Source organism: Anopheles cruzii, chromosome 3, assembly GCF_943734635.1.
Source record: "Anopheles cruzii chromosome 3, idAnoCruzAS_RS32_06, whole genome shotgun sequence".
Lineage (NCBI taxonomy): Eukaryota > Metazoa > Arthropoda > Insecta > Diptera > Culicidae > Anopheles > Anopheles cruzii.
In genome coordinates this window covers 41,282,277-41,420,305 of record NC_069145.1, presented here as the reverse complement: position 1 = coordinate 41,420,305, position 138,029 = coordinate 41,282,277, and the positions used below count along the sequence as shown (strand labels likewise).

The 138,029-nt window shown below is 49.3% G+C and overlaps 14 protein-coding genes across 18 annotated transcripts; 5 read left to right on the top strand and 9 right to left on the bottom strand.

Moving 5' to 3' along the window:
• Nucleotides 1–5,165: 5,165 nt before the first annotated feature.
• On the bottom strand, nucleotides 5,166–15,455 carry LOC128270411 (probable sodium/potassium/calcium exchanger CG1090). The gene is made up of 4 exons (XM_053007811.1): nucleotides 15,432–15,455; nucleotides 6,795–7,362; nucleotides 5,252–6,718; nucleotides 5,166–5,176 (listed from the first exon to the last, which is right to left on the bottom strand). Exons 2-4 carry the CDS (start codon nucleotides 7,312–7,314, stop codon nucleotides 5,166–5,168), a joined length of 1,998 nt encoding a protein of 665 aa, XP_052863771.1. The 5' UTR covers nucleotides 7,315–7,362; nucleotides 15,432–15,455.
• A 12,799-nt stretch (nucleotides 15,456–28,254) lies between these two features.
• Nucleotides 28,255–29,186, top strand: LOC128273852 (zinc finger protein 358). The gene is made up of 2 exons (XM_053011908.1): nucleotides 28,255–28,831; nucleotides 28,906–29,186. Exons 1-2 carry the CDS (start codon nucleotides 28,255–28,257, stop codon nucleotides 29,184–29,186), a joined length of 858 nt encoding a protein of 285 aa, XP_052867868.1.
• Nucleotides 29,187–40,366: 11,180 nt separating this feature from the next.
• Nucleotides 40,367–42,965, bottom strand: LOC128271711 (aprataxin and PNK-like factor). Of its 2 annotated transcripts, XM_053009329.1 has the most exons (4): nucleotides 42,763–42,965; nucleotides 41,824–42,688; nucleotides 41,258–41,525; nucleotides 40,367–41,135 (listed from the first exon to the last, which is right to left on the bottom strand). In XM_053009329.1, exons 1-3 carry the CDS (start codon nucleotides 42,853–42,855, stop codon nucleotides 41,296–41,298), a joined length of 1,188 nt encoding a protein of 395 aa, XP_052865289.1. In that variant the 5' UTR covers nucleotides 42,856–42,965; the 3' UTR covers nucleotides 40,367–41,135; nucleotides 41,258–41,295. The 2 variants fall into 2 exon arrangements, with proteins under 2 accessions (XP_052865289.1, XP_052865290.1); XM_053009330.1 differs by lacking the exon at nucleotides 40,367–41,135 and having other exon boundaries at nucleotides 41,386–41,539.
• Nucleotides 42,966–43,155: 190 nt separating this feature from the next.
• LOC128275556 (uncharacterized) lies at nucleotides 43,156–45,240 on the top strand. Its single transcript, XM_053014100.1, has 2 exons — nucleotides 43,156–43,560; nucleotides 43,634–45,240. The coding sequence occupies exons 1-2, from the start codon at nucleotides 43,528–43,530 to the stop codon at nucleotides 44,660–44,662; spliced, it is 1,062 nt and encodes a 353-aa protein (XP_052870060.1). The 5' UTR covers nucleotides 43,156–43,527; the 3' UTR covers nucleotides 44,663–45,240.
• LOC128275555 (guanine nucleotide-binding protein-like 3 homolog) lies at nucleotides 45,240–47,300 on the bottom strand. Its single transcript, XM_053014099.1, has 2 exons — nucleotides 47,208–47,300; nucleotides 45,240–47,146 (listed from the first exon to the last, which is right to left on the bottom strand). The coding sequence occupies exons 1-2, from the start codon at nucleotides 47,227–47,229 to the stop codon at nucleotides 45,327–45,329; spliced, it is 1,842 nt and encodes a 613-aa protein (XP_052870059.1). The 5' UTR covers nucleotides 47,230–47,300; the 3' UTR covers nucleotides 45,240–45,326.
• Nucleotides 47,301–47,685: 385 nt separating this feature from the next.
• Nucleotides 47,686–49,299, top strand: LOC128272646 (4-hydroxybenzoate polyprenyltransferase, mitochondrial). Its single transcript, XM_053010488.1, has 2 exons — nucleotides 47,686–48,932; nucleotides 49,010–49,299. Exons 1-2 carry the CDS (start codon nucleotides 47,832–47,834, stop codon nucleotides 49,235–49,237), a joined length of 1,329 nt encoding a protein of 442 aa, XP_052866448.1. The 5' UTR covers nucleotides 47,686–47,831; the 3' UTR covers nucleotides 49,238–49,299.
• Nucleotides 49,300–51,634: 2,335 nt separating this feature from the next.
• LOC128272050 (dedicator of cytokinesis protein 3) lies at nucleotides 51,635–110,361 on the top strand. Of its 2 annotated transcripts, XM_053009773.1 has the most exons (11): nucleotides 51,635–51,671; nucleotides 57,916–58,157; nucleotides 58,306–58,454; nucleotides 91,796–91,916; nucleotides 92,004–94,835; nucleotides 105,126–105,235; nucleotides 105,666–105,683; nucleotides 105,816–106,188; nucleotides 106,260–106,481; nucleotides 106,557–106,951; nucleotides 107,016–110,361. In XM_053009773.1, the coding sequence occupies exons 1-11, from the start codon at nucleotides 51,635–51,637 to the stop codon at nucleotides 108,703–108,705; spliced, it is 6,189 nt and encodes a 2,062-aa protein (XP_052865733.1). In that variant the 3' UTR covers nucleotides 108,706–110,361. The 2 variants fall into 2 exon arrangements, with proteins under 2 accessions (XP_052865733.1, XP_052865732.1); XM_053009772.1 differs by lacking the exon at nucleotides 105,666–105,683.
• LOC128272053 (innexin inx3) lies at nucleotides 58,740–69,288 on the bottom strand. Of its 2 annotated transcripts, XM_053009777.1 has the most exons (6): nucleotides 68,949–69,288; nucleotides 61,922–62,562; nucleotides 61,740–61,856; nucleotides 61,544–61,668; nucleotides 61,150–61,478; nucleotides 58,740–60,574 (listed from the first exon to the last, which is right to left on the bottom strand). In XM_053009777.1, the coding sequence occupies exons 2-6, from the start codon at nucleotides 62,507–62,509 to the stop codon at nucleotides 60,534–60,536; spliced, it is 1,200 nt and encodes a 399-aa protein (XP_052865737.1). In that variant the 5' UTR covers nucleotides 62,510–62,562; nucleotides 68,949–69,288; the 3' UTR covers nucleotides 58,740–60,533. The 2 variants fall into 2 exon arrangements, with proteins under 2 accessions (XP_052865737.1, XP_052865738.1); XM_053009778.1 differs by having other exon boundaries at nucleotides 58,740–61,478.
• On the bottom strand, nucleotides 95,100–96,754 carry LOC128272052 (pre-mRNA-splicing factor RBM22). The gene is made up of 3 exons (XM_053009776.1): nucleotides 96,541–96,754; nucleotides 96,421–96,474; nucleotides 95,100–96,341 (listed from the first exon to the last, which is right to left on the bottom strand). The coding sequence occupies exons 1-3, from the start codon at nucleotides 96,592–96,594 to the stop codon at nucleotides 95,124–95,126; spliced, it is 1,326 nt and encodes a 441-aa protein (XP_052865736.1). The 5' UTR covers nucleotides 96,595–96,754; the 3' UTR covers nucleotides 95,100–95,123.
• On the bottom strand, nucleotides 98,205–101,939 carry LOC128272051 (transmembrane and coiled-coil domains protein 2). Of its 2 annotated transcripts, XM_053009775.1 has the most exons (3): nucleotides 101,295–101,818; nucleotides 100,777–101,045; nucleotides 98,205–100,659 (listed from the first exon to the last, which is right to left on the bottom strand). In XM_053009775.1, the coding sequence occupies exons 1-3, from the start codon at nucleotides 101,784–101,786 to the stop codon at nucleotides 99,912–99,914; spliced, it is 1,509 nt and encodes a 502-aa protein (XP_052865735.1). In that variant the 5' UTR covers nucleotides 101,787–101,818; the 3' UTR covers nucleotides 98,205–99,911. The 2 variants fall into 2 exon arrangements, with proteins under 2 accessions (XP_052865735.1, XP_052865734.1); XM_053009774.1 differs by having other exon boundaries at nucleotides 98,205–101,939.
• A 4,493-nt stretch (nucleotides 110,362–114,854) lies between the features above and the next one.
• Nucleotides 114,855–115,507, top strand: LOC128272054 (partner of bursicon). Its single transcript, XM_053009780.1, has 2 exons — nucleotides 114,855–115,016; nucleotides 115,082–115,507. Exons 1-2 carry the CDS (start codon nucleotides 114,875–114,877, stop codon nucleotides 115,375–115,377), a joined length of 438 nt encoding a protein of 145 aa, XP_052865740.1. The 5' UTR covers nucleotides 114,855–114,874; the 3' UTR covers nucleotides 115,378–115,507.
• A 215-nt stretch (nucleotides 115,508–115,722) lies between these two features.
• LOC128270410 (uncharacterized) lies at nucleotides 115,723–123,859 on the bottom strand. Its single transcript, XM_053007809.1, has 4 exons — nucleotides 123,744–123,859; nucleotides 119,877–120,427; nucleotides 118,964–119,803; nucleotides 115,723–118,595 (listed from the first exon to the last, which is right to left on the bottom strand). The coding sequence occupies exons 1-4, from the start codon at nucleotides 123,791–123,793 to the stop codon at nucleotides 115,723–115,725; spliced, it is 4,314 nt and encodes a 1,437-aa protein (XP_052863769.1). The 5' UTR covers nucleotides 123,794–123,859.
• A 1,198-nt stretch (nucleotides 123,860–125,057) lies between these two features.
• LOC128270409 (TATA box-binding protein-associated factor RNA polymerase I subunit B) lies at nucleotides 125,058–127,681 on the bottom strand. The gene is made up of 3 exons (XM_053007808.1): nucleotides 127,302–127,681; nucleotides 125,269–127,234; nucleotides 125,058–125,087 (listed from the first exon to the last, which is right to left on the bottom strand). The coding sequence occupies exons 1-3, from the start codon at nucleotides 127,679–127,681 to the stop codon at nucleotides 125,058–125,060; spliced, it is 2,376 nt and encodes a 791-aa protein (XP_052863768.1).
• Nucleotides 127,682–128,054: 373 nt separating this feature from the next.
• On the bottom strand, nucleotides 128,055–129,977 carry LOC128270408 (nitric oxide-associated protein 1). The gene is made up of 2 exons (XM_053007807.1): nucleotides 129,549–129,977; nucleotides 128,055–129,476 (listed from the first exon to the last, which is right to left on the bottom strand). Exons 1-2 carry the CDS (start codon nucleotides 129,975–129,977, stop codon nucleotides 128,055–128,057), a joined length of 1,851 nt encoding a protein of 616 aa, XP_052863767.1.
• Between the last annotated feature and the right edge of the window lie 8,052 nt (nucleotides 129,978–138,029).

Here is a 138,029-nt window from a genome sequence, read left to right as displayed (position 1 = left end):
TAGCAATTGCTTCCACCAACAAAGTACCATTAAATTATTTAAAGTTCAACTACAAGGACAGACAATATCCCAAATGTGATCCAATCGAACCGACTTCAGCTAGGAAAAATTGGCTCTTCGACTATCTAGTCCGTGGAATCGCGGTTATAAACGTCCGCGTAAAACTATTCCCAATGTGCGTGAGAGCAAGAAGCGGACGGCTATGGACGAGCCCCCAGGAGAGAATTGTATGACGTCATATAAGTCCAACTGGAATGCGAATGGATCGAATAAGATTATCGCTCAAGGACTAAACAGGGATCAGCCCGTAACTAAGCGGTAAATAGAACGAAAACACGAATGGTTCAAATTTTCAAAACAGAATCACGGGCTAATTTAATGATTGAGAACATAATATTTATTTTTGTGTTGTAAAGCATGTATAATAAAGAATAAAATATTGAATGGAAAGTGGTATCGTTACTTGTTGCCTGAACTCGAACCTTACCTTTGTTTATGTTGTATGTGGTGATATTTTTCCCAAGCCAAACAAGTAAAAATAGGTCCGTTTTATCATTACATTTTTATTTAACTTTGTCAACAATTAACATCTCATAGCATGAGCAGTTTGTTTTGGTTTTAAATTTCTCTTGGTTTTATATTATGCGTCCTCTTTTATTCTTTGATACCTATTTTCCTTAAACTTTTAGCCTTTCGACGCGTTTGCCCCTTGCTCTCTGTCGCTTATCTCGGTTTGTCACGTAATCTCTGTTTTGTCGTCATTCCACTCAAACGCACCGCATGATGGAAATATTTTTATGTTTTAATTTTTCTTACACATGAATTAGCCAATGATCTGTGGGTCTGTGGATCTCTGCGGCCGGGCCGTTTTGCGCCTGGTTTCATAATTATTCCCCACTGTCGTCGATAGTAATGTACAACATCCGGTTTGTTTGCCTACACTTTCGCGCGCGTGGTTGGTTCGTTTTTTTGTGGTATCTTTACTTACGGGTTGTGGTACTAATTTGTTCATTTTCCTTGTTTAATGTATTAGATAATGCGTTGTGCCGGTAAGGCGTGCGTGGATACTTTTGGGATGATGTTCTCACACAAATTGGCTTATGTCGGTTTTGCGGTGTGTGCTGACAAGGAGAAGGGTGTGTATGATGATGGTGATTGTTGTACAGTCATTATTACACGGGTCTTTCCTAGTTTCGAGCAGAATCTCCGAGCAACATAATTTGTTGTGCGCGAAACTTTTTATGTGATCATCCCTCACCGCCCCGTTCCGAAAATTTTAAGTTATGTCCTTCTTGCCGCACAAAAATACTGTTGCCATTTGTAAGGAAAACGCCCTTTCTGACGATACATCGTTTTGCTTCAGCCAGACACCGGCGTTGTTTTTAATGCTGGCGGGTTCGCCTATATCCACGAGGAAATCCTTTCCCAGGAACCGATTGTAACATTAAAAGTAGCTTAACAGAACAGGTACAAATGCTCGCAGTCACGTAGCCTCAATAAAATGAGTAAGACCTAACAAAAGTTAGCAAACTATTACCTTGGAAGCCTACCCGAACAATGGAGCTGAAATGAGGATGCTTCGCGGTTATGGATCCAACAATACGGCAAGATAGGAGCGCAGTAGATAGTAGCAGAGCTGTTGGTATCTGTCTTTTGCGTCCCAGACGGATGATCTTTGGTCCAGTCGACGGCATCGGTAGCCATTGCAATGCTTCAAGGTTCCTTCCGTAGGGTTGTCCAGGATGCAACATCCAACCATGCCATAGTGACAGCCATCCACAATCTGAACCGTTCCGTGGTTGTATGGAAGAGTATACGGCTCGGGAGCTAACATTTGTTTGGTGTTTGTTTGCACGTTTAAAATCTATCTGAGCTTGTTGGCGCGTACAAGGCTAATTGTCACCGGGTTATTAACTCCTTCCTAATACTTCTTCTAATGGCTTCCGCACGTGTCACGTTTGATTTTGTGTTTTCGTTGATTGTTATAAAGTAAAACCGCCTCCGCAACATGCACTACGGTGCATTGGTGTGTGGGTGTGTGTGCTTTACTACGATGGCCTTCGAAGGTGCACGGGGGGACCACGTGTGGCCCCGCCTGTGTAGGCCCACTTTGTCTGGTTAGTTCTAATTCAGGACGATTCGCTCTAACTCTCCATTTTCTGCTTTTGGTGCCGCTTTCGTCGTGCCTTTAGTATGAATCTTTCTTTCTGCTTTCTGGCTGTGGTGTGTCTTGGAAGGCATCGGGCCATCGCAATTCGATCTACAAACGCAGCCAAAGGAGAGGGAGGCTGCCCCGATCGAAGACCTAACCGTCTGGTGAATTGATGGCGGAGTATGGGCGTCTTTTTGAGCGCCAAATCCTCCGACATCAACGACACTATCGCCATCGCCCTATACACCGCCGGCCGGCCGTGATTGTGTGCTGCAACGGTGTGCATCTAACTGCATCTACAAGATAGCCCCCCCGGGTGAGTGGTGAAGTAAAACGCACTTCCTGTGCCTCTATGTGCTGCGAACGACCTACTGGTGCGAAAGGTAATAAAACAAACAACCCAACAACGGGAGCAAGCATAGGAAAGTAACAAAACAAAGAAGAAACGCAAGGGCGGGGCTTTCTGCTATTCCCCTATTTTCGTCCTCGTTCCGAAAGGACCTTTAACACGCGCGGTATATTCTTTCTCACCTCGCCCTCGTGGTAAACACGCTTAGTTTGTTTTGTGGTGAGTTTTGCGGTGAGAACGGACGAAACGCTCTATTTTTTCACCGCGTTCGAGTTATCAGTTCAGAGACCTTTCTTCGTCTGGTGAAGTTTCGCACGCTTCGCTTCTGAAGCTTCTTAATTGATCTAAATTACAGTTAATTGTACAGTACGCAGTACGGTTCGCGGGGCTAGCTGCTCAACAAGTCGGACTGCATTACGGACTAGCGACATCAACGGAACGTTAGCGATGTCTGTGACACGAGTGGAAAGCGGAAACACCTCACAGGTAATTTAGGAACAGCGAATATGACCACATTGGAAGGTTTGTTGTTTGTCGAGAGAATTTAAAAACTATACAAAAAAAAGTTGTTCCACAAAAACGGAAAACCATGCGGTACAATTAGCCAACGGTTTTCTTTTCGTTTGCTAAATGGATGCTTTGCGTACGGTTCCCTCCCAAAAACCTACACCACGCGTTGGTACTAATAAGATTGAGTTGAGATACGAGAGCCGGTCGCCTAAACGCCTTTTCTCTGCCTTTATCCGGTGTGCGCTATATTTTGTAACGAATTGCGGAATAGTTTCGTTCACCATTCGGCCGCAGTCGGGCTTGTTATTACAGTTCTTAATGAGTATTTTAGCGTATAGAATTGTGGAGTGGATCGATGGGTATAACATGAAATCAAAGACCAACAGCAACAACAATGATAATGGCTTGGTTTCTATTTTGTCTATGCCTAATATATGTGTGTATATATATATATTCATACGGTAATACATCGCAGACTGCGGCAAATAGGCCATAAAGGGGCAGAAGAGTTGGGTTTTCGTTCGTCAGGGCATTGGGCTCCGCACCCTGGAATGTAAATAACTTTGCCGGTCGCAACTTATTGGTACTTTTCTTCTTGTTGTCCGGTACTCCGCACCTCCGACAGCTGTGTCGGCAGCGTGTCTTGCATCAGCCTTGCCAGCGCCACAGCAAAACGGAAGTAAGTACCACCGCTCTCCTGCTACCCGTGAACGTTAGGTGATCCTTGGCCCATTAAAACGAAGGAATGATACTGCCAATTTGACCTCCGTTTTTTCTCTCTCTTTCTCTCTCTCTCTCTCTCTCTCTCTCTCTCTCTCTCCCCCTCTCTCTCTGTCATTACGCTCGCGAATAAATAGATATATTGTCTCTAATACTTGTGGATTTAAAGAGTAGTTACTCGGATGAAGCACCGGCTAAACCGGTGCGAGGTCAGCCGAGCATTGTTATATGGGATGTAATAGGTGTGGAACATGCCGTGCCCGCGCCGAAGTCCGCCAAGAAAGCCTGCCACAGGCAATTTCAACGCACGCGTGGCGCGCACCTTGCTTGTCGTAACCTTGGTTAATGGCGGTCAGGAATTGCGCGCGAAAGATTGTAATGGTTGCTGTTTTGTCGTTTTTACATTGTTTTCTGCCCTCCCTACAGTCGATCGCAACACGGACACGGACGATTATATGTTGGATGGGCAGGGGCGGGGTGGAAGGGTTGCTGTGTATGTACACGCCACACGCTACGGATTTTGACGGAGATCCGCACCGGATATTGCTGGATTTTCTTCTGACCTATCCCCCCCGGGACGGTGCTTGGGAATGGTTATTTTAAGCAGTAGAAAGGTGCTAAAGCTGAACGGCCTCATGTGTTTAGCGAACGTTTTCGTGAGGGATCTGTTTAGGTACCGCGTTTAAGTTGTTCCATTAACCTGCACACAGCACGATCGATGGGAGAGATTCTGTCCAACACACAACAATTGGAGCGAACTTGGCTTGTCTGATTTTGCATCGACTTCTGTCGGTTTTTTACACATTCCACGTAGACCTTAGATCTGTTTCGGGGTGCCAACCAATTTCCTCTCATTTCCAATCAACCGCTCCAGAACAGTGTCCGTGCTTAGGCCATGGCCCCCAGGTACCTTTCAGGTGCACTGAAGCTACGGATCAACCGAGACTGAACTAATACGTCGGCTTCCGCAAAACATGAACGCAAAAATTGGGTGAAAACTAGGAAAACGAAACTGAACTCTCTGGCGGCCGCTGTAGTGGTCGGTTTACTACTAGCAAACGCTAACTACCCGCACTCGCGGCACTACTGACTAATTTCGTAACACATGAACATGAACTCAGGTAACTCAGGAAAACTAAAGCGGACTGGGTGCACTTTACATTCCGATCCTCCCTCGGAGTCGGTTCCGGAGGCGAAAGATCCGAAGACATACCTGTCTGGGGTACCGCTTTACAGCGCGTCCGACTCGCGCTGTCTAATGCTAAAATATGAGGAAAGAACAACGTAGTATGACGGCGAGAAGACGCTTGGCTGAACATGAGGGAGAAAAAATGGAAAAGTGGACGACGGCGTTCGGCGGAGGAAGCAGATTGGCTCGAAACGCATGTCGGGCGCGGTGTAACGTGGTTGACAGTCGTCGCCGCTGGTACCGCTTTAGTAGATGCCTGCATGGAGTACGAAGAAACAGAGTGGGAACTGTCAAACAAAACGCCACGAGTGTGCGAAGTTTGGACACTTACTTGGACACTCGGGCGGGTTGAGCTGCCCGAAGAAGTTCAGCTCGTAGAGCGACGCGACGGTGATGAAGAGCAGGTACCAGAACATCAGCACGATCCCAAGGCGCTTGTCCAGCTTCCAGCCGTTCAGGTGCGTGGCGAACAGCAGGAACAGCACGGTTGAGAGGAGGGACAGCGTCGAGTAGGTGAGCCCCTTCGAGATGACGTTGACGTGCGAGCCGGGCGCGATGATGGCGGTCTGGATGAACCAGGGCAGCCCGAGGCAGATCAGAATATCGAACACGTTCGACCCGACGGCGTTCGAGACGGCCATATCGCCGTAGCCCTCCTTGATCACCGCGATGGAACTAAGCGCGTCCGGGACGGACACACCGGCGGCCACGAACGTTAGTCCCATGACGGTATCAGGGATGCCGAGGGTCGAACCGATGATAGTTATCATCCAAACCATAAAGTACGAGTAGAACGAGATCCACACCATGGAGATGAGAAACGTGAACGGGTACCAGTTCTTGTACTTCTCCGTCTTGCAGTCCGGCATCGTGAGCCGGGCCGTGTAGTGGATCGGGTAGACGATCGCCCAGGACACCTGCGCCAGCACGCCCCCGTCGACCGGCTTCTCGAGCGGATTGTGCGAGTCCTGCGGTCGCGGTTCCTTCGGTTTGTAGTAGTCCTCACCGCTGGCAGGTCCGCCGGCGGCGGCGGCCGCTACCACCGTCGCCTGCTGCTGGACCGCCGGCTGGCTGGCTTTCTGGCCATCCTGGCCGTACTGATCCTCGTACGCGTAGTTCTGCTGGCCGGTGCCACTGTTCCACGCGTCGTTCAAGTTTCCCCCGGTGTTGCCGGCCGCCATCGTGGGCGCTGCCGTCTGCTCACCCCAGGCCGCGTTCGGGTCCCAGCTGGCGTTGGGATCCATGTACGCCGCGTAACCCTGGTCAACCTGGGCCGGTGGCTGCTCTACGGCCGCGGCCTGCTGATCGGTGTTGGCTGCTGGCTGCTGGCCCCCCTGCGTGTAGGTCGTCTCGGGCAGGTTCTTGTAGGTGACCAGGGCCGACTGTTCCTCCTTGGTCGGCAGCTTGATCGGCAGGTTCCAGGTGTGGGCCCACTTCTCCAGCGGCGTGTTGAAGTGTAGCGCCACACAGTACACCACGTAAAACAGCATCATGACGAGGGCCTCCGGCCAGGAGATGACGTCGTTAAAGATGACGATCAGCATCACCAGGATCGAGATAGTGTAGAAGGTACAGTCCCGCACCAGTGGCCACCAGTTGAGCTGGAGCACCGTGCCCGAGCTGAGGGCGCACACCGATATCACGAACATAATGTTGAACACGGCCGACCCGATCACGCCGCTAATGCCGATGTCATCCTTCGCGAAGAACACTCCGATCACGACGGTGGCCAGCTCGGGTGCCGAACTGCCGGCGGCCATAAACGTGGCGCCCGCCACATCCGGCGATAGCTTCAGCTCTGCAAAGTGTAGACGTGAGGAGAGAAGTACCGAAATCAGTACCCGTCAGTCCATCAGGTCAGTTCCCGTACGTACCTTCACAGATTCTATCTAAACTCGACACGAAGTAGTCGTCGCAGACGATGGCGAGCCCGAGGAACGTGAAGATCGCCACCAGCACGTGCAGGATCAGGCCGCCGTGCTTGCGCACGTTCGGGCCCATCAGCGGTTCCGGAAACTGCTCAATCGCCGGCGGCGTGCAGTTCTCGCGCTTCGGCCGCCAGGTCGGGTGCGTGTGGTGCTTGTGCGGCCGCCCCGTCGGCACCGATTCCTCCGTCGGCCCAGCCGACTCCTCCGCCGTCGACGCCGTCGTGTCTTCGTCCGTGTCGGCCGACGAGGAGGTGGCGGAGAAGAAGGCCGGATTTGGGGAAACGTCGGGCAGGTCGAGCGCAGCCAGGTCAGCCGCACCGCCGCCTCCCGCCGACTGCTCGTCGCTGCCACCGATCGACGCGGAGTACGCGTGGAAGCTAGAGTACACCAGAAACACTATGCCCATGTGCCAGTAGCGTCCTCGCCGGCGGCCCAGGCCAACCCCGGGTCTGGCGATGGCCATCATCGTGTCGTGTGAGCAAATCGGTTCTTCCGGCCCTGTAGCCTAACGACGCTGGGGAATAAAGGGAGACGATCATCAAATCAACATCAGCGTGACGTCTAGTGGTCCACTTGGTCCGCTTATCGTGCGTGTGCGTTTGTGTGTGCGCGCGAATTGTCTAACAAAGTGGCAGCAACAACCCACCCTCCGGCAAACACCTCTTGTGGGTGGCGAGGAAGAAAACGCATTAATATCGCCACCCGGACGACGCCGACGAACCAGAGACCAGAGAGACCTGGGGCTCCTGGGGCATTCGACGCAAGGCACTCGAGCTGATTTCATTAAAAGCATTGAATAAACGCAGCGTCGCCGTTCCTGGCGATAGTTCACCGGCAGTCGAGTCGGAGGCCACAGCTTCCTCCTATCGCGCTGGTTCCACCGTTCGTTCGGCACGATAAAACCATAAAAATAAGGAAAAACGCTTAACGCACGGGAGAGGTTGAGGCGAAAAAATGAGGCCCCCAACAGCGAGCTCGCGGAAAAGCTGGGACTGGTTTGGATGAGCATGCGGAAAAATGGAACGATAAACGCTGACAGCAACCAGGAGACAGAGAGCGAGAGAGAGAGAGAGAGAGGCGGGTTTGTCGATAGATTGCACATTTGTTGGGATTTGTTTGCGCCAGAGCGAGCGTTGAGTGGGCAATGATTGTAATCGCCCGGAATTCCATCTCTGAAGGACTCAAGGGCCGTCGTCCCGATTGACAGCGAGGACCCATTTAGATGCTGTGGATGAAAAGCTGTAGACAGGCATAGGGAGAGCATCGCAGCGCGAAAGTAATGGATTCCAGGCGACCACCTCCGAGCGCGTTGCAAACGGACATCCTGCAGCGTCCACTGTAGGGCTCGCGCGGCTCATCGCACTACCAGGCCACTGTTTAAAATGTGAAAACTTGCAATTGGACCAATTTATGAATGTTTACAAAAATGTGCATCGAAACTTGTCTGGTAACTGATGTAACATTATAACAGGTAACATGATTAGAAGGTTTGTTTTTTTAGAAACATTTGATTTCCGAAAGTTGCTTCATTTAGTTTTCGTTTCCTAATTTAATATGCATTTCACAATCTTCTAATGGGGATTATGCAAGTTTTTCAATTGCATTTCTCAGACAAGCGGAACAGTTTGAACATAATAAATTCATTATATTCAAATACTTCGTCTTACTGTAGAAATCAGTGGTTAAAGTAGTTGAAGCCAGTATTATTCAAGTAAAACTTTCAGGCGCGAAGACGTTATGGTAGTCTGGAATACAAGGATGACGACTAACATTCCGTTTGATTTCATACGGATCCAGTTTCGAGAGTGCGAGTGTCTTTCGCAATTCAAATCAACAAATGGCTATCACCTTGAAAATCTATGCCTCTCACATTACGCCGTAAATGCATTATGAATGTGGGACTTTTACTGATCAGAGCATAGATATATGGTCGTATTTGTCGTCAACATATCTACCCACCATTTTATAGGATTTCAACAGATTTATGATTTTCCAGCCTGCAAAATGTATAAATAGATAGGGACTTTTAAAATATACTTTTATGAGGCATTTAGGCAGATAACAAAGGTAAAGCCTTTTAGATCTATACGAGACGATTACAATATAAGACAACGCCGCCTAGCGAGCACGTCTTTGAGAACAAGAACGAAGATAACATCGACATTGACATCGTTAGGGAACGATGCGATAAAGAATATAACTTGTTACTTTAGTTGCATGTCACAAGCAAAGAAGGGCCACGATTTGTGGCAGTCTGGCAACGTTGAAGGCGAACACTCTTAAGACGAAACTACGAAAATGGTACGAACAATGATACGTAAAGCCTAACAGTAGAGCGGAATAAAACGAGTAATCTTAAACTTTGTTTGTTAACCTGTTACTTCAGTAACCGAATCACGAGGTGTTTCGAAGGCTGATTTTATTATATTTCAGGAATGACAATTCTGGTATGACGTCATTTTACGTGAATCATCAATGTACTACTACCACTACTGTGAAAAATGTGAAAAACTCTCCTTCAAACCAGTGGAGAAGTTTCTGCGAAAGACCGCTCCACAGAGCGCTGGAAGTAAGGCAACTCAAAGTAGGCACAGGGCCCAAAAATAAATGCCATGCCGACGGCCCTTCCCCAACTCACTGCTCCCCAGTCTCGGTTAATGCAAGTCCCCGATAATCTGGGCACAAAATGTGAATTATAATGAAACGTTCGAAAGTTTAATTACTTCAGCCATCATTTTTGTACCGCGGGCCAGGTGATAAAAGTCGGGGGTTCCGTCGAGTCTGTTGGAGAACTTTTTCTTCGTCATTTGCCTGCTCGCGGAAGAGAACGAAAATTGCATCCCTTGATCCGCGACCAGGTTTCATACCGCGAACATCCGCCGTTTGCACATCCGCTGACATTATTAGCTTCGCATCTCGCGTTTCGCTAACGAGGCACCACGAGACGTGGTGGAATCGCGTGTGACTGCACTTCGCATGATAAGACGCAGTACCTGGCTGGCTGCCGGGAACAAATCAGGAAGCACGGCTCCATAATTCACACAGGCAAAATTCCTCACCGAACGGCGCAGGGAACTCGATCCCTTCGAACCAATCAACAATCTCCTCAATTGAACGTTAGTCTACGTCTGCCCTTATCTGCTCGGCTCTCGGCTGCCGTTCAGATTCGCTTCACTTGAGGTAGTAATTTTTCCAATTACGCTTTCCCCGTCCCAAATGCCCCATTTTTAGGTCTGCCGCAGTGCCACTCTTCGTGGGATCCTGCCGTTACTTCAGCTAGTGGTAATTCTTGGGAAAAACTGCTGCTCGAAACGTTTTATCGCAGCCAGCCCCGGTGCACTTGCGGGCTGGGTGGCTTAGGACACGGCGACGACGACGATGAATGCAATCTTGCACATAGCCTTGCAGTTCCGTACCGCACCAAATCGCTACACGCCCACCTGTGGCGCTGGGCGCGCTCACTGCCAAGTGCTTCCAATTATCCTATGATGAATAATAAATCCTCATCAATGCATGATTCTATAGGCGAGGAATCCTTGCCGGTCGGTGGCGCGGATGGGCTACAGTAACCGGTTCGAATCGGCGTGCCCGGGACATGCCCATCACCGGCGTTGGACAGCGGATTGAATAATTGCTTTATTTGCTAGCCTTAAGTGTTCGCGTCGAGCTTCGATGCGAAGCTATTTTGAATTCAGCGAACGTACGCGAACGGAACGATTCCGGGGGGGGCTGAGAAAAATGACCGAGGCGGGCTGTGCTTTTCTTACTGATTTGTGTTTCTACTCCGGGGTGTACTGTTTCCGTTTCCGCTTCAATCGTCCGTTGGCGTTGGCACCGCATGTTCGCCTGTGACGCCTCATCGACCGATATGCAAATCGTGGTCTGAATGAGCAACGCGCGAGATTTTTCTTGGGCAAGATGGCCAACCGGCATCAACGGCGGGCCACTTCGACGACGACGGTGATGTGTACATTGTGATGCGAACTGGAGAAACACATTTCCCGTTTTTCACGTAGATGGCACGTTCCCTTTCGCCATCCCCAGAGAGCATCCGGACTCTGGCCGTAGAGTAGGTGTAATGAAATTGTTTTCCTCTCGCTTTCTGGTATCTGCCACTCCGGTCGGAGTCGGACTTTGAATCGCTCAACTGGAGCAACTACCGGCAGAGAGCGAGAAGCGACGCCAGCGATGGCTGCACTTAACTTCCACACGGCGGGTTGATTCGCCGGATTAACAAGATTAGATAGGCGAGGGTTTTATGAATATACATCACTTAATAAACATCATTGTTTTGCCCGCCGTTTGCCACGGGACTGTGAAACGTAAACTCAAAACACCCACCCAGACCCAGGGATTGCTGGGTCCGCTTGGCAGTGGCTTGCGGTGTGACACCGAAATTCAATTTGCTCTCCGTGTCTCCGGGAACGTCCCGAGAAAGTCCGGACTAGACCTGACTTTGAGTGTCGCAGTGTCCCACAAGGTATGGATCTAAGCTACCATCTGGACGTCGCAAGTCCTTCACCGTCTGGACAATGGTTCAATTTGAAATGCAAACAGCACCATGAACGGGGCTTGTGGAGCAGCAGGAGATTCCGATTGCGAAGATGCAGTTAAAGGGGTTCACCTATACGTCGGTTTCGGTTCTGTCCACCACGTTGACGTTGTTTTGGTTTGCAAATAAGCACCGTTTGGGCGTCGAGGTATTGGGAAAGTTTTCCGGAACCAACGGAGTGCCACTGTTGGCCACGTAATTTATGCCACTTCATTAGGAAACTTCCTCATTAATGCACGAACCCGTGCCTCCACTTGGTCCCAAAGGGTTCGCTGCTCTCTTGGACCCCAGGTACAACGCCCCAGGGGGGTTTTGAAGAGGTTCCCTTCTAGGTCGGAAAACTTCACGTGTGTGTACTCGTCGTGGAGTAAATTAAAGCCCGTCCAGTGTGGGCGATCGGGCACCGCGGGTTTGTAGTTCCACGAAATAGATGGCTCGCTACGGTTGTGGTTGCTATTTTGGTCGTACTACAGCGTCGCCCCCGGCGTCGCTGATCCTTCGGTTGCCCAAATCTGGCCCCAAAGCAGGAGACGTGCTATTATGTAACGAAAGCCATGCCTGGAGCCGAATGGCGACCCGCTTCGTGGCCAGTTCGTAGCTCCGCCGGTCCGATGCGATGCGCCCTGCGAGGGTAGTTTATCGATTTCTTCCACGCAAAGTGTCCAAAGTGTCGCCATGAAGCCGACAGACAGACGGCTAGCGTATGATACACGCGCCCATGCTCATGAGAGGAGACGGATCCACCACGGATGGTCCGAAATTTGTCCCCTGTGTGGTGGCTGTTTTTATTGTCTGGAGACTCGTTTGTCGTCAGCGATTCACGTGGAACGAAACCGGCCGAAGCAGGCAGCACCGAGTCAATGGTGGTCAATTGCAGCACTAATGGAAGGACGTCCGCTCGAACGGCCAACGAGTAGAACAAATGTAATCGGAAACCGCCGACTGCCGGACGGAAGTCAAGAAATCTTGACTGAACAACTTGACCTACTGGCTTATCCAAGGGGAGTCTAAGGACATTGGATTGTTGTCATGTTTATACCATCTCCTAATACCATTGTTTGTGAGCTTAATTATCTTCTCCATCAACAGATGGAGCACCAGAGCTTGAAATGAAATAGGGCTGAATTCTGATGAAACCTGATATAAGAAGTTGTTACTAATACTATGATTAGTAGTGTCGCTTTTTGCCTAATTGGTCTTCCAAGTATTCAACGATCAGTGCAGATTTTAATCGATTTTCAGACGAATAACGATATTTGATCCGAAAATCTACTTTGAGTGAAATTAAAGTCAGAATGAGGTTCCGCGAAAGCCGGCTAGTTACGTAAAAGTTCAGAGTTGGCACGACGTCGTGCCCCACGGTGGCAGCCAAATCGAGAGATTCAACCCGCGATAAAGTTTGTCATTAATCTCCGGTTTCCAGATAAATTTCCACATCGCGCTCACACCGTTCCGGAGCCGGAGCCATGGAGTAATTTGTGTTCCTTCGAGACCGGGTAATTTGTCCGTTCCAGGATTGCCGCTGTCCAGGCCCAAAACATCATGCTCATCAGAGCTCATCGGGTCATTTATCGGAGGAAACGCACCACCACCCACCAAACCAACCTCAACCTGCGGGCCGGAGACCGCTTAGAGAGTTGAAGAGGATTGCCGTGTGGAGGCTTCCGGGCAGCTCCGAGGTTACGGAAACGTAGCCTGTCGTGCCAGGCCGCGAACTATAACGTACATTTTGTGCTGTGTCGGCATGTCGGCCGACTAAGAACGACCGGAATCGGCCGGGAGCCTCAATGTGGAGCGAAATGGGAAAATGTCAATTCATTGAGGCAGATTGAGGCGGCCATGGAGAAGTCGGCATGTAGTCGGGGAGCGTCGCAAGTATCGATCGTGGATTGTGGGGAAAAAAAAGGGAAAAACAAAATGGAGTCCAGTAGAAACGTGGTTCCAGCGGACATCGGATGTTCTTTCAGGTCGGTGGCGGGGCTACTCGTTAAGGTGTTTTATTGCCCCGAGTCGCAGCAGCAGCAGCAGCAGGTTCAAAGACTCTCGTGCTTGCTGATCCTGATGGTGGTTGGTCCCTCATCAGCTGCATATGGCGCCCCAGCAGCCGACAGTTATTGGTCAGCGAGGCACACTGGGCGGCCGCAGCCCGCAGCTCATCGACGCCACCTGCTACGGCCGACGGTCGATTATCGATTCGGCTCCGGTATCCATTCGAAACGGACTCCGGAAGAGTTCGTGCCGGGCCATTACATTGGTCTCCGTGTTCCGGTGGCCGTCGTGTGCCAGTTCACGGCAACGCTAATGCTTCCATCACTACTCTTCTTATCGGTGACCGTACCACGTTCCGGGTGTTTATGATGTTTAACAAATTGTTAGGTGCTGCTTGACAATGTAACCTTCTTCTCGCCTACACACGCACGTAGTAGGCCTGAGCAGGCCCCTCTCCCAACTAGCGGACATGACACCACGACCGGTGTCGGGCGGTTGCACTTCGATTATCGATGAATTTTAATATCCCCTCAAGGGAGCGAGCACGGCCCAGCGGCGACCCAAAAGGCCATCCAGGCTCCAGTGTAGCGGAAAAACAACAGAATAAGCAGAGGGCGGAAAACGAAAACCGACGGCACGCTGACGTTCTCGCCGCGCTGAGATCCGACGACGGACGACGGAGCGTCGGAAAATGTCGGAAAAATCGTTATGAGCGCGCGTGACCTACAGTGCGAAACCGGACGCGAGCCAGCCGTGCGCCGAATGTTTCCACTCACTTTGCTTCTTCATACACACACACACACAAAGACACACTAACACCCACACCCACACACACACACGCTTTCCCGCGTCACGCGGTCGCAGCGGGATTCTCGTCGTTCGGTTTCATTCAAAAGTCCAACGCTCAGGGCGCTAGTCTTGCCAGAGCTCCGCAGTGCCGGTCCTACAGCAGTGCGGGGAGATGGCTCCAGGGATGGCACCTCTGACCTTTCACCCCGGTGGTCCGATTTTCGGAAAAGGTTTTCCCGTACGCGCGGTTTTTCCAGTCACGTCACGAACACGGCGGCACTCACTGCGGCGGCACTCGCGAGCCCTCGGGCCGAACACGCAGGCGACGGCCGTACGGCCTTTCGCTCGGCCTTTCGTCCTTTCAGAATTTTAAAGTAAAAAAGATAAAAAACGCCTACACACACACACACACACAGGAGGGAGCCACGCGAAGAGTTCTACCCAGAACATAGGATGCAGGATGCCCACGGGAAGAAAGGCAAAAAAGGGATTCAAAGGAAGGCGCTCTGCTCCGCACTGAAAGGAATTCCTCCGGAGGCACTGCCCCCGCGTGGGGCCGATTTTGCATTGATTTTCCTTGTTCCGAAAAACCACGTTTCGACGAACTGTTTGGAAAAAAGGGATGCGCTTTGTTCGGGGATGCAACCAAATTTTCGCTGGTAAGGTCGGGGGTCACCGGTGCACCATCTCCAGCCAGAACAGCCAAGGCTGCCGTTTGGTTGGGTGATGTAAGCGATTAGGTCGCGTGAGTGAACCTTCTGGATTGGCTTCAGGATCCGGAACCGTTTTCACCGGAAGTCGACGGTACAGGTCTGAAGTCTGCGCCTCACGAGCCGTGGATTGGTGAAACTTAATGTGCTTGCCCCGGTTCTTGCCGTCTCCACCGTGCCGTGGAGTTGCGTCAGGTTCCGGAAGTGAAAAGACGGACGGGCTGCACAGCGCCATGGTACTGTTAGGCCATTCCAGGCCAGTGACGTCCGAAAAGTAGGCGCATCACCAAGCGACAACTATGCGCTTCCTGTGCACTGGACAGTAGCTACATTAGCAACGACGTTTTCGTGGACCAATTTCTGCTTTTCTCATCCACAACTTTGGCCCTGTCCAATTCGGTTTTTCACAACCTACATCACACACACACACACACACACACACACACAGAGACACACAAGCACACGCATTCTGGGTACAGCTACCAAGTAAGCCTGCAGCACTCGGGCACATACTTCGATTGCCAGTAGCGGTCACCAGCCTACCTTGATTGCTTAGCTTTTCACCGCTTCACCGCGTCACCACTGTGGTTGTGGGCCTCTTTTAGGCTTCCGGACACGCTCCTGCACCCTCACTTTTCCTACACCTTCACTGCTGGGCAATCTGTGTGTCGTTTCGGTGGGTCGGCCGGCCCCGGACCTCGAGTATACGCCGCGTAACGAGTCACAAACGCTGCTGGACTACTGACGACCGAGAACCATCAGCAGCAGCAGCAGCCCCAAACGATGGGCTCGGGATTTTCTTCGGCTGGACCGGCGCACTCTGAACCCTGGGCCAGCCGTGGAGCTCTCTCTCTCTCTCTCTCTGTCTCTCGGTGTAGGACTCACGGGGAACACTCACGTGCATTATTGGAGATCCCGATCCGGCTCCCCAGTTCCCGGCTTATTCCACGGCAAACCGCCAGCCCAGCCGGACTTGGACCACGGGCTGCTCCAGGTGGCGCCGGTGTTGACCGTTACGGGATTAAGGCACCAGGCAGTCGGAAGGGCCCTTCTACACGTTCTAATCCTTCACGGCCAGAGTGCTCCTCCAGAACAGAATGGACTGGCCCCGTGGGGTAAGACTGTAAAACGACTCCTCGTGGGGCAGCACTTACATTCATCTGCCTTTATTGACTTCGTTATGTCCCCTCAGTGTAGTGTGCTGGAGAAGGATTTGCCGCTCGACGGCTTCGGCGAAGATGCACCTTTCCGGGAAATGGATCTCGGTGACACCTGTTGCGACGTCCGGGGCCGACTTCCGTCACAGGGCCGCAGCATCGACGAAGATTCTGACCCACCACTAAGCTGGACTAGTGGCTGTACATTGGCGCAAATTTCTGACGTCACCGATGGTCCCGTTCCCAGCCCCCGTTTTGATGTCTAGGGTGGTCCGGTCGTTGCTGTAGCAACCGCAAAACTCATCGTCTGCGCTTCGCAAATTGATTTCCTCTCTGGAGGGGCCGGACGTCCGGACTGTGTCCAGCTTTGCCGGGGAAGACACGCTCGTCCTGTGGGTCGCTCCGACGATCGCTTACGTCAGACAAAGTAGTTCAAAACAATGACGACCCCCTCCCGGTAAGAGGACATCCGTGTTTGTGGTTGCGAGGGGTGAGCCGAGCTGTGAAAAGGTTTTTCTACGAAGTCCGACAGAGTTTGTGGAAGCAAATTACAGCTCGTTGCTCTCATCTTCGACCCTGACCGGATGTGAGCGCGTCACATACGCGCAAAACCATTACCGCAGCACCGCGGGAGTGCACCGGAATGCCGAACAGCAGGGGCGCCTGCTGTTCCGATTGGCCCCGGCTGGAACTCCGAAACCACCCGCCGGTGGGAGAAATCCGTTTCGGACGGGAGCAATCTCCGGCACGACTTGATTTGTGCAAATTGTTTACCATTAATGGCTAAGCGACCGGGTACGAACCGAGCGTGATGGGTGAGTGAGGTTGTGGTGCGCCTTCCAGGACAATTGCGATGGGTCACTAGTGGTTTTCAACTTCACCGCACGATCTGTCCATGTCTCAAGCCCAAGCCGTGTTCAACACCTATTTCAATGCCAGCTTTTTACGGCAGCCTAATAGAGAAATTAGGAACCAGATTATAATAGGGATTGTTGGCTGCATCACTTTCGGGTCACTTCGAAGATCGAAGAGACCTTAGAGGAAGTACAAATTTCACTCGGTTAGTTGATTTGTTACAACGAGTTGTTTATAAGTTGATTTATAAAAACATACACTTCTTCGTGTGTGTATTTAAGCAAATGTTGACGTCTTTCAAGGTGTTTATCAGATGTTTCTATTACTAATACTTTGAACATCTCAGGACCCCAGAGAATTAGCAGTCATTTAAAGTCGAATTAGGCGAACTTTCTATTAGGCGTTGCGTGCCTTTTGAATGTTTTGCAGGTATTTTTTTCTAATTGCTTACTTCAAACATTCTCTTAATGTGTTGACAGCAGTTGATTTTTACGCTCTTCACGTCAAGTCAGTGTCCTTAATGAATTTCGCGCGCATTTCAAAATATTGATGTCTAGTTTTCAAGCTACTAACAATTTGGGTTAGTAAAAAACAATCCTTTGGTTTCCTTATTGTTTCAATGTCTTAAAGCAAACACAACTCTTGTTTTTTTTTCTTCTAAATATTGGATTACTTTGGTTGGTTTAATTTCTGAACCATTGACCAAGGGATGACCATTGATTGGGGATTGGTAAATTTATCTTTAGCGTTTTATTTTTATTAATCACCAAACAAACCAATTGTTTCAAAAACATTTTAAAAAAATCAAGTAAAACATCAACACGGTGTTCAATCAAGTACAATTAGCAGTTTTAATTGTGTTTTTGCGGTTGTCGTATTTTTTTCTACGCCATTCGAGTTCCTCGCCAATCCGGAATATGCCCTCAAAGAGATATGGCTTCTTTTTTTTTTAAACAACTCAAATTTGTTGCAAAAAGTACCACAAACCGACAAGTTATGATCGATCAGCGCACAAGACATCAGAAAGGGTTAGCCACCACTTTAAACCCCTTCCGAAGGATCAGTGGGACCCCTGTTTTCAGCTGCAGTTTAAAGTTAGTTTGTTGGGTGACGACGCTAATTAATTGAAGTAGAATCGATCAGATAAACGGGGCGCTAATTGAAGTTGGTCGCGAGTCTCGGAAAAGTCGGTTTCGCGACAACCGATCAGTCCAATCGATCTTGTCCGTAATTGTTGCAGATGGAGGAAAAGCGCTCCAGGAAAACTGTCGAAAAGTCGCGTCAGTGTGAAAGGGGGCATCTGACGAGACGGCCTGGTACGGTGCAATACGTGGTCGCCGAAGTGACGACAGGGTTCGCGCGGTGCAAATGAAAGAGGACCAAAGTGCATCCGAGCGGCTCTATTGAGCACCGATTCCTGGAGGGCGTCGATGACGCCCGAAACCATTCGCACTTTATTTAATTTCCGCCCATAACAACCTTTGTCGTCGGTCGCCATTTCTTTATGTGGCCACTCGAGAAAGCGGTGGCCGTGTGGCAGGCGAAGTGGTCCGGCCAACGCCAGACCCAAACGCGAGGCCCGAGTTGCGGAAGGATAACAGTAGCCTCTGACGGCTCAATTCCATCCTTTGACAGGAGGCCAAAGTCGGCCAAACGCCTGCCGGAGAACTATGGTTTGCGGCAGTTACCGCCCCGGCCCCGGCCCGTTGCTTTTGTCAGACTCCCGGCAACACCCTTCGAGGGCTCCTGTGTTGCGGTACCGCCCGGTGTCCTTTTTCGGTAAATTGCAAACGATCAGAGCGGCGGCCCGGCAAAAAGGTGAACTTAAACAAAACCGGGCGCAGCAAAGCGGCAGCTTTCGTTTGTTGTTCGCCCGGCATTCCCGGGCCTCCTGAAAGGATGGCCACCTCAAAAGGCCACAGAGGAAAAAGCCAACGTCATTTGGGTGCACCAAAGGATGGTGCAGAAATGCACAAAACCAGCCCATGCAGCCCGTCGGATGACTTTCGTGGATCGGTTCGAGCACCGATCGCTGCCGATCGCGGGAGTGCAAACAAATGTCGGAGGTGATGCCTTTATCTGACTGCTGTTTGTTTGCTACATGCCCATTAGCCAAAGAGGACACCGATTTCATGCCACGTTTCTAGCCGGGGGTGCTGGCTTTGATGTGGTTGCCGTTGACGAGGCCCTTGACATCAGTTGCCGAGCATGCGTTGTGTGCGAAAATGGTTAACAGGGATTCCTGCAGTTGCTACATTATTTTATCACCCCGGCACCACCGGAGTCAACCGCGGATATGAAGCATTTCCCAGCGTGACGGTGCTTCTGCTAGTTCATTATGTGCATTATCCTGCGTTCAGACTCAGCATAAGGTTAAGATTATCTGGGCACTACCTATCTATACCAGCAAGTTGAACACAAATTATTCTTTAAGATTCACATTTTAAATACATTTCAAAATAAAGTCAAAACAAAAGAAAGTCAAAAATAGAAAGGGGTGTTTGCTTAGCTTAGGAGCGAAATGTGAATTATTTAATTAACCGTTAATCTTTTTATAATTTTTTCGATGCAAAAGGTTTTCCTCTAAGACGAGGACAAAATATTATATGTCTTTCGTTTTGTTACGTTGAATTATGAATAAAAAAAATCCAATTAGCAATTTGCAATTCAATAGCATACTAGTAAAACTTTGATAGAACGTAAGATTAACATGATTATTAACTTATTATTAGTATTTCGTAACGGTTTAACCCATAATTTATTGGTTTGAGCGGTTTGGATTAGCTTATGATTTTTGCCAAGCAAAGTATTTTTAGGCGTTTCTTAGAAAGAACGATGTAATAGTTTGAAATTATAAAAAAGTGGCTGCAAAAAATAGTTCCATAATTGGAAACCACCTAATACTGAATCGAAATGCATTGATTGACGGAAAAAACATTAGCGAACTTCATGAGCTGTCCGACTACCATTCGTTTGGTTTTAGCAGATGTTTCTTGTCGGAAAATCTTGGAAAAGATTTTTGCAAAAAATAACCGAAGAAGTCATAAAGTTACTCGTAAAATTACGAAAGGTTATACATACTAATGTTAAAAACCTAGATCAAAAGACTGTTTTAAAACAAAATAAAACTTCCATCCAAACAGCGCGGACTGGGAATTCCAACTCTCTTGGTTAGGCCTTGTTATCCTAAAATCTTGTGTAATACAAAAATACGTGTTAACGTGTGAATGTGCTTTATCTGATTAACTTTCGTGTTTATTTCTCAATCTCATTCAGGACTACAGAGTGGTGTCTACAATCTAGAAAACGCCCATAAATTGAATCGACATGCCGTTTACTCGCAACCCTGAAACACTCCAGCAACATCGCACTTCTCAATATTCGACGGAGCTCATTCTGGGGCACGTATTATGCTAAACGCTATGCAAAACGCGAAAAGCAGTGGAGCTTAGAAAGCGAGCCCCGGACGCGAACGGTAAACGGATTATCGTTTTTGCAATCGTGCACTGCGCACTAACTGAGAAGCACGGTTCCGTTCCGACGGCAGGCAAATTTGGTCGGCTTTGGTTTTTGTCGTTAGTTGTGTGGCGTTCGTAACGCACGGCCAACCGCCCAACGGCGACGGAGCGTTGATAATGAGATTTTTCAATCAATTTAGCAACTTTGACGCGATTGGTGTGATTTTTAACATTAATCGCCGAAACATTAAACACAGCAATTGTGGTTGGAATGTACTTGAAGTAATGGATAGATAGATAGATAGATAGATAGATATGTTGGACCATTCCGTAAATGTTTACAAGCCCTCACAGATGTGCGTGATCTTGTCTCATCAAGATGAAACAAAACTCCTTTTGTCTTGCAAAATTCGGCTCGTGTCGCGTTGATTGTTAAAACAATCGATAGTGAATTAACCATTTCGCCAGATTTAGCAGTTCATGATGGACGATTCCTTTCCAATCTCACCTAAAATCCTGTTTGCCGCCGATCTATGATTTGATGTCGTTTGTGAACAGTCATCTGCCTTTGGTCATGAACATACGATTTCAATTTTAACAAATCTTTTAAAATAATTGAGAATTTGTGTTGTGCTTTTGTTTTAAATATTATCGTTTAAATAGTTTTGTGAACCCTTTCGAACTGAACCAAATTATAAAATAAATAGTTAATACATTTTTTACCCTTTTGCTCTCCATCCTTCGGAAGATGACACTCACTTGATGGCGGACATCCGTTCGCGGACGTGTTTCCCGGAATATCTCGCACAAATAGCCGCCAGTCAGTGTTTGTGAAGCCAACTTGCTTCCCGTTTACGTTACAATTTTTTGCTACGATCCTTGTTTGCTAACGGTCCACCCGGGGGCGTTGAAGCTAACGCCATCGCGGCATAGTTTGTTTGCGCAATTTCCAGCTCTCAACTCGAGTGGCCGCACTTGAGTTGATTTCATCAGATCGGGAAAGAAACATCCGACACCCGGGCGTAGTTTGATTCGTCTACTCCAGGCAGGGGCGCTATTCTATTCGTATTTGTAGAGGGACCAGCGTCACTGGACACAGTTCCTGGAAAGACCGGCCGGTTTAGCGTCCCTCTATAGTGGTCGGGGACGGAAGAAAAAGGTAAGATTTATTCCTCGTGCCAGACAGTGTGACGCTTGCAGTTTGCTGCCTCACTCTTGGTCCCTGACGCCGGGCATAGGTTCTTTCCTTTCCTACGCTGAGATAAATCCACGAAAGATGCATTTCCCGCTCTTGAACTGTGGTTTGGTAAAAGTCCCTCGTACCAAGCTACACTCGCCCGAGAGACAATGCTCAGACAGATGCGATTCCTTTTGGCTGGTGTCCTTTTTTTTGGCTTCTTGACTTTCCCGCACGATTGCGCCCGATCGTCTTTGTGGCTCTTGAACGGCCGTCGATCAGCCTCTTCAGACGCGACACGGAACCCTCCCGGCAACGGCAAATTGATCGGTTCGTCCTGGTAGATTTTAATTCCCGTCTTTCGGTCACATTCGTCGCATTTATTATCCCTAAACGGCACCAACAGGAGGTTGCGTTGCGTTTGCCTTGAGCAAAAGGACATCAAATGTCGTGTTCCTCAGTGGGGCAAGGCGTTGACGTGGCGTGGAAGACGAGCGAGCGAGCGAGTTTGTTCCGCCAGGACACGCCAGGATTGGGACGTTTGTTTTGCCGACACCTCGACCGACACGGCTTCGGCGGGCTACGATGGCGAAGGAATTGAGCTGTAGCGAGCAGTTGCATTCGCTCCGGATTGGCCACGGTTGGATCATGGGCCGCCCGAGGATCCTCGGGCCGAACCGAAGCGAAGCTAATGGACCGAAGACCTGGCTTTTGGTGAGTTAATTAACATGACATTGCCGCCCGTTAATCCGGCTAACTTCTCTGATCCTTGACCGACTGCTTCGATGTCCTTCGGCGAGTATGTAGCAGTCGCGTGACGTTCATTCATTGATCGTGTAGCCCTTGAAACCGGACCCCGGACCACCAACCAGAAAAAGGAACCTTAAAACCCAATCCCTAATCTGGACCGGGACCCAATCCGGTCGATGCGGAAAAGTGCAACGGTGGGTCGTGTTTCTTCTGCGAAGCTCGGTTACCCATTTCACACCTTCACTGCCGTCAGCACACCCGAACCGGTCCAATGATCCGGAATGGGATTATCCTTTCGGCAACCAAACAAAACCCGTAATCCGTCTGCCGCACGCGGAAAGGTGCGGGATGGTACTTGTGCAAAAATGAGACCAAACTCCAAACACACGCCACGGCACACCGCTGGGTCCCAATGTTCCGGCCGGTGCTTCGGCTCCGTTCAATTGGAAAAGTTTTGAAAGGAATTATGCTAATATTTGTTTTAATTAGGCCCCGTCTCCGGTGTGCCACCCGACCCGGTGTGGGGTAGCGTCTGCCGTCAGCAGGCTGAGGGTCTGCCAGCTGGAAGCGATTCAGTGACGGCCACCAAATCGCATGCTGATGAGCTCAATTAACGTGCGTCACGTGCGCTGACAGATTTAGGTTGTGGAATGTCGCCCGGTTCTGAGATGGTTAAGTTTTGATCTACATTCGTTGGCGGGAGCTTCTGAAACGGGACGGTCGGATGATGAAGGCCTGGGTTTCCGTTGCGTACGACGATTTCATTGCGTTCCTTTGCAGCCGATGTCGGTTTACTTGTTTTTGAAGAGGACTTTGCTTTGCAAATGGTCAACTGGACTGCGCTGGGCCTAATGAGCTTTTGAGCTGCACGTCCTTTCGTCGGAGATTCTTTTGCTTTAATTCTCAAGGACCGTTCGGAGTGCCACAAACCCGAGGCGATGAGTATTCACAACCCTCATGTCGAGCTGTAAGGTTTTTTGTGCTTCGTAAACAATTTTTGTTGTCAAAGCACTCATAATACAAGTACATCTACAGGTAACAGGCTTCAACAGTTTTTATTCTTTGCTACCTTTGAATTTCATTATTCTGACATTATTGTTCTAAAAATAAATGTGTTTGTTAAATCAACGATATTATCACAAATCCTTAATCAAAAAAGCATTACTATTGAAAATGACGGGACCTGGATAAGCATTTTATTCTTAAAATTCTCATCTCATATTTTCTAAGGCTTTCAGCGAATTAGGTTCGATATGTTAAAATTGCTATTTTCGCATATGGACCAAACATTATATTGTCAGAAAAGCTGCCTTATGTCTCAAATTTTTGGCTGTACGTTTTCGAAGGCAAACAAAATTTCAAGCCTTTTTGCAATTTATAAAATATCAAATATAATCGAAAATACCATAGACTTTCAAAAACCCCTAAAAAACTGATGAATAACTTTCCAGGAAATGCTGTCATAAATGATCTGCTTATGGTTCGGTTTTGGATCGGAGGAAATGGAAAGAATTCTATTGAAAATTTATTAATTTAATAATGCTAGGTTAAGTAATGGTAATATGGTTTCTCTGAGCATATTTCGCACATTGAAGAACTACTCGTTTTTACCCACTCATTATGGTCTTCGAGGCTAGGTTTGTTTTCTTCGATTACCTTTACGAGTTAGTAGTTTAGGAAGTTACACAAAATGTGCCCTTTTTATGCTTCCATGCATTAGTTACATCGTTTTTCTCCGGGGATCCTTTTTGATACATTTGTTGTTCGTTGCATGGACACATTCGTTAGGAGCATAGAAAACAAAAGTTATTTAAACTTGAATTAATTTGTTGTCTTCAAAATAATCAAATGCTAACGTAAAACAAAACAGTCAATAGTGATAATAATATTGCATGTAGTGAACTTGATTGAGGTTTGTATGTTTTGATCTTTAAAGCATAAGAAATGGTTACTCATCACTTTGCAATCTCACGCAAAATAAGATAGTCAAGTTAGACATACAAAACAATACGAAAGCACAAAAACTATTATATTTGGATTGAAAAAATTGAAAATAAAACAAAGAATTCGAAAGCGCACATCCGTGCGCAGTTCTCTTCCGCCGGGGAGGGAGATTGCGTCTATGCAAAATGGCTTTCGAAAATAATGGTCGCACTGTGCCGTCTCCCCCTGGCACATCGACCAATGTAAACGACTCCGCCATTTTGAGAAAAACGCACGCCAGTTGCGGCGTGCGAACTGGCCACCATTATTGTAGCATATCCTTCGTCACCCCTCGGTTTTAAGAGGTTCGCATCCCTGTCTGATGCCGGGGCAAACTGGGCAGGGGGGCCCACTGCCTTCGCCCAGAAAGCATTTGTCTACGGGGTTTCTTGTCAGCCCTCGAACAACCGCGCCGACCGTGGTGTCGATTAACGTTTGTCAATAAAAACCGCCGAACGCGAGCCAAACCGTCTCGAAGCGAGCGCTCACAGGAAAAAGGACATTTGTAGGCTTATAGTGAAATGTTGCAGCCACCGAACGCGGTCCTCCTGTGCGGATCGACTGCCCTTTTCGAAAATCATTGACCAACGGCCGTGCGCTGTGTGTTGGGAAACCCATTAATAGGCCGCAGCGTTCGCGCCTAAGGACACACCCGGCGATCCCGATGGCACCCGCCACAGACTCACCTTTGGTCGTCTTTCTTGGCGATCCCGCAAAGAAAGCCCTCCGCCACGAGTGATTAATTCTCGGAACGCAAGTCGGGACCGCTACCGCAGCTTGTGGCCGCGGCTAAACCACAAGGACAATGGCTTCAAGGATGCGGACCGGGACGCGGTCAAGGTGCGTACGCTTCGTCAAGTTGCCGCGCACGTTGACAGAGCACGGGATACGTTATTTATGGGGTGGTTTTTGGAGGCACTTTTCGATATTTCCGTCTGGCAGGGACGAGCATTAAAAAGAAACACCCGTTTGTCTCGTGCTAACACGTCGATCGTGACTATCGTGCACGCGCTCGTGACCCATTCGGACGGAAAGGTGCTAGCATTCGGCGGCCCGCGGTGTCTGCTGGCTCCTGTGGTCAACAAATATCGGACGTAAATTATGATTACAAAAAACGCCCTAATCGTGCTAGGACATTGTCCGGAAGCCTTTGTGATGCCGCTCTAAGGCTGGTGCCAGGGATAATCGTTTTACACGATAAAGGCCAAGCTAAACCGGTTCATGATCAGCTGCACCGAAAATGCATATTTTATCAACATGAAACTAGCAGCTACATCTGCACTAAGAATCGCGGTACATGAAAGGTTAGAAGCTTGTTTCGGGAGCTTGTAATGTTAAAGCTATTTATTTATAAAGCCAGCTATAAATAAAATACAAAATCATCTATTTCTCGAATCTCTAAAACACTTGAAAGTCGTATTTAACAATAATCATCATTTGTTTCAAATACAAAAAATAAGCAAAACAATCTTAGGACCCGTACGATCGTAATCATTCTTTATGTTTTACAAGTTGATGCCGTATCAGGGTTCAAATGGACATCCTGCGCGGCTCGGGGATGCAGGACATCAAAGTTCAAAAATGTATAAATACGTCCCGGTCCGTTGTTGGATTTGTCACTAAATTAGGTAGACTAAAGCATGTTACTGTGAACATTGCGGATAACCTTTGATCAACTGTTGTTTTCCATCAACTGTTATTTTTGATTATCCTTTAATCCTATGGCTCCTATTATGGCTCCTGATCCTTTAATCCTATGGCTCCTGATTATCCTATGGCTCTATAATTAGCACATTAAAATATCGAAAAATAAGTCAACAAAATAGGAGAAGATGGAAATGGAAATGGAATGTTGCCCCTATAAAAACAACAGAAGTATGTAAATGATCATATACTGAAGAAGAAATTACATAACCATAACATGATTTTAGATGAGAATTTACAGCGAAAAATTCTTTATATTCTAGATTTACCCACGTCCTTACGCGAACTTCTGATAACAGATCCTTCATAGAAAGTAGCTTATCATTGTACCATACATCCTGCCGGCACTAAAATGCTTCCCTCTTGCCAGATGTACGGTGGTTAGAGCAAAAAAAAGGTTAAATATGTGTGTGGTTAGAATTAAAAACATTTACAAGCCCCCTAGTGGACAACGCTACCCTGTTCTTGACATCACGATATGTTTGTAGTTATGAAAGAAATCCGTGCTAGCTGTTCCGAAGGGTGCCCAAAGATGCATGTTTGGCTCACCCGCGAACTTACTTGTGCAGTCGCAATCTCCTACATTCCTCCCGGCCTTACACAATTTGGCTCGACCGACGACCGATGTTGCGTGGCCGACGAATCTCTGCGCCGACGCGGTGCGCTATCGATCATTCGATTGCCGTTAAGCTGAAGTGTCCGCTATTGTGTCCGCCGCGTCAAAAAGGGGGAACAATAGAATCCCAGATCCAGAAATACGAGGAATCTGCTCGGCCCTAGGCACCGTAATTGGGCTTTCTAGGACCAAATCGGACCAACGCAAAAAAAAACGGAAAATGCACCCAAAACCGGGACTTGCGTCAAACAATGTGACGTCGGCGATTGGAATGATGCAGTTTTTTTTTGCTTCTTTTGCCCCGGTATGTCATTTTTGTGAAACGGATCAAAAAGTGATCCATTTTTCGGAAAGAGGAGCCAGCAACCAGAAACCAAGTGAAACCGCACTTTTGCGCACCGTCGAGAAATGAGCAATCGACCGCATTCTCCGACACCCTCTCCGGCTGTTCCTCTCTCTCTCTCTGTGCGCTATGCGCGGTCCTTCAGCTTGACGCGGTGACAAAGGACATCGGCGAAGGATCAACCGGGGTAAGGACAACGCAATAAAAACCACTAATAAATTTCGAATAGCCTGCCGGCCGGCCAGCCGGCCGAGGGCTCGATCGGACGACGGGTGTAAAGCGCGCGATCGCCGCAACAATGGACGCAGCGTGTCCTACGCAACAGCGGTCGATCCGTCAAAATTAGCCCAAGTGCCCAAGAGAGGCGGCTGTCCCCGGGCCGCTGGACCAACGGTTTCACTGACCGAGGGCACGCTCTTTGACAGTTCGCCGAAATTGATCGATCGCCCATATCTGGAGCACCTTAAGTCCATTATCTCAGACGAAGCGTGCCCGTGCCCTAGCATGGCCCCCCATATGACATGGTGGGCACCCGGGGAATGTAAATGAGCCGCCTCACGCTAGGCGGAAAGCGCACCCCACGTGGTTCTGCAAATTGATTTCTTTTGGCGCGACCGCCGGGAATTATCGGCGTGCGATAGGGCGGCGGATTACACACCAACCGGGAAACCGGGAACGGTGCGTGTTGCTCTTGAGAGTTGTGTGTGGAATCGGCGGAACCGAAAACATCGGAACCCCCCCACCCGCTCGAAGGACATGCCCGGTCCCGGAGACCGCCAGAAAGGGAGACCGAGCGAATGTATCGAGTGCGGATCGAGTGGAACAAGGAAGGGATGTAAAAAAAGGGCCAAATAAATGGGAGGAGGAACGATCCGGTCTGCAGCCGTGGTTGCCGTGGTTGCGCCGAAACGGAATAGCCCTCTTTTCGCACCCTCCTGGCAGGGAGGCTGGCTGTCGAGACCTGACTGGCGTGACCTGCCCCGTGCTTGCCGTGGCCCAATCGAAGTCCTCGGCGGCTGCCTCGGGAGCCCCGGGGTTGCCTCGACGTCTGTCTGTCTGGTCCGACCGCTCCGTGAAAGGGAACCCTTCGGAAAAAAGGAACAACAAAACGAGAAACCATCCCTTCTCGCACTGGTTCCGTCTCGCCCTTCGCACACAGCATCTCGCGTCTCCTTCCGCCGTCCGGTGTTGGTTCCTGGCAGGGTTTTCGATTAAATATGTCGATCCGCCGGCGAGGTTACCTCAGTCTGCGCACGGCACGCCAACCGGGAACACGCAGCAGAGTGGAGATTGTCCGTTGAAAACCAGTGCACCCAGAACAGAATGTCGACCAAAATGATTGCTCCGCCGCAAACCTACTCGCGCCTGTTCCGCCCGTGGGACGGCCGGGAACCGAAGCCGGAGCCGAGGGATCGTGCCGGGGATCCAGTGGACGGGGACGAGTCGTTCTGTGCCAGTGACAGTGACAGTGAGCAAAGTACGATCAAATCGGAACCGATGGATTACCCCAGCCCGGTGAAGTCGCGGGTCAAGAGCAGCCCAGGCGTAGACCCAACCTCGATGCAGTATCCTTCGCCGGATATTGCCACGTACTACCAGTACTACTACCACCAGCACCAGCAGCAGCAGCAACATCTTGGCGAACATCCGGCGGCGGCTCGTCAGCTGCACCCCGGGCCGACGGCCATCGGACCATTCGGGGCCGGCTGTCCGCCGCTCGATCCACTCGCCTTCACGTACGACCAGATGGAGCAGGAGTACCTGCGGGTGCTGAGCGAGGATGCGAAGGCGAAGCTGCTGGCCAGCCGTAAGCAGCGACCGAAGAAGTTCAAGTGTCCCCACTGTGACGTGGCGTTCTCCAACAACGGTCAGCTGAAGGGCCACGTCCGCATCCACACCGGTAGGTATCCAGGCGACTCATCCGACGAAAGTTGAAGTGATACTAATAACCGGCGTTGTGTCCACCCAAAATAGGGGAGCGCCCGTACAAGTGTGACGAGTCGAGCTGCGGCAAAACGTTCACCCGCAACGAGGAGCTGACGCGCCACAAGCGCATCCACAGCGGCATCCGGCCGTACGCCTGCCAGACGTGCGGGAAGAAGTTTGGCCGCCGGGATCACCTGAAGAAGCACACGAAGACGCACATGCCGCAGGAGCGGTACACCTACGCTCTGATGCCGGCGTCGGCCGCCGCTGCCGCCGCCGCCGCCGCCATGCTGATGCCAATGTACGCCACGCACGTCTTCGGGTACTGAGGCTCTGCCTGACCGTGCCTAACGCCGGGTTGCCCCCAGTGATCGTTCCGCAGGACCTCAAAAGACTGCGTTGGCGGCGTCGTGATAGAGAGCAATCGCCGCCCTTCACAGGGGTGTCGCATATTTTTAGAAGCAACATACAGTTTTGTACAGTAGTCTTTAGAGAGTTTTATAACATGTTTATACAATATTGATGAAAAAATACACCAAACAAACGTACAAAAGAGAACAATTGTGTTTCTATGGTTACGGTTTCGTGAGCGCATCCTTGTCCTTTCACGCACCCTTCCGAAAGGGATGTTTCGCAACATACCAGTGCCGTTTGTTGAATGAAAAATTACTATTCAGCTCATCCAAAAATAAACCCATCGAATCACCACGTCAAAGTTTGACCGCAACTCTAATACCGACGCAGCATCAGAGCTTCACTGTACTACTGTAAAGTGGCCAAAACGGAAGACCAGACACTAAGCACCGACCGAAACGAAAACATTTCCAGCTCTTGAAAGGATCGAAAGGAACTCTAGTGTCCTTGGTGGTGTTATCCGTGATCTAGATGCACTTTTTTATTTTTCGATTGTGGTTGGCCACACATCTGGACGATGTAACTGATGAACTGGTCATGTTTGGTTTCATCAATCATGATTCGCTTGGTCATCTTGAATCTTCTTAGAGCCTATGGTCCTAACAGTTTTATAGCTTGGAAGACCAACACTGAAATACGCGAGTGTGTTTTGGTCCCGTAACAATCTGACTAGTATCGGACGCCGAGAATTGATTCATTAGACGACATGGACACTGAATTTCCCGACTGTCATACCCGAAGGCTGTCACTAGATCATGACTGTTTTTACTACAGTCCTCAGGCAGCGCAAGGATACTGTATTTTGAAAATGTTTACTAACCATAGGGATGCTTCCTTCAACACTACAAGAACCGGTCCTCTACGCGTTGACTTAGGTGTTTAGATATTTGATTCCAAGTTTGGGATATTCTTTATTCTAAATTATTTAAGGATATTCATTTTGTAAAGGTTAAAATTTAAATAAAAATAATAAATATACCCCCATAGCTGTCTTTCGAGGTGTTGGGAGTAAAGAGAACTTACATGGTGCCATACCAGTCCAAAAAGATTTGGAGAGTTTGAAGGATCGACTTTTTCTAGTATTAATCACGAAGTGAAGTATATGAAGGAGCACTAGTCTTTTGATAAGACAATGTTCAAAATATCAATCTGCAAGGACGATTAACACGGATAAGTCATTCGACTTGGAAGTTCGATTTTTTCTTCTCCTTGTTTTTGGCGTCTTTTTCTGTACATGGTGTTCATGGTCTGCTCTAAATGAATTTTGCAACAATCCTGAACGTTTCTGCATACTAGGATTTGTTCCATAAACAAAATTAAGCTTTATTTTCTGCAAAACCTAGCCGAAATCAACATTTTATGAATGTTACTGATTGATATTCGAATCAAATGTTTGTCGTAGTTATAAATAATTTAAATTGAGAACTTTGGAGTTGGAACGTTTATGATCATTTTGTCGCTCACTATTGGGTCACATAAAAAGTCTCGAATTTTTTTGGCTGATTTTTTGGACAAACATATTTTTTAACTAACCATATTCGTGTATGATCTACTATGAATGAATTTTTTTTCCATGTAGGTTCATAATTCTACCGGAGAAGCTCTTTCTGGTTCTATCGGTGAAAAAGTTGGCCAAGGAATTTCCAGCGACACTTCGGTCGGATTATTTTTGACCGTTCAGAGAGTTTAACAGCGTCCGAACTAAGTAGTAGTCAGACGGTGAATGGTCCGAACTATATGGTGGATGCATCAAAACTTCACTAACCAAGTTCCATCCTTTGTTACGACTTATAAAAAATCTGTTTGTGATCTGACAATACCACTTCTTTCTTGTTGCAATATTGTGGACTCTTCTTTTCGATTGATTCTTTCAAACAAACGAATTGTCAGAAGGATTCTGTCCAATCCTACGCCAAACACAGAACAAACCCTTGTTTGACGTTCAGGATTTTTTATTAGGCCAATTACAAAGTCGCTGCGATCGCAAAGTATATGGAGTGTGCAGATTTCATCAAAGAAACACATTTCAAAGAAAACTTTCTTTGCCTTTCCATTACATTGGCCCTGCAAAAAAGCATTGTAAACGTTCTTGAGAAACCAATGATTTGCAAAAATGTAAAAAACCTAATCACTTTGACTGCACGAGAGCATAAAAGCAACGGAACAACAACGGATCGCCGATGGTTGCAAATGCGGATACCTTTATTATTCTTCCAACAGTGAAATGCAGTAGCGATCAATCGTTGCCACTGATGGCAGTGAAGACTCATTAGAACATAATTATGTCGCTTTTCTTGCATTCCTTGCCATCTTGCGTGGAAAATGCGTAAACGTACTCTCCCGGCGTGGCGTGGGGCGTAAAATTAGCGATTCAATGCTGACGGCTTGTTTAAGGTACCCGCAGGGCTCGGGCTGTCCTGTCCTAAAACTGAGATGAGATCTCAATTTTACTAACACTCACACACACAATCAGGAGAAAATGGCAAACGCTTGAGTGCGAAACCACACGGCCCAACAGCGAAGTGCTTTCCGAGGAATTTATGACTTTCACTGACTTCACGGGATTTCTGGTTGCGGATCAGCGTGACCAATGTGTGACCCCGGGGCCCATGTGGCTTTTCGCCGTTTCGCCGCGCGGCTACCTGTAACCGTGACGATGTCGTCGTAAAATAATCATCACTTCACCTCGTAGGCTTCGACAGCCGGACCAGCTCCGGTCGGCTCAGCAGGACCTGTCGAGTTGTGTCTTTGTTTGGGGCGACCGAAAAAAACGGACTTCTCGCAGACTATCGGGAGGATATCGAGAAACTGTAACCGAGCCTGGACATAAAAGAAACGGATCTTGCACGCCTTTTTATTATCATTCGGAATCCTATTATCCCATTTTGTAGCCGTTTTCTTCACTTTCTCTCTCTCTCTCTCTATCGCTCTGGACAAGGTTTCCAAGATCCAGCCTGGAGGTGGGAAAATATTAGGCTCTATTGCACGACTGCGAGTTGCTCGAAATGGAACGAAAAAAGCGAAAAGAGACAGATGGAGAGAGAGCCAGGCCAGCCAGGAACATATTGGTCTTGATCGGTAGTGGGCTGACAGCAAGTCACACCAGGGGATTCCCATCGAGAGGCAACCTTCATCCGATAGCTCTGTCCCTGCCTCGGACCCATGTGGATCACACTACCTCTCGCTCGCTCCTTGTCGTACCACCTACACTCGCTGTCAGTGAGCTAATCTGTTCGACTCCCGTAAACGTTGACTTTTATTTATGACCATTAATTCGGTTACTTATGAGTCCCGGGCACATTCCTAACCCACCGAGCGTCCGCCAGCGGGTGGACCGGGGACGGCTACTTACGTCTTGAAGTGGACCGAGGCGAGAGGCAGAAAGGAAAAATTTGTCCCTTCGGAAGGGTGTCTAGCGACGCACCCTCTGGTCCAGCTCTGAAGAGCATCACCAGAGCAGCGGGCGCACAGGTAGGACGTGGAGACACGTGGAGAAGGACCGAAAGGACTAAACAAAAAAAGGAAAGGTTGGCACCTCAACTTGTTCCAGCATCGGTTCCCGGTGTTGGTGGCCAGTGTCCGAACTTATGAATGAATGGGAGTTAAAAAATGAATAAGAACTTCGGACAACAAAAAGCCGAAAACGGTCAACCACGGGACAGAGGGGTGGCCCACTGAGACCCCGCTCAATGGCAGCATGAATGGGCACAGAAGAAAAGGACATGAAGACCCGGCCCAGACAGTGCGTCGTCGTCGGTACCGTGATGGTGTCTTCCAGGGTGGGCGGAAGCCCTGGGCCCGTGCGATAAATTTGTACACTTGCCACGGTGGACACAGCGGTCACGGTCTGGCCCGGGGACGAGATCGTGCGAAACCGTCGATCGATGTAGGTCAATCGACGGTCTCGGGGCAGATTATCATTTGAATCCTTCCATCCGTGCCGGAGAAAGGTACGTAGAACGGTTCGGTGCTATTACCCGAGGATACTCCGGCCAGAAAGCCTGGCCTGGCTTTCTTCTCCCAACGAGCGGAGCAGAGGTATTTCGGGAAAACTGATTCCGATTGACAAAATTCGAGTCAATCGAAGAGAGTTTGCGGTTTCATTCATCGCTCCTTCGATCCGATCGGGTCTATGGAGTCTGCAGAAGCAAGTCTGGGAACCTTCGGTTCATTCAGAGGGACACTGATCTCGATTTCGTTCGCACGCCTGGACCAATTAATGTTCTTCTTTTCTGATTCTTCACCTAGTCGTTCATTGTCGAAATTGAAGATGTATCGCGTGGGAGAACGTATGCCTTTGGGATGGTGATTTATTGGGAAAAATTGTGTCACCTTTCAGGCGACGGTTCTACGCCCTATGTAAGGCGCAGGTTTAGAAGATACGCTTAACGTGATTAGTGTAGGTTAGCTAATTGTTACCTCGTAACGCAGGACTTTTTAACCAAGCACCGAATATTCCAGCCAGCAATAGCGATGCGCTCATATAACTTAACTAACAACTCTATGAGGAAAGTTCTCAAGACCTTAGATCCTAAATTAACAACCATTTTTCTACTCTTCTGTCATGCCCATGGATAATTGATCACTGAGCAAGTGCATTATGTCGAGCATGAATAATTTAGTTGAACTTAGATTGGAAGATTTGGAAGTAACTTTTGTTACTTAGTAACACTTTACTTAAAACCGAGAAACATGTTACTAAGTAACTTAGTATGTTTCGCGGTTTCGTTATATTTTGGTTATTTTGGGCTGAATTGTATGATGCACTTTTCAGAAAGTGAAAAGTAATAGTCATTTTTGGCATAAACGATTAACCAATGAACATTCGCTTTGAAGCCATTAGCTGTAAGTCGACGTTTACTTTAATCGTTACACCAATTGTTTATCGCACTCGCGGCGCATTAGTACGGGGATTCAATCAGGCTCGGCCATTTTAAAATTGCCGTTTCAAGGCCAGAGATGTGACAGATTTTAATCGTAGCATATTGTGTCCCAATCACACTAAACGGCGGAATTTTCGATTGTAATTCCAATCATTGGCGAGATGGCTGTGCCGTTGACCACAAGCGTCGGGACGCATTCAAGGACGACGACGATGACAGCGTAAAAGAAACAATCGCGCTCGAGTAACGAGATATCAACCAACAACCAGCGCCGGGACCCAACGCTAAATTGTCTGTTAACGGCCACCGGTTGCCTTATCGCCCTTTGGCTACGGGGACTTCCGACGGGCCTTAACGGCCCGAAGGGGGCCATAACGAGGCTCGACCGTCAATCGGTGGTGGCGTCGGTGCCGAGGGGTTGTAAATTCAATTTAGCTGACGTGTTTTTTGTTCTTCCTCCTATTATTGTACCCCGGCCCGGCCGAGTGCCATCTTTAGTTCCCAGTTATCCCTTTTCCGCGTGTCACAAGCCCGCGGGACACGGCCCTTTCGACACAACGAGCGCATCCAAAACGCCCAATGGGTTCGCTGGGCCAACGGGAGGGCCATCGACAGTCGGCGGAAAAACCGAGCCGGCCCTCGCGTGAGGGTTCGAGCGTGGATAGGGTTGAGCGATGTAAGTGGAAAATATGCAGGACATTGCTGGCAATTGTAGCGACCGGCGTAATGGACCGGGGGCCTCCGATTGAATCTCCCATCGTTTAAGGGCGAGAAATGTGGAAGCCGCCCAAGACGATCGCGCAGTGTCTGCCGTGGCCATCGAGGGATGCTGCGCCCGTTGCTGTTCTGCCCTTCGGGGCTCTGCTATTGTTGCACCCCTCGGCAGTTCGTCCTGTCACACAAAACCCCCAGGAGCAGGAGCCACATACGCGCACGCCATTTTCCGCCGACAGTTGGTGCGACATCACGCAAACGGCCCACCACAAACACTCGTCGACGCTTCGTGGCTTCAGGTTACTAGCTCTCCGGCCGCGCTTGTCCCTCACGGTTTTCCCCTCGAGAATGTCCTTATCGGACGACCATGACTCCTGCGGTACCCTCGCGGCGGCACCTACTTCCGACGGTGCCAATATCTCGGTGCCTCTCTGTCGCTCTCCAGCAGCTTGTGATTCGATCTAATAAATAATAAGCAAATGTGGTGTTCACGATACGTGCCGGCGTGTGAGTGTGTGTAGGGCTAGAAGGGACAGCTACTCGGAGGAGGGAGTCGGCAATCGAGGGGTTCCGTGCGTGCGGTGTGTGGTTTGTCAGCGCACGGCGAAGGATGGCTGCGGAACCCAAAATGGCAGAGTTGCACTTATTCGCTCACCCGTTGTCGCAAATTGTCGCACGCACCGCAGGCCTAATGGACGTGATCGAGGAGTTGTGGTGCGGGTTTGACCACATCCGGGAAGGGGGACGCAGAAACCCCGATAGACCCGATAGACCCGATCGCCCCGATACGACGTTCGACGCGTTGGGATGGCCGGGGACCTATCTGCCGGCCCCGTGGGTAGAACACGCGTGGAAAAACAGCGTGGAAAGGCCAACAAATGGTTATGGAGGCCCTACCCGCGGAGGGGTTCGGCCTTCGAGAGGCGAATATTCAATTGGCCCGGCCCCGGCGGGGCGCACGCCGTTCCAAGATGATATATTGCGATTGTTGGATTTTCTAATCGTGTTATCCCCGCTTTATCCTCCTTTCAGCGGCGTGTGTATTTATCTTATTATATGTCCTTTTTTGTGTCCACAGATGATGGAATGACGCGTCCATAAAGTAGCGCGCCATCACTTACGTCAGACCGGAAACTGCACACCGCGTTTTGCATCGGGATCGCCCATCGTCGGGACACTTCCGAAGGCGGCAGTGCGTAAGGTCTCGTTGCATTGAATCGTGCGAGAAAATTTGACGCACACAGCAGATATGCAAACATTGAAAGTCTTTCACTGGAGAAAGTATCACGATATAAAACCAAATATACAAAATAATTTCGATAAATGGCACAATATGAAGCAATTTATCTAGCAAATTACTTATCTTTATTTATTTATCAATTTATCTTTTTTTTTAACTAAAATGATCTTTCAATTTTATGATTTATGCAATCTTGATTCCTTGTGGAACCAAAGTATGTTCTTTCCCTGGATTGATGCTGCTAGTTGGCTCAATTAGTTGATCAGTCACTTTCGATGATACTTTACTAAGATAGCGACAGTTCCTTCCGTTTCTGTTTAGTGCTCATTTCGTACCTTAACTAGCCTTTTATAAGTCAGCTTTTGTCATAACTACTCCAGTAAAACATCGCTCAGGCAAGTCTCCACTATAATTCCATCCATCCATCCAATATCTTTACGGAAACTGCTTTAAGACGTAATATTGTGCATCAAATACACTCTGCTATGAAAGAAAAATGGGACGAATAATAGTTAGATAGTGAAAGTCCAAGTGCGTTATCAGATTCGTTTTATATTTCTTTTTTTGCTTTATTCTAGAAACTTTTGCTCATAACATTAACATTTTTCTGAAAACATAATTTATTTATTAAATTTTGTATGATCACACGGTTGAATATTTAAGTAATGGCTATTCTGTGATAATCTTCATACTAGTCTGCAAAATACATCGATTTCTTTATGGACCGGAGAAGAGATAAATTTTCATAACTTTACCTTACATAACTTTACCATAAGCGTCACAAAACTGAAACTCTACTAAGACGTCGAATTTATTTTTACTGTAAATTTATTCCTGTTTTGTTTGACTTTTAATTAATTAATTAATTAGATTATCCTTAACTGAATTAGCTTTGTTTACATAATTTAAACCCTAGAACTGTATTTTTCAAACGAGCCTTTCTTTAATAAAACCAAAGCATTCGAGCAATCAAAGCATTTAGCAGAAATATAAAGAATCCAATAATTCACGGGTACTGGACTAATGGATTAATATTGACTTTTTCACTTGGAATTCATTTCTTCTCAAAAGCTGTGGTCGTAATGTATTGAAGGATTCGACGCATCTTTACAAATTTAACACATGAATGCACTCGCTAATATTGAGTTAACACGTTTTACGATGTAGAGGTTTTGTTACGAAAAGAAATAAAATAATCATAGTTTTCCTGCGCCACATTGCCCAGATCCAAAAACATATTCAATAGCGCTCCGCACAAACAGTTTAGCGAAAAGCCAAACCAACAGAACATACAAATCAATATCAAAATAATCGAAAGGACGAACGATGCACGACATCAAACACGGAACACGTGCGATGTTGTTTTGTAAGGATGCTGTTCCAGTGATACCGTCGGGTTACTTTCTCCCACTACAACGGGTGTTGCGATGCAGCAGACCTTCATCACAGCCGTATGACAAATTTTTCCCGTTCTGCGTCCTGGAGGGCCACCTGGTAGAATTTGAACGATTCGTTCGTTGTAGTATCAAACAAATAGAAAAAAAATTGATTGAAGTTGTCTTCACATCAGAAAGGACCACTCCTACTCAACCGGGGGGTTAACGTGGACTATCATCGAGGACTTTTCGACCCGCAATCGCAAGACGGGACGGGGTTTCGTGCTAGGGTCTGCTGATTGGTTCCACGAACCCACGCCATTATCAACGACACCGCGTAGGCACCGTGTGTCCTTTGCGCGCTGGTGTTACGTTTCAGAGAAATTAAAATCTTACAATAGCGCAAAATAGCTTTGTTAAAAGCCCTGCCGGTTCGCCCGTGCTGCACGAGGTCCGCAAAGTGATGCAATTAACGGTGGCGCAGTTGTTGGCAGAAGAAAGCACCGGGCCGTGTGGTTAGTTTCGCCCGAACTAAGACATCCCGGTCAATGGTGGAGTTGGGTTAAGGACAAAAACTAGGTGCCAGCACGCCACCCAAGCAGACAGCGCTTGGATAAACCATCTCGCCGCGGGCAGGACCCGATCCTGGCGAAGGCAGATAAGGATCATCCGGCTCTGTACGACGTTCCGTAACACGATCGATCTCCGGCCTCTTTGTGTCCAGTGCGTCTTCTTTTGTGCGTTCCCTCCACTGAGCGAACCGATCATAACAAACAAAAGTGATTGCTTTTTTGCGTGGGACACCAGAGCCAATCGAACGAACGCGATTGCAGTATAACACCGTTTTGATGAGGTAATTCAACGACAAAAGCGAGGGTGAAAGATTCCGTGCCAAAACCTCGGGCCAACATAAATTTGGCCCCAATGGAAAAGTGCCATAATTCTTGTCGATATCGAACACGGTTGATCTTTCTTTCTACGTTGATCTCTACTTTCACCTATTATTACATAGGTATGCAACGACGTTTACCTTTGGCCCTCTAAGGTACAGGGACTCTAGGTAAAAGGACAACTTGGTGGGACATCGAATGTACGAACTGTGCAGACACGGACAAGACGTATTCGGCATTGTTTTCGTCAGGTCGACCAAGTTTCGCAACTCTCTAGGGTCCCACCGCAGACTGCATGGCACCGTAAGCTCCGGCCATAAGCCCAGAAGGTTCCTGAGAAGAGCACAACCCGGGACGCGATGATGAAGAAGGATTTGATGTTTTAATTATCCACTAGGGCTAGGGCGAAGCAGTGAAAGACCACAGGCAAAGTAATGGTTAGAAAATTATGCCATAATTGATACGCTTCCGTCTGCGTAAATGATTCGTCGTTCGGAAACTTCGAAGAGCCCACCCTAGAGTCGTTTAAAGGCAGGACGAACAATGTCTTCCGGTCAGCTCAACGGCCAGGGCCCTATGCTCAAGGATAAACAAACACGGAAGGTGGCACCATTCTTCCGTCCAGTAAAATCCAGTTGCCCAACGGGGGGCTCTGTCAGAGCCTTGCGTTTGAACGGCGGAATGCCTTGGCATCGTCCTTTTTCGGCGTTCCACTCCTCTCCTCTGCGAAGGCTGACCTTTCTTATCCCTGGTGCTCTGGCTTACTTCCGCTCACCTTACTGTCAGCTGTGAGTCCAATTTGTGAGATTGGGCTTTTTTCTTCGTCACACAATTGATCTCACTTCCGTAGATGTGCGTAACCTCAATGTTTGTTGTACTGTTGTTGTGTCAAACACATCTCTTTCAGTGCCCATTCAATCATCGTTACCTTCGCAGCTTCCTATGGCGATTGTAGCCTCAACTGCTTGACTTATGCTGGAAGTAAAAAGGCAAGCAAATCATGTTAAATAGTTCCGCTTCGATTGCCTACTTCTTTTATGGCTTTTGTGGCCTTTTCCTTTTTCCGTACGTACAAGGTGGCCAAATTTCGTTCGCAACGCATCCTTCCGGCTTGATCGAGTTGGTCATAGTTATTTTTTTTTTGAGCCTTTTATCCATCACTCTGCGTCCTGTCGGAGCAAGTGACATTATTTGACGTTAATTTATCAAAATTAATAATAGAAACGATCCTTCAAGAAGTGCTCATTGAGTGGAAAATGCTATTTACCCAAGCTTTAGGTATTTAGGGGCTAACTTCTGCAGGTGTGGTCCTGTTATGGTGCCCATCCAGGTGGAAGATTTCCTGTTACAAACGGTGCTTCAACTAGCGCGCTTAATGAACAGTTCCAACGTTCTGCAAAAAGGATCATTCCCTCCTCACGGTGTATGTGATCAATGGCAATTTTATAGGCTTTCTGCTGCTTGAAAGTTATTGCAAAAGCTTGATGGTAAAAAGATGTTATTTTAAAGAGTATAACTCTAAAACGAATCTACTCTTAGAATCATTGACTAAATAAATAAGACCTATCGATTTGAGCGATTAACCGACTTCCATTATGGTAAATTATATCAAAAACTATTAGATCATAAGGCCCAAAATAAAATTACCAAAAACACTGGCGAAATACTCATATTTAGGTTAAATCGGTCGTGAAGAACTAGTGCCGTGTCCTCTTACAGTAGGGAAATTTCGATAGGAAGTGCAAAGGAAGTAGGTACGTTTAGGAAAAATACGGAGTCAATTTTGGGTCTGTAATTAGCACAATCGTTGACCAAAGGCTAGGCCTAGTTCAAATTCCATTTATTGGCGTTAATCGAAGTAATAAATAAGTGTAATGCAAAGTTGTGGCTCTCATTTCGCTTCTCAAATTTTGTTTGTTCAATGTGTATTGAACGGTGTATCGTCCACGGCTTAACCAATTAGAATGAGTAGTGCTTGTTTTATTTTGTCTTTAATCATTTTATTGCATATGTTTAATTTGAAATATAAACTTGTTGTAATTGTAGTCATTTACAATGTTTCAATAATGCATCACCGTTCACATAACCATAACGAATAAAGTAATTACATCAAAGAAACCCCACATGCATCAATTCGCGTCGAAATTCACGCTATCGAATCGAAATTATCATCGCTAATTGAAAAATCAACACTATCATTTGATAGCATTTATGTAAACTTCCTTCATCTCGTAAAAAACCATTAAGATATACAAAATTGGTATGATCTTCTTTTTATGTTGTAGGCAAAGGATAGCGGAGGCAGTAGATGAGGCGGAAAGAAAACGTTTTTATTGTTGAGCTCGTATTAACGAGTCAAAGATATAGAGATTCGATTTTCAATGTGAATGCTGTAACGCTTGCCTCATAGAGGTCACACCATTCTATACCTGGCGAATTGCCAGCGTCGAGCGGTCAACCTTCAGTCGCGGATCAGAGGCATCGAAGACGGTGAAAAATACGCGGAACAACGGGCAGCGTTGGTGTTGTTGGTTCGTAACTCGACGCGGTGCTGGCGCTTGAAGATGCCCAAATAGACGTTCGTTCTACAAAAACAATGCGCCGTAATGAGCGCCAAGCAATGGGGCTGGCTGGCCGATAAGGTCGAGATATTGAGACAGAGGCTCGGCAGCAGTCTATAGTTCAAACCAATTTCTTTCCAGTTCTGTGCTCTTCAATTTCTTTCCAATATGGATCAAAATTTGCTTATTACTGTATAAAACTGTGTAATATGAAAAAACAAAAATAAATGTAAATAAGAAAAAAGTTGGGTTGCTCTTTAAAGAACAAAACTAAAATGAAAACCGAACGATGACTTTGGGTGATCAAATAGAGATTCGTTACCTTTTTTTTTGTACTTTTGTAAACGCCTGCGATTTATTTCACTCCTCAACCGAGCTGATGTTACTGTTGGATTCCCAATCGTCACTGTCGCCATCGTCTCCAGATACTGGCATGTAATCGTCCGACGAGGAGCCACCGAAATCGAGCATTGATTCGTCCTCTTCCTCCTCATCAGACAATGGGCTGCCTCCAACCCCGAAATACGTTGCAGCAGTACGTTGCCGGTTAGTAGCTGTCGGATTCTGTGTAGTTCCCGGAGTGTTGGTACCTAAAAATATATATCTGTGCAGAACCAGAACAGACTATCTAGCAGTTTTTTTTAAGAATTACGTTTATTTGACAAACTACAAGGATTTTACATGTTGAATATGTTATACAAAAAATAGAATATGTTTTGAGTTGGTACTCATTCAAGGTTAGTAAATAAAAATCACTAATCCCACCAAACTACTGCATCAAAAAATCCTTGTATTTTTCAGGTAAAACTTTCTTTCTGTCCGAACGGCGATTAGGCGGACATTGCGATGAACTATTTACGTCATTTGTAACTACTGGAAGATACTTACTCGAATCGTAGTGTTGAAAGTCGACAAAATGCTGCGGGTTTCTTCTGTAACACCTGGCGCCATAGGGACAGAATGGTGCATCTGCCGGAGCCGGAGGAAAGTATGGTCTGCGATAGTCACGATCACCCGGATGTGCAAACTGGTCACGATGATCCCTGCCACCACGATAGCAACGTATACCAAATTCACACGATGGCCGCAGTGTGGATGTATCCGGTAGTGTAGGAAGTAGTTGGAAGATACCATCTTTAGAGTCAACCGCGGCATCAGGATCAGGTTTGACCGATCCCGCGGCTTCGGGATCGGGCTTGACAGATCCCGCAGCATCGGGATCAGGCTTTACGGATACCGTCGACGTAGGCGAAGCTGTTTCAGTTTTGATACTTTGTGGGCCACTATCGTTGGCGGCTACGGGTTCTGTTGTATCTGACGACGTTGAGGAACAAGGCAATTGATCCTCACTGTTTGCTCGATTCCGTTTGCTACTCCTGGCTTCCTCAGAGCTATTAGGAAGTTCATCGGGCTTGCGTTTGGTTGTCGAAGTTCGCATCCTTGTATCGTTGTTGTTCACCTCATCGCCGGACTGCGCTTGCAGAGGTTCCGCTGGTTGCGTGTTTTCCTCATTCATACCATCTTCCTTCGCTCTCACCTCGTACCAGAAGAACTTTTCTAGAAGCCCGAACTGGTCGCCCTCTTTCAACGAAACGCCTTCGTCTTTTGCCAGCTCCAACAGTTCGGCGCACTTGTTGCGACGGTAATATAAGTGATTGGTTTCATGCAGTGCTTTGATGAAAACCGTTCTTATCTCTCCCTCCTTAACAGATTTGATAAGACCGTGGTGACGCGAAACGTGTTTATCGTCGCACTATCAATCGAACGAGATAATAATACTTGGTAGAAAGCATGAAATTTCATGTACATACATGAATCAACGTTTACCTCAAAGAAAAGATGACGGCCAAAATGTTGATCATCTTCCGGCACAGCAATGGTCTTGCTGTGGGTGATATCGTAAAGAACAAGCTCAGCCATCTTCAGGTAGATTGTTGCACAATTCCCATAAACTAAACTGGTGAATTAGTTAATGCGATTTTCATTTTCGAAACTACGCCGCTTTCGTTCCCTCGGTCTTACTGTTTTGATTCAATGGCGCACTTTCAACTGTCAAATATCATAGGCAAATGTCAAAACCTTTGCTTTGACGTGAGTCATGCTTACTCATCGTACAAATAATTTGAAAATGGTTGAGAGACGATTATTTCATTTATTCGATAAAAATACATTTGTTCTGCACGACAGAATCGCTTGTAAACGTTAGAGCGGTGGGAAAGATAACGATTGTGCGTTCAAAAAAGTTAAACGGCTTGAATCTGTCGGCATAACCAGAATAGAAAACATCGACAACAAACATTTCTGTCAATCTGTTGTGTGTGGTCTACCATATGAATGTGTTTTAGTTTGGTGCCTTAAACAAATAAATGTTTTCATTGTTTGAAAATGTAGTGCAATGTTTTGTAATCATTAATTCCATGGCTAAACCGTGCAGTAACTTAACACATTGTGAGTTTTCTCCATCACGAGAGCATTCAGTTTTAGGGCAACCAAGCAGGCCGAATGAAAAGTATACCCGTAGAAGAAGATAAGGCACAACTTCGTGTAAATTTGTGTCATTTGTGCACTAAAAAGTCCAGCTTCTCAGACTAGATGGCTGATTCTCACTTGATTGAAAAGCTGAAGGTAGCGTGAAGATGGTTCCTTAAAAGATGTACTGAGTTTTAACACAGGGTTTCGCAACATTCTTTTCTTTCAGTTCGGTAAACGGTACATCCTGACGGATATCGTGCTTGTGCCGTTGTCGTTTGCCCCAAAACATACCGGTCCCGACACAGATTATTTACTGCCGGCACGAAATAAGTATCTTACGCGCGACATTTGGCAATCGTTCGTTTACCGGGAGTTGTACAATGTTTTCCGCAAGCACTTACCCCAACATGAGCGGGATAACGGCAAACGCCAGTATGAGGTGAACCGAGAGTACCGTGTCCGCTGTTCGGAACTCCCCTACCTGCAGATGAAGTACAAATTCCGAGACATACATTTTCGCGACGTGCTAAATACGCTGTTCAAGGAGGAGTTATCTGCTCTGCACGAGATCAGCATCTGCGTTGAGATTAGCGATCAAGGCCAAGCCCTTTTCAGCGAGTGTGATGACCGCAAACGCAAAAAGGCGATCAAGCGATTGGTAAAGGGAATCGATGGCCTAACTGCAGCACCAACCTGTGAAGCAAGCACACTAACGTCCGCCAACGTTGAGCGACACCCAAGGGTCGAGGAGTACTGCCCCGAACCGGTCAATCGAGGACGACAAAAGAATGCAGTGACACAGATCTCCGAGTACGTCCCAGTTACCTTGAATGGCCACCCACCAGGAACAAAGTGCACATACAAACCATCGAAAGGCACCGACACTGGGAAACTACAGTACTCCCGGGCTGAACCGGATCCGTACACACCAGATGCGGGAGAGCGGCCAATGAATGTGTCGTACACTCCTACCTCCAGACTTTTTGAACAGGAAAAACAAAAGCGGAACTCTGTACAGAAACCCAGAGGTGTGAGCAGCTTTTTTGGGTCCGAAAACGAGGAATATGAGCCCACCGGCCCGAGGACTGAAAAACCGATGGAAAGTGAGTGTCGACAGGATAGGTCTTCAGATAAAAATACCTTGCGCGATGAAGGGCGGACAGGTTCTAGCGGTTACAACTTACCCACGAAGAAAAGCTATGCAGTTGTTCACAAGCGGGAAGAGTCATCACGGAATGCCAAACAAAGAATCTGACATCTTTGAACGTTGAACAGATTGAAGAAAAACCTTCCACCTTCGAAATTGGAGGAAAAATTGCCATTGCCGGGAATTTCAAAATTGGTGTAGTCAAAAAAAGCCGAAAATCGGACATTGAGCAAGTACGGACTAAAAGGACGTAACCGAGCTTCAAGGAAAAAACAATCTAGCAAGCTGTGCTATTTCACCGATCTGGCGAACATGTTGAACATGAGCATTGCCCCATCTGCGTATGCGAATTTCGATACCGCAAATAGAAGCGCATGGCGTATAATATTCAACCTTTTATCCTCTCCCCGACTGATGGTGTAGGCGCTGCGTATTTTTACACAATGACACAAGTTTAATAGACATTTTGTGCCACTCAATCAAGCATCAGTAATATGTGTCAAACATAAATATTTTAGCACCAATTTACACGTTGGACCTCATCACGAGAAAATGCTTATCTTATCACGTATACCACAGTAAACTAAATATGTATTTATCTAAAGATAACACACAAAACATCACAGAAAATATATTACCTTTTTTAGTGCAATAAAGCAAAAGCTATTTATTTTACTTTGCTGCAAAAAATATGCTATTTTATTTGGATAATTCAAATAGAGTTAACACTTTTCCTTTGCCCATCCATAATGCGCACAACAAACATATGAGTTTACGACGCACCTTCCACTATCTCATCATTCATATCGTAATCATTATCAAAATCGTAATCCTCCTTCGCTTCCTTCGTCCCGGTAGCCGGTTGCTCTTGTTTGTTTTGTTGCTTCTTGCGCTTCTTCAACTGTTGCTTCAAGTTCCGGTTCGTTGTTTGATTTCCGTCAAGCTTGAACATCGGATCCTTCCGGAAGCGTTTCTCTTCTTCGGCGTAATCGTTCACCTTGCGCTTGCGGCTTCGACCATCGCCACTAGCTCCAGCCGTTCCATCGGCACGCTCAATGATGGTGCCTTCATTTGAGAGCATCTGTTCCAGCGCCCCGTTTCGATAGTCTTCCTTCGACAGGTGCATGTTCACCGATCCACCGGTATCGATCTCCATCGTTAGTATGTCCTCCTTTTTTATAAGCTGCGCATCCATATCATCGCTACCCTTCAATTTGAAGCTAGCTTCGTATTGATCGCTAAGCTCTGCGACAACGGCATCCAGCTGATCGAGATTGAACTCTGGGACACTGCTTGCGTCGGCAGGATTCACAAGCTGAGCATCCAGGTGCACCTCGGCGGTACTGTCCTCGGGCGGATGGGTACAGTATTTGATCTTACCACTGTTCCAGTCTTCAATCAGCGTGCGGGCAGCCTTTCGTACGTCCGGCACACCCTTCTTGGCTAGAGCCCCCATGCGGATGGCTTTCTTGGCGAGAAACTCATCGGTCGAATGGAATTCGCTCACATCGTACAGCTTGCAGAAGTACATCATCGTGCCTCGCTTCAGTATATCGTCGGCCAGGGGAAACGGATCGCCGATTTCCGTTACTTTTTGTGCGTTACGAAGGGCAAAGAAGCGGTTTTGGTCCTGTTCTTTCGGTCGTTGAAACACAATGCCCGGGCTGTCCAGCAGTTTGACGTGCGAATCGATCTGTACCTCCTGCATTTGCTTTGTAACACCTGGCTTGGCGCCTACCATGCAGGCACGCTTACGTTTCAATGAATTCACGAGTGAACTTTTGCCAACATTCGGGAGTCCGACCACGCCGACACGGATCGAAGTGCGAATATTGTCGCTGCGACAGTAGTTGGCGAGCAGCTCTTTCAGCAGATCGGCGCCGATGCAAGGTGAAGAGTCCAGGTTTTTCACCGATTTGAATTTTTTCTGGCCAATGTTAGCTTTTTGCGCTTGAGTCGTGGCCTTGAACGGAATGACTGGCCCAGAACGGCGCAGATACTTCATCCAACGTTCGAGATTGTCACGTGGCACCAGGTCGGCTTTGTTGAGTATCAGCACCAAGCGCTTTTGACCCGGTGCTTCGCGCACAATTTTGGCCACCTCCAAGCAGCGCGTTCCGAGAGGATCGCGAGCATCCACCACTTCTAGGATAACGTCAGCGGCATCGATAACTTTCTTGAACTCCTTGAAGTATGCTTTCAGAGACTGTTCTTTGCCCTGGGTGTTTACATTTGCGTACTGCTCTTCCTCCTGCGGCTGCTGGCTGTTGTCCTCACCGAATTGATCCGTGCGCTTTTCGGCCTCGGCCACCATCGATTGCAGCGTTTGTGAACGTAGCGCCTCATTACGCTGTTGTTTTTGAAGTTCCTTTTGTTGCAACCGTAGCTCCTCCTGCTTCTGCTTGTATTGCTCCACATCTTCCAGGATTTCCTTCTTGAATGGGCATATGTTCGGCACCTGAATCAGTTTCTGTTTTTTGCTCTTCAGTTTCGGCAGCTTTTTCGCCTCCTTGGCCCTCTTCCGCTTACTGTCGGCAATCTTCTTGATTACCTTGTAGCGGAGCGATGCCTTTTGGCGCTTCGAACTACGACCTGCAAGAGAACGCAATGTATCTTTGCATCCGAAATGGCAGCAAACACATCGAATACTCACATTTTAATGCCTTCAGAGCCATTTGGTTGCGTTGTTTATTCCTTTTCTGCGAAAGAAATTCCAGCGACACGAAACACGTTTTCCTCGTCCTCGTCGAGCCGTATGTTTTGACATTTGCACCACGAGGCGGCTTCGTGACTAAACCCTGCACACAGCATTCCAGAAACTGGCAGCATTTTTGCTGCATGGTACGCAGTGTTTAATTTACTTTTCAAAGTTTGCGGGAACTGTGTGGCTCAAACTCAACACCTGGAACGATGGTTTGATTGTTAATTCGAAGAAAAATGTTAAGTTAAAAAATGCGTTAGTAAGTTCATCGGCAAAAGCATCGCAGAAATGCTGTCAGTTTCGGGACCGCTGCTGTCAATGCGCGATTTCCGCAACTGTCAAACTGGCGCCGAAATTCGTGACAAGCGAATGTTGAATAATCAAGGCGCGCGTGTTATTCCCTGCGACTTTACTTTCGGTCAGCGTGACCAGCCGCTAAATAAATTGGATTTGGATGCACACTCCGGCCGGGCTATAATGTGAGAGGTAAAGTGTGGAACAACTTTGCCAACCAACTTCCATAGCGAGCACAACGGAGGATCGCCCGCACATAGCAGCACATTCATCCGGCACGCAATGATACGCGGGTTGGTGTCGAAGGGCAGTGTTGTGGCTCATCCTGGTTGGCTATGGAAAGACCAAACCACAATCCCCGTGACCATAGCGTATCTCAGACGATCGCCGTGTATACCATGGAATTGCCCCGCCAAATACACCAACGCGACCCGTTCGCCGGTATGGCCACTGGCCGAGCGAAGACAAAATCTAGCGACTTATAGCACCAGGCAAAAGCATGAGTACCGCCTGCAAACAATACCAAATACGGTCGGCATCCTCGGAGCCCGGGGTGTCGCAAGTGATAATAGTCGTAAGCGGGGAGTCGGCCGGCAAGACAATGCCAAGGATAGCAGCGGCAATGGTAGCTGGCGGCAGAAGGTTTCCCCATACGCACGGTTAATGCGTATCGATCGTCCGATCGGTTCATGGCTTCTGTTTTGGCCGTGTGGTTGGAGCATAGCATTGAGTGCTCCGGCGGGTTGCTGGCCCGATCCGTTGATGCTGGGCCTATTTGGCGTAGGAGCTTTCGTGATGCGCGGTGCCGGCTGTACCATCAACGACCTGTGGGATCGCGATATTGATGCCAAAGTTGAAAGGACGAAAAATCGACCACTGGTTGCGGGGGACATCTCACAGTTCGATGCGTTCGTGTTTCTGGCCGGCCAGCTCGGCGTTGGGCTAACGATTCTGCTGCAACTTAACTGGTACTCGATAGTACTCGGTGCTAGCTCGTTGGGTCTAGTCATCGTTTACCCGCTGATGAAGCGCATCACGTACTGGCCACAGTTGATGCTTGGAGCCACGTTCAATTGGGGTGCTCTGCTGGGCTGGAGCGCTACGCAAGGCTCGGTCGATTGGGCTGCCTGCTTGCCCCTGTACGCGGCCGGCGTGTGCTGGACAATCGTGTACGACACAATCTACGCACACCAGGACAAGGTGGACGATCTGCTGATAGGCATCAAATCGACGGCCCTGCGATTCGGGGACAGTACGAAGCTGTGGCTTAGCGGGTTTACGGTGGCGATGATGGCGAATTTGCTGGCCGCCGGACTAGTGTGCGATCAATCGTGGCCATATTATACCTCGTGCGGGCTAATTGCGGCCCATCTAACGCATCAGGTGAGTTTTTGAGTGTTTGACCACAATGCGTTCATCCGTAATTCCTAATCGGTATGTTGTTTCCCCCCGTTTTGTAGGTACACTCTCTAAACATCCATAATCCGACGGATTGTGCCTCGAAATTTATTTCCAACCACCAAGTGGGGTTGATCCTTTTCGTTGGCATCGTATTGGGCACGCTGTACAAAAGAAATGTTGACGAACGAACGAAGGGTTCCATTAGTAGCGGTAGTAGCAGCAGTAGCGGGCCCACCACCGGCCAATTGGGTGCAGCCGTCGCTGGGACGAGAAATATGGCGGTGTAGACATGCTGCAAGGTGTTCCTAGTTTTTTTTACTTTCTTCGTGTATTATGCTGTCGTTTTAAAGAACGCAATTAGAAGAAATGTACAGCAGTTGGTCCAAATTCGCTGCTCCATACGTCTCGTTAACTGTCCATCCGAAATACTTGCAGTACCGATTGAAGCGCCCTACGGCTCCAATGAGACGTGCACGCACGCACACATGCATATCGGAAAACGCACACAGATGGTTTGTATTTTTGTTCGTCCAATCTTTTTGTAAACAAACCGTGTCGCGACAGGCAGGATCATCCATTGTTGGACAGTCATATTCAGTGAGTACTAAGTCTCGTAAACCGTTGTAAAAATCAGTGCCAAAGAATTAAATCGATCTCGGCGCAGCATGGAAGCAATCCAGAACAACTCCGATTGTTTTGCACACACAATTTTGGCCGCAAGGGCGATTGGTCCCACTCGTCGTGTAGTAGTGTGAGTGCGAAGCGAAACGTCAAAAGTTAGGCCGCGAGCTGGTTTTGCCGAAGGGTTGTCAGTCGTTTCGGAACTTTCGAAACAAACAGGAGAAGTCGTTCATACGCGGACTAGCGAGCGCAGTCTCCGCGGCCTCACCTTTCGGTTTGAAGGGGCACAGTGTTTTGCTTTCTGTCCCACTCGGACCACCGTAGCGGCACCATAAGTACGTCGCAGCCGACGCACACACACACGCTTATCGCTGCACCGGGCGCGCGCGCGCTTACTTCACAAAGAGGAGCTCCAATTGACTCCGTTTAACAGGCTCACGGAATCGTGTAGTGGTTCAATTTGTCGCTGCTCAGGTGCCCGGGGGACTCCAGTGACAGTTTGCCTCCATCGCCAAGACTTCCGCCGTGTACCGGTCCGGCTCACGCACGGTGCAGGTTGTTGTGCTCTCGTAGTGATAGATTTCCGTGTGGCGCGCACAGTGTGGTTTCCGTGTGGCCAGTTTTATTCCCCTTGCGAGCCCGGTGCGTAGCGATTACGAAGCAGCAACCGGTCAGTCGGGACGTCGCCGCACCCGTTGGTCCCGGAGGAGCTGTGCCGAATACGCACGGCGGCGGCCCAAAAAGGTTGTTTGCGTGTGTGGTTGCGTGCGTGCGTTATTACTTCGTGAGCATTTTGTGGTGCGCCGTTCGGGTGGCCATTGTCACTGCTTCTGTGCCGCGTAGCAGGAGTTGTGCAAGTCAACAACGGATTTACCACCGCCGCCATCCAGCATCCAAGGCAACCGTGGTGTTATGAGGCAGTGTTTTATGTTTTCACTCCTTACCCAGAGGCAATTTGCAGTGGTCATTCCTTCCAGCGGGTTCCGTTCTGCTCCCTCGCTCTCTCTTTGCGTGGGAGAGTGACGAAGGCCGACTGATGTTGTGTAAAAAAGTGCAAAAAAGTTGCCAATTTGCAAATTTGGCGTGGCAATTAAAGGTTAACGTTGACCCGTGGATTCGTGGATTGGGCGCGTGTAACTCAACACACACACGCGCACGCCCGCACGCACGCAGTTTCCGCCTTCTGTGATGCAATTAGCAGACGTGAATTGAGCCTTCATCTGTTTTTGGGTGTGTTGTTGTCGAGAGCGCAAAATTTAAAGTCCTTCGTCTAGAGGATTGGTGTGTTTTTATTGATTTTTCTACGCGTTACTTTCGAAGCAAGAAAATTGGAGGTCGGTGGTGCAAGAGAGCTCTCTCTACCTCTCTCTCTCTCTCTCTACGGTGTGCGTTGGCCGGTCTCCGGTCCGTTACTCTTCATCTCATCTCCGAAAGCTGCGAGAACCGGCGAATCCGATGATACCATCGGTCGCGCAGAAAAGGCCCAGCGAAACCGTAGGAAATCTCGGTATCAACCCCTGCGGCAGTCCACAGCCCGGGAGAAAGTTTCTCCGGACACCGGAAGTGTTCGATTACACTCTTTTTTCCCGTCTACTTTCAGCTTGGTGTGTTGGTTTGTGTGCTCGATACTGAGCAGCAGCAGCAGGCAGTATAGTGCACCGTGAGTGGGACGCTGTAAGATGTAAAACGCTGCCCGCAGAGGGTGGCAAATTCCAATAGATAAGCAAACAAAAAACGGTGAAAAGGTGCGAAAACACGACCATCAAACAGTGTAGCATTGGCTAAAATGCAGTAAATACTGTGCTCTATGCGATGCTGGTGGTCCAAACGGGCCTCGTGGTGGTGGGAAGCAAGTGAATGAGAGCTTCGCACTTCCTGGTGTTCAGTGCCAACGTGTGAATCTCGATCATCTAGTCAAACAAAAGTGTCAACGTAAACGTATTGAATCTTCGGCTACTACCGCCTCAGTGAATCTCAGCCAAAAGTAGAGCGCAAACCTGTGTGTTCCGTTTTGCTGTATCAATCCGTCATTAGGAAATAGTTAATCCATTGAAAACCTCAACATGATTTGGTCACCTACAAGCAACAAGCACGGCGTTGGTAAGTGTCAACTTTAAGTGGTGAGAAAGTGGAAGGTGGTTTAAAGAATAAATTATGCATCTGGTTCATGGTCGAGATTTTTATTTCAAGGTTTGTTGTAGTTAAAAGGTTTGTTGTGTTTTTATTGACAACGCAAGCACTGAGTCATCGCTGGCACCGGCACTATCACTACTGAACTGCTGTCTAAAACCGTGATAACGCTAACGATGTCTAAACTTTGATAACGGCTGGAAGCTGTGCAGAAGAGCATTCCCGGTCCTGAGGGTTGAACAGTTAGCCAAGGCGGTTAACTGCAACGAAACGCTCACTTGCTGATTAGCCTACTAAGAGTGACGCTGGGAGTGAAAAAATGCCAATGTACCAAACAAATCTTTGAAGATAGTGAAGCCGGCTATCCTTCCTGCGAAAGAGTTTCTCGCGTTATCTTTTGGCACAATTCGTCGTTGCTAATCGAGCGTTGCAGTCTATATTTATAGTTCTTTCTTTGAGTTTTTCGGTAATGGCATTGCACTTGTAAACCGCACGAGCATTTCAAGTGTGTTGAACGAGGCGAGATCAACGGACAAAAACAGCCCTAACCGGCCGATGCTGATGGCAAGTTGAAGGGCAAATAATTGTGCTATCTGTCGTGGACAAAGTGCAGCCACCTAGCACCGACCACATGTCTTTATCATATTACGGGTAACGAGGAAGCTGTTACGCTGACGACGGATGGGCGATTGCGCGATGAGCGGTGCAATCATTTGAATCGCATCTTCTCCTCAACACCCCGCACAAAGAACCACGCTTAATGGATATGGTGCACATTCTATCGGATATCGGAATAAGAAGAAACAGGCGAAGTGTGCGATAATCGGTGGCGAGTGACGGCCCTGTGAAACGAAGAAATACTATGTTACGTTTCGTTCGCTATCCTCTAAACTTGCGATGAAATAAAAGAAAAACGCTCCAAACGGGAAGCGCCCGAGAAAGAGCAGCGAGCGCGCGGCATAATAAATTGTTTGAATTCGTAATTTGCATATGACGGATGCATCACACAACCACCATCCAGCCATCCTTTCGCCAGTGGACATAACCTTAAACCGTACATCGCCACCCTCTCTACGCCGTCTCTTGGCGTATAGGCGCGACAGTTTCGGTGTGCCACGTTATGCTTGGCCGTCCGCCGACGGGCGGAAACGGCTAGCGGGTGCGTGATATCCGGTGAACGATTCTTCGGCCGCATCCCATACTCGTAGAGAGGGATTGTTTTGACCGATGGTGGCACAATAAACACATTTACAACACTCTCCGATTCCGGAGATGCCCCATAGAGCCGCCCTTTAATGGCGTGATAGGTTGGTGAGTTTCATGGACGAATTTGGAACGCACGCGGAAGTGCTTTATTCAAACAAACTATTCGGGAAACATTTAGTTTTTCGCATGCAGAGTTTCATTATTTTTTATGTGACGTATACTGGGTTAAGCTTCGGTTTGTGGTTACATTTTGCTTTGAAGTCGATTTTAGTATAAGAAGGATTTGATTTGTTGAGAAGAGAACTGCAGATCATAAATACGGCCCGGTCCGTTCTTCTAAGATTAAAAAAAACTGCAGATTGGAGTCAAATATTTGTCGCTTCTACGTTTCACCACAACCTCACAGGACTAGAGCAGCCTTTCGTCGCGATCCGTTGCAATCAGTCGCTTGGGTGATCCATTGCTCGCTACGACACAACATTAAGTATTCCATGTCCGTCGCCGAGTGTAAAGTTGTAATTGATCGTAACGTTCGTTACGATCGGCTCCATTTACCAATACATGCAGTAACAATTATTGTTATACAACGTCGTTGCATAAACATCGTCAGCATCGAGCGTCGTCAGCGTAGGAAGGTCCCTGACATGCCATAAATGACGAAATTCATCTCCGTTTCGAAGGTTGAGAAAATCAGCTGAAAATTCTATTTCCAGTCGCACCCAACGACTGCGCCCCGGCTGCTGCATTAGCATGTTGCGGCTGCGTTGAACCTGTGCCGCCGGCATTTCCCCCCTTTTTCATCGCTTTCGCTTTCCGGCGCGGCCGCGTGAATGTGTGAAAAATTTGTACCAAGGTCAGCACGACGAGTTGGCTCCCGCGACGCGGGGCGAAGACGCATGGTGTCATTCAACCGTGCAGCCGGTCGGGTTCGAGCCATCCGGCGATTCCGGTTCCGATGCAGCGGGCGGGAACCACTTTGTATTGACGGCTGCCACCCATGACCTTCCCCCCGGTTGTTACCGGTTATGACATTTTGGCCGAAAGAAAATCCGAATCGCCCGAAAACACTGCCGCGGCGAGCGGGGATCAGGTCCCGTTGGTTTGCGTTGTTGTCTTTCTCGATTTGTCTCAACTTCCAGTTTACTGTTATTTCGTTTCCATTGGTTTGGTTCCATTCATGTTTTGCTTTGGAGTGGAATAAAAATTGAACCATTTTTATTCACAATGTTTGCTTCGATCGCAAGTCCATTTCTCACCCGAGAGTGCGTGAGTCGGTGAAACAGTCGGTACCGAAATTAACTTATGAATGAAAAATAAGCTTCTGGACGAGTCGAGTGGCCACCGATGGGGTGTGCTCTTGGAGCGGGTCCGTAATTTAATACCCTTCCCATCAGCAACCGTGCCACAGGATATCGATCAGTGCTCGGAGCTGCGTCCGTTGGCAACGAGCAACGACGAAAGGTTACGGACAGAAGAGGGAAGCGGGAAAACGATCCGTCAAGGTTGTACATGTTGGTGGTGTGCATGTTGGAGTCGGGTTCTTTCCACCGCATCGTCTGGCCACCGTCTGCCCGCCATGATGCCCTCGAACCCAGTTATTAGCGATCGCAGTCGTGGTGCGTTGATTTTTCACGGAAAAAAATTCTATTCTAAAAATAAGCTTCTCCGCATGGCGCGGACAACGGTGTGTCCGGTGGAACCTGTTGAAACCTTCACCATCGCAAATGCTAATTAATCAGATGGGATCATGAAGCGACTGCTGCCCTTCTGTAGCCGATTTGTAAACTGAACTGCTTCTGCCAGCTTTGCATACTTGTTTACTTGTCTAAACAGTTGTTACTGAATCATCCTTTTTGCATTCATTTATTTATGTATATATTTTAAATCACTTTGATCACGCAAATTGGCATGGTTCTTCAATCTGTGCGTAGGTCGCGTTTGCAGACCCCCGCCCGTGTAGGATAGTGATCGTCACTTATACACTCCATCCACGCAGTTGCGCCTCGCAAGAATCTGTCCCGTGTCTGCATATATTGTATGTTCCTTTTCTGCTTCCGTGCTGCATTGAAGCATTCTGATTTCAATGTTTCGCTTCTCGCCTAACACTGCATTCGGGCACGTTGCACATGTTGATTTACGGGGTTTACGAGCCCAAAAAGGGTCATGCTGGTGTTGGTGCAGCATAATTGAGCGCGACCAGTGACATTGTGTGGCCTTATGCTGTTATGTTGTGTCTACAAGGAGGGCCGCATAACTTTTGTGAGGGCTATCTGATTTCGTTTATCGAATAAACCTCTCGAGAATGTATTAATCGGTACTACAACCAAGGGATGTGGCGGATGCATAGCGGAACACGCGCACACGTTAACAACGTGCGCCGGGTGCCCTTCCGATCTCGAGACGGAACAGGAAGAAGCTCTCGCCTGCGTTGGGGTGCAATTTATCATTGCTCGAAATCGTCATTATTCACGTTTTTCGTTGTGTCATCATTTTTTAACGGCTCTCGGTTGTGTTCAAGCTCACGATCGTCACTCTTCCATCTTGAAGAACTCGCGTCGTCTCGCGCATGCCGTCAGTGGTGGCCCGGTACGCATCGGTCGCCGGTCGGTTGTGGGAAAACAATAAAAAACGGTATCCCCACGATGCAAGATGGATCGTATTCTTTTTCCTTTTCTTGCTGGCTGGTGCCGGATGGTTTCTACGTTTCTGCTCTAGATTGGGTCGGTCAGCAGTCGGCGGTGCAGCATGTGAATTATGGAGCCCCGACTTCCGGTTGGGAAGCGGCAGCTATTTGGCCCTCATGGTACACATGGCATATGGCACCGAAGTGTTCTTTAACAAGCCGTTGTTGCATCGCGCATTTTGTGCACCGATTTTGAATTGTGGACCTCTTTTTCGGGTGCTGAATATCAAATCACAGATATGGGTTTCGGATAGAGCCTTGTTGAGTGAAAAGGGAAATATTTAACGAGATTATTTTCAAACACCAAACACTGCTTCCTGCTGTTGTCGTAAGGCCAAACCGACTGCCGGTGCTGGGCAGGTCAGTTTTGATCGTGTTGTCGGCCGAATGGCGTTCGCTCGAATTTAGGCAATTAACTTAATTCATTCACACTTGAAGATGTCAGTCGGTCAAGCCTTTGTTACGGTCCTAGTCTACGAGGGTCAAAAACACAAACACCGATAATGTGTGGACGCAGACGCCAGAAGCTAAAACATTAAGTGGCCATTTAATGTAGGCCGGGAACTGGGGCCGGCAACTGACCGTAGGCCGATGGGTCAGCGATGTTATGCATCACCATTAGCGCAGTGTAGACCACTGGGGTGATAAAAAGTGACATCGGGAAGCACTGTGTTAGTGTCTCCACTCTGCCTGTGAAATGTAGCCACTTTTCGAGGGAACAAATTGAAAAATATTCTCCAATCGGCTACGGCGGCACTGCAACCGCGGACTGTCTTCCAGAACCCTTTCTAACTGCCGATGCCGGAGGATGCACATGTGTAGCGATAGTTTGGTTGGTTTGTTATGTATTTGTTACGCCCAAGGAAGTGGTAAGTGCCAGTACTCAGCAGCACACCAGACGGAATCCAAGCACGTTCAGGCACGACGTTCGTGTCGCGCCGAGATGTCGAGCGCAAACGGCAAGAATGCAGCCTGCGACTGCCGTGACTCACTGTGACGCTGGAAACTGTGCGAACCACATTGTTGAACCACAAACAAGGTTTTTTCCACCCGCAATTAGACAATGCTATGGTCAGAGAAATTACATTTGTTGACATAAAAGTGCAAGAACTGTAATAGATTCTGCATGGAATCAGCTTATGCTTCGAATGAATAAGCGAACTGCGTATACACGCTTTAAACTAACACATTTTGTGTTACCGTTCGATTCAAACCACGAGCCACTTAAACATGCCAATGACTTCTATTATTATTTTATACAAGAACAATCGCTTATGGGGTTCATGTTCCTGTCAAGTATGTGAGTTTACATGTGTCGATCGTTTAACTGAGACAACTATTGTCAGCCCAGCCTAACGATTAATAATTATTACCAACATTGGTCTTTTTTTTTAATTAATTTGTGCTTCTCTAGTTTTTTATTTGGCTATCGAGTCCTCTGATGGTTTCTATCTTAACTAGCTCTCATGGCTTCTGTTGGTTTGCTAGCATGTGTTGGACACGTGAGAATTTGTTTGCAATAATCTAGAAGCATTGAATTTCACTATACAATACTTTAACTGACTATACTTTTACGACTGACTGAGTGATATGATTCTCATTTTGAATTGTTGCACCACCAAGTTCCTCGCATGTTGCTCCGCTGTTCTACGGGATTTATTTGTGAATGGTTCGGATTCCGACTGCCGCCTGAAGAACTCGTACTCCGGCACAGTCTGAGTCCCTAGTGATGGCAGGTGTTTCTAGCGTGGTTTTACGTGGTAAACGGTTCACTTTTTTCCTGCTTGCCACGTCGTACACGTAAACCTGTTTCTAGGCCCTCCATCATGTGGAAGATATTCATTTTCCTCCGCCCAGACAATGGTTAGTTTTCAGCTCAATACATCAGCGAATGAGTAAGCTCCCCTTTTTTTCGTGGAACACAGTCCCACAAACCGCCATGTGCAGGGTGTTTTCAGCAGTTGTTTACAGACGTTTGCAGTTGGCCCGACCAACGGGCCAATGTGCTAATGGAAATTAGGTAACGTTGGGTCGGCAGAAAAGTGAATCGGTTTCAATTCGTCCCGGGGCAAGGCACTGGTTTCGGTCAACAAATCGACAGTGTCGTATAGATTTTGACCTTTTTAGTGTATATTTGCGACGTAATCGTTTGTTGAATGCATGAACGGTATTTCGGAGAGCGTCACTTGTAATCGGGATTGCTTTCTAACATTGCTCGGCATTTAATCACTATATCGTCTTTTAACAAACTATTTTTTGTAATTATCGAGAAATATCTTGTTTATGCAGATGTAAATATCCAACTCTTTAAATCTCCCTTACTAGCGATACACAACTGGCACGGAGACGTGATTCATGGGCTCGCGCTGGATGTGGGCGACTGTGTGGAAATACTCGAAGAGACCACGTACTGGTTCCGGGGCACCTGTCCGCGAAAGCCTCGCAAAGTGGGCCTCTTCCCGAAGTCCTACATCCATCTGAAGGACCTGTCCAAGGTGGACCCAGTGGTTGCAGAATGTACACTGGTGTTGCGAGAATGGTCCGAAATTTGGAAGCGATTGTTTGTGGTACGTATTATTGACACTATCGATTGTATGCAAATTCTCAAGGTGTTGGATGACGCGTAGCCGGACCTGCTGTGGGATGCCGCTTCCTACATTCGCGAATCTGATGTTGGTTTGGTTTTGTTTTTCGTTTGGCACATTCCCAACATAGGAACGGGAGGAATACAAATTCACCTCGCTGCGCAAGGTAATGCTGGCGTTGCTGGAAAGCCGACGGGAGCTGCTCAGCGCAACCCTCACCCAGGACCAAACGTATGAGCTGCAAATGAAAGTGATTTCGAAAATCGATTGGGGAAATCGGTAAGTCCAACGTCTCTCGTTTTATATTTCACTTACAATGTTTCCAGTGGTCGCAGTTGTCGATCCATTATTACTGTATTTTTCCAAAGTATCGCCCATGACGTAGCCCAATTTGAACCACCTTCCTAGAAACGAACCTTTCGCAAAGGAGCCAAACTCGCATTCGCTGCGCCTAACAGTATGCAAAAAGTGTACCCCTCTTGATGCACATGGATTCAAATGGAAAACGACCCACCTAAGACCAGAAAAGTGCTTCTCGTTTGAATAATTGGCGAACAAATCATGTACTCAAAATCTAGTCCTCATCTTTATTAGCTTTCTCTTAATCTTATCAATGTAATCACAATTAGAGAATGCATTACTCCCTTCCGCGTTTTGCTCCCGTGAGTTTTGTTTTGCGACACCCTTTTTCTGCTGCTCTTCAACACTTCAAACCGAGCCAAACGACGTTCGTCTTCGCAAGTTGGAGACATGCAGCTTCTCGGAAAATAGCATACTAACGACAAACGGCAGCTAGTTGTTTTTGTTGTCCACAGCACATCATTACACATTACACAGAAATTTGTCGATTGCTTCCATGTGTGCTAGAAACTACTTTGTAACTACTTTCCATCGTACGTTATTGCTCCGCGTTGAGTGTCCGGAGGCCCGTTGGAGGCCCGTACGTAAGTGCATTAGACTAAACTAAACCTAGTCGTTCAAAAGAGTTGCCGCGCTAGCCACTTGTATTTGTTAAAATTAAATTTACGAAAAAAATAATGGAAAGTTTGCCGTGAAATAACGCTTCCAACGCAGCGCGAGTGCATCTAGCGAGGAGTTTTGTTTTCGTATTTTCCGTCTCCCAACGTTGTGAGAAGATACACCGAGACAAAATTATATTTCTAACGTTTTGCCTACCATTAAAAGGAGGGTCCCTAAAGTTGAACATTTTACTTGGTTTCTCTAAGGCAGCTTGTTTTTTTATCGTACTTGGTTGTAAAATGAGATAGAAGGTGTCTAAAATCTAAGCCACGAGCCTGGTCTGTGAGGCCGGTTTTGTTGAGTGATTGCTGCTCTATGTTTTCTGCTCGATTCATTTCAATGATTGCAATCGTGTGTATCTACGTGACGTGTTATCGACGAACTGGAATGCATCCAACTGGGGCACAGTGTATCCCCTTGATGTGACCCAAATGAGTCCTTATTGTTCTGTGAGTTATGCTTCTCGTTGCTCATCAATTGAGAGTATCCGTTGCAATCTTGCCGCAAACTGTCTAATGGCAAACGGTGGTGTCGTGTGGAATAAAGTAGTCCTTTGCATTTGTTAATTTCTTTTTTTCTCTAGTCTTTATAACGTACTACTTCCGATTTAACCCTACTTCGAATCTTACTATCACGACAGGAGCCCATTTTACGAGAGGACACACTTTCTTATTAAAACACTTGCGCACAAGCTTCCTCTGCCGTTTCGAAAAATAATAAAAACATCTAAAAATTTGGACGATGCTCTCGAAAGTAGGTTTAAAAAAAAGGGAGATTAATAAAATACATATTGTTTTGTTGCACCAAACGAGAAGGAGGAACATTACAAAAAACACATGGTACAACACACACGGGGGACAGTCTTGTGGTTCTAATTTCTTTTCGCTATTTCTCACACGGAATATGGTGAGTGCACCGTGCATCCGCCATCTGGCACCACGTTCGAACACCGTCAAAATACGGTTCCGGTTCGCTATTTTCTCTCTGTCTCTCTTTAAGCCTAACACGATCATCCTTGTACGTTCACGGTTCATCGTTTTGATAATCTCCTACAGTTTTTTCTTGTTTCGTTTAGTTTCGATTCATTAAGGAGCTTCTAAAGTAGGGCCTTTTGCGGCTTAATTAACTGTTCGGGGCATTTCTGAATATTGTGTTAACGGGGGATGGTCAATCTTTTTCGCCACCATCACCCCTCCCGTGAATGGAACTCCCGTGCAACCCATCCCTGGGCTGGATAATGCTGTTTTCTCTGCTGTGTGTTTGTCTGATGTGCAGCCAATTGGTCGATTCATAATACCTGTGGCCCTACACTGCGCTCCGGGCCCGGGCCACTAACTCTTATGCTTCGTAGTCCTGGTGCATAACCTCTTTCTCCTTGTCTGTTTATGGATGCCGCCGTAGTCGTCGTTGCCGCCACCACCGCCGAGACCGATCGTGATCGCGAGTGTTGAACGAGCCAAAAATTGGAAACAAAACTTTTTGTTTAGTGGCGAGTATGGCGGAGGATGATGAAACCGAAATAGGGTGCGAAAAAAAACGGAAACCAAAACACGACCAGGAGGTTTTTTGGGGGGCTAAGGTACAATTTTGACTCTAAAAGGAATTCGTTGGCGCACAATCGACATCGGTGGCATCGGGTTTGTACCGCGCAAATTCTTTCTACTGTTTCTACTACATGCATTCTGGTTCTGGTTTAACTACAAAACTAAAGAGCTTTCGCGTGCATCCGTGTTCAGGTGTCGAAACGCCTAAGTCTACATACTTCTGGGGACATGCTACGAGTGTGTGTCGTGGTAGGTCTAGGTTTTTCGGGTGCCTTGGGTGGGAATCGTGGGAATCAAATTCCAGTCAGGGGTTCAAATATTGCAACTTGGATGAGGAAAGGCAGCAGAAGATTGCGATGCGCTCTTCCGCTAGTGCTGCCACGTTCTTCTCTAGGTTTCAGTTTCTTTACCGTATTTCTCGATCGCCGGGTACATCGGTGCCATTTCGAGGGTCGACGGTGCCGACGGTGTGTCGCCCGGCATCGGCTGCTCATCCAGCAGGCCCATGTAGGTGTGCAGCATTTCGCTGTACGACGTCACGTTGAGATTCTGGCCGAGCAGATGGATCATGAGGAAGTCGCCGATTTGAATGCGACGGATGAGGTTGCAAATGTCGGACGGTTTCGCACAGCGGAACCGACGCTTCAGAACGGCTTCCCGCGTCGTCGGCATCATCACGATGGCGGCCGAATAGATGATAGCCAACCCGGAGGCGACCGCCAGCACGATGAACCAGAACCTACAAAAGCAACCCGGTGAGAAACTCTTGGTAGAGTGGAATATTCGGCGCGACCAAACACCTACCACAGGAAGATGTAGATCTTTTCGTTGAGTATGTTCAACGCCAGCACGCAGAGCGCATCGTGCTTCTGGATGCTGCCCGACGAACCGTACTTGTGGAACGTACACTTGGTGACCCGTGGGAATATCTGTCGCGGAAAGAATGACGGGAAAGGTTAGCGTTACGGTCGCTCATTGTGTCGCCCTTTTTCCGACTCACCTCTATCATCGGATCGGATCGGTTTTCCTGATTCATGCCGGAGAACTTCAGCACATCGGAGCCGTAGGTCAGAAAGGCGCCGCCCAGGAACTTGTCGACGAAGAAGATGTTACCGACCTGTGGACAAACGGACCGAGGTTAGCGGCGGTTGCCCGAAGGATGCACGCACCCTTCTTACTTACCACGTTGATGAAGTTGAGCATTTCGCAGATGAAGTACCCGAACGAGTAGGTGTTGTGCGTGTTGATGCTATCGTACATGTACTGGGCCAACCGCTCGTGGCGGTCCTTTCGCTCGACCGGACTGGCGGCCGATACACCGCGCATACCCTCGGTGATCATGCGCATGCGACCCTCTTCCCAGTTCTTCCAGATCCAGTGGGGCACGTAGAACAGCAGCCCCTGGAAGAACAGCATGAACGGTACCCACTGGTAGTAGCTGTGGTAGGTACGCTCCTGGTTGTCGTTGCCGAGCCCGGAGTGTGCCACCTCGGTGCCGAGCTTGCGTCCATGCTGACCCGGCAGCGTGAACGTGTACGTGATCCAGCAGTACGTGTTGATCACGTGCCCCGGGACGGCACCATCGTTGATGCACGAGATCGGATCGCCAATCAGGTTGTTGGCCGTGACAATGATGCAGCAGGCGAACAAGATGGCGCTGGTTATGCGGTAGTGACACCGGAACACGATGTTATCGATGATCGCCTTATCGGCCAGGTAGCGCACCTTCACGAAGCCGGCAACGGCCGACACGAGCCCAAACACTGCCATTGCGTCGTCGTTCGGGTGCCGAGCCGCGAGTTACTACTGTCCGTTGATGTCAACTGTAAAAGAGACAAAAAGCGAGGCGCGCAATAAATTAGAACAATGTTCCACAATCAAATGATTGCTGGGGAGATACACGTGACCGCCTCTGTCCGCCTGTTTGGGGGAAGCGCTCTGGCGAGCGAGTGTTGTGGGGACAACAAAATCACAAGGAGCGCGGTGCGCTCCGCGCAAAATGCGCCACCTTCAATGTCAAATCCATTGTTTTTTTACAAGATCAATCTCGAACCAACCAACTAATCCACCAATCGCTAATCCAGCTTCATTAGGCGCACGCGGTAGCCAACAATAACTCGGGCGCGCGGTTGCCATTCCTGTCAAGTGTCGTCGTTTGACGCTCCACTGCGCGCAGGTGATGGCCACTCGGTCATAGGGGTCGCCCCCGACAGGGGGGTCTCGGTTTCGATTTCGATAAGTCTCGGCCACGGTGCTGGTTGCACTTTCGAAGCGCGCGTTAGCAGTGAACGTTGGTTACATGAGAACGCCCGGTTTACCGGGAGCTGAAACTGATTAAAAACCTGGTAGCCGCGAAAAGACCCGGGGCACCAAAAACCGCAACGTTCAGAAATACTATACCCCCGACCACGACGTGCCATGCGTTTGACGGTCGACCTCTTCGAAGTGGAAAGCGTTACTGCAAACTTACTGCAAAAAGGCCGCGTCGTTCCGTTCCAGGTTTCAAGTTTGCGTTTGCGTGGAACGGAAAGCGGCGTTCTAGGAACTCCGCGCTGCCACGAAACTGAACATGTGGTCCCCTTCTCGCTCGTTGGTGGCGAACAAAAAACCCTTTTAAGCAGCAAACCCAAAACACCCAATCGATCGTTCGATCGGAGGCGATCGGAGGCCGGCGGAGAAGATTACATCCGTTTCCGCCCAAGATCTTGTCTCGGGCGATGCGTTCTTCCAGTTCCCTTCCCATTCCTTCGCTAGGGTGGGAAACATGGAAAAAGGGAACCGTTTATGGCGCAACGTTTTATTATTGTTTACTTATTTCCTCCACAACGGCTTCACCGTCTTTTCGTGCATTGTTTGCCGTGAATTTGATTCATTTTACCGGCCTCCAAAAGCGATATATGGATCCGTCGGGCTCTACAACACACAGAGGTTCAGAGGATTCAGTTCTGTGGTGTTATAACACGTCGGGTAGTAACAACCCCTGAGGATGAATGGATGTTTGTGTTACTCGTTATGCCGCCACTCGGAATGGGTTCGACAAATATGCTCCAGTTCTGTGTCTGTGGGGAGTGTTTTCTTGTCGCTCATCAACGGCCGCTAAACTCTCGATTAGAGCCCACCTTAGGCGTTGTTTGCAGCACGCGGCACGAACTGCCAGATACTCCACGGTGTGTCTCGTTGATCTACTTTTTTTTTGGACCGAGTGTTAGACCGAGTCTGATAATTGTGCTCTCACGACGCCACGTTTCGCACATATTTTTTAAAAGCCATGTGTGCTCAACAAGGCCCACGGCTGAAAGTGACACCCGTGACACACTACGTCCCACCGACCGACGCCGACGCTGCTCAGATGACACTGTTTGCTCGGGAGCAGCAGAAAGCGAACCTCCCCGCGCGTTATGCTGTCCGCCGGCGCGCGAGACGCATGCAGTTTTTAGCGAGGTCCACGGAGGAAGTCATAAATTTGCGCCCGTTTATTTATGGCCATGCTAGCGAAATATAGAATCCAACCACCAGCAGCGTGACCGCGACCGCGGGGAGCCGGAGCTTATCATTTTTCCCAATGGTTTGTTTTCGTTAATTAGCCACCAGGTCATCGGTTTGGTTTATGGCGCCCCATACGTGACCAATTGTGGCCAGCACGTACCGTGAGAAGAATGCAATTACATCTACGGTGTGCCTTTTGTTACGACCGCGACTCGCCAACATTGGCTAGACGGAGCCGTAATTTGAGAAACTCGACTCGGCGTCTCGGGTAATTCACTCCGCCTGCTCTGAGAAGCTGCGGCCCACGTGTCGCGCACTTCCGAGCGGAAACCCACAACGGGGCGAGGAAACGAAACGAAGGTTTCCGGTCCATTTGAGAGCAAATCGTGTTACGGTCGCCTGGCTTGACGCGGTATCGCCTTTGGAAGCGAAGCTCTACTGATAACAGAGTCCAGAGAGCATAGCTTATGAAATATTTATGAGCATGCTTATGCTGCCGTTGTTGCTGTTGGAAGGCAAATATGATTTACATCTATCACTGGTGAGGAATGGTGATGAATTTTGATGGTCAGAAGGCACCTTCAAGTTCGCAAACGGTTAACCTTTCACACATTTAACTCGGGCCATTTACATCCTTCGTCTCGCGTCACCGCAATGCTGGACGGAAAAGGTTATCAGGAAAGTTATCAGGCAGGGCAGGGGACGTGGTAAGGACACAGAGTAAATGCTCTTTAGACTTGCAGTTAAGGTTCGAATGCTAGCGAATGTGAGCCTTTCACACTGTCGTACTGTAATATTGCATTATGGCTCATATTTAAGACAACCTGAAATTGGGTAAAGCTAACTGAATGAAGAAAGCAGGAACGCTGGAAACATGTTCAACTCATACCAACACCGAGCTATCGTTAAACACGATCGTTAAACATGACAATATGGCGACCATCGACCTCTATTACCGAGAGAACAGGGTCTTCTTCTGGAACCGCCGAAGACTCTGCAACATGCCTTCTGGGTTCTCTCTTTCTCTCTCCGGCGACTGAGTTTTACTTCATCTTTTAACCATTGTTACTTGCTTTGGGCCCGTCTTTATCGATCGTTCCTTCATTTTCAATGCATCGGCATTTTTTCGTTCGTCCGCGCTCGTTCGACAGCGCCGCCGCCGAACCGGAATCGCTGGAGCTGGAGCCAGCAGCAGTGCAACGATAAATCATTTATCTCTCCGGTTCAGCTCCTTCAGCGCATTCCTTTTATGGCGTTTAGGCGGTCCCGGGCCCGGCCAGCCAGCCAGCAGCCAGGGCTTCTTCTACTCTCTCCGCCGTGGCCGTAGTGGGCCGACCCGGAGAAAGCTGGCCGGGAAGGCAGAGCGTCTTTTGTGTTCTGTTTGGCACGGGCACCACGATAACTGAGCTTCTTCGGAGTTCATCTCAGAAAAGATCGCGGTGCGGCTAGAACGGCAACATAAAGGGCCCCGTCTCGCGATCTCTTTGTCGTGCGCCACGTCGTGGTGTATTGAAGCATTTTTATTTATCCACTTGTGTGCAGTAACAGTAGGATCGGTTGTGTCGGACCAGACCAGGACCAACACGGAGATCGGGAAGTAATCCGATCGGCACTCTGGGGTAGCCTGCTTGAACGCTACCGGAGGCCGGTGCCCGACGCATAAACATAATTGCCGCCAGTCTCACCATGCCACAGACAAGCATCACTCTGCCGGTGTGCGTGTGTGTGTGTTTGCCAGAAAAGGGACAAATCATCGTGATTCATTCCAGCTTCATCTGCATCTGGTAATCGGGTTTTCTGTTTATCACGGCACGGCCTTGTTGGGGCAAAGTCGAGACATTTATTTTTAATTTCACTCCGCGTCGATGCGCCTTTGCATAATGAACCCCGGCCCGGCGGGGGGCTCGGTCGACCAAATGTGCATCGCTGCATCGACGATGCATTCAGGCAGGGCCGACGGCGACAACGACAACGTTCGGACAGCTGAGAGTGGTGTCCGGGGAAGCCTGTCGGGGTTGATGCAACACACAAACGCGCAGCGCAACGAACAAAGCTAAATAAATATTGCCATGTGTGCCTCCCGAGATCCGGACTTGGCTGGCTGGCTTGGGTTGGCTTGGATGCGATGCGCTGCGTTGATTTGATTTATTCTTGCTCTCTTGCCACTCCAACGTCGGGCTAAACGTCGAATAATTAGTTGCACAAGTCTGTCCATCGTCGTCGTCGCGGTTGTAAGATATTTGCATTCGTTCTTTTGCTGTCTGTCTTCCGTTGAAACAAACAACGATCTTCGTTGGCGACAAAGATCTTCAGAAGATCTTCCTGAATCGCGCCAGCCGCGGTACATTATGCGGTGCCTGGTACGACGAATCGTAACCGTAAAAACCTAATGCGAATAAAGCCCGGCAAAGACATTCGTAACGGTGCGGTGCTTCGGTCGTGGCGTGGCGACAGTTTCTGCTTGGAATGACAATTTCGCCATCGTCGACGTCGACCGCCATGGGCGCACTTTATCCGCCGTGGAGTAACTGGTCGTTAATGGGTGGCTTTTTGATTGCGTTTGCATTTGTGTAAAAGGCTTTTTTTTCGCTTTTCCGCTGCACCAGCATATTGCGGATTGGAGGCGCAAATGACTGCGCAACACCCTTTGACAGCTCGCTCTCTCTATCTCTAATCATGGTCGTAGCCCATGGTGGTGACCCACATGAAGTGTATAATTTTGTTGAAAAACAATTATTGTTTAATAAGCTGCGCACCCTTAGAGGGCGCCATTCGTTTATGGGCCACACACACGGGACGCTGATAAATCGATGCCAGCCAGCAGCAACAAAATTAATGCCACCAAGGATGCACCATCCAGCAACAGTAGTGTTGTCGTCGGTGGTCCGAGCGAGAAATGTTTACTGGAAAGGCGAGAAGACGAAATATCAGGTTCCTCTCCAGGCGTGAGGCGTGTTCGAACGTTTTCAATGCGCCGGAGGGGCCCGTAAAGTGTGTCAAATGCAAAGCAAGCGCCGACTTGGCGCTGTTTGTGGGTCGGTTCCTGTGACATTGTACCAGCAGAAAAATGCATCGCCCCCTCCTTGGCAATCGATCTCTCGTTTGCTTCATCTGCGCTAACGACATCCATTCGAGCAGCGGGGGGGTGACATTTGTGGACGGTGTGTTGCCAGGGTAACCAGCATAGCAAGCATTGCAGTAATAATTACATTCCATGTGTGGTTTTTTTTTTATTGCAATTAATCTCTTCTTAGAGGCCAATGTTAGGCTATTGCAGCTCAACGTCTCTATAATACAAAAGAACAACAACATAATCTCTTCTTTGCAACCAGATTTGTCCGGAACAGCTGGATAACCGGATGGATGGACGCGTTTTCATGGACGGGGTTCCAAGTTGCATCAGTATTTCACAATTGGATGAAATTATTTCACCATAGCGAAGGGCATTAAAAAAGCGTGCTCTGCACGAAACATGAACCAACATGTCGTCCAGCACATATAGTTCCGAATGTCTATCGATATTCGCCGTGGTCGGCTTGTCCGGCAGAGCAGGGGCGAACCCCTGGAAACGCCATTTTATTCTCTAGCACGCAACCGAGGGCATCGATTTCATCATCGGTCGGTCGGTCGGTCGCTTTCCCCTTCGTTTGAGTCCTTTTGTGTCCCGCTTTTGGCCCTGTCGAAATCGTTCGTCGTCGCCAGGATGTTCCACTGTGTCAGTGTGTTAGTGTCAGCAGTCAGGAGCAGGTAAAGGATGTGTGGCCGAGGGCACACACGGTTTCCTGGATTTTCCCCGAGCATTCATTTTTTGTGGCATGTCTGCCTGCATTCTTCACGACGTTCACCAGCAGCACGTTCAGTTACGGCCCATTGCCGAAAAAACCGGAAAAACAAAACCTGAAAGAGCACGGTTCACTGACTACACCGCGAATCTGCACAGTTTCTGGTTCCATGATTCATACCAGCCGGCGGCGGCGGAAGCATTCTTCATTGATGGATAGTTTTTTTTCGGTTTTCTAACACATTGGACCGCACCAGCTGGCACCGGGATCGGGGAGTGTGTGTGCACCTGGACGCCGCGAGCGCACCCCTGAGGCATTATCTTTTTCTCAGGGTTTCCTTTCTGTGGCACTGTGGAATTCTTCTGGTTTTGCAGCCTTCTACCCACAACCAACCAGAGCTTTTACGCCTACGGTAAGGATCACAACGAGACAACACTCACACAAACACACCGCGGAGGTAGGATTGAGATTTTTTCTTTTACGGGTAAAAAGGCGCACGGCACATGAAGCATATTCCCGGGCCGACGCCTGCCAAGATAAACGTTTTTCGTTCTCAACACAGTTAGACACATCGGATGTCACATGATCGGCCAGAACAGAACAACTGATAAAGCTTATTCGTTGTGTGTGACATCGTTCGTCTCGATTTTTCCGGGAGCAGCCGAAAATCCACTTAATTCCGCGGCCAAATCGCCAAACAAAAACATTCATCGCTTACGGCTGAAACTCGGCCACTTTTGGAACTTCACGATTTCCACAATTTCTGTGCTGACAGATGTCAGACACATGGGCCCACTTGGATGGTTTTGTTGTGCACTCCAGATGCAAGCACCACTTTGGACGCCGTCGAAACATACTTTGGAAAGGCAATTAAGAACTAACGGGGTAGACAGAGGCGGCAGAGGAGCACAGTCACCAACGTGATATCCCGCGTTACCTACTTGTTGGAGACCAGAATGAAAACAAAACGACGACGCTGGGTTTGTTGACGTCGTTGAACACGGTGCGTTGCACGGAACGTCGAGATAGATGGATAGATTAATGGATCAGCAGCAAGCACACACACACGCACAGGCACGCACGCACGCACACGCACTCTCGTGGCAGCAAAAGGGGTGGCCAATGTAAGCGGCGGCGGGAACGCGACGCACGCCTCCTGCGGTGCGGAGTTTTGGCGGTGACGGCGCGACGTTCAAGAGAAGCAGCAGCAGCAGCAGAAACACTAGACGATCACATTGGGATCACTGCGCTGGCGGCGAGACACAGACGGCAGCGGCGACGCGTGTAACCATTCCGGACGAATTTTCGAAACTGACTCTGAGTTACTCGACCGCGGTCTCTCGGATGCGGCACGCCGTGCAAATGAATGGGGTAAAGAAGCTGGCTGGCTGGCTGGCTGGCCGGATGGCACGCACACATTCTCACAGGCCGCGCGGCGCGGTTGTCCATGGCGACCGCGCGGTTTGTGAGTGGCCGCGGGTCGTGGGAACTCGCGCAGTTCCAGTTCGTGAGTGGCAACGTGCGGCGTCGGTGTGGATGTGTGTGTCATGGCTTGTGCAGACAAACTGTGAAATTCCTTAGCTTTCTTTACCCCTTTTCCAGCACTGGCCACAGGGGTTGCCACGATCATCCGAGCGTCGAGACCGGTTTTAGCTTTGCGATCGGACAGACGAAAGCGGCCGGAGAAGGAGACGACACGCTCGGGTGGTGCCGGGGAGGGACAGACGGATAGCTGGCAACACTGGCGCGGCGAGGCCCCCGAAAGCTTCCGTTCCGTCGCTCGGCAGAGTTGACGGCTGGGGCAACCAAGAATCAAGAAATCACGGCACATAATGCGTGCGCGTAGATGCGTGTAGGACCCTGCGACATGCCTTTGGGGCCGAGGGGGAGGGAAGAGACTGGTCCGTCTGTGTGGATAATGGCGATTGTGGCGCTATCGTCATCGTGGCTCGCCGGGTTATCCGCAACACCGGTAGCATGAATCGAATTTCGGTGAACATGTTTCTCGCTCTCGTGTATTCGGTATTCGCCCGCCCGTGCGCCTAGGTTTTGTGGGGTTTCCATTAGATTTAGTGGTTTGGAGTTGGGTTTTTTTCTCTCTGGGACGAGAACTGACGGCTATTTGAGAACGGCTACGCGCCGACCAAGGGGACCCAAATGCGCTGCTCATCGGTGCGGTTGATTGGTTGATTAGCGTTGTTGGCCTAGGCGAAGAAGGATTTGGTCACGCGCGCGCACACGGCACAACGGTGGCCCCCTCATACACGATCCGCCGCACGATCGTTGGGAGAAACTATTCGAAATGTTTCATCATCATCGTTGCTTTCTCGTTTCTGGTTCTTGGTTTGTAGTTCAAAGCTGACACCAAAGAGTTGACAAATTCGAGAAAGTCCCAGGCGACGTGGCGTCAACGATAAAGGTGTGCGTTAAAGGCCTATTGCTAGCGGGGAGGGCCACCTAGCCAGACGTGACCCAGTAGGTGGGACACTCTTGCAATGCTGTCGATTTCGTCAGCCCTCCTCGAGGAACAGGCCATGTTGGGGTTCCTCTCGTGATTTATGAACAATGTAAGGATTTATTGGTCACTATTGAAACGATTCCTTTTGCGATCGTAAACGCCGTTGCCTTCAGCGTTAATCTTAAGTGGTAGACGTGCCAAAAATATATTTCCTCTTCCGAAAGCTTTTGTAGCTTTCGAATAAATATGGGGTAAGGCTAATATCGGGTATTCATTCGAGTGTGCGAGTCGTTTTTGTCCACTGCCTCTTAATGAAGAACTCCCAGTTGAATCGACCAAATCGCATTGTTCGTTCGAAAACACAGTGCATCCGAATCCTGACTCGATCTGAGGCAATGCTTCGGCAATGGCACGGGTGTAAAGTAAAAGGAAAAGCGGTAAAGGGTTTGTAATCGAAACCAAAACCATCTTAGAATGTGAAAGCTTAAACCATGCGTTTACTGTTGATAAATAAATAAATTAAAACATTAAAACAAACAAACAACAGCTGATTTACAGAGTGGCACTAAAAATTGTAGGTATCTCTCCCTAGAGTGTAACCCTTGTATTTCTGACATACGGCAGCTAAGTTCTCTTCGTGGAACTTGGCTCTTCGTCGTTTACATCTTCTCGGCCCTCTGGGAACATTTTGAACCACCGATAAACGCTGCTCTTGGCCAAAATAGCTTCACTATAATCTACAGTTAATATTTCGACTGCGTCCGCGGTCTCAATTTGGTTTTTCACAAACAATTTGGTGCAGATTCTTTGCCATCCACTTTTTGGAATAGAAAAAAATCGAAGATGAAAAATAGGAGAGTTGGCAGCGTTTATGAATATATCAACAGAACAGTGTTTGTCACAGATAAACATGATCAGCGTTTGTGATGACGAAGCTCCGCGAACTACGGCTTAAATTGCTTGACGTTCCGTCTTACTCAGCAGTTTTAGCCCCGAGTGACTTCGTTTGGTTCCCTGATCTACAGATTGCCCTTGGAGAACAGAGATTTTCATCAAATGAAGTGGCAATCACGATCGTGAGCAGTTATTTTGAGGAGAACTACCTTTCCGAGTACTATTTGGACATGTTACAGAGACGGGAGCATCGCTGGCAATAGTGTGTAAAGTTACAAGGAGTCACCTGCTGAAACATAAAAATAAATCCGAAGAAATATTTCTTTTACCTTTGTTAGATCGACAAATTTAGGGACCTCCCTCGTATTGAAGCATTACATCTGTGTTGACAAATGAAACCTTTGCCTTTCCGTCTCAATTATGTTTGTGTTAGCCAAATAATGAGTCATTCAATCGGCTCTTCGGGCCGGCTTCATCAAACCGGCTTCCGGACGTCTTTCATTTTGCGCATACCACAGCTCGATTCCACAAACATTAGTCACCGTCGTTGGCGCCGAACTGGAGTCGTCACGTCACGAACGGAGCGGGATCCGCGCGTCGGCATCGGGGCAGACATTCTGTCCATTTTGGCAGGGAACATAAAACGGGACACGTCAGCGATCCCGGGGGGACTTTGCTGGCATCGGCGGTCCTCGGCTGGTTTAGGTGACGATCGTGTGGTTTCCGGTCGCACTCGCCAGATGGAAGCATCGGTGCCGCCGTATCATTAGCACCGTGTGTGATTAGATGGCTTCGCAAAGCGGTTTCGGTTTTAGTGAGCCGCCGTTTCGCGCAAGGTTCCCGCTCGGTCCCTAATGGCCCCCTTTTTTACGGCCCCGTTTATGAAAACGTACGCCCGGGTCCGGCTGATGGCGGCCGGCACCCGGCCATTAGTTCCCACAGTACCCGCCTGCACGAGTTTTGCTGATTTGCTGTTGTTCGCCTTGCCTTTGCCAGCCTATCGATCGCCCGCCCCTCCTCTACGACGCTATTGACTACGAGGCTTCCCTTTGATTTGGTTCGCCCGATCTGCTGTCTGTCTTTGTTTTGCTTTTTTGTTGTTGTTCTTTGTTGACCGGTTCGGGCTCCACACGCCATATTGGAGTGTTTCGCAAAAATTGACCGAAGCGAAGCGATTTAACTTTGATGACGTTGCCGTTTATGCTCACGCGGGCCGCATCGGAGCGCCCGGTGTCATGTTCGTCGGGTGGAGGTGAGCTGCCTTTTTTGCTCTTTAATGGGTTGTTCAATAAGTTTTGCAGTTCAATAGCAGAGGGCGCAGCAGTAAATTTATTCTGTTATGTTGGTACACTCTTCATATGAACGTATGTGAAGTTTCATTTCATGTTGAAAGTATATAAGGACTCTGCGCCTTCAGCTAGAGTGTAGTGGAAGGATGGGTTGCTGAATTTAAACGTGATCGTACAAGCCTTGAATTCACGTCAAGGACGTCCAAATATAGACACAACACCTGAAATCGTAGAAAAAATACAGGACATCGTATTGTAAAATCGACGAGTGACTGAAAGAGATTTAGTAGAAGCCCCAGACATCTCACTGGGCAGTGTAAGCATTATTTTTACTGAAGAAAAAGTGTGCACCCACAGTGTGGGTGCCGCATTTGCCAACAATTCAACAAAAAAACATTCGAATGCATTTTTCTCAGCAACATTTATAAAGGGATGCGAAAGGGAATTTTGTTTGTGAAATTTTAGCAAACTGGTAAAACCATAAACTTTGAATATTATTAAGTAACCTTTTAGGCCAGCTGAAGGAGGAAATTCGGTTTGCAGAGAAAAAATCCTTTTTCATCAGGACATGAATTAAAATTCGAATTGTTGGAGCATCCACCGTATTGGGCCCATAGCGGCTTCCAGCTGCTTCAAGCAAAAAAAAATGCATGCTTGGAAAGCGTTTTTCATCAAATGATGAGGTCCATGAAATAGACCATGACCATGAAATTATGTTGTATTTTGATCGAAGTTCAAAACTTATTGAACAGCCTGGTATTTTGCTCTAGCGCCTCGTTGAAGCTTTGGAGTTTGTCCAATCGCCTGGCGGACGAACGTGCCGCGGTGGGACCGGATTGGAGTTTGCGAAAAGCTTGCAACCACACACACACACACATGCACGCACACACCAGGTACGATTGAGGTTAGCGTCCGCCGGTGGTCGGTTCGTCGAGATGGCCGTTTATCGGCCGATTTTTTGGAACCGATCAATTAAAGGAACCAATGGGGCAGAGATGTGTGGAGCCACTTGTGTTTATCTTCCGGCCACGGACACCGTTTAAAGGTTTGAAACCTCCCCGGTATGGGGATCTTCATTTTTGGATCCCCATTCCGGGATTATTAGAATTGAGTAAACACCATTTGGCTATTGCAAACGCAACAACGAGCGAGTAGCAGCTAGGAATCGGTTTTTGGCCAAGCACCGCCCCACCAGCAAACCCCCACCTTGGTGGATTGCCACAGCGCCCGAAGGTGGCGTTTGCATTGCGGTTTGCTCCGAACTGTTTGCTCTCCGTGCGCCCCGGGGCGCCACTCTTGGCCCCGTATCTTCGTAAACATGCGACATAAATGTGTTGTTTAAATAAACAAAAAAACACACACACCCTGAGCCCCACCTCAGTGCCCGCGCACTCGCGCGCTCTCTCTTTCTCTCCACTCCAGCATGATCGATGATCCTCGAGCCGCTCTCCGGGTGACTTTGGGTGTTGAATTTAATTACCTCCTCTTAACCGCGGCTCCTAGCCAAGGTGCCCGGTCCCACTGTGTGTGTCTTGTCAGCGGTTTGGGGCCGCGCGGTGAAGAAAACGGCAGAAAAAGCACTTCGCGCGACCGCAAAGCCGCGCACGGGACAGGGGACAAACCGCGGGCTGGGCGGCGGCGAACATCGTTAAATGGAAACATCGTGATATTGGATAAGTGCATGTGACGGGCCCAGCGCCCGAGTATGTGTGTGTGTGTGTGTGTGCCGGTGCAAACGGACCTAAATGCCGAGAGTTGGCGAAAATTATCCAATCAACTCCAATAGTAGCAATACCCGAGATGAGGATTGTGCAATGCAACTGAGCGGCCTTTTGGACGACAAAAAAGGACGCACAAGCATGTAGAAAGTTGTGGTGGTTTCCGACACTCGATCACAGTCATTCGCAGAAGCTGTCACTTGACAGCTGATAAAGTTTATCACCGGAATGTACACAGTTTGTGCGAGAAACTCACCAATTGTAGGTGAATCGCTTCGAGTATTCCACTTAGTTGTGGTTGATTGAGTACAGAAGAAATCCTAAGGCCAACTGCAAACATCTCATGATGGACTAGTCCCTTCAAAACCGACCCAAACGCAGCACTCCACGCTCGCTTTGCTTTGGAGTCATTTCTGAGGGCTCTGAACGCATTTACTTCATGGTCTATTGCAGAAATCTTTTTGAATTTTATCCTTACTATCACATGCTCGCATTCGCATTTCGCCTTTTTTTTAAACGCATATCCATAAACCGTAATGGTAATTAACGCGGCCCCGTGGCAAGCTGTGCCAAAACTTTTTGTACCTACTCTAACCATCCAATTCGCACAACGCTTCGTGTGACGTCAAAGTACCGACCCTGCCAAGTGATAAATCCTTCGACGGCCCATTTTCTGCCATGTTTTTTGCGGATCTTTGGAGACTTCATGGGGGACACGCACGCGGATCCGCAGCTATCCGTGCAAAAGTCAAACAGTGAACGATCTCGGGAATGGGAAGACCGAGACGACGAGCTAGGTGTGCCGACACTGGACCGAGGAAGGCTGGCGGTGTGCAGTTCTCCACAAGTCTGCGGAGACTGCGAAGAGGTCAAACCGACGTGCCCCGCAGGTTCGCATATTAAGTCTCTAAGGCTCTACTCGCCCGAGTAGGAGCGAGTAAATTGCGAAAGTGTGCGTGTGTGAGAGAGAGGGAGAACAAAGATCGGCGCGCTGTTGCAGCGATGGCGGCCCACCGGCGGCCAGATCGGTGGCTGTTGTGGAGCCAGTTTGCGAACAAGTTTTAACTACCGCACACCGCCGCCGTCTCTCCGTCTGGTCCTGTTCCCTCTCGATCTCCCTCTCTCGCTCGTCAGCCGGTTTCAGCAAACGTTTTTCTTTTTTTCTTAGCTGGTCCGAGAGCATCGTCAATCGCAAATGCCTGCATCTTCAGGATCGCACCGAGGACCACTTGGTGGAACCATCACACCGCAGTATCATGACTCGAACTCCCCCTGAACGTCAGAGGGCTTTCGCCGGAGGCGAAGGCCTGAAAGGGAAGAGAAGATGAGAAAGATGGAGAGAGAGACAGACACGGAGAGGTGGCGTGGAATTTTCGGTGCGAATTTTGCAGCCACTTTAAGGCACCGCGGAGTGAATGCGCGGAGCGGAGAATGTGCGTCGCGAGATCGCCAACTCCAGCGGCTCCGGGCGGAAAGGATCATCATCGCGCGAAAGGGGAAAAGGGAGTTGGCAAACGGAGACAGACACGGACCTGTCCGGGGGGCCCGGTTTGCGGTGCAGCAGTTCGTAATGCTGTTATGCTACTTCTGCTGCATAGCAACGGTCGCCAGGGGTCGACTGCGCCCGTCACCGGCCTGCCTGCCTGCTGCGGGATGGTAGTAGCCCAGCAACCGCGCACACACACACGCACACTGCGCTCGGTAGCAGAAGCCATAGCATCGCGCGGCACAGCATCACCGGAGGCCGCAAAACGGCTACGGCTAAATACGGTAGTTGTCCGTTGCTATTTCGATGCCCGGACAAGAAATATGTGAGCCCTGAAAGGCAAACAGCGAGAGAGCGAGAGAGAGAGTGAGGGAAAGAAAGAGAGAACACGAGCATAAGTGTTGTCGATCACTTGCAGTTGTGCGGAGTTGTGGAGCACAGAAAGTGGACTGAATAATGGAGCATTGAAACATCGACATCCTTGAAGGTTCCGATTTCCATTTTTGGGTGAGAAGGGCCCCAAGAGAAAAACAAAAAAAAACCTCTTTCGCATAAAAGGCTCTGGAACTGTTGGACCTGGACCTGGCCACAAAAAAACCAGCCACAAGAAACCAAACCAGAGGTTCACAGCCAGAGGTTTTGCATTTGCCGGAGGCCTTCGGTTACTAGTTTTGTCACCGTCACCGTGTGGACTGGCCAGTCCTTTCGAAGGTAGTTCGCATGCGCCGGCTTGAAACTGCCACGAGGTTGCCCTTTAATTGCGCGCGCCCTTCACTTTGGCTGTCACACGGACGGGCGATGATGTTGTCGTTTGCTCATAATTTATCGTCTGGACAAAGGGTTCGCAACGCGAAACAAACCTTTCTCGCCGGCTGAGTGTGGAAAATTCGCTGAGTCAATGTACAAAACTCTAGCGGTGGGCTTAGGAGGGTTACAAATGATTGGGTACCGATTAATCACACGTGTTGCGTTCCTGCACCTATGAACCCGGGGGCTCAAGCTATCACGGACGTTCACCAGATGGATTAATCCTACATCACTTTCCACATTGCATGATTTCGACTTCTGTGAACATTATCCAATGTCCGAATCGAAAGAGACACATGTTGTCACCTTTAGCGAAATCTAGAGACAGAAAAGTCTAGAGATCTCTAGAACGGCGAAGTCGAAAGAAGGCGTAGAGAAAAGTCTAGAACGGCCAGTAAGGTTCTACTGGGTATTTGGGTGGGACTTGAAAGTAATCGTTTATTATGAGTTGGTTCCGTGTAGCCAAACACTAAATTCAAATCTCTACTATCAATAACTGCACGTCTTTAGTGACTCACCAGAAAGTTCAGGAGCTTTTTTGGGAAATTTTCCTGAGTGATGAACAATTGAGATCAAGAAATGATTGTGAAAAAAGATTGCTCGAGTTTTTCGCCAATAACGACCAAGAATTCTACAAGCGAGGCATTATGAAAAGACAACAAATTATCCAACAAAACGGTTCATATTTGATGCAAATCGAGCAATTGAAAGCATATTAAATAAAGTTTTGAAATTCACGCAAAAAACGTCGATTTCTTTTTAGCCAACCTTATATGATCTGTGGGATATGCATGGTAGAATCTTTTGAAAAATTATTATTGTTCCCCAGCAGTTACGTCCAATTCGTAACAATAATTCGTCACAGAGATCGATTTGATCGAAAATGCTTTTGGCGACGAATCCACAAATTGTGTAAGAAATGCGAAGGAAAAACGGGCACCCAACACTGGCCACTACCTAGTGGCTTGTCCGTTTTGTTAGTTTTAGACCTGGAGCGTGTTACTAGAGAGATCTCTTTAAACGTTCGGAACGCACAATCGACACCTTACTCATCATCACGCGTCCAGTTGGCCAACCTTTTTCCATGGCTGGCCATGGGATTAGAAATAGGCGGCTTCGCCAGAACCCGCCGTGAGTCAAACAGAGCCGGCGACGGAGCATGAGAGAGAGAGGGAGAGGTCGAAACCCAATCGAATCGAACCCAAAGCCAACCACTCGCCTGCTCCAGTAGGTCCAGTGTGTCGCGGCACAAATGCTGTTGTCCGTGACTTAATTTCCTCACGCTCGTCGTCGTCGTCGTCGCTCGGTGTGAAGCATAGTAGTTGTGGCCCGGCGTGAGCTTGAGTAATGGTCACTTGAGCATACTCACCGGTCGACTAAACACTGCGGCCACCATCGCACATGGCCTCGATCGCTGAAAAACATACCCCGATACAACGATGTCGACGGCCACGGCGATCGGTAGTCGGTGTGAGTGACTTAAACAGATAGCTCCGCACCCTTCCCGGCCGCTTGATTCAGATGTAATCAGATTTGGAACGGGCTGCGGGCGTCAACATTCAGTCCGTCAATCATCCGGCGTATTGATTGTGTGGAGGGTACGCGAAATTAAATCAAAGTGTCTCGCAGTGGCCAGTTGGGTCACAGAACACAGCTCCACATTTGCATGTCACTCGAATGAATATTTAAGAACAAGCCACTCAGGTTCGCGAATTGTATGCAAATGTATGGACACCGCAGGCAGCACCAGGCTGTTCAATAAGTTTTGCTCTGCGATAAGAACACAATTTAATGGTCTGAAATACACTTTATTATTCAGTATGATCTCCCTGAACACTTGTTTCAACGAGATTCCAATTTATAAATCCCATCCCTGAAGTGAGAATCTGGAAAGGCTGCAAAACACGATTCCATAGCTGTTATGACCTCATCATTTGATGAAAAAGGCTTTCCACGCATGCACTGTTTCAGGTCTGGAAACAGATGGAAGTCGCTAGGGGCCAAATCTGGTGAATACAGTGGATGCTCTAACAATTCGAACTTTCATGGATTCATGGATTTTTGCCACTGTCAAAATGTTCTTGTGACACATCAAAATGCATTGTCCTGACGTAGAAGGATTTTGTTCTTCTACAAAAATTCCTTTCGCATCCCCAAAAACTTATGCCAACACCTTCTTGGGCGATTTCTGGACACGAACTCGTTTCGGAACCGAAGAACCAGGTTTACATCACTCTTTAGCCTCATGTTTTGATTCAGGATCACGGTGATAAACCCAAGTCTCATCCGTAGTGACGAGTCGACACACAAAATCCACCGTATGGGGCTTCTACTTCTACACCCATCTTTTTACTGTATTAATTAAAGGTGAAGAGTCCTTATATACTTTACCTTCCAAAAATAAAAGTTCAATCACTGTAAACTTGTAGTCAAATAATAAAGTGACCGATCGAAATGAAACATCACATACGTTCATATGAAGAGTGTACCAAGATAAAACAATTTAAACTAATAGCAGCGCCCTCGGTTATTGAAGCGCAAAACCTACTGAACATCCCAGTAGAGGACTACGACTAGATTGCTCGCCATCCTGCATTATTCTGATCGATCATTATTCAAGAGCCTCTGAGTGGTGAGTTGCGGATGCCTAAAAGTGCAAATCTCCACCACGGACCTCTCCACGACAGATTGACGCGGCGCTGCTCTCTTCGCTGGTGTCGTCGAAAGGTACTCCTCGCTCGATGTAGCGAGCGTTTTTTTTTCTCGCTCGTTTTATGGAGCCTCATGGCCGAACCTTATAAGACCCTACGCCCGGTTACCCTCTCCGGGGCAGCCACATGCACGATAGATCATCTGTTTATTTGGCCTTTGTTGTGTTTGCTGTTGTGGCTCGCTGCGTGTCCTGTTGTAGTTTTATGGCACCGGGCTTTTTATTTTCCCAAAACTACAACCGAACGAACGAACAACAAACTAGCCGGGCATCAGGGAAAGAGAGAGAAACACGGGGGGAGAGAATGGGAGAAAGCCATAAAAAGTGACCCGTGGAGCGGAGAGGTTTAGCAGCCTGAGACGTTTGCCCAAAACTCTGTCTCGGAGGAGAACGAAGCGACGCACACCGTGGACGGAGAGGTGGCCGGTGAGGTGGCCAGCCCGGCCCTGGAGCCCTCCCCGGTCCCCGGAAGCGAGTGGTGGGTTGGGTTTATTGACTTTGATTAAGTTGTTTAAGATTTGACGATGTGTGCGGCATCGGACCGAGGCGAGGTCTTGCTTAGGTCGGCCCGGGTCTCCGTGTGTTTGACTGTGGACGACGGAGACCCGGAGTGTTATCGCGGTGGTCACCACCAAAGCGTGGGGGTCCCGGTGCCGGCGGGTATTTCAATGCTGAGCTGCTGCAGCGCTCGTGGATCATCTGGAGTGCCTAGCGAGCGAGTTCTTGTTGCCGTGTGATCGCGCGCTGATTCCGAGTTGGGGAAGAACTTGAACTTGATGCTGCCTAATTTACATCTGCTTCAAGCGCCGGCCGGGAATGCGCCGGCCACGGTGATCGGTGATGCTCGGTCCGCTTCCTCCACAAGCGTGGCTGAAGTGGTTTGAAATTCATCCACCCAGGGGTAGGAGGAAAACCAGTTTTCTCGTCCGCCGTCCGCCGTGCTGAAATTCCTTCCCGTGGCCGATCGTGCCCCGGCGTTGCGTTGGCGAAGCACCGACCCTGTTCGTTCTTCGACTGGGTCTCCTGCTTCTTCTGGTTCGGGTTGCTCAAGGGACAGCACTGAGCACCTCCCTTCGCTCGTTCGCCCTTCGCCCGCTCGCTGTCCTCATTCCAGTCCCAGCCCAGCTCGGTCGCGGGTGTGCAGCACCCAGTAATGGCCGGCTTTTATGCTACTGCGCTACGGCCGGCGCTCCAACACCCGGCCACGCTCTCTCGGTCGGACGACGGCTCACCTTGCCACAGAGCGCTACCGTGCTGTGGCCACCGCCGCTAAAGGCGAAGGCTGTGGCTTTCGTTGAAGACTTTTGACCGGGGCGAAATACCAATTTAGCTGCCATAAATCAACGCGCGTCACTCTCTCTCGCGGCCAACGCCAACGATGCTTAATAATTGCTTTTGGGCATTTAAGCAACGGGCGCGCGCAGGTCCTTCGGATCCGTTTCACGTCGGTATCACTCCCGACCGTGTCTTACTTCGCGCGTCTTGATTGTGCGCTCCCCGTAACACTGGGACTCGGAGTCCTCGGGAGCGCTTTGCCTTGCGGCCTTGCAGAGATTACCATCAGCGCATGTCGTTGCTACTGGAACTGGCTTCCCGAGCTCCTCCGAGGTGCGATGCGATGATATTTTGTGCTCGAGTTTTTCTCCGCTCCCGTGCTGGCCCATTCGTTGCCCCGGTTTGACGTTGATGGCGCCAATTTGTCCGCCCAGCTTTCCTAGCTACGGCCGTCCTCGCCGCCTCTGCCAGCGCCTCGTGTTAATTCAATATTTCTTCAACCTCACCGCGGACCTTAGCCTGCTGCCGCGGTGGCCAATTTTTCAATTGGCCGCCCGGCTACTGCAACGGGTCGGGAAAATCGCAAGCCCTCCTTCGTTAGTGAGCTGTCGTCAGCATTGCTTTTTTGCAATTATGCGCGTGGTCCACCGACAAGACCCGATCCGATTAACGGGGTTGATCCACATACATACTTCAGCATGTCACGCCGGGGCCGGCCCACCACGGTGTAGCGCTGCAGGATATGCACCGTGATCGTGTGTATGCGCCTTAGACACTATCACGACGACGGCTCTCTGCGGACACGATCAATTATCCGGAGTCATTATCATTTGCCAGTGCATTTTATGCCTTCCGAGTGCATAAATTTATCGTTCAATTGAGCTTCGTTCTGTTGCATCAATGCACGGGATGGCTATTGCAGCTATTAGGTATGTAAATTGAATCCCATAACTTTGAGCCAACGCGCTAAGCAGAGTCTGGCGATCGAACACAAATTGATTGGCACCATCACATCCATCTCCGCTCAAATAGACGTGTAAGTGGAAGCCAAGTGACCAATTAGCTCTCATGTTATTTGATTATATTTTTTGTTGTTTTGTTGTGTTGCTACAAAGAATTGATGTAAATGGATAAAAAAAAACTCCGTAAATGATACATTCTTCGAAAGGTCTCTACAAGCTCCGGTTAGCTACGTCTTGGGTCACATCCGGTTGGTAAGTTTCTTCCGCTTTCTCGGCTTGTAAGATGGCAAAAGCCGTGAAATGTTGTATACCAAGCGATCGAGAACACCAAATGGTCAAAATTTGGTAAATGTTAACTTCTCACAAAATTGATAAGCGAATGCTCAACATCTCTATTACAAATTGTTTTCACTGCACCAAAAATGTTTAACAAAACCTAAAATCAGAAGGTATACGGAAGTCCCTTATGTGTAGGCAACTATTGTCTTGGTTTCCGCAAAAATTCCGCACCTTTGGCCAATTTGAAAAAAAAGGACTGGACTGATGAGTTGTTGGTATGACTCAACTACGCTTATGAGGAATTGAACGTCTTTTATATCTGGGATCTAAACTAGATCTCAGATTTTTTATTTATGATCGTTTTAGGCTATTCATATCGATTTCCATACCAGCTAACCATTGAGAACTTGTGGGCATTAATGAACCTTGGAGAATGTGAAAAGATCCCATTCAATTTAACAGAATTAGCTTAATTCATCAAACTAATTTGGACCACAACAATACCTGATGACTGTAGAACGGAGCGCATGACAAAACCCCGCTGTTTGGCAATATTGTATTGGCGGAATGGTATGCATTGTGGATACTGAACTTCCTTTTTGCGTCAGTGGAACTTAGGTTGTTCTAAGTGTTTGGCTAAAATGTTTCGTTTATATCAATGATCCCTAATTGAATAAAGTAAATCCTCGTATGTTGTTTGTTTTTAATAAAGTCATTTTTTTATTGAGTTTAACCTGTTTTCGCAATCCAAAAATATCAATAATCCGCCTTAGGCTATACGTCAACTTAATTTCTCGCTGACAGATGTCCATAAACCGGTTTTTTTCTACATAGTTCTTACTGATAATGTATGCGACCAATTGCCCGGTTCCTAATTTGTCATTCATAACCGACTTTCGACACGTTGCCCCATTCATGCGTCACGAAGCAGCCGCTAGAAGCTCTGCTTTGTCCATAATGAGAATTTGACAGACTCATCGACCCCCGCTACGGCGTACGGTGCCCCCGTCGAGCTGCCTAGCTTGAGCCTGCGCCGTTCTGCTGCGTGCCATGGCCGAGCTGTCTCCGAGCTCCCCAAAACATTGCCTTCACAGCATATTATTGCGTGCCCGCGTGTTCCCTTTAATGATGCAGGAACCAAGGGAGAAGCAGAACCGCGGAAGGCACCCACTTATTATGATTCCTCGAACCTCGGCCTAGAAACAGCTGGCGGTGGCGGTCTAACCACCCGTCGGCTGGCTGCTACCTGGGACGTAGCCGTCATCTAATTTAGCCACCTATCACCAAGGGTAGGAGAGGTGGAGAGGCGACGGCGACGGAAGTAAGCACCCGGCAACCCGGATGCCACGGTCGCTCACCGTTGCTGCGGAATCACGCCGCCGCACGGTTCGAGTGACGGATCTCGGTAGCCAAACAAATGACTTCAACATTAGCATCAGCAACGAACCCGCCTTTCCGGCGATTTTTTTTCGTTTTGTTTCACTTCGCGTACATTTTTTGCGGTTACCACTGACCACGGTGTGACAATGACTTTACAGATTTCAACACCCCGGATCCCGGGGGTGATTAATGTGCGCGGTGTGCAAAGTGCGGCACCGTGCCTCGGAATCGTGACGCGTTTCCGAGCGGATCATATTCATCGCACACACAGAAACCGTGTAATTATAATTTAAACTGAGTGAACAAACCGGAACAAGGTGGTCGATTTATTTTCCAATATTGTTTTCTCATCGCATCGTTGTTCTCTTTATCGCATCGTTTAACTGTTTGGTGCACTGGGAAAATTGGAATAATATCGTGTTGGTTATCTCGCGCCGCGGTAATCAAGTCTTTATCAGCATCTTCAGTTATGAATCAGCTCAAGTTCACACATACTGTCACTGTTAAAAGTGTACCATTTAACAAAAGGTTTACAACTTCCTTCCCGACAATCACGCCATCCAATCTGCGTTATCAACACTGTAATGAACTAATTTCTAGGCGCACTACTGTGGCCAAAAAGTAGCGGAAACGTCAAAAAGACCAGATTTAGGGAGAGATAATTCTTGGTTCTTGCACCCCAAAGAAGTTTTTGCATCATATTTTCGTGATCATTTCGCCACAAACTCAACCCCAATCGTTCCGCAATCACTGTATTCACTTGATTTAGCATCCTGTGACTTCTGGCTATTCGCTAAACTCAAGAGGTCGCTCCATGGACACCGTTTTGAATCGATAGAAGAAATAGAAACCGAAACGAAGAACGCTTTGAAGGCTATACCGGAAGAAGAGTTTGCGGTATATTTAAAAAAACGGAAGTGCATCCGTTGTGGATTGTATTGAGGGAGGTGACAAGGATTTAGAAGAATAAATAGAGATATTTTGATTTATTAATAAATTCCCGACATTTTTTGGGCATAGTAATACACGTAATGTTTACACGCAAATGGACCTATTTCTATTGATGTTCACGTATCGCTATCAATTGTCATCTTGTAGGCCACTTTTGTCAGCATTTGACTTCGTTTGTTAATGTGAAGTCCAACTGATGAGGTCATTATTGTTTTCGCCTTTTATCAGGGAAGGTGTTATCACCGACGGGTGTACGGGGTATCAGCGAACTCTGTTGAGCGAATTAGATTTAGTTAATGTATCAACTAAATGCAGAGTTATCTATTACAAACTACTAGACAAACACCAGTCGGTTAGACTAAGGATAGTTGAGCTTTACAAGAAAATACTAAGAGTCAAAGGAAATACGATGTCAAAGTTGACCCAAAAATAGGAAAATGGAGTAGTGCGAGAAGAATAATCCCAGAAGAACCTCAAGCCTATACAAACACCCAACTCGCCCCACAATAAGACTCAAAAGACACGTGTCCACATAATAGTTACAGCTTCACTACATAGAAAAAAGGCACCGTTCATAAACTGAAGCGTTTATCGTTTCTTACTCTTTCCATCGCTATCACACTCGACTCCCATCGCAATCGCTGCGAACCACAGTGTGTGAGCCACATTTAGCCATTGTTGGCACAGTTTATCGGCTTGTGTGGATAGGCCGGCTTTGGGAAAATCGCACACAAACACACACGCAGGCGCGTGCGACTGGAGGAAATGTGAAAGTGTCCGACAAAGGCTCCGGCTCCGGTAGTATTGGCGTGCCAGAGCGGGAAAGTGAATCAAGTATCTCCCGGCCCGTTGCCGTTGATCGTCTCCGTTGACTTTTCCAATCCAATTTTCATCGCCACCGGTGGAGTTTTCCTGCAACCGACCAGCCGGCCGGCTAGCCAGGCTGGCCACGCTGCGAAAGGTCGCGTGCGTTAAGAGGCCTTCAAAGAAAGCTTATGGTGTGGAGTAGTAGTAGAGCCCACGGCGAGGGGATATTTTCATTGACTCGTGCCAGCGGACGGATGCGTGTAGCAGTGTGAGGGGTCGCCGCCTGTGCACGTTGAGTCGCCGTGGCACGGTGGCGGCAGTGTGTGGACCATCAGTTATCACTTTCCACTCGAAAGGTTCACAAGAGAAGGAAGATATGAGTGTGCGACCAGCCAGAGCCGGGGCCGGGGCAGCCACAAATCGAGTTTAGTCGCCGGTCGGTTTGAGGCACCACCCCGGCTGGCTCACTCCCGGGACCGGAAGTACATTTTCGTGGAGCAGTTTCCGTGTGTGTTGGGCGCGCGCTGATTGACGCTGTCACCCGGTGACCCTCCGGCGCACTCCGGCAGGTGGCGGCCATTCGGGAAAAGGGCCCGGCTTTGGGACCGGTGGTGCAATTATGCTTGCGCCTGGTAGCAAGTGTGCGAGTGGTGTTGTGACAAGTTAACTGTTTGCTACTGCCGCCTGTCGATATGACATTTTACGTGCCACTAAACCGGCAGCTACACCGGGTCGATGCATTTGCCGGGTGCCCCGATAACAGGTATATCAGCTTCGTGCGTTTGTTTTGTGTGCAGTGTGAGGAGAGCGTATCATTACCCGGCTGATAAGATGTTGACATAATACGAAGGGTGGCGTTCGTCACTTAGTCAAGCCACACAAACACACTACCTACCGGGGGACCTACCTGTCAACGCGCGTCCTTGGGGTGCATGGCTAAAAGGGCACCAAACACACGACCAAGCGAAAAGGGGTGCATTAAGCTACAGTTATGGCGAGAGCTCTACTGCGACTCGGTCTTAAAGAGCAAAAATTTATCATGAATTTAACACACAAACAGCAGTTTTATAATGCCGACCATAAACCAGTTACTTAGATGGAAGAAACCGTGTTTGTTGCTATGCATTTGTTACTGTGCTGTGGGGATAAATACTAACAACAAAAAAGAAAAATATTATACTTCATGAACCAATAAGGTTAATTTTACATTTTCGCGGTCAAGAAATTGACTACTTGTTTCGGTATGACGGTTCATTGCGTTTGTTTTCTTTTTCGAGCGAAGCTATTATTTTCTTGAACTCTGCGTCTGTGTGTGTGTGCGGTATGTCTGTGTGGTGGAGCGCTAAGCAGAAGGATTAGCCCGCTGAGAAGTGTCCATTTTCGAACCGAAGCCAAAAGCCATGCCTTTAATCCAATTAAAGCTGTCCGTGCGTTGGACACTGTTTTTAATGTACACCAATGGTTATTTCGATGTAAACAAATGTTGACGGTGACAAAGATGACGGCTTCTTTCAAATTTGATACGAATACACTCATGAATTTCTCGTAACACATTAAAGTTACAAATTGGTTCCATTGTTGGCAAAAACAAATGGATATGCAGTTTAGTCAGTCAGTCTGTTTCGTTATTGTCTCGTTTGAAATTTAAAAACAATATTGGATGTACAGTGCGGTAAGAATATTCGAAGATCGAAGCTATACTGCAATAAGTCAAACAACCGTTTCGATGCTTGAAGTGGCATCAAAGTCGATTGACTTTATCTCATTTTATGAGAGTTCTGCGCAACGACCAACATTGCTGTTGCAAAGTCCCTCACAAAAGCTTTCAAAAACAGTCTAACAAATCTCCAAAATGTTGTCAAATGGAATGATGATCGAAGACTGTTGAGTGAATGAGATGCTGAAGGTCATTATCATCAAACCATTTCAAACAAAGGACAACAAAAATGTGTCACAGGATTCGCTGGATCTAGATACCGTCCTGTGGGTTCCGGAAAGCGAAAATAAGATTTGTTATGCGTTGTTTCGTTATGATTTTGTAGCCCATAAATCTTGGAACTTTCTCGCTGCACTGTGCACTGACCCCTATCAGTATCTTCAGCAAAACAAACTTACGTGGACAAAAAATAGCAACCGATGATGCGGTGCAGAAACGTGTTGCTTAGACGAGGGCAGAGCTGACGAACTGAAGAACCAGTGGGATCATCGGAGACGAGGGTACGAAAGTAATTCTGAGACAGCGAGGAACGAGGAAGCCAAAGTGGGAAGAAATGAAGAAACTATTACGTACCCGTACCCGTGGCCGTGTGCGCAAGTTCAAGTTCGATGTGAGTGAGTTGTAAAGTTTCCAGCCAGCCAGTGGCCAGCCAAGAGGTACCACCGAGACCCAGGCAGTTAGTATGTGTGTGTGTGTGTGTGTGTGGGTTACAAAAGCAAAAGAACGCAAGAGCATCGTCTTCTTCGCCGGGTAGAACCAGGCCAGCTAGCCCAGCCCAGCCCAGCGTGCAACCGTGTGAGAACGGAAAGAAGGCAATTATGTCGATCTCTTCACCCGAATCGATGTGTGTGTGTGTGCTCTCCCACAAACCTTATTGTATGTAAATCATTTCGTCCTCCTCTGAGCACGGCCTCTGCAGAGCAACCATAGAGGCTCCTCTCTAATGTCTGGTTCTTTGCCCTGTTGCACATCTTGTTTGTTCTCGCCCGAAGATATTCGAGGTTGTTCTTTTGTTTTGTGGCCTGCTCGCTATGCGATCTTCACAAGATTTGCAAAGATCCCCCTGCCGCGCACGAGAAGAAGGCAACAGCAACTGGCGGAAAGAATCGGAACGGCACAAAAAATCCGCACTCATGCCCGGATTTCGACGACGAGCCGATCTACGTGAAGATCTTCCCGCGCGGGTACGACGGGTTTCAATATTTACCGGCGCCTAATTGTTTTTTATAGCCCATCAAATCTCGCTCGTCTCGAAGTGTGTCTTTTAAAGTGTACTCTTCACGGAAGCGCAAAGCCAAAAAAAAATGGCAAACAGATCTGCCGACCCATGAAAGTACCATGGAAAGTGTCCAAGTGGCCTTTTGAGCGTTTGATATTTTACGGCTAAATTTATTCTCTACCAGCTTTGTTTGGGTTTCGCAGCTTTCAGAGCTGTTTTTTTGTATGTTCGACAGACCCCGACAAACCACTTATGGGGGGGCCCCGGTGCGGTTCCGTGTCTTCGCACACACACACCACACCGTAGGCACACCTAACCTTCAACCGCGGGGATAACCGACGAAGTATGGGACATTAATCAACACGATCCAAAACGGTTTGAACAGAAAGGATGTTAAAGAAGTCAATCTCAGGCAAGAATGGAGATCCGATGCTGCCTGCTCTGTGATTCCCTCCCCCAAGAGGTCTGCTGGAACATGAGTCACAATCCGAGCGACAACCGGCCATCTATCAGACGGGCGGACGGATGTGCGACCGGATTGAACAATGGAGAATAGCGGATGGTTTCGCTCTCTGTCTCTCTCTCCCACTATGTGTCCATTTCTCTTTCATATCTCCTCCACGCCTCACATTTCATTCAACAGAAAAACGCAAAGTAGGCCCAGCTTCCGAACGAAACCATCAACGACGATCGTCACCATGGTGACTACTGTCCTTACGCACCAGCCAGATCTTCCCGAGTCGACGAGTCGGTGATCTGGGGCGAACCACTACGCCGCATCCTGACGCCGTGGGTTATCGGTGTGTGGCCATGTAGTGGGAGATTTTTCTCACGAATCTTGTAGGACTTCACAGGAGTTCACTTAACCACCGCTAGACTGACAATGAGAGAGACAAAGAGAGAGAGACATATGGTTGTGCTCCTGTTCATGGTCGTCGTCGAGCCATTAGATGTCAGTCGCGGTTCTTGCCGTGGCCGCCTGTCTGTGGTAGACTGTGTGTGCGCATGGAAGAAGTTGGTAAGACCGCCGACTGGCGATGGCGCGGACGGTGTTAAAGATTAAAGTTTTAATTTCGTTCCCCATCATTTATGCGCTCTCCCCCCCCCCGCGGGGCGGACGGATGGCGGGCCGCGGTGCTGCTCCCCGGGTGAAGATCATGGTGCGCCTCGGTTGGACTCGGTTTCGCCTTCTGGTTTTGAGTTCGCCGCCCTCTTTCGCTTTCGTTTCCCCATCCGTTTTCAACGGCGTGTCTTCCCTTCTGGCAGACTCTTCTTACGGGGACGGATGGACGGACGGGGCCCGACCGAGAGCGGCAGCAGAAACGACCGAAACCGAAACATCAGAAGCAGCAATCACCAAATTGGTTTCTAACGAGCTCTCTCGTCGAACCGGCCGGAGCAGCGAGATCTTTGCACGTTTCTGGGTTTCTTCTGGGCGGACTCCTCTTGGCTGTTCTGTTGGCTTCATCGTCGTTCCTCGGGCCGAGATGTGTACGACCCCTCGCTACTCCTACTCCGCACATAGAACCCCCGCGCTGGCATACATAGCCACCCTGCCCTGCCTGCTAGGCTGCCTCTCATTATCTGGGGTTTGCCGAGCGATCGCGACCAAGACGCTCCTCCTCGTGTCGCTTGCACCTCAACCTTGCAAGACTCGTTGGTTTCGTTCGCCAGTTCCCCCCCCGGTAGGCAGATATGCGCCTTTTCACCGCCATTTCTTATTCGAGCGGATCGGACTTCTCCTGCTTGCTGGGCCAAACCTGTGTGCGTGTGAAATAAATATTTATCTGCCCGTAGCCGACGATATCGCAGCCGACCAAAAGGTGGAAGTAAATAAAAACCGATATCGGAATGTTCGGTGTTGCTGCTGCTGCTGCTGCGGAAGAAGCTGAAGCACGGAAAATGAAGCAAAAGTCAGCCCGATCATAAAGAGCGGTACTCACTGGAAGCGCCGCCGATCGGTCGATCGGTCGGTCGGCGTGATGACTGAGTGACCGCAGAGCTTTGGGCTTTTATGGACGCGGCGAGTGCTCGAAGCTCGATCGGACGTAGTGGCCGAGTGTGCGTGAGCGTCCTGGAAAGCGCGACTGCTGCTCCTGTGCTACCCTTTCGGAAGGCCTCAGCGCGACGATGCAGGGGCCAGGGGCACCCCTTCCGAAGGCTCGTCGCAGCCCCGGGGTCGTGCGCTGGAACAGGTTAATTCCAGGTTCCCCGCTTTTTAAAAGCCCTCGCGGGAACTGCGTAAAGTTACGCTTGCATCCCCGTAGCGGTTTGTCCCGCTTCTTCGCCGATCTTTCTGCCCTCCTGCAACACACACACACACACACACGGGCGTACTCTGCCATATTTTCTTTCGCTATCCTCTCGCTTTCTCGCACACGTTCACGTGGTATTTTCTTTTACGGGCTTCGCTGTACTTCGCCTGTGTTTTTTGGGTTAAATATCTGGAGTGGCCACTTCGGTGGCCGGGGGGGGGAGCTCGCACCGCCACGTTGCCACGTTTCCAATGTGTGGGCTCGTGGGCCAAGAAGGGCGGTGCGGCGCGGTCGGCGGCACTACATAAGAGCGCGCTCGTTTCGAGGCGTTGTCAAAGTAAAATGTCTCGTACGGCCGCAAACAACGGTGGAAAAATCTCACCGGAAAGCCCCGTACGCCCCGGCGCACGACCGGGTGCGGGGCAAGAGGCACGACGCCGCAGCATGGAACGGATCATGTGACGATCATGTTCGTTTTAAATCGCTTTATTTCTGTTGCCCTAACCGTTCCCACAGTTTGCGCCGGTCTGTCCGCCGTGTCTTCTTCCTGCGTCCCTTTTTATGCTGCTGTCCCGGCAGCACACCGAACAGGATCCCACACAGGAAGAGGGCATTTTGCCCGGGTTCTGAGGCGAATTTGGGCACCGCACCGTACCGGGGTCCTATCACGGTCCTGCGGGCTGTTAGTCACAAAATGTGTCTGTATGGGTAGCAAACGGCAGGAATTGATTCCCATGCGCCACCAATCGACAGTCACTGGTTATGATAAATTGACGGCAACGTACTGGGACTCCAGCATAAAGCCAAGGTCTTGGAAGAAACTTGTGAATGTTTAAAAAATTTAAAAAATGCGAATGTCCTCAGAATGTTCCTCAGAATGCGCTTCCATGCGCTTGTTGGGTGCTGGTCCATGTCGCGCCATGTGTACGCCACCAATCTAGCGCCCGCCATCAGTACTTCGTTTTTACGATGGGTGTATTATCTAGATGGTAATCCAGGCGCAGGAAGACACCCCCTAGGCGCGAGGAGAGTGTATCGTATTGCACACATAGGTGTTATTTTCAACTCGATGTCCGCACGGAGCACGGAGAGAGGGTACACCGCTCAAGTGGTACCCTCAACGAGTGCTGCGGACGCCTGATGGAGAGCTGACATGAAGCAGACCCCTCTTTCGGTCGAGGTTGCCGCCCGAGTGCGACCGGAAAGCGGCCCAGTGGAAGGCATTGTTTGCGTGAAGGATTATCGATCTTCTTCGTGCCGGCCGGTGGTGGGCGAATGTCTTCGTCGAAGCACGTGATTAAGAGCGATGCCAATACACACCATCCGATATCACCATCCGCACTTTTTGGCGAGATGACTTTGTCAATGAAGCTTTACAGTAAAGTTTAGGCGAAGTATAAAATAGGGCAGACCAGATTTATGTTTCTACAAAATAACTACCCGTACTTCTTGTCGTATCATACAAAAGTTCTACACATTTTTAGTATATCTCTGCATAAGATATGATGTAAATATTCTTTATTTCATTCCACAATATTGTTACTTACGCCAAAGTATCGGTTTCCATCATGTACTCCACAGAAAACTGGGCCTCGATCTGGTGCCCCGACTGGGAACGCTGGCGGTTGATCCTCAAAAAATCGGCATCGTCTCGCTACATCAGGTGCACGTCAACAGTGCAGAAAATGCCAAAGCAGCATCGGTACGTACGAATAAGAACACGAACCGAACTCCGTTTGGTTGGTTCGATGGAAATAAAACACTTCCGCTTTTCGATTCGCTCCACCAGAACCGTGGCACCCTGCGGCGGAAGGCGGGCAAAAAGATTCACACGCACCATCTGTACTTTTGCATGCGTGACTTTGGCCACCGGATCGGGGACGATGCGGAGATCTACCTTTACCTGTACGACGGCAACACGAACCGGATGCGGGCCCTGTCCGAGCGCTTTCTGGTGCGGATTGCGCGCGATGGCTTCTCGACGTACGTCGAGGCGAGCCACAACTGTACCATCTTCACCGATCTCGGCACGTCGGATCTGAACCAGGACCTGTACCTGATCGCGAACGTGATGCGTGTCGGTAAGATGCTACACTCGGAGTCGGTGAAGAAGGGCGACAAACTGACGGCGATGGCGCACGCCTACCGGCGGCCGTACGGTGTCGGAGTGTTGCCGCTCAGCGATATCGTCCAGTTCGATTACAGCGTCGAGTCGGAGGAGAAGGAGTTTAGCTTCAAGATCTTTCAGTGCGAGGAGAAGGACTACCATCAGCTGCACGAGTTGATCATCAAGAAGGCGAGCGGGAAGTTTCAACCGATCAACGCCAGCCCCCAGGGTCAGTACGGGTTGGTGGTATCGATGAAGCTGCTCCACGGTGAGCTTGGCCAGGCGAAGCTGGAGCAACCGATGCTCTTCCAGGGCACGGCCATTACCAAGAAGGTAGGCTTCCCGGACGTGATCATGCCCGGTGACGTGCGGAACGATCTGTTCCTGACGCTCGAGCGGGGCGAGTTCGAGCGCGTCGGTATTAGCACGGCCAAGAACATCGAAGTTACGGCGCTGGTACTGGACGAAAATGGGCGCGTGGTCCAGGAGTGTATAGCGATCGCGTCCGGCAGTCCTCTGCAGGCGCACTACCGATCGATGGTGTTGTACCACAACAATTCGCCCGCGTGGAACGAAACCGTCCGGATGTTTGTACCGATCGATAAGTTCAGTAAAGCGCACGTCCGGTTCGAGTTTCGCAGTTGCTCGACGCGCGACAAGTCCGATCCGAAGCTGTTCGGGTTTAGCTTTGCGCGGCTCATGGAACCGGGCGGTGCAACGATCGCCGACGGAGCCCACGAGCTGTACGTGTACAAGTGTGAGGACATTCTGAAGGTGCAACCGAATGTCTATCTGCGCCTGCCGTGCTCGGCGACCGACCGACAGTCGCTGGGTGATTCACCCTCACCGTACCATCGCAGCTCGAAGGAAGCGTTCTACGTCCGAACGATCCTTTGCTCCACGAAGCTGACACAAAACGGGGACCTTTTGTCGTTGCTCCAGTGGCGCAATCGTCCGGAAGGCATACAGGATTCGCTGCAGAGGGTTCTGCGCTTGCACAACGAGGAGTTGATCAAATTCCTGCAGGACGTACTGGACGCACTGTTTGCACTGTTCTCAACGGACGACGGCAACAGTACACCGCATTCCGGGCTCGTGTTCCACGTACTAGTCAACATCTTCAGCTTGATGCAGAGCAGCAAGTTCCAGCACTTCAAACCGGTCATGGATGCGTACATTCGGGATCACTTTGCTGCGCCCCTCGTTTACCAAGGGCTCCTGTCGTCGGTGCAACATTTGGCCGACTGGCTGACGACCACCGACAACCTCGAACCGATCGTACAGTGTTTCTGCTCGCTCGAGTTCATCTTCAAGTTGATCATCCAGTCGCGCAAGCTGTTTGCACACGCGTCCGGCGGTCAGTATGAGGACAAGTTTAAGAACGATCTGTTTTCGGTGTTTACCTCACTGAACGGTATGCTAACGGTGCCAAGCACGGTGCAGATACTGGCCACCCAGGAAGCACTGCTCAGCAATGCCGGGGTGGTGTTTGAACAGCTGCGCACGATCATCACACGGCCGGAGCTAGAGACTCTGGTGCGATCGATGCTGGATGCAGTGCCAAAGGATGCCCAGCCCCCGTTGGTGCAGGCGAAGCTGAAATCGATCAAGGATATGGTGTCGGGCCAGCTGTTTCAGGACGACGAACTGCGCTCGGTCATCTTGGGGATCGCATGCAAGCATCTGCGCATACACCTGGCCAGGCGCGACGAGCTACGACTGTGTACGGAAATTCTCGCCGAAGTGCTGATCAAACTGTACGAAGCGCGTGCCAAAGCGGGCGAAAAGCCATCCAATGCCATCCACCACGATCTGGACACACTGTTCGGGGCCATCTTTCCGATACTGCTGCAAACGATCAATGTGCTGAGCAACGGGGGCAACGAGAGTCTGGTGTGTTCACTGTTTGCGGTCAAACTGGGACTGCTTCAGCTGCTGGACGAGTCGCACTATCAGCGCATGTGGGACCGGCAAAGTGGTGCCAGCCCGGGAGGATCGAACCCGGGCGGCGGCAACAGTTGCCCGTCGGCTGGCGGGAAGGAGCTGCGCGATTTCATCCAACAATGCCTGGCGATCTTCAAGGATATGCTCGAGCAGGACTGGATCATTTTCTCCAAAGACTGGCTGGTCATGAAGATGGCGGCCAACGATGTGGTGCGGCGCACCCTCGAGGAGCTAGCGAAACCGCTGGTGTACCGCTTCCTGGGCCCCCAGTCATTCGATTCGCAGCTCTGGTGGTCGTACTTCAGTGTGGCCGTTATCTTTCTCACGCAACCATCGCTGCAGATCGAGCAGTACCACGAAACGCGGCGGCGCAAGATACTCAGCACGCACGGCGACATGCGCGTCATGATGGGCTTTCAGATACTGAGCATGTGGGCACAGCTGGGCGAACATAAGCTACACTTCATCCCCTCGATGGTGGGCCCGTTTCTGGAGGTTACGCTTGTGCCGGAGCCGGCGCTCCGCAAGGCAACCTTTACCGTGTTCTACGACATGATGCAGTGCGAACAGGTAGGTGTGACGATTGGTATTTACTGTCCTTTCTTAATTGACCCTGGCCTGGTCTCCATTGGACCGGCCTGGTTACGATTCATTCATGTTGTTTTAAATTTACTTCACAATTTCTTGACCACCAATCAGAGGCCTTATCCTCCTTCAGACCTTCGTTTCACGTGTTGGATGAGCTTGAAGAGGAAAGGTTATTTATTTTCGGAAAATAGTCGACAATACTGTGATTCGATGTACACTGTTTTTATTTATTAAGATTTTGGTTAAAGACATATGTGGCTTGCTACACGTTTACTTCTTCAGGGCCCCTAACCGGGCGGGATCCTGGCTGGGATAGTGCAACTGTTGCTGCATGCCCGGCATCGACGGGGGATGCATCATACCTTGCGCCGATCCTGCACTAGTACCGGGTTTCCCACTGCCACCGCCCGTTCCCGGCCCTTGTCCTTGCTGTTGCTGGTACATTGACGCGTAACTGGGCGCCCCGGGAATGAGACCAGGCGGCAGCTGGTGTATTTTCATGCCCGGCGGCAGCACGGCCATCTCCGAGGCCTGCAGGTTAAAGTAATCGGTCGGATTTGGCGGTAACGGTAGCTGTCCGGGCAGACCCGGGACGGGATCGAAGATTCGGTTCCCACCGGCACCACCGGACCCCCGTGGAGCGGAACTTTGCTGGGCGTAAGCCGTCGACTTGGCCTGCGAGTGTGCCCACTTGATGGTGAGCTTCTTGCCACCGAGAATAAGTTTGTTGAACGTTTTCTCCGCCGCCAGCTCGGCCGCGGCTCGCTTCGTGTACTGCACGAAGGCGCACTGCTGGCGTGGCACGAGTGAAACCGACCGAATCTCGCCGTAATGGTAGAAGTTGTCGCGTATGTCCACCTCCGTAAGATGGTCGCCCAAGTTGCCCACGTACAGTGTGGTGATGGTTTTATCTTCCGGTGGATCGAGCGTCGGTATGGAAGCGGCACGCTTCATCAGCTTGTCTGCCACCGGATCGTTACGCCCATAGTACCGATCGCGTATGTTCTGTTCCGAAAGCGGATCGTCCGGTTCGACTGGTTTGTCGTGCCGATACGGACACTCTTCCCCGCGTTTGCATTCACCCTTCACCCAGAACGAGCAAATGTGAGGTAGATTGCGTTTGTAGTACGGTGCGGTGCGGGCCAGCTTCGCCAGCATGTCGCTGGCCGCCAACGATTTACCGACCGCACCGGCGGCCACCGTATTATCACCGCCCGCCTTAAGCTGTGCCTCGATGTTTTGGATGTAGAACTCTTTGTTCACATCACTTTCCGGTATCTTGTCCTGTATCTTGAGGGCCGCATCGCGCACCTGCGTCGGCAGACCGTACTCGAGATCCAGCAGACAGGTTTGGCAGACGTTCTTCAGTTTGCTGCATGTTTGGCAGATTTCCGTCTTCTTGAACCGCATCCGGGCGCCGGGACACCAGCGGAAGATGGTGAAAGGGCGGGTACAGATTTTGCACTCCTTGCCGTACCGCTCTTTAATCTGTTTTAGGGGAGGGAGATACAAACGGCTGTGAGGGATATGCTTTTGACAAATCTGCATTGCTGCGTGTTGGGCTCACCATCCGGACGTAAGGATTGTCACCGAGGCATGTTTGACAAAGAATCGGGAATTCCTGCAATGGAACGAAAACATGAGAACTTGTCTTGAAATATCTCGCCCTAAGGGACCTGATGCCTACCGAATCTTCCCAGTTCTGCCGATTGTAAGTGTTTGTTGTTTTGGACATCGCCATCTTGAAGCCGCTTGTTAACTCTCGTTTTTGTCCGTTTTTGGTACAACTTTTACTGTCTTTCGATATGCGTACACGTAACCCGCACAAAACTTAACACCTCTCACCAACAGTTAGCAAAATAATGCTATTTTTTCACAAATTAAAATGCATTTCGCTTGTCGTCAGTCAGGCAAGCATTTCTTTCGTTTACCGTTGAGCTGTCAGATGTGTGGTCTTTTTCATCGCACAACTACCCTTGTTGACGTCTCAAAGCAAGAGGGTGAAATGGCAGTGCTGCCAGATGGGGCTACTTTGATTCGATCGAATTTTCCCAGACTTTCGGCTTGCCATATTGCATACAACTTTCCTGATTAGATAGGCCATATTTTAAATGAGTCCGATTGCTAATGAATGACTGTAAATGGCCTACATTCATCGAATTTTAATAATTTCAACAAATATCACTAGCAAATTTTCCCCTGTCTTGGTGATAAAATATATAACAAATGTTTTGTCGTTTTTCTTTGCTCACATTGCTCACGTGAGAATCAATCACGTTGGAATGCCTGCATGATTTCAGTTTGGAAAATGTTCGATGGTAGAACTAATAGCTTAGATTTCATGACGTAAGATTTCATATAGTTTAACCCCCTCAGGTCATCCAAAATAAACTACAAAGGCGGAAGTTACCATATACGCGCATTAAACCACCGGAACCGTTAAAAGCGACGCAAACGCCCCGCGTGGTTTTGGTAAGCGCGTGTGAAAATTGATAATCCACTATCATTCATCGTCGGTTTATTCGTACGGAACAAAATAAACCTTTGACCCAAATGTATGACGCACAGAACACTCAATCGTACGTAGAACGTGCGGCCAACGACCTTGCGAGCGGATACGGATTAATGACTATTTTGGCGGTGGCGCTATGTATAAACGGTGGATTCGGTGGCGAACAAAGAGCATGAAAAACAAGGCAGCCCCGATACTCTCGTGGCCTTTCGGTGAGCCGCGAAGTGACCTACCACTTGAACGCAATCAGCCCCAACTTCTTGGGTGTGAGGGGAGAACAAAACGCCCGCGAAGGGATACGTTCCCACAAAGCATCGATCCTAGTATGTGGGGCCCTATGTGGCGATTCCTTAGAAGGTGTTTTTTTTTACATTGCTTCATCCAACAAGTGGATAATCCGTTGTTGTCGTGGCTCACAAAACATACCGGCCACCGATTGTGTGCCTGAGCATGACCCAATATTCGTTTCGGATTGTTCTCCATCGCGCCTGATAAGAAGCGCGACTTGCACCCTGGGACACGAGGTTGACCGATGGATCCGGTTGCTGCGATTGCTGCCCGTGGAAAGTGATTTGAAACTGCTCTATTATTATCGCAATCACCATCAGAGTGCCCGACTGCCACGAGACTAGGTAAAAACTGTACCCCCGAGTCCGCCATTGTTTAGGGGCAGTTGCACCCCCCCGTGGGTGGGGAACCGGCAACTACTAGTAATCACACCTTGATGTCGTTTAAATTCCGGTTTTTCGCCTCCGTTGGCTCGATTAATGGCGCCTCGAGCGCAACACCGAAGCAAACGGGCGACAAGAAAAGACCGTATTTTTGGTTTTGTTTCGATTTCCTTTTATTTTTCGAATCTCTAGCGCGAGAAACATTTATAAAGAGTGAAAGAAGGATAGAGCTATAGGGAGCGAGAGAGATAGAGAGAGTTAGAGAGATAATTGGTGAGGCATGTGTGTTTTGGTAGTAATTCTCTGGTACTTTTTTCGATAGAACCCCCCGCTCGAACGCTGCTAGTGGCCTCCTAGGGTGCGCTCTTGCTTCGAAAATATCACTCACTGGCCGCGGAAACCACCAATCCTGTGGCTTTGTGGCTGTGGCCCAATGCGCGCTGTGTGTTTAACATCGAAGTGGAAATATTCGTATGGTGCCTCTACTCCAGTAAACGTTTTTGTTTTAGTGTATCGTTAAAAGAATTCGTTCCTAATTTTGCCTTTGCCAGGTGCCGCGTCTATTGCTTCTTCGGTGCATTCGGCGTTCGGGGAGTGCGTTTCCGCGCTATCGGTCGATGGTTGCTTTGTTTGCGACTTTTGTTGGTTTATTTTGCTTACGTCTTTACGTCTCTACACAGTGATTTTTTTGTCCTACTAATACTACCAGAGTTGGCTATGTATACTACACTCCTACCCAACCCACCCATTCGTCCTGTGGCTTCTCCTGGTGCCGTCTGGCGCCTTGGGTCGCCAAAAAACCCAATCACGTTTTGATGTACCCACCCGCCGATCTTACGTAATTTATGTCCAGTCCCTCCCTTTTGTGTTGCTATTTCCCCTTACCGTATTGACTCCCGTTAGTGGTGGTGTTCTGCTTCTTCTGTATTCTACCACCTGACCCTACTGTTTTGCCCTGCTTCCGTTAAACTCGCTAATAATAACTTAATATTGCTTCCATCGGTAGAAGAAATAGGAGACCTTAAAACTTTCTCTATTATAAGAACATTATCGTATGTAACGGAACAACGACGCGCCGGCTGCGCGTGTTCACTCTGTGTTGGGCGCATCATCGTTTGCTTCCGCCTGTCCTCAAAAGCCTAATCGCGCAAGCTGCGCGCGATCTTTACCCTCTGCGATTGCCCGGCGATCGTTTATGCGGAGGAGCGCATGGACTACTGCGAACAATCTATGACGGTATAACGAGCAGTTACTACGACAACACTACGGCTACTTCCTTTAGCTCCCGTGCTTTGGAAACGATCGCACCGCGCGTTCAATTATGATTTGTCAAACACGTGATCTTCGATCATTTTCGTTCTAGATCAACGGTCTACTTAACCGGAGGCTAGTTTAGCGGACGAACAAGAAGCTTGATTGCAATTTTTCACCTCTCTATGCGCACCCTGTTCAGTACATTAATCACATTCAGTGCTAAAAACCTGTCCACGCCGACGATCTAACCATTAAATAACCACAGATGAAATCCCTAGGAAAAGTTGACGAAAATTTAGTAACACCCCGCGGTATACAATATGACCGCATGGTGGCCGATTCGCACATGGCTTTTCCTTTCCTTGTTGCATCTCCATGTGTGCACTACGTTCTGTGGTGCGGTTTTGTGATGTTTTGGACGTGGATGGATTCATATTCATAGCGAACTCACGCACCACCACCTCTAGCGGTCTTTCGATTTTGAGCAGTTTTCCTCTTGAGCCTAGCCGAGCATCCTGTGAGCAGCACACACGTGTTCGCGGTTCCATTTTGAGCTCGCTAAAACAATCTTTCTGAATAAACCCCCGATAGTGGAAAGGATTGAACCACGGCCCGCGTCGTTTAGGCAGCATCATCACTCACAACCTGGCTGCGCAGGATGCGTAACAGGTGCACGCCGGTTTCGCGCACGTCCGGCCACTGGCGCACGATGACGAACAGCATGACCGTGCAGACTAAGGTTGTGAGCACCCGGAAGCGGGTTTTCAGAAATGGCACAATAATACCGGCCGCCGTCGCCACCAGGAGCAGTATGACTTGCAGCACGGTCAGCACCACATTGATCAGCTTCACGACGACGGCCCGGGCGTTCGAGTTGTAGATGCCCTCCACGGTAACGTACTGCTGCTGCGACAGTTGCTCCATCTTGGCGATGCGCGTCTGGCAGTTCTCCAGGATCTCGTTAACGTCCCGCAACCGCTCGTCGCTCTGGTACTGAACCTTTTCCTCGAGGTCGGCGATCGCTTGCTTCAGATTTTCGCGCTCGTTCTGGTGCAGCTCGGACAGATCGTTAATCTGCTCCTCGAGGCGGTCCGCCCGGTAGCGTTCGTTTTCCAGTGACATCGACAGTTCCGATACGTCCTTCTGAAGCCCCTCGAGCCGCTCGAGACGCTCCTTCTGCTTCTGTTGCTCGTCCCGCACCTCGCCCAGGGCCTTATAGTGGACACAGCGCTGACTACAGCTTAGCCGGTGGTGTTTGTCCGAACCGAGCGGCAGACTGTCGCTGGTGACGCTACTGCACTCGCTGTCATGCTCGCTGTACTTGCCGCCGCCACCAGCGCCGGCCGTACTCTGATGCCGATGACCGGCCCTTGTGCCTTGCGCCGGCTGCGTCTGAGCGAGTCCCTGTCGGCGGCCTTCACTGTCGCTAGTGCTGGTCGGATGGTGCTGATGCTGGTGGTGATGGTGATGGTGATGCCCGTGGTGCCCGCCACTTGGCGTCGACGTCTGCTGTCCGTCGGTGCCGCTCACGTCCATCCCGGACAGTTCCCCGTCGGCGGTGCCACCACCGGTGCCGGTGTACCAGGTGGCCGTTAGCTGGTTGATGTTGTCCGCGCTCCCAAACTTGTTGCGGATGAGGTGCGCGAACTTGCGCGGTTTCGATATCACAGTCGCCGACAAGCCGGTTACGCCGTGCCGGATGTTGCCACCGACATTCCGCAACCCTTGTCCCACGTCGCGCAGCATTTCGCGCGGCTGCAGAAAACCAGGTCCGCCCGGGCCGCCGCCCCCCGCCGTAGTCGCCAGGTGCTGCTGAAGGTTCGAGGGCAGTGTTTGGCTTCCACCGCCGCCTCCCGTCGGATGGTGGCCGCCACCGCCCGATTGCTGTAGCAGGCCGGAGGAGGTAGCGTCGTGTTGAGCGGCGGCGGCGGCTGCGGCCATCTGCTGCTGGTGCTGCTGCTGAGCCTGCTGCTGCTGAGCCTGTTGCTGCTGCTGCTGCTGGGCCTGTTGCTGCTGCTGTTGCTTCTGCTGGGTTTGCTGTAGATCCTTGTAGCGCTTGTTGTACGACTCGAGCTTCTTCTGCAGCTGCGAAATGGTGTTTGCACTTTTCTGGTTCTTCTTCTCAAACACCGCCTTGATGCGAGCGAGCTGCTGCTTGTCCGCGTTTGCCGCCAGCTTCAGATACTCATTAACGTTGGCATCGCGCGCTTCCTGCTCCTTGCGGATCAGCTCCTTTGTGCAGGCGATCTTCGTCGTGATACGATCGTACGCCAGCGGTGCACTGCTCCCCCGTGAGTGGCCCTTCTGGTGGTGGCCCGATACGTGCATCGGTGCGCCGCCGCCGCCGGGTTGTTGGGAAATTCCCCCGGCGATTCGCTCCATGGAATCGTTACTGTGCTGCGACACGGTCGTTACGTTCGCTCCGTCCAGCTCCTCGAGCAGCGGCCCCACGCCGGACAGATTGCTGTAGTCCATCGAAACCGCCGGGTGACGCATCGTGTCCTCCAAGCCGCCGCCGTAACCACCGCTACCACCACTGCTGCTGGCGGCCACTGCCGTACTGGCAACGGACGCCACCGAGTTGCCCGTCCCAGGCGTCATCGTCGTCGTGGTTGCCGTCGTTAGCATTTCGATTGTCGCCGTTGTCATTTCGTCCTCCCTGCGGTGCCTATCCGTCCATCGGCGGGTAGAGCCCCGGCCACCGAGAGTGCGCTTATCTCTCGGACCCTTCGCACAACCAGTTTGCGGCCCGCTTCAGTGGCTATTACTACTTCCGCGAGATTCCCGAATCCAAGGCGGTGGTGCAGTGAAGCCACTACCACACACGACCACCACCGTGCCGCGGCTACACTATCAGTTCGCCCAATGTTTCTGTCGTGGTCGTGGCGTACGTTGTGATTTGTGTCCGATAATTGTGACTGTGGCGCCGCTTGCTTCGTTCGCCAGACGTACTCTCAACCTACGTGTTGGACCAGGACGAGAGGCAGGCAAGTGATTAAGCGGCGTCCGGCGTGCCCGCTACACCTGTCTAGGATGTTTTCGTTCCGGCGATCCTTCTTCCAATTAGCTTCGAGGTACACAGCTTCAGTGTGTGGCAGCGGGGTGCAGGTAACTCTCGGTGCTATGCGGCGCTATGCGTTGTAGCAGCACCTCACTCTATAGTTTGCTTTGATTATCGCGCGGCTCAGGCTGATGATTCATACCCACTTCATACAAACCACACCCAGCCCTCTACGATGCTGGTCACACACCCTTCCGCGGCGACCGGTGATGGAAGGGAGAATTGCAAGTGGTTCCTTTGCAAACACACACCGTAAGCGTGCGTGCGTGTGTGTGTGTGTGTGGGTCAGTCTCACTTTTTGCAGGCGATTTGTCGCCGCCGTCTTCGTCGTTGCTACGGGACTGGGTACACACAGGACGTAGGACCGCGAACCACCTCCTTGTTGTCGTTGGTCCCGCTCGTTCCGCACCCGGGAATCGTTAAACTTCAATTAAACACAAACCGCATAATTGAGCCAACGGGATGCACGGGGAGCCACCAGCTACTTATCTCCGCCAATCTCTATCTCTTGCACGCGCGTCCCTCCCACTATCTGTCTAGCAGTTCGCCGACCGAACCTCTTCCAAATGCATCATCGCTCTACCGAATGGCCATCGAAAAGGAAGGTGCGGGGACGGAACACATCTGCTGCGTGTGTCGACGACCAATTTACTGTCGCCGTCCCCCCGGGGGACGGTTGTGTCTCGGGCTATCGGGGTCCACCGGGAGTCCGATGCCGTCTGTCGCCGTACGTGCTGCGCCGGTGCAACCTTCCGTGTTTCCTGCCGACTGCGAGTTCCTTTTTCTTCGCTTCGCCGCCGTACCGATTTTTACGCATAAGTAAGTTCGCGAAGGTCGCATAAAAGACTCAACGCTCTACGCACGTTTGGTGGTGCTGTGCGTTCCGGAGTCCTTCCGACACACACACTCTGAGCTGGGCCCGCGGTTACAGAGGTCCCGACAAACGGGGGCAGCACACAGCTTTTCGTAGCCTACTTCTTGCCATCATCGCGCGTTTGTTTTCGCGATTGTTATTTGCGACTCACAACACCAAGCACACATACACGCACATACACGGTGCGTTCGATCCGCGGTCGTAGTTCCGATTTCGATTTCCGGACTGGCTGGCCAACTGTTTGCGTTCGCGTTTCGGGGGCGACCTCTCCAGGGCACCGGGGATCACTTCCTGCTTTGCTCGTCGTTGTCTTCGTCGTCATTCATGTTTGTAGGACGACGTTCGTTTCTCGTTCCTTTCGCTGCTTCGGTCGCGCTCACTCCGCTTGCCCTACGCGGCAGTCAATCCAAACCCAAACCAACCATCCAGACACAGTCAATCAGCTCATGGGATGTGTCAAATATTTTCCACGGCGCGGTCACTCTGAGGTTCGCTGCCGCGGCCACCGCCACCACCGCCACCGCCTGCGCGCTGGTGTGCGCACTTGAGTGGTTGTGTGTGTGTGCGTAACGCTAGTCGCTCTTGCGAGAGAGAGACAACAACGTTCGTCGGCAGTGCTTTTTGTTCGCGTAAACGCCACACCGAAAGCCAGTGTGCGGGAAAGAGATGGCCTACGACTGAACGGGTTGAATGACAGATTCGCCGCATGCGCCCACCGTACGCACTTCGCCGCACTAGTTTTCGCTCGAACGACTCGCCGCGATGGATGCTGTCAAACAAATGTTCAAGGATGGCGCAATTTCGAATCGTTTGTAGTTTCGAAACACATGTTGGTAATAAAAAATAGAGGGTTTTTGCTAACCCTTATCGTGTCGCGTCCGTACTGGAAATGAGGGCCGATATCTTCTCATCGAACAAAAAAAAAGTGGAATGTTTGCTGATGTCAAGCGCGCCAGATAACAACGCAGGTGGATCGTAATATTCATCGTGAATCAACACCCACCACCGCCTCATATCTGCTGTGTCACAAACTATTGATTTTGACCATCTGTCGTGATAAGGGGTTTCCATCGCCATCGCCTGGTAGACTCCGTGCTTCGCAGTGCGTGAGTCATCGGTAAGACGCGCCTACATTGGTGTGAGCAATGAATGTGGTAAAGTCATTTTCATTTCACGAAGGCCTCGATTTGTACAGGTTGATGCAATGCAGAAATATTTGTCCAATTCATAATTCACCTTTGACCTTACTAGGTTTCGCTAGCCTAACCCATTTTATCAAGTCGACATTCCGTTTAACAAAAGTACATTTTCAACTGTCAAAGACACACTAATCAAAGTAGGTCTTTGCAATGTTTTCCGCAATGTTTTGTAAAGTTGGAAATAAAATGAACATAGCTACCACATTTCATTCGAACGAAATTGGCTTAACATGGACAGACAGGTCATAATATTACACCAAATTTATGGAGTTCGTTTGGCATTACTGGGTAAATCTGCTTCGCCGAATCTCAGTCATAGTACTGGTCCCCACTGGTTTCCCCACAAATAGTGAAGCTTCAAAGTATCTCCTTCGTACGTCCTACGTATGTACAATATTGCCAAAAATGTCTTCAATTTTGCTTGCGTAATTGCCCAATTTTTCCCCAAAACTGGAGAGGCTTCTAACTCTGTACAAATTCGTATATATTCCATATTATATTTCATCATAAACCATAAATTTCTTCATAGAACCGGCCTTTTTTACTCGTCGTGGTATACATCTCAATCTGGGACTTTGCAATTGAAGTTGCAGTTGGTGGTCATTTTGGACCCGTGTACTACTCTATCTACTTCTTTATTTCCTACCTACTTAATCTATTTCTTAACATATCCGCTTCTTAACACAAATTAAAAATTGCAGGTTTCTCGCGGATCGTTCCGGCTGGTAGAAAGTGAGCTGATCGACAAATTGGATCTGCTGATTAGTGAAAACAAGGGCGACGATGAGTACCGGGAGCTGTTCAGCACAATGTAAGTACAGGGGAAGCAGCAATCCAACCTACACCGGCCACCGTGTACTCAACCGGAATCGCGCGACTAACAAAACCACATCTCCATTGTAGCGTTCTAATGTTGATTGAATTTCTTTTCTCTTTTCTCTCGTTTCCGTTAACATCATGCGCATTGCACACACTACTAACAACACGATTTAACACCGACACACGTACACGCTCACCCAACGCTACACCTAACAATGAACATCCGGTTGATCGCGAATAACATTAACTCTTGATCATCCACCCATTCATCTGCGTGTTTCTCGTCGCCGCCCGTCGTCGCTGTCTTTCGCTGACCCATTGTTCTACAATGTGCCCTTTTTCTGCCGTCGTCTTCTTCCGTCTATTTTCGTTTTATGCATGTCCACACTGACAAACTTCTTCGTGCACCTCCCAAACCGTAGGGAGCAATTGTGCCTGGCGTAAGTTTTCTATCCCCCGTTTCTAAAGCATGCCCCCAAAAAAATGACCCCCGTTAATGGTGGAGTTTTGATGCAGTGTTTTAATGTGGCATTTGTTCTTCTACCTTTCCCCTTTTACCGGTTCCGTCACAGTCTGCTGGAGCGGGTGCAAACGGAAAACCCTTCGTGGCGCGAATCTGGCATCGCCTTCATCTCGTCCGTTACGCGGCTCCTCGAGCGGCTGCTCGACTACCGCAGCGTGATGCAGGGCGACGAGAACCGGGACAAGCGGATGACGTGCACGGTGAACTTGCTCAACTTCTACAACGACGAAATAAACCGGAAGGAGATGTACGTCCGGTACATCTACAAACTGCTCGATCTGCACCTGGGCGCCGAGAACTACATCGAGGCCGGGCTAACGCTGAAACTGTACTCCGACATGCTGTCGTGGGACAGCGAGCACGTTTCGGACGATTCGAATGGTCCGCGCGAGTGGGAACAGAAGGAGAAAATCTATAAAAATGTAAGCAACCACCCACCGAGAGTGCAAAGTGACGACCAAATGACATTCTTATCGCCGATGTTCCATTGCAGATCATTAGCTATTTCGACAAGGGAAAGTGCTGGGAGAAGGGCATCCCCCTGTGCAAGGAGCTGGCCATGTTCTACGAGCGCAAACGCTTCGACTACAACCGGCTGAGCGATGTGCTGGTGCAGGAGGCCAAATTCTTTCAAAACATTCTCACCCAACTCCGCCCGGAACCGGAGTACTTTCGGGTTGGTTACTACGGAACCGGCTTTCCGTCGTTCGTTAGGGTACGTCGCCTGCTTGCTGTCGTAGTATCCTTCACCTGATTTAGCGTCCCTGTTGTTTTGCTTTCCACTCTGCAGAACAAACAATTCATCTACCGCGGGCTGGAGTACGAGCGGATCGGTGCGTTCATCCAGCGGCTGCAGACCGAGTTCCCGACCGCGCAGATCCTGGACAAAAAGCAGTACCCACCGGACGGCTCGATTCTGAACTCGCCCGAGCAGCGGTTCCACGTCGTGAACGTGCGCCCGATCGCCGACCCATACCACCTGAAGAGTGCCAAGGTGACCGTGCCGGAGAAGATCTCCAAGTACTACGAGGTGAACGATGTGACGCGCTTCCAGTACGATCGGCCCGTGCACAAGGGCACCGTCGACAAGGACAACGAGTTTAAGTCGCTCTGGATCGTGCGCACGATCTACGAGACGGCCCAGCCACTGCCCGGCATTTTGCGCTGGTTCGAGGTTAGCAAGACGTAAGTAGTGCGGCAGGAAGTGATCGAGCGGTGAATACAATCTTGTTTTCGTCCCCATTTGCAGCTCGGTCCACGAACTAACGCCGGTCGAGTTTGCGTGCGAAACGATCGCCAACGTCAACAAGGAGCTGTCCGATCTGATCGTCCAGTATCGGCTCGATCCGAAGCGCAATCTGAACCCGTTCACGATGCGCCTGCAGGGTTCGGTCGATGCGAACGTCAACGGTGGTTTCAGCAAGTACCAGGATGCGTTCTTTTCCGAGCGATTCGCTAAATCGACCGAGGGGCGCGATCAGAGTGTTCACGTACAACGCCTGAAGCGACTCATCTTCGAGCAAATGCAAATTCTGCGCCAGGCACTCGAGTCTCACCGCAGCCTCGCCTCGGACCAGGTACTGCCGTTGCACAACCGTCTGTCGGAAGCTTTCCTAGAACTCGAGAAGGCCACATCCGAGTGGAAGACGAACATAAACATTCCGACCAAACCGCTGCCACCGCTTCCGATCGGTCAACCGGTCACATCCGGAACACCGATCGGGGGCCAACCACTCAGTGGCAAGCTGTCGACAAACGGCCAGGAACCGGCGTACTTCCCGGAGGACTACGATGGGACGTACATGTCGGTGAACAAAAAGGCCCTGTCGCTGTCCGGCATCATACCGATGGCTGCGCTCACTTCGTCACCGGTGCCGCAGATTCCACCGCGCGACAGTATGGGAGCCACCGGGGTCGGATCCCCGACGGCACCTCCGTTGCCGCCGCGTGGCCACACACCCGACAAGCGTAGCTCCAATCCGATGCCATTCACCGAATACGTCGAGCAGCAGCAGCAGCAGCAGGCACAGCAACAACAGCAAGGGTCCCTGCCCGGCAAGGGACGACCGAAGAAGTACTCGCTGTACGAGATATCGTTCAACGACAGTGGCAACTACGGTAGTCCGCGCAGTTTGAGTGAGTTCAAGAGTGCTTTCAATCGCGATTCCGGCATCTCCACCAGCACGCAGGAGTTGAACAATTTGAACGGTGGCGGCTCCACGGTCGGCGCTCCGGTTCCGGTCCAGACTCCACAGCAGCAGCAGCAGCAGCATTATCACCAGCCTGTAACCATCGGCGGGTCGCAGCACGAGGAGTACAATATTGTGGCCAACGGAAACACGCAACCGAACCGGGGTCACCAGAAAACGAACTCGAACCCGGAAGCGTACCAAGCCATCGCGATGGGTGGTGGTGGCCAACCACCGCCGCCACCGATTCCACCGAAATCGACCATGCTGCACCATCAGCACTCGATGCCGGCGGCCGTGATGGTGGCCGCCAGTAGCAACAGCCTCAACAACAATACCACTCACTACGCATCGGCGCACCATCATCATCCCGTCCACCACCACCAGCACCAGCGCAACCAGTCGCTCAACCTGAGCACCAACAGCTCGTCCGACGGGGAGCAGCTCAGCCTGAACGACATCAGTCCGGCACCGCCACCGTTTAACGACAATTTTAGCGATTCCTTCAGCGACGAGTGTGACAATCCGTCGGCACAGGCCAAAGTCGTAGCCCCTCCGGCCCCGCCATCGCAGGCACACAGTCCCCGGAGCATGGTGGTCGGTGCGAGTGCAGGTTTTATACTAAACGGTGGCAGTGGTGGCGGCGCCGCGGCAGCAGAGATCCTTGAAATGGGTTCGATAACAACGACCACCACGACGACTACAATCATTTCGCTGCGGCGCGACGATGAGGACGAGATTTTCTATTGAAAAATGAACGCAAACCAACCAACGGAACGGGAAAGGAAGTGCGCTACTGGCTAGAGGGTTGTTTTCAACCCTAGCACCCGCTCGGTAGGAGCTTTTGAGTTCCGCCGGATACGAGTTCGCAGTTCGAGCAGTTTGTTTTGTGTGATGTGTCTCTCCCGTTACCGGTAGGGAATAAGTATGGCGTCCTAGTAACCATTGCATCTAGCATCCTACGAACGAACGAGGAGTTTACTGAGCGAAATTTGACCACTCAAATTACATGAATTTCACATGAATTCCGTTTACACATGAATTTCACAACTAATAGTCATAAGTCTTTCTACGTTGTTCATCGTTTCTGGAGTAATCGAGATAATAATTGTCAGATAATCTCGCTCAATCTCAAATCGTCACAAATCTCAATATCGTCTTCTTCACTAGCGTTCATAGGTTGCTACGGTGCTACGGTTGCTAGGTCGCCCGGGAAGCATCAGTAAACTACAAGCAAGAGTTCAGCAACATACCAACGATAAATTACATTCAGGAACATTTCCACAAAGTTTAATGTAAACAAAAAAAGTAGCGAACCCTTCTGTGTGTGTGTGTGTTGCAGAATGCGCCACACCAGATTGGTTCTATTTATACATATACACTATACGAGTAAATTTCACTAACTAATGATGAATACCTCCTATGAATATACTCATACTTTCGCCAATTTCAGGTAGTGGCGAAGAGGATAATCAAAGAGACGATAAGCCACTTATAGTGTTAGTTGCAAACCATGTAAGCGCGCCGGCTTTTGCTGTTGCGATTAACCACAACACAACGACTACTGGAAGCGACGAGTAAACAGTTTGCCAAACAACGCGCGCACGTTGAGGTCCAAAATTGAGGAAGTTCGAAATCGAAATGGAATAGGAGACGGAAGTTGTAAAAATTAAGTTCAACCCTCACTCATTCGTTTGAACCTAGTGCATAGTCATAAAGCGTGAACGTGATTTCAATTAAATATTTTACTGATCTGTGCTGTATCTGAGATTTGATCTGAGAGAGGATTTGGAGAGATTCATAAAGGGAGCAGAATTGAGCGTTTGAAACGAAAAGGTCCTCCGGATGGCGGGACTGTTCGCCTCACAGGTTAGCCACCTGGCGCTTACTGAAATGTGACATTATAATCTATTATGCGCTTTCCGCTACTCTGCTCCACTCCATTTGCTCCAAAGTAACCAAATTCCAAATTTTTGACCATATAAGCATAAACAACTAGTCAGTGACGGGTACACAGCACTTTCGTAGAAGCAAGAGCGGCAAGGCCAGGCCAGGATGTATAGGGCGGGCGGACATCGGGAATTGAATATTGCTTGTACTGTATGTGTGTTGTGTGTGTGCTCGCGTGAATTTGTGTGTGGCTGTAAGTAGGAATTTCCGCGCCAAACAAAGTGCAAGGCTTATTTGAAGTTTGCGTGTCCGTTTGCGTGTGCCAATATTGTAACAATAGTTCCGTGACATACTCAAGTTCCCCTCCAACGGTGGCATTGACGGACACGTTAATTGGTGTCCCCGGTGTGCAGCATAATAGGCGAAACCATGAATAATAAAAATGCAATCATATTAGACCATTGTAGTGTGTTTTATTGTTTTCCCAAAAGGTCATCCCTAAAGAAGTTTTACTAATTGCACATAAATTGCTGCATGCTCGGCATAAAACAATACTTATGATTAAAATATCAATCTCATAATAAAGTTTGACGCCAAATGCTTTTACATGTTATAGTTTTTTTTTATTTCAACAAAAATACATCTTTCGTTAATTATGTGTTTCGTTTTTTCCTCATTTGCTCACGGTTTCTCGCTTTACAATTCATTTCGTGTGTCTAGTGCTTTTGATTAGATTTAAATTTGTCTATCTTTTAGTTCATACGTTTTGTTTCCTCTCCAACACATCGATGGCACTGTTTCCTGTGCACTAAGCGCAACAAATGAAACAGTTTAACAATTGATGGAGAACAGCAACCGCAACAAACACCGAAACCCCGCGGTATAGCCCCTGTGTCGGTGTGTCTTTCGTAAACATCGAAAAGTTTTCCATCGAATGGAGCCTTACCTTTAGTAAAAATTGTGTTTCACCCCCTACTGGTTTCGCTTTAGGGAAGAGCTCCGCACTCCGTGGCATGATCGCACACAGCACACAATTCTCCCGTTGATCAACAGGATGTGACGGTGAACGAATGTTGCTGGGCCGTTTCGATCTCTCACCACGCTGATTCTTAATACCTCGGATCGGGTGTTTTTTGTTTGCGGTTTGTAGATTTTGCTGCTGCCATCTGCCCTCGATTGCTCTCACACGTGTAATTTTCACATTTTCAGCTACGTCACTAATTAGGTAATGTATATTTTTGTAAAGAATGTATATTTTGTTTTCTTTTGCATTGTTTCTAACCCCGTCGCACCCGTGGGCTCGACTTTCGGAACGACGGAAAGGAAACCGGGGATGTAAAATCATCATCCGGCCATTGGAGAGCCGAAAACAAAATTCTATTTCATTTCCCATTTCGTACCTTGGGTACTATATTCCGATTTTTTCTACGTTTGGCCATTTTAAGATTAAGAGACAGTCCTGCATTCTGCCCTGCAACTCTGCAACTTGTTTGCCACACTTCATCCCTCACGATATGTACGATTTCTACTTTCAGTTTAATTGTGTTTTTCATGTTTCTACTACTTTTCTAAGTTCGGTTCTTAACGTTTTTTTAGTTTGCAATCATGTTAATCTTACCAATTTCCTGTTGCTCATCTTATTGTCGTTGCGCTCTCTCATTCAATGCGTACAACAAACGAAGAACAATCAATGTAGAAATCAATTTTAAAGTAACTGCCGGTCACTTTTACATCACCAAGCAGAGCTCGCGGAAATGCTTGGGGAAATTATAACAAACAATACATTAACAGACAGAGGGCAGGAAAATGTAACACAAGTCTTTACGAATAGTAGTAGCTTCAGCGCCTACTGGAAGTAGTTATCAATTGTAATGTGGTCTTGCGATAGTAAAAGTTCAATAAACATGAACCGCGAAAATGCACCCAGGTAAAGTAGTAAAATGAAAGTAAAACAATCAAAAACAAAAACTAATAATATTAATGAAAACAACGGAAGAAAACGGAACAGAACAACTATTTTGATACACTTAGTATGCAGTCCGAACAATAATGTTGCAATATCTGACTCTCCTTAATATTGCTCGCTCTTTCTCATCGATTTCTTCGATCCCTGTCGCTCAATTAACTAACTGCGCAGCGTTGTAACATAATAGCAAAGAAAAAAGAATTAAAAGAACAATACAATGAAGGAATCAAAATTGTAGGGAATTTAGGGTATTTCGGTTATGTCTCTTTTTTGCGTTTCTTGCTCCCATTTCTATGTGTGTGTGCGTCACCACCACCAATAATATCCCCAAAATATTGCTAAAGTACGATCGAATCGAAGTAGGCTTATTCTAGTTAGACGTCATCAGAACGTCGCCCTTGTAGCCGACCCACTTACTATAGAGTACGTCGTTCCTTAAATCTGATTTGCCTTGCCTACTGCGCTAACTGCTTAACTTTTGAAAGTTATCCTTCGAACAACAGAACAGACGAATGTCGGGAACGAATGTAACACTCTCGAACCACACAATCCCTCTGTGACTAACAAACACGCTATGTACACGACACATATGTACACAGACAGGCACAGCAGCAAAATCGAGACCGTTTTCGTTTTTTGATTGTTTCCTTTGAACCTTCCTTTCTCGATCGCTGCTTCCCAGTTTCGTTGCTTGTTTCTTAACCCCTTAACCCGGGTTCACAGTATTTTTGCCCTCGGGCTCCACCGGGCTACTAGTAACAACGGACGAGAAGAGTGTGGATTGTATGACTAAATTCCTTCGTTTGAATAGTTCACCCTTTTTCCAGTGTGCAAGGGTGAAGAGTGCAACAACGTATACTTTCGGACCACGCGGCCTTTGTTGAACCGCGCAATAAACAATAGGCACATTCGAAAACCATACACAACACACACTCACACCAGACACGTGTGGTGGTTGGGTAGTGGGACCGTGGTTTAGTGGTGTCCATTTGTAGGTAGCGTATAAATCGGTATCGACAAAGAAAAGGTCCTTTCGATGCTCTACCGTTGTCCGGGGACGACAACGCGTCGGTTGCTGGGTTTGAAAACGTTAAAAGACCTGTTTTGTTGCTTTAAATGCCCTCGCAGTCTCTCTCACAGATGTGCACAACACAGAGTTTACTTTGTTTTCGTTTGTTTCGTTTGACGTTATTTCTTTGCAACGTCGGGTTTTTTGAATGCCTAAAGTATACTATTTTGTCGCCCAGCTTCGTGAAACCGACCGAAACGAAGAAGCGGCGTGGTACACCTGGAACGGGAATGATTTTAAGGATAATACAACATTTATACACGTTTTATAGGCAAATTGCAGTGCAGTAATAGTAATGGAAATGTCCCTTCCTGTGCGGCAGGGTTCGATTGCACTGACCAACAAAGGGGAAACGAGTTAAAATGGGTCTGAACGGTAAAACACAGAGAACGGTAAAGTGGCCCTCGGCCCCGGTCTAGGGCGAGAAAATGAAATACTGATTAATTCGGTAAATCGGCCCACTTCTTTCCCCCCGAAGCGGCTGCCCTCAGTACGCTTACTACTCAACGTATACTTCTTCTCAACAAACACAACATAACAAATTATAATATCGCTTCGTTCGCATATAGGCCGCAGTGTGATTGCAGTGTGTTTGTGTGCGTGTGTTGGTGGATTGTAGGAAGGATCTCGGGTGGTCGCGGATGGTGGTTCGGTTCCTTTCTTTTTGGCAAACGCGAGACACTCGCATTGGGGTCCGGGGTCAAAAAGGCAGTCTAAGGAGGTGGTGCGGGTTCGGGAAACGGGTCGCCGGGTGCGCGGTACTCGGCAGCCATCACCGCTGGAGTGCGTTCCAGTCCAGCTCCCTTCAGGCGGCCGTTATGCCGGCGGCGGTGGCTGCTAAATGGCGTCGGCCATTGGCGTTGGATCATTGGAACGCGTTAAACGCTCCGAACGTAGCCGCACCAGCAGCTCCGGACTGAGTTTGTAGATTGCTATTGCCATTCAGAAAGCCACCTCCGGCCACCGCGCCACCTCCCATCATCATCGGTGCCGCAGGCTGAAGAGGTGTACCCGTCGGACCCATCATGTTGCCACCGTAAGCCGCCGTTGGGCTTAGCGGCGACGAGACGGGCTGGTGGACAGGACTGGAGTGGATGCTTTTCATCTGGTTCATCGATGGAGCGTTACCGGGAGCACCGCGGCCCCCCTTCACTCCGTTTCCGAGCAGGTTGTCCAGATCGATGTTAATGTTACCGGCGTTCTTCCAGGTCGTGCCAACGGGTGGGACGGCGGTGCCACTGTTCGACGCCGCGTTTGGGCGACCGCCAGGACTTGCGGAGAACAGTGCCCCCGGGTTGTTGTTATTGTTATTGTTGCCTGCCAGCAGAGGCGTTGGCTGGAGCAGACCACTGGAACCGTTGTTGAGCGACGAGAACATGGCAGCTGCGGAACAGGGAGAGAAGACGGAAAATAGCAAATAAAACACGACGCAATGGCTGCACGGTTTCTCAAGCTAAAATGAAACGAAATCCCGAACCAAATCGAAGCATGACGCAATGACGCAATTCCGTAGTCCATTCCCCGGCTCCCGTCGAAACCTTGACCATATACTCCCGAGAAGAAAGAGACGCTACGGAAGGCATTCTATTGAGCAGTGTGGAGTCAGCAGCAGCGGCAAGGCCAACCACAGCCAAGAGTTCAGCTGGCCGCCGCCAAAGGTCACTCTTTCCCGGCTCTGGCGCCACCGGTGGTAGTGGCAGTGTCAGTGTCCACGGGGGGCGGTCAACACTGACCTGCCTCTTTGTGACGGCGGAGAGTTGTGTACCGCCCAGCGGGAGCTACATGCGGTGGAACATGTTCGCCCTGGAGTGCGCACCGAGAGTGTTCCGGCCGATTTTTGGGCCCGTATAAAACGGGGCGTCCGTGATAAGGGTCGGCGCAATTCGCTACCGTCGCTAGGAAGTGCACATCGAATCCAACGCGAACGGGATCACGACGACGGGCTTCCGATGATGGCTTCCGCCGGCCGACCATTGCTTCCGAGTGCTTCGACGATGTTTAACGGTGGCGTGCTCCTGTGGTTCCTCCTACTAGCACCGGTGCTCTTCCGGGGGCCATCGCTCGTCGCCCTGGCGCAGCACAATCAGGCGGACGAAACGTGCGAAACGCTTCCGTCGGAGATTCATCTTATCAAAGGTGAGCCAACCCGAACCCGTGGTGGCTTCGCGTGATTCTGACTTCCAGTTTTCCGCCGCCCACAGAGGAATACGATGAGCTGGGGCGGCTGTACCGGACGTGCAATGGCGATGTGACGGTGAACAAGTGCGAGGGCAAGTGCAACAGCCAGGTGCAGCCGTCCGTCATCACCGCGACCGGGTTCCTGAAGGAGTGCTACTGCTGCCGGGAGTCGTTCCTGCGCGAGCGGCAACTGCAGCTGACCCACTGCTACGATCCGGACGGTGTGCGGATGACCGACCACGAGTCCGCCACGATGGAGATCCGCCTGAAGGAACCGGTCGACTGCAAGTGCTTCAAGTGTGGAGAAATGGTCCGCTAACGGCACCGGTGAGAGAAAGTAGTGGAAAAACGATTGTAGCCCTTCAGATTGACCACCATCGGCCATCGACGAAAACGTGGCCGCCATGCTTGTGCCATTCCTCTTCACGTCGCGCACCGCCGTAGCGAAGAGCAGAGCAGCAGCAGTGTAAACATGATAATAAAGCAATTAAAACAAAACCTTAAACAACTCGAGGACTGCAAAGGCGGTCCTCGCAGCGACCGGACCGGAAGTGAACCAGCGGCCAAACCAATGCCAAACCAGACCAAACAACAGATTTTCGATTGATATCTTCTATTTTTCGTGATTCGATTTTCAATACTTTCGAATGGCCGCGGCCGGCGCCTATTGCGCATCCTCCGAGTGCTGCGCCTGAACGAATGCTTCGCAGCACATCGTTAGTACGTGGCGTCCCAGTTCGCGGCACTCCCGGTTCGGTTCTCCCCGGCAGACCACGTCCGTCTGGGTGCACTCTTGCTGGAGCCAGTCGCGCAGCTCGCCCAGCTCGTGCTGGAACTGCACCACGAGCAGCGGGCCTTTCACCGCCAGAAAGACGGCCGCCAGCAGCTGCAACACCGACAGGCGCACCTTCGGCTCGTGACTGTACCGCAGCAGACTGGCCAACGCAAACACTTCGCGCACCATACGCATCGCGATGGGGCAGTTCTCCGCGCACACCATCAGCACCGACAGGGTCCGCAGAAAGCTCACGAGCAGCAAGTTCTCCGTGTCGTACGGGAACTTGAGTCCCGCGGTGAACAGGAACCGATTGTCGCCGAATCCGCGTAGCAGGGGGAAGAAAAAGTAGCCCGCCACGTCGGAGTAGCGGTTGACGAGGGCCACATCTCGGCGCCGCTCGTTCCGGCTCGGGACGGTCGATCCGAAACGTCTCGTCTTGCGTTCGATCCGCTCACGAAGCACACGTTCCGTCGTTTCGCGTCGCGCACGCTGTTCTGATTCGTCGTGAAACATTAGCCGCAATCGGTTCTTGTGAGACGTTTCGCCCACGGCCACGGTACCTTCGTCGGGCTTTTGGGGGGGCTCTGGGTTGGCAGGACTCCCAGCAAAGTGGGACAACACTTTTGCCGTTTCGCCCAACACGTCCAGCATCAGTATGCGATGGTTGATGGCGTACCGGCTAACGTCGGCGTGAAACTCCCGGCACAGGTACACGGCCGTCTGCTGCGGGAACGCTACGCCGATCGCTACCAGGGCCGCAAACTTTCGCTCACCAAACGCTGGCATGTGGCTTTTGCACTCCAGCGAAAGGAACAGCTCCAGCAGATCCTGACCCAGCTTGGCGTCGTTGTGTGGTAACTGTTGAACGATCAACTCCGGAGCGCTTTCGATGGCCACTTCGAACTGTTCCGGTTTATGGTTCGTATCCGGTTCGATCAGCAATTCGCGCAGATCGAGCAGATACTTTGGCCGATAGCGCTCCTTGTCGAGCTTCGTATCGCTCGACATATCGTACGCCGGAAGCTCGTCATCGTCAGAGTCGAGTGGTTCCGAGTTGAGATCATCGTCGTCACTGTCGTTGTCTTGTGGTTGCTGGATTTCAGCCGGATTTCCGTTGGCGGAATTTTCCGAAGTTTCGTTAGGTAAACGGCAAGGAGAAGGCTCAGTGCAGCGATCCGCTTCCTCCGGCAGGCCAAGCAAAAGATCGACTGCACGATCGATCGTGCCCTTTCGCGTCTCTTCGGAAACCTTTTCGTCCAACAGCCAGCGATCAGCGAACGAGCGAAGTTGCTCGACCATCGCAAACGTTTCGGCATCGAATTCCTTGTACTCGAATCGCAGTCGATTTCCCTCCTCTCCGTCATCACTGGCAGCGGGCGCAGGATCATCAAACATTCCCATGATCACCTCCGTCGTTATCATCCCGGCACAGCGCATTTGCGTGATCGGTGACTCCAAGTGAGCTCGCAGCCCATCGAACAGCAAACGGCGACAGGCTTCCTGGTCTTTCGCCGAAAACCCAAACACCAGACGGTGCCGCATGGCCAGTAGCGTCAGTTTTGTGATGTACAAATGCTGCTCGAAGCTGGTCCGCTGAATGGCCGCCCGACTCGACCACACCACAAGCAGCTGTCCGGTGAGTTTTGCCAGTGGCTCTGGAGTAGGCACTGTACCCTGAGGCTCCTTCCTTCCGTCCTCCCCGGTTTGGAGGTTCGCCACTAGCCGAAGCAACCCTCCGATGATGGCATCGTTCGTGTAGTAGTTGTGAAGCGGAATTTTTTGGAGCAAAACGAATGCCCAACTTCCCGACAGGCGAGCCGAAGCGAACAGAGGCGAAAGATCGATCCGCTCCTGAAGGGCGATGAACGCCACAATTTCCACCGCCGACGGGGTCAGGTCCATTACTAGGCACCGCACAAAGCTGGTCATGCCAGGCGAACGGTTTTCTTCGATGATGTGCAGTAACAAGATTAATGTCGCCTTTAGCGCGGCCGATTGACGATCCTCGTGGAAAACGATGACTAATTTGCTGAGTAGTGAGGAGAGAAACTGTGGCTGGATCGGTTCTTCCGAAGCGAGTACTTCCTCCGGTCCATAGAAATCCACCAGCTCGTCCATTGTGGCGAGTGTCCGTATGAACTGACGAAGCACGGTTCGACTGTACGCTAACGGGTGCAAGTTCGGCGGTGTCTTGTCCCGCAGCATGTTAGCAACTCGGTTCGGGATGGCCACCAGAAGCTGGACCATCTGTTGCGGTAAATCGGGCGCACTGAATGTGTTTGTACTTTTGCGAGAGCACCGAATGAATGCTGACGGCAAAACGGATTCGTCCTCCAGCACGGTGGCCAGTAGTCTTAGCGCTACATCACGAGAACATCCGGCCAGTGTGGATTGCAACGTAAGCACTCGGATCGTTTCCCGTGCGAACGAAACGCTAGCATTGAGTGTGACCAAGCGGTGCAGCAATCGATCATCTAGATCACTCATCGGCGGCACCAAATCTTCCAGCAGGGTTGGGAATGCTTCAGAGGCAAACTTTTCCCACGCTCTCATCGGCGGGCCGATGGCGAACAGTACGTCCATCGGATGTAGCGGCCCCGGAAGGCAGTCGAGTAGTTGGGTTAGTTTTTCATTTACTGCCAGCCGATCTGCTTCGCGAGTTATTCGTCCTTCCGGTTGCACTTCACGCAACAGTTCCTGCAGTGCGCTGTAGTGACGTTGCAGCAGCATCTGCCGGTGGTCGGACTGTGGCTGCGGTGCTGCTGTAAGGGAGAAGCGAAAGGCAAAACAAAACAACAGTTGCACCAACGGTAACACACCAACTACCTTACCCTGCGTTCGCACGTTTGCGCCGCTTCATTCGAACGAGCGGCGTGCGTAAAAGATAAATCACTGCGGGAAGGTGATGGCAAAAAAATCTAAACTGGGAGGATCATGCAAGCGAGGCAATCGTGGCGCAATCGGAACAAGCAGGAATCCCTCCCAAAAAGCCAATCCCTTACCCCTCGACATCGTCTTTGCGCTTTTCAGTGACTTCCATTTGTTGCAGAATGTGCCCGTTTGATTCATTGCCCCATAGCACCGGTAAAAAGTTCGACTCCTGTAGAGAATTCTAAAACGAACTTACCATTCACACTGTTGCTGCTAGCACCGAGGGATAAGCCACTGAGGTCCGAAAGGATATCTGCAGGAGCGCTCGTCGCGGTCACCGCACCCGCGCCCACGTTCAGCCCAAACAGAAGATCATCACTTGCTGCAGCCGGGGCCGCCGTCGTCGCCGTCGTCGAGACGCTCGGTGTTGGTGCTCCAAAGGCAGCAAAGTCAGCAAATTCGTCCGATTTTCCCGCCCTAGCCGCGGATACTTTCGCTGTCGGGCCACTACCGAACGCCGATTCAAAGTCACCAAACTCTTCAGTGGCGCGCGGATTGAAATCATCCTCGTCGTCATCGTTGGCGATCAACGAGTTGGTGGGTCCGGCACCTTTCGTTGGACACGTTTTGAACAGATCGTCCAACACTTCCGCGTTACCCGCGCTGCCAACAATCTCTTCCGCGTGCGTATTGCGATGCGTCGGCGAATGGATGCCCAGGTCGGACGTCGGGGACGTGGTTGCTGCGGCCGCTGCCGTCTTCGCGAAACCACTGGCCGCACCGAGATCGATCTTTTTCGCTGATTTTGTGCTTGCACGTGGCGCAGCCGTTACGACGGCGCTCGAGCTGCTTCCGGGAGTCGTCGGTTTGATGTTGAGGTTTATCTTTCGCTCGCTGCTGGACGAGTGGCGGGCCGTTGCTTCGATCGACACACTGGACGATTGGCGTGTGGCCGGACTTTTCGAGCCCGGTTCACGGTCCTGGTAGCGATTCGAGCGATCACGATCATACGGTCCGTTCGATTCGTTGTCCGAATCTTCCCGCTCGCCCTCGTACTGATAGTCGTACTCGTGGTGGTCACCGCGGGATTCATTATCTGCAAGATATTTAACGCATTAATTGAAGGTAAGAAAGTCACGCCGGAGAGGGCTAACCACCGTGGAACTTACATCGATCTTCACTTCGCCGATCGTAGCTATCCCGATAGCCACCGTACTCGGTACTGCCGCCGCCGCTTCCGCCGTACCGCATGCCACCCCCCATCGCTTCCGAGCTCATGCCAATGTACTTGTCCTTGTTCTTTTTTGCCTTTTTCCGCTCCTCGCGCAATCGATCGTCGTCCTGTATGAAGTCGATCAGTTCGCGCACCTTGTGCCGCACGTTAATGCCCTGATCTTTGCCGTTCTCGTCGACGAACGTGTAGTTCTCCAGCGAGCGTAGATCGTAGATGTGCTCCCGGGACGATGTGACCACCCGTTCCGAGCCGTTGCGCACCAGATAGTTGAGCAGCAGCAGGCTTTTGTAGGTGCGACGCCAGTTCGTCTTGTTGTCCTGCAGCATCCGCTTCCACAGCATCGACATCACCTCGGGAAAGTGTTCGTACGTGAAGGTTGCATGGGCCAGCTCTTGCATCAGTGGCCCGGTAGGGCCCCAGGGTTCATCGTTCGTGGCCTCACGCACTTTTCCCTCGATTTCCGTGTAGTTCATTACGACATTTGTTCTGCAAGAAAACGAAGAGCATACGTTAGAATGAAAACAAGGGCGTGGATTATGGTCCCAACAGAGTGCTATTCCATTTATTCCAACGCCACGTGCGCCACCCTATTCTTTCAGCCATAAACAGCATGGCAGGCGGATCAATGCCAAAATCAGACAGTTTTCTTCAGTTGGCCCGTTCCAGGTTGATCCAATTATTCAATCGGCGACAATATGAAAACTCCCAAACGGCCACTTATCCACGTTACCGGTTGCTAAAAGGCCACGTGTGTGTGCTTGCAGGGTGATAATTTGTAAGCAAATATTGATGACTGTATCACGATAGTCCGCTCGCGAAACATTCGCGAAACGAGGTTTTAAAATGTAAGCCGTACATAATACATCGAAACTGTGTAAGTAAGTCAAAAAAGTAACGATGAGAATTCCCTGGAACATATCCGTCCCTCTGAAACCGCTTTAAAACTAACATTTAACTTAAATGAATCGACAACTGTGCACTGGATATTGTGCAATTATATGGTAAACTTCTAGGTCGAAGTAGAATTCATTGCCTTAAAACATTTCAGCTAGTCTGTGTTCCAATTTCTCACAAACGACGATAACCTTTCGCAGAGCCAAGCCCCTTTGTGCTTTGATGGCCGGATCGCTGATTCCATTTCTATGCTGCATCTAAAATTTGGCTCGACCGCGAACGCAGGGTGTTGTCAGGCAAACGCCTTGGACTCGGGGGAGGCCATGCGTTCAGTGTAAAAGGCAGCACACGTTGACTGCCAATTTTGGGCCTACTGGGATCACCTTGAACAACGCAAAACCGCTGAACAAATGATACAACTCCTAGCATTCATTTTTGTTTTGTACCACAAAAGCGAGGTTAACATAATGTCCTGAGTGTGCACGGTGTTCTGTGTGTGTCCGCAGCGAGTGCGGAACGAATAATTGGAAACTACCACGTCCGACAGCTTAAGGGAACACAGATTATCTTTCTCATTTTCCAATGGTTGAAAAATTCATCGAAATAAATCGAAAAAAAGCAATCGCCATAGTGGGCCGGAGAAATTTGTGATCAACTCGTCCACATCGTGCGGTTGTGCTTAATAATTCAACGCCACCAGCAGACTAAGAAGTGGCAAATGAGTTCCGGCGTACGGTCACTGCTATACGACACCCCGACTGCAGACAGCGAGAAACTATTGCGGCCAGTTGCTTTAGCAGAACACAACCCACTGGTGGTCGGATGGATGACCGTATTCGGCGGTCTGAAATGCTTGACACACACTACGCTTATGTGGCCAGCGCCAGCACCAGCGTTTGGTGCATAAAACATATCGATAACGATCGTTACATTCGGTTGCTGGCGAATATTCGGCGAACGGTGCTTAACTGCCTTGCGCAGACTTTTTTTTCGTGCGATTTAAATACCATCACACACTCATACATACATCTTTTAGTAAATGGAAACAAAATTCCGATATGGTAACCCTTAATGATGTCCTCGGGCAGTGCGTGCGAGGTGTCGTCATCGTATCGTCCATGCCCACACTGTGTCGCCGTCAGGCTAATGGTGTCCAAAACGATTACGATTGAATTGTTGAAAAAATCGGGATTTTTTTTAATTTGAGCAGCTTTTTCAATATAGATCTCTTCTTGACGAACCGATATCATTTAAACGTAATGTCGTAAAAATTTCACGTACTTTATAATCTAAAAATGCATATACCATGCAACGATCTAGCGATGTGAGCATAAGACAAACATCTTTTATTCATCGTTCCGTGTAAATTAAGAGAATAACAGTTTTCTGAAACGTTGCCATTCTTTTGTGTGCCGGAACGACGGTGTTTCAATGGCTGGAGATGGAACCGTAACACGAATCGATTGTACTCTGCAGACCGGAAACGGCGACAGTGGTACAACATTACATAGAATGGAGCAACCGATCGAAAGAGAACGACGACGATGACTGATTTTGTTTCCGTTGTATCAAGATGGTAGTGCACTTTCATGCCACGTTAATCGCGCTTGATAAAGCGCCCCTCATAATACCATTCCCTGGCCATTTGCATTTATTAAAAAGAATTATCGGAATGTCCTAGATAGAAACATCAAAATTATGGCATAAAAAGATATAATTTGAACGGAAAAATAACACATTCTTTGAGACATTGTGTAAATGTTTGTTACTGGTTTTGTTAAAAGTTTTGCTTTCCGATGAAATCAACCGTTTGATAAGTGGTCTCTCCTGGCATTGATAACCTTTTCTGTGAAGAAGTTCTGTGCTAGTAGGTGGGACGCGTGTCACCACCAAAACAAAACCCCTTTTGCTAAGTTCAATTCAGGTCTCTGACCCACTTCCGAAAAACGTGCTGCAATTGTCTGCTCTATTGTGTCGCTGCTGCTGGGCAAATGGAAAAAGAAATTAGGCCCTTCGGAAAACGACCCCATTACGAATGCGTGGCGACGCGGTGTACCTTTGAGCCAACGGCTACTGGCATTCGACGTTCTAGACACTCTCCCTCTAGCCGGCGCGACCTTGGCTCGAACGAACAAGAATGTTGAGTGAATCATCTTCGCCACAGGGGGTCATACCACATTCACACCCTTGTGCGTTGCCGATTCGATGCACTTGTGCATTCCTCTATGTGACCTGGCCGTTTTATTTTCAACATTTCAAGCACAGAAATACATTAAAGCGTGTGCCGTAAAGTGTTGCCAATCGTCAGAAGGCGCAAACGTGGAGCGAAGATAGCTTAGCCACTACGCAGCTTTCAACTCAATACGTTCTCAATACGCTACACGTTTTCTCCTGGCAAAGTTGGCATTGAAGTGCAGAGTGAGCGAATGGGGAATACGCAAGAGATATGCAACAGTTGCCGAAAGCACGGAACATGCTTTTGACGGCTACATTTTGATTGGGGTTTTTGTGCGATCGTCTTATCCGGCCACTACAACCGCTGAGCGGTTCTGGCGTAGCGAATTGTCTAGTTGATTGTTTTTTTGCCTTTCAAAGGTTGAACTGCAAACATTCACTGACACGATAAACACGGGCGAACGTAATTAACTACTACTTGCTGACTGCAAAGACGTCGACCGGTGATAAGAACCGCTCAACAATAGCGGCGCACCACTCGTCGTCGTCGGCGGTGCGCCTTGGCCCTTGTCTTATCGCCTAGGTGTTGGGCGGAGGTGCGCTTTCCTCTGCGGAACGCCTTTAGTCGAAGGTACTACGTAGATGACTTTCATCTGTCGCCATATCTGCCCGATAATCGACTGAACCGGCACAGGCGGAAAGGATTGCTTAGGTGCAATAAATCGGTACTTACACTTTATCGGCGAGTTCTCGCACTTTCCACATGCTGATGAATTTATCCATGGCTGCGTTGTGTCGTTTTTTCGGTTTTTATCGCTATTGGAACGGCAACCGTCTTAAGTTTTTTTTGTAGTATTTTCTCACAACGGTATGATAATCGTTGCACGCTCGAGGGAATCGCTATAGGCCGATGCTAGGAAGGAAATTCCGATGAAGGTTCATTCGAATTCCGCGGTAGGGACACTTCCGGGCGCAACCTGCCCAATAAACTTCGCACCACGATGCACGCAAATCACTGCCACCCCAAAAAAAACGGGGTTTCTTTCGGGTCAGAAAACAACAAAACAGAGCGCACACACAAACACACACACACACACACACGACCAAGTCACCAGCGAGCCACGAGTGGCGTTGCCAGTGACTTCCGACGCTTGTTCTGCTGGAATGTTACTGAGGGGCTGCGCCACTGTAGCTTCGGCGTAGGTTTTTGGAATCACGTCACACACGCTCTGTTAACGATCCACCGGAACACACCGGAATTCCACGTCGTCCAGATCCGAGTACCACGACGACAGGGTGGCGAGGGGAGATCGTATTCTGTCGACCACCCTTTCAGCGGTTGGCCACTTAAAGCGGTGCGCGACGATGGTTACTTCGATCCACAACAGCCGATTACGCTGCACTCCCGTTTGGGACCAAGGTTATGGTTTCTGTTCGCAGGCACAAATTAGAGCCAACGGGCCGAGCAAATGTTCTCTCTGGTTTAGCCACACACGGTCACGGACCACGAAGGAGACGACTGACGGAGGAGGAGGCAAAGTGAAAAGTCAGCCACGAAATCGCACCGACTCTGGACGGAGTTACAAATCAAGAAAGTTCACACCGCGTATGCTTGCGTCAAGCCAGCCGCGGTAAGAGTCGGTATTAACGGTCGTCAAAATAGCCCATTCAGTTGAAAGTAACCTTTCAAACTAACGTTAAAAAAACTCTTTCTGCTTAAAAAAGCGGCAGTTTATCAAAAAAACTATAGAAAAAAATGTATATTTAATTGAGCTGACTAGTGTGTTACCAGGAATATGCCAAATATCTCGATTGATCGAATATTGAAATATCCGTCGGACTGTTGATCAGTTATTGCTCGATGAATTGAACGAGTAATACCGACTTAATTGCAAAGCAACGTTACACAACATTCGAGAGTTGAGAAAATATATTATCAGCCAAAACCTCTGTCACTCAAGGTTTAGAGCCAGAATACGAGAAAGTTGTATTTCAAATCTTGTTGGCCGCACTTTGGAGTACAAACATTTATCCATCATTTGGATCCTTATTCCTGCATTTGGTGCAGGCAATCCCACTACGAACCCGAGCCCTAACAAATAGTTATTAAATTATAATCAAATCTTTCTGTTGGTGACTATTGTTCATTTCGGTTTATTGCTATTCGAATCGGTTTACTTCCTCCCGTTTTGAAGGCAAAAAATATGTCTCTCGAACCGAGCCAGTTCCCGGTATAGGGCAAGCTTTGAAAACCGTACAATGTCAGCCGCTTCTTCCAGTAGAAACCGAAAACTGGCCGGCAATGCATTTGAGTACTCCAGCTCAAAATCAGCCATTGAAACTTCGCGAAAACTGCCGTCTCTGGTCCAGTAGTGATAGTTCGGTAGCGCAATGTGAACCGTTTTGTTGCACCTGTCCTCATCAGTAAGCGGTTCCCTCAGTGGTGGATTGTCATGGAATGGATCACTCTCGGAACTGTCCTCCTGGATTGCGTTCCGCAGGCTTATTTCCAGCTCGTCGATAGCGTTTCGGCAAAGAACACGCTGCAACAAGTCGTCGCAGCTCACGAAAGTGGCCTCCGTGCGCTTTTGAAAGTGATTCACAATGTCTGTGCCACAATCGTCGGCTTTCTCTTCATCGGTTAAGATTGCTTCGGTGAGATGATTTATGGACATATATTTCATAATGTTCCATTTATGTGTGTTGTATTTTTCCATGCGGATGTGGTCAATTGGTACTTTAATCTTTTTCGTAACCAACCGAACATTATGATTCTGGAGAAGATGTCGCTTTAGGATTGTCGGATTGACAAACGGTTCCACTGTCCTCTCGCTGTGCCTTGTATTCATGTACGCCGGGATGTGAACTGGCGGAAGATCTTCTGCGTCCATTGAGAGTATTGCCTTCAAATAGGACCGTTTCGGTTGCAAACTCGCGTCAAACTTGAGGTGTCTTGGTGATTGGCCGTCAGCATCTTCCGTCTGCTCCATGCAGTGTTTGTCGTTCACTGATGCTAGGACCGAATCTAGATTCCTCGACCTTTGCTCTACTATCGGTCCAAAACTTTTACTCCTCAAGTTTGCACGGAACCCGGAAGTGTCGCCGTCGTCCGGCACTACAAGTGAGCCCATGAAGTCGACAAACAGGTCCAGATCGAACGGTTTACCTATCACCTTTTGTCCCTGTCTGCAGTTTGTGGGAAAGTGCAACTGTTCAAGGATGATGCGTCGCATTGTAACGTACCTTTGCCATTCGTCCCACACGAACAGCGGCTTTTGCTCCTGAGCATTGTCACGTAACAGCAAATCGTTTAACTTCTTCGTCGTTGAATCCATTTTGTTTTCTATCACACCATCTAAACCGAAAAGCAGCTTCATTACGAATAGGATGTACTTCATTGCTTGCAACTCGTAGGATGGGAAGCACTGCATCTTGTCGTTGGACCTGTTCGGTAGATCGAGTGCGATTAACTTTACTACGTAGGGCATCAGATCAGCTGGCAGCTCCAACTCGCCCAGATAACGACGGCAAAGTGCTTCCAAGTTGACCGGGCGGGGTGTAATGGCTAGATCGAGCGTTAATAGGCTCGCCACAACCCTTGCTTCGTTTTCTCCGATGCGAGGATTCATTTGCTGCAGACGGACCAATGTTTCCGAATAGCATTCAGGGTCCAGCCCTTCCGGAAGGTAGTGCCTAAGATCGTGCATGTAAAAGTGACCCTCATCGCTCCACCGCCCAAGATCGCTCATCTGAATCTCGCTCTCGGTTTGGTTGAGAGCTAGCGCAAGGATAGCGAACAGAACACTTTGTCGGTTAATTCGAGACCAATCATCTGTTTTGAAACCGTTTTTAACCTTTTGTTCGCCGCGCAAAGGCGTGAAGGAATGGCACGGTGCATCCATCGGTGCTTCCTGCTCGTGCCACTCGACGTGTGTCTCGTCGATACGCAGCTCATTCAGCAACCTGTGACGGGCGCGCTTATTAAACTTGAAAGCGATCGGCCGTTGGACGGAACTGGAGCCACTTTGAAGCGAAGCGGACAATGAGCTGAGCGTGGTGTCCAAAATGGACTGCTGACTGCTCATATTGGTACTATGTTCTTCCTCGAGCAATGTTTGGTTTAGTTTACGTTTACGACGCTTCGATGCCAATTCTGTCGTAGTATCTGGCCTTTTTGAGATCCTTCCCTTCGGCACAGGTCGATTAAACATCAGGCTTAAATCACTATCCAAATAAAGAAAAATGCATGAGAATTGTTCTGTGTCTTCTGTCTGACATGTGATGGACTCACCAGCGATGGTTTGCCAACGATAACCTTGGCCGTAGACGCCGCCGTTTGCTGAAAAAGGCGACCTCAGCGTCTCGCAGGTAAGCGCACCAGATTTGGAGGACCGTGACTTTCAGCTCATTGGGGGCCCCTAACTCGACTAGCTGTTCCGTCATCCCGTACAGGATGTGGTTCATCTGTTCCCAGCTGGTGATTTTATTCGTAGTTTTGTCCTTCTTAATGCGTACCATTTTTCCTTGCCATGGCGAAGTTTCATTGAAGTCATCAACCATCGTTGCCCGCGTGTTCTGTTTGGTGCCGCATTCGTTGCAGTAGTAAAATCCGCCATCCAAGGAAAACTCTCCCATTCCGCACAAATCACACGTGCCAAGTGGCTTATCCATTTTCAGAGACAATATCGAACGTATGCAGGATTTTTTCGGAGTTATTTGGTCTTCGGTCTCAAAGCGCGCCGGACGAAAGTAAACAAAGTCAGACTAACGACAGTTTGTTGTTGTTGTCAAACGGAAGGTGCCTAGTGATCTTCTACCACAGCAGCAAAATTGTGAATGGCTTGTTTCGCATGAAATTCAAAGGAAAACTAGATTGTAAAAACATCCTTTTGTTATTATTCGATAACAATCGACTGTAAAATCCTTTATGGAACCTTTCTTTCCAAAACACCCTTTTTTAAGACTTTTTTCTCGCCAGGATTTTTTTTTTATTCATAAAAGTATGTTCTAACGGTGCACGAAGCACCATCACTCTCGGCTTCATTTAAGCTTGAAACGGTTGAAACGGTTTCCCATATCGGTAGGCCAACGATCCACGGATGCGCTTTCCCCTTAGCACCATTCCATTCGGAAGCAGTGGTGGTTGTCGAACGTACACTCCCCGCCGATCGGGAGTCCAAGCTCGAAAGACAGCTTCTGCACCTTTCGCCAGATGAATGGCGAACCAACCGGCCGATGAAAGCAAAATATCACACAAAGCCAGATGCTTTTCGTGCGTACTGTACAGCAGGATATCCGGCGCGGCTCGCAACGGTGGCCACTTGCTCAAACGTTCCTGGCCACCGGTAGGAATTGCCAGCAGTGGCGAACCGAGCATCGCATCGTACAGCTCAGCAGCCTCGGCTGTGTAGGTGATGAGTGTTGGAAGCGTCGGAGCCGCGTACAGCATTACTCGAACGGACTCCGGCCCATCGACGTAGTCTAGGCGTCCGAGACCAGCTAGGAAAATGGTCATTCCTTTCTTCAGAAGGTATGCACGGGGACGAATCGTGCGATTGGGGACGGTGCGAAGTATTTCCTCCGTCGTTAGCAGGTCCAGAATTTGCTCCGGCTGTACGACCCCCGGTGTATCGTAGCACCATTTACTGCGGGCGTAGACTTCGTTCTTTTCGTTCAGCATTGGAATCGGAGTATTGGCGCCGGTTCGCTGCGTGACTGAAAACCCGTCCAGCGTTTCCTGGCGCTCCTTGTCGAACGTGCGCCCAATGTAACCAATCATCGTCGCCGGCTCCTGTTGCTTGCTCCGTTCGAGATGCTTCCGGCTAGGTACGGCCCTCAGTTTGTGTCGATCGTGTTGTAAGCGTTGCGTTCGCTGGAAAAGTCGATAGTCCGATGGTCGAAGGATTGGGAATTTCAGCATGCGTAAAGTGGTACCAGGCCAGGGACTGGCCGTTGCTTTCTGAACCAAATCGGTGGCCTGCACCTTGCACAGGTCAGACTGCAACAATGTGTTGAAGAGTGTGCTCTTGCCCACGTTCGTACAACCGACCAGATACACGTCACCTCGCGTCCCCCAGACGTTGTGGATTTTGGTGATGAGCTCCTCCACGCCAAAACCGGTGTTGGCGGAAATAAGTGACACGTGCTTAATGTTGTTTCGCGAGAAACCTGCATCTATAATGGTCTTAGTTAGGCACTGGCGCACATTTTCCAAATAACCCGAACAGTCCTGCGGGATCAGGTCAATCTTGTTTCCTGCGACAATTATCGGACGCTGTGGACCCAAAACGTCGGCAAGCCCGGGCCATATCGAGCAGGGGATATCGAGCAAATCCACCAACAATATTGCCAATGCTTTCTTGTCTTTGATGGAGAGCAGCATTTCGGTGTAGTCTTCCGATGAAACTGTCACATTCACCGCTAGATTGTAGTTCTTCAAAAAGTGACACCGTTGGCAAATGGTAGTCTGGAAAGTCGAGAGAAACGTTAGCATAAAAATGGAATTGTGGAATTTGTAAACTTTGCTCTAGATACTTGCCATGAGCTGTCCTTTCGATTTCCCTTTAAACAGCTGGCTGGGCAGGTAACCGGGAATGCTCGGTTCGATGCAGTGCAGAAGAGCACCACAGCCTCCGCAGGGTATTTGTGACACCGGTTCTTCGGGGTCAGGAGTACCGTAGAACGACACTTCCTCATCTTGCTGATCTTCATCATAATATTCGTAATCAGACAACCACGCCCCTGTCGATAAATCTGCCTCATGGGACGCATCCGATTTGGAAATCTTTAAACTAAGGCGCTCGTAGGGCATGTGGTACGTGGAAGGAAAGTTCGATTCATGACTAGTTTCAGTGTCTTGCGCTTCTTCGCGGTCGTTAAAACTCTCACTGCTTAATTGCTTCAGTGCTACCGGAAAGGGTTTGAGTTGTGCTGCCTCCTTGGCTAGTTTCTTTTCCTGCTGCATCATTTTTAGTTCGAAATTCACTCTTTTACTCTCAATGACCGAGCTGTATAGAATTTTGTCGGCCCAGCGATCACTCACAGCATCTTGCCGTGCGATTAGTTGCGATCGTGCATTCCTGGATAGTTTCTGAACTTTGCTACAGTACAGCTTTCGGGTGTCGAACAAGCATGAACGACAGTGTGGTCCAATAACTTTAAATAACACTTTTAATTGCAGCATTTTTAGTTTTATTTCTACCGCACGTTGTTGTTTTTAACGTGTTTGGTGCGTTCAGTTGAGTGCTGTCAGTGACTGTTTTGTTATGTTTCGCAAACGTCAGTTTTCGTTTGCCTTATTTTGTTCGTTTACGACACATGGTTCAAACAAATCAACCTTCGAGACAACCGCGATTTGCGTGAATTTATTTTCTTATCAGAGTCACCATGAAAGTATGAATTTAATGAAACTTGCAAGACACTTTCAGGACGATGACGATGGTTTGAGCATTACGTCCAAAATATTTGTTAAAAACGCCGCCGCTGGTTTAAAGCAATAAAATGCAAAAGAAATGAATTAGGTTGTTCTAATAGTGATTTAACTAAGCCGATACCATTCACTATCGTAAAAAAAATACTCCACTACTTTACAAACACTAACGAATAGAAAGAAACGAATATAATTTACTTCTACAATATATTTTACGCATTTCGAACGGTACCACTGCTTTGCTAAAGGAATGAAATATAAACATGGATTCTGGATTCAGGGTAGCTGCTTAATTATTCTAAACCAAATTAGGTACGAACCGTGGTACTGATATCGCTACCAGTGCATCCAAACTGTTTAATAATGCATTGTCAAGTTCCCAGGATCCGCGCGGATCCGGATCTAAGGTCAAAATTAAGGGCCGAAAGTGAGAGAATATTACGCGCGAAAATCTGCTCGCGAGACGAGCCATGGCGACCCGGTATCCGTTCGTTCACTCCGAAAGGACAACACGAAGTCGCCAGGAGCAGGGAGCGCGTTCGTCAGCAATTCGCGGAGTCCTATCAGTGCGATTTGTTATCTCGGCCGGTGCGCCTCGTTTATGGCGGTCCTTCAGCGTCGCGATGGTGAACGAATCGATCGCCATCGGCTACCGAACGTGGAGTGATTTTGTGTGTTCACTGTGCTGGGAGTGTTGGAGCAAAATTCGGGCCAGTGCTTATCACATTGCCTAGGCACGTGGATGTGGATCCTGCCGCACCACGTTACCTTCCACAGGGAAGAGAAGTATTTGGCGCTTTAATGCCACTTAGTGTGTGGACTGCACAACCTTATCGTTGCTGGTTATTGAAACAGAATCTAAAAAAGAACTTGTACACTCGATGTGGTCACATCCAAGCCACATGAGTGGAGGAATTCCGTGTGCGTCGGAAAGGACGATGTCGGTAAAGGAGGCACACGCGTAAATCGTATTAAGGAATGAGAGACAGAGAGTTAAAAAACTGTGAACTGTGAGTGGAAGTGTAAGAAAAGCGTACAAATTGTGTTTTGTTCTTCGCGTTGCGTTCATACCGATGAAAAGCGAAAGGCGAAAAGCCGAGAATTTATATAATTTCAGCACAGCCTTCTTGCTGGTTTGCCGGAGCACCACGGAGTCTCGTTGCTGGCACGTGTGTAGAAGCTTCCGGCACGGGCCGTAGCCGTCTTCGCACGACCAAAACAAATTAATGTGAAATTCCGAATGATTACGTGACCGGCGAGCGGCCCGTCCGTTATCTTCTGTTTCCGGGAAACAACGAAGAAACAACCGGTGGAGCAGCCCAGTGCCTGGTGGCCAATCTCAGCGACGTCATGAAGAAACGGAGCCGAAAATGGTAGATTTTCTTGACACGGCCACTCCACTGTTCTTCGAATTCCGCTTCGAAACGCACACCTGTACAGCAACAGCTGGCGAAGGAGCTGCCGGCCCGGATGCTGGATGCATCGGCCGCCACATGGATGCTCAGAAACACTCGCTCCGCCGGAAACACCGGAGCAATGGTTGTATTTTGTTTTGTTTTAATTTTCACCAAATCAGCAGGAAGGCAGAAAATGTATTCGTAAATATTGAATGCGCCCTTCACCGGCTCGATCGATGAAAATCTGGCAGTGCCTCGACCTTATCATCCGTGGGGCAACGTTTTTCATTTTCCAGTTTTTTTTCCCCTGTCCTGTGTTGGTTATTTTGCACAAACTGTTTCACCACTTTTCGGTCTCCTTCACTCGCACCCGCACACGCTTTTCCGCTCGCTCTCTGGCTGCTCTATTCAGCCCGACCAACGAGCGATGGAAAAGAGGTATGGGATTCTGCTGCCCATACTGACCACGGTGTGTTTTATGTTTCATTTTCGCCAGGCTATGGTTTCTCGCACCGACCCGTTTCTGCTAATGATCGGCCCTGTAGGGCTTGTTGAAGCGAGCCTGGCAGTACTTCAGCGCGCGTGGACCGTACCGATAGATTGTGGCGAAGAAATGGGATCTTAGGGCGTTTGAGGTTGTTTATTTGAGAAAGGATGCCCCATTGTGAGTCTGAGCAGTCTGACTTGTACCAACTTTCTGACGTAACAAGCGCCCCAGATCATGACCCGTAGTGGTTAGTTTGCACAAGAGGAGTGTGTTTTCAATTTCCTCAACAAAAACAAGATTGTTTTAGACATTCAAGATACCGTTGCGGCTTACGAACGTAGTCAGCTGGAAAGGTTTGGGTCCTGCCGGGTGGCTTACAATTTAAAAGGCACATGAGACTACTTCGGTGTAAAGTCCGTTCACCTGGTGGCTCATTTGCGTATCCTAGTGTTCCTGTTAAAGTATTAAGTGTACACTGAATCGAAAACAAACAGCTTCTGATTATTGTACTGAAGCAAGAAACCATTCGTTAATGCTAAATACTAATTAACAGTAGCAGCTGCTTCTTGTAGATGTCTTTCATAATGCTATACATTTCCACTGCCGCTTCGTCTTCTAAAAAACCGTTTCTGCTGTATGAGCAATGAGCGATAGCAGTTTGACTTCGCGCCAAAAAGTTACGCTTAAAGGCTCAAAACCACCTTACACAACGACTTTTGTCTGATAACGATAGACTAGTCTACAACTAAGACTAGTGCCAATTCAATAGTAGGTCTTAAAACAGAAGTGTAGACGTAATGGAAATTTTTATGGGCGCTCGGAAGAAAATCTTTTTCGATTATTTGAACGTCTCTCCAGAATGCAGACACAATGTCGAAACATAAAAGAACCCCAAAAGTAGTCTGCGAATGATTGATTTTCTTACACCAGACCGGATGCCACAGTGCCACACGGTGGCACCACTCTGCTGTTGTTCAAAATGGTTAACATTTATTGCCTAATGGGCAGATTTGTGAAGGACCCTTTCCAGTATGGGTTGCTTTCGTGCAGCACAGTTGTAAGCAAAAGTATCTACCATCTTTTGCATCTTACAAAGTGTCGTGCCGTACGTGCCGAGATCAACTGCACGAAACCTGCACTCCAAGGAGTCGTCCGCGGGACTCAACACACGCCACGGTACACCGAGGATTGGATCGGATCCTGGTATCCTGGTGCTCAGGCAGTGGCAGGCCACATTCGGACATGTCAGCATTCATAAACTCGTTCATACTACGCGTGTGGAGGAAGTATGCGATCGATGAATGCAAACGATTGTGTAGCAATCCTGTGCCTTCAAGGGTTGAAGATTCGCAAGGTCTGCTACACGGGATCGGAACGAACGAAGCGGAGATGGAAAGGAGTATGCCATAACGAGTGGATAAGGTGTGTGGGAGAGAGAGAGGCGGGATTGAATGACAGAGGGAAACGATAAAAGCCCAGTGTCGTGTTAAAATGCTAAGCAAATTGACGAAGCTTGGTGCCACGAAAGAGTCCGCCGTTCAAACGCCTCAGTCAGCTGCTGAACGGCTTTGGCGGAACGGGCTAGGTTTGGCAGGAAGGACGAGTAGCGCAGGGTATGTGTGTGTGTGCCAGTGGAATGATGATGGAACATGTCCTCTCGCATCTACCACCACCGACGAGCGGGGCGGCAAATGTATGGAATATCTTTTCGCTTGAAATTTACCAAAGAAAACAAGATGAAACCGGAAGCCACGGGAGGCGAAGGCGCACTGTCGGGGTATGATGCCAACGTTGTGGTTGTCCGTTTCACTGGTTGACAGTGAGGGGTGTTTGCTGGTGGCAGCTACATACAACGATACGTACCATCATCGTTCGGCGACGATGAGTCCAGGCAGCGACCATCAAGGACACACTTACACGCCCTCTCTCTCTGCGCAGCCCATTCAGCGAATGGGGTGTGCGGCGTGTGCGTTTGTACAATTGAAACGAAACGGTAGCTTCTCATTATGCTTAAACCACATTTTTATGCTACACCACAATGCCTGTGTGTCCTTGCGTGTTCGCTTTCTCCGCAAAGCGCGAAACCGAGCCGCGTGTACTGCGGGCTTGCATACCTTTAGGCGCATACCATACTCACCGGAACGGGCGTGAAACGAAGTTCTTTGAAACTTCTTCTATTTTTGCCAAATCAGATTGACATTTTGTGGTCTCGCTTCCCACGTCGAACTTATCAGGGTGTAAAATCACAAGCATAGCAGCAGATAAAAACGTGGGAACGTAGGAAGCAGGTGCGCGATATTAATTTGACCTATCTTCCCGGCATCGACCGAGAGAGCGTGGGTGGTAATATTTTATGCTACGCTGGCAGCAAACCGTTCGACAATAATTAACTCGGTGTGCTCTGGCGGTGCGGTGCTGGCCGTGAACACCTTGCCGGCCGTGGGATGGATGAGGTTGCTTCAGCAAAACGTGCCATCTTCGGAATCGTGCCCCAAGCCCGAAGCCTAGAGGCTAAAGTTACTCTTCCAGGCGCCGTGGTCAACCCGGTGTTAGTGCCTTCCTATCATGTATCGGCTGGGTTACTCCATTTCTACCCCTTGTGACACTGATTTGCCCGGTCATCACGATGTTTATCATCCGCCGTATGTGGTACTTAGTTAGCGGGATACTGGAAGACCTATGCTTAACGTCCATCGGAGGAGCGATGGAATCCAGTTACAGGCGCTCTCTTCGCTCCCTTTGCCGTTCCTTCATATTTTCATGAATGTTAAAAATAAACATGACCCTCTACGCGACGCTCATCTGGCAGCCACGGTCCCCCCTGGGCCTCCACGGCTGCGATCGGCTGTTGGACCCTATTTCTTTCGCCCGACCGAGTTTGGCGGTAAAAAAGGACATCCAAAGTTAAGGTGTAGGGCGAAAGCAAAGACAAACATGGCCGGACCTAGCGAGAGTCAATTATGTTATCCTTTTCTGCTGCCATTTTTGTTAGCGCGCCACCACCGATCCCTGGGCGCTTCAGATATCGGCACACGGAACCGCAATACCTTCCCGGAAGGAGCCGATATCGATCAAAGGAGTGAACTTTTTCTGCCGCCTAAAAGTAAGACCCCGCGGGCCCCATCCTGCGGTGAAACTGGAGTTGGTTGAACCGGCTGGTTGGTAATTAATTGCTACTGAATATTTCAAATTTGAAAGTTTCCCAGTCATCGTAAAGGCTAGTTCCGGCTACTAAGTCTGCTTAAAAGAAGAACACACCTCAAAAGGTGACCATTATTTTATCGTACATCTTACTTACAGGGACCCTGGCGCCACGTACGTACGAATTGTTATCAAATTATAAACATTAACTTCCTTTCTTTTAATATCTAGAGAAGCGATAAATTTAACGGGAAAATGGGAACAGTTTGGCCACTGCGCCAATTTGGGGCTCATTCCACTAGCTTTACCCGAGGCCTGGATTCACTGGAAACAGTGGCATAGCATTCACAAATAGCCTGCGTTCCGGTCACATCACTGATTGACTCACTGCCAACGTTAGTCGCTCGTCGCTTACGTGAACAGTGAGTGCTGTGGCGAATTCGTTCTTTTCTGCCGAAGCTTTCGATATTTATATTAATTTATCAGCATGCCGCCAATTGGTCGGGCAAACAGCAGCTCCATCGGCGCGCTGCGCTGAAAGGTTGGCCACCAGCAGAGTGGAGATTTCTGCACCGTACACGTTACGACCGGTACGAAACCCACAGCAGTCGAGTCCGTTTGGTCCGGTCCCGGTCCCGGATGGCGACCGATTAGCTCACGATTATTGCATTTTTATATGCATTTTACCAGAGTGTGGTCACAAACGTGGCCCGATAGTAAATCGTACACTTTCAATGCCAGGCGCACCCAGAGACAACAACCGTACGGGTCGACCTCATTTTTTCCCTTCGATAATTGATCTGCGAACGCGTTGTCCACTTTCTGCGAGCAGGGTTCGAGTCAAGGTTCCCAGCGTCGTCGTGCATCGTGTGATTATCGTCAGGCGGCGTCGTGATTAATGTACCATCCATCCCAAATCCAGTCGGTCGGTCAGAATTCCAACTGCCCGTGCTGGCTCAGCCCGCTTCGTGTAGATCGATCACCGGTGTACCGGAATACGGTGCAGCGTGAGCGGTGCAACCGGAACCACAAGGTTACTCATCCGGTAGTCACCGGTCCCTACGGGTCCCTCCCGACTCCCCACACCCAACTCTCGGCCTCGGGCTGGGTGAGATTTATAGCGCGCACGTTACTGTCGGAGGCTTGAGCACATTGTGTAAACACCGTGCACTGCAATAGAGAAGCATGCGGCGTGAACACACTTACACACGCCACCGACTAGCGTCGCGATGCACATTCTCCGTTGCATCGATGCTGCTGTGGCACTGATCTCGATGTGCACGGACGTCGTGCCTGCACCTTGACCAAGCGCCGGCCGCACGACACGCTACATTCCTACACAGATCGCACACCTCTCGTGTGTGGCCTCCACACCGACACCGAGTCATGCGGCGATGGTGTAATGTCAACAGAATCCACGACGACAGTCTGGCGACACCGGCCAGATGAAGTATCTTCGGCAAAGTGGGGAAGTGATGCCGTTTTACACATGTTTGCATCATTCCGAAAGGGAATCGAATTAATGTGGATTGGTGCCATTGTTTTCTCGGTCAATAAATGGTATAAATTTCCGCATAAACGAAGACGAATGAGTGCCTCCGTTTACCATGTGTGCAGGAGTATACTCAGAAATCAGAAAGGTTTAAGAATGACTTCGGAAATTCGGGCGGTGTAGGGATGCTGCACCTGCGCCGATTACCTACATGCTGCAAACGAGTGAAATTATGCATCATCATCAGCATCGTCACCAACATCGCGACGTACCGGTGAATTATTCATCAAAATGTCTTCCCCGATAGCTCATCGATCGATCAGGGCACCTCTCCGATTTGAAGCTGTCAAATTCTATCACGTGCGTGGCCAACTTTTACGCCAAATTCCTCAGCCACTGCGACCGAAGAAAGCCGACCGAAACGCAAACAAAACCGCAAACCCACCGCTTCCAGGAACCGATCGGCACCGGCAGAAAGGAAACGGAAATTAAAGACGACCAAACACCAAACGGCCGCACGGTGACACTCGCGACCACCGCGTGTGCTCTGATACTAATATTCGCCGCCCTACCGCCTCCAATGAGCCCCTTCGCAAGGTGTCTATTGCCCACCGAAGCGTCGACCGTCAGACCGAGACCGCGTGTGTCCGGAGGTTTCCGATTACGCCGACCGCGAAAGTCACCGCAAACGGCCAACAATCAATCTCTTATCGTGCCGGCTCGGCTCGTGTTGTTGAAGATGGCAAACAAGCCGGGGCGAAACAAAGAGGCAAAGAATCGCTCGAATCGAATCGAGGGAGACGCAAAAAATAGCAAGTGGGCCATGCCGGCGGACACGCACACCACCGAGGAGCTCCGGAGCGCGTTGAGTCAACAATCGTGCGTCTCCATCGAGTCAATCTGGCCGCCGGATGCTACACACGCATTTCGGATGCACGCCCGACGTGCGTTCCGTGCTTTCTCTCTCATCGGCACGCAAAACAGCATCTCTCTCGTCCTGTTTTGCAGACACCCGGGGGGGTACAGGGGGCCACATGGCCAGATAAACGGCACGCAGAGGCTACTACACGCAA

Bases quoted from the DNA above. Each gene is read 5' to 3' on its own strand.
- LOC128270411 (XM_053007811.1), bottom strand. From the start codon at position 7,314: ATGATGGCCATCGCCAGACCCGGGGTTGGCCTGGGCCGCCGGCGAGGA. The intron at 6,719-6,794 runs GTACGTACGGGA...TACACTTTGCAG, and splicing joins TTTAGATAGAATCTGTGAAG to AGCTGAAGCTATCGCCGGAT.
- LOC128273852 (XM_053011908.1), top strand. From the start codon at position 28,255: ATGTCGACCAAAATGATTGCTCCGCCGCAAACCTACTCGCGCCTGTTC. The intron at 28,832-28,905 runs GTAGGTATCCAG...CACCCAAAATAG, and splicing joins CCACGTCCGCATCCACACCG to GGGAGCGCCCGTACAAGTGT.
- LOC128271711 (XM_053009329.1), bottom strand. From the start codon at position 42,855: ATGGCTGAGCTTGTTCTTTACGATATCACCCACAGCAAGACCATTGCT. The intron at 42,689-42,762 runs GTAAACGTTGAT...TTCGATTGATAG, and splicing joins GCCGTCATCTTTTCTTTGAG to TGCGACGATAAACACGTTTC. The intron at 41,526-41,823 runs GTAAGTATCTTC...ATATATTTTTAG, and splicing joins CTTTCAACACTACGATTCGA to GTACCAACACTCCGGGAACT.
- LOC128275556 (XM_053014100.1), top strand. From the start codon at position 43,528: ATGGCTGATTCTCACTTGATTGAAAAGCTGAAG. The intron at 43,561-43,633 runs GTAGCGTGAAGA...CTTTTCTTTCAG, and splicing joins ACTTGATTGAAAAGCTGAAG to TTCGGTAAACGGTACATCCT.
- LOC128275555 (XM_053014099.1), bottom strand. From the start codon at position 47,229: ATGGCTCTGAAGGCATTAAAAT. The intron at 47,147-47,207 runs GTGAGTATTCGA...GTTCTCTTGCAG, and splicing joins GGCTCTGAAGGCATTAAAAT to GTCGTAGTTCGAAGCGCCAA.
- LOC128272646 (XM_053010488.1), top strand. From the start codon at position 47,832: ATGATACGCGGGTTGGTGTCGAAGGGCAGTGTTGTGGCTCATCCTGGT. The intron at 48,933-49,009 runs GTGAGTTTTTGA...CCCGTTTTGTAG, and splicing joins CGGCCCATCTAACGCATCAG to GTACACTCTCTAAACATCCA.
- LOC128272050 (XM_053009773.1), top strand. From the start codon at position 51,635: ATGATTTGGTCACCTACAAGCAACAAGCACGGCGTTG. The intron at 51,672-57,915 runs GTAAGTGTCAAC...CTCCCTTACTAG, and splicing joins AAGCAACAAGCACGGCGTTG to CGATACACAACTGGCACGGA. The intron at 91,917-92,003 runs GTACGTACGAAT...TCGCTCCACCAG, and splicing joins AAAATGCCAAAGCAGCATCG to AACCGTGGCACCCTGCGGCG.
- LOC128272053 (XM_053009777.1), bottom strand. From the start codon at position 62,509: ATGGCAGTGTTTGGGCTCGTGTCGGCCGTTGCCGGCTTCGTGAAGGTG. The intron at 61,669-61,739 runs GTGAGTCGGAAA...TTTCCGCGACAG, and splicing joins GATCCGATCCGATGATAGAG to ATATTCCCACGGGTCACCAA. The intron at 61,479-61,543 runs GTAGGTGTTTGG...TTGCTTTTGTAG, and splicing joins AAGATCTACATCTTCCTGTG to GTTCTGGTTCATCGTGCTGG.
- LOC128272052 (XM_053009776.1), bottom strand. From the start codon at position 96,594: ATGGCGATGTCCAAAACAACAAACACTTACAATCGGCAGAACTGGGAA. The intron at 96,475-96,540 runs GTAGGCATCAGG...GTTCCATTGCAG, and splicing joins GGCAGAACTGGGAAGATTCG to GAATTCCCGATTCTTTGTCA. The intron at 96,342-96,420 runs GTGAGCCCAACA...CCCCTAAAACAG, and splicing joins ACAATCCTTACGTCCGGATG to ATTAAAGAGCGGTACGGCAA.
- LOC128272051 (XM_053009774.1), bottom strand. From the start codon at position 101,939: ATGACAACGGCGACAATCGAAATGCTAACGACGGCAACCACGACGACG.
- LOC128272054 (XM_053009780.1), top strand. From the start codon at position 114,875: ATGTTTAACGGTGGCGTGCTCCTGTGGTTCCTCCTACTAGCACCGGTG. The intron at 115,017-115,081 runs GTGAGCCAACCC...CGCCGCCCACAG, and splicing joins GGAGATTCATCTTATCAAAG to AGGAATACGATGAGCTGGGG.
- LOC128270410 (XM_053007809.1), bottom strand. From the start codon at position 123,793: ATGGATAAATTCATCAGCATGTGGAAAGTGCGAGAACTCGCCGATAAA. The intron at 119,804-119,876 runs GTAAGTTCCACG...AATATCTTGCAG, and splicing joins TCGGCGAAGTGAAGATCGAT to ATAATGAATCCCGCGGTGAC. The intron at 118,596-118,963 runs GTAAGTTCGTTT...CCCTTACAGCAG, and splicing joins TAGCAGCAACAGTGTGAATG to CACCGCAGCCACAGTCCGAC.
- LOC128270409 (XM_053007808.1), bottom strand. From the start codon at position 127,681: ATGGATAAGCCACTTGGCACGTGTGATTTGTGCGGAATGGGAGAGTTT. The intron at 127,235-127,301 runs GTGAGTCCATCA...TTATTTGGATAG, and splicing joins TCGTTGGCAAACCATCGCTG to TGATTTAAGCCTGATGTTTA. The intron at 125,088-125,268 runs GTACGGTTTTCA...TCGGGTTCGTAG, and splicing joins TGGAAGAAGCGGCTGACATT to TGGGATTGCCTGCACCAAAT.
- LOC128270408 (XM_053007807.1), bottom strand. From the start codon at position 129,977: ATGATGCAGCAGGAAAAGAAACTAGCCAAGGAGGCAGCACAACTCAAA. The intron at 129,477-129,548 runs GCAAGTATCTAG...TCGACTTTCCAG, and splicing joins AATCGAAAGGACAGCTCATG to ACTACCATTTGCCAACGGTG.